This window comes from Sardina pilchardus, chromosome 10 (genome assembly GCF_963854185.1).
Source record: "Sardina pilchardus chromosome 10, fSarPil1.1, whole genome shotgun sequence".
In the NCBI taxonomy this organism is placed as follows: Eukaryota; Metazoa; Chordata; class Actinopteri; order Clupeiformes; family Clupeidae; genus Sardina; species Sardina pilchardus.
The window spans coordinates 2,028,813-2,171,586 of record NC_085003.1 but is presented as its reverse complement, the minus strand read 5'-3'; the positions used below and the strand labels follow the sequence as shown (position 1 = coordinate 2,171,586).

General features: G+C 42.0%; 11 protein-coding genes across 17 annotated transcripts in view; 3 read left to right on the top strand and 8 right to left on the bottom strand.

Moving 5' to 3' along the window:
• wnk1a (WNK lysine deficient protein kinase 1a) overlaps nt 1–18,088 on the bottom strand; it is a gene marked incomplete in the record, with an annotated part of 23,603 nt that extends 5,515 nt beyond the window's left edge. Inside the window, 18 exon segments of the mRNA XM_062547640.1 lie at nt 1–108; nt 232–375; nt 554–599; nt 1,215–1,331; nt 1,440–1,556; nt 1,648–1,798; nt 1,896–1,975; nt 2,772–2,873; nt 3,007–3,087; nt 3,346–3,485; nt 3,891–4,218; nt 4,465–4,684; nt 4,777–4,865; nt 7,652–7,809; nt 9,327–9,547; nt 9,744–9,916; nt 15,590–16,718; nt 17,778–18,088. The exon segment at nt 1–108 is cut by the window's left edge and continues 531 nt beyond it. Of these exon segments, the coding sequence (XP_062403624.1) occupies nt 1–108; nt 232–375; nt 554–599; nt 1,215–1,331; nt 1,440–1,556; nt 1,648–1,798; nt 1,896–1,975; nt 2,772–2,873; nt 3,007–3,087; nt 3,346–3,485; nt 3,891–4,218; nt 4,465–4,684; nt 4,777–4,865; nt 7,652–7,809; nt 9,327–9,547; nt 9,744–9,916; nt 15,590–16,327 (3,013 nt within the window).
• Nucleotides 18,089–22,660: 4,572 nt separating this feature from the next.
• On the top strand, nt 22,661–39,480 carry erc1a (ELKS/RAB6-interacting/CAST family member 1a). Its single transcript, XM_062546781.1, has 18 exons — nt 22,661–23,356; nt 26,109–26,486; nt 28,383–28,457; nt 29,025–29,180; nt 29,493–29,660; nt 30,355–30,522; nt 31,389–31,526; nt 31,814–31,954; nt 32,061–32,201; nt 32,480–32,673; nt 33,382–33,393; nt 33,948–34,032; nt 34,125–34,256; nt 34,618–34,778; nt 35,600–35,747; nt 36,723–36,818; nt 37,338–37,380; nt 37,532–39,480. The coding sequence occupies exons 1-17, from the start codon at nt 22,661–22,663 to the stop codon at nt 37,362–37,364; spliced, it is 2,916 nt and encodes a 971-aa protein (XP_062402765.1). The 3' UTR covers nt 37,365–37,380; nt 37,532–39,480.
• An 8,625-nt stretch (nt 39,481–48,105) lies between these two features.
• fgl2b (fibrinogen-like 2b) lies at nt 48,106–52,195 on the top strand. The gene is made up of 2 exons (XM_062546780.1): nt 48,106–50,847; nt 51,471–52,195. The coding sequence occupies exons 1-2, from the start codon at nt 48,186–48,188 to the stop codon at nt 52,163–52,165; spliced, it is 3,357 nt and encodes a 1,118-aa protein (XP_062402764.1). The 5' UTR covers nt 48,106–48,185; the 3' UTR covers nt 52,166–52,195.
• Nucleotides 52,196–52,552: 357 nt separating this feature from the next.
• Nucleotides 52,553–54,648, bottom strand: tmem60 (transmembrane protein 60). 2 transcript variants are annotated; one of them, XM_062546788.1, is made up of 2 exons: nt 54,472–54,648; nt 52,553–54,012 (listed from the first exon to the last, which is right to left on the bottom strand). In XM_062546788.1, the coding sequence occupies exon 2, from the start codon at nt 53,962–53,964 to the stop codon at nt 53,566–53,568; it is 399 nt and encodes a 132-aa protein (XP_062402772.1). In that variant the 5' UTR covers nt 53,965–54,012; nt 54,472–54,648; the 3' UTR covers nt 52,553–53,565. The 2 variants fall into 2 exon arrangements, with proteins under 2 accessions (XP_062402772.1, XP_062402771.1); XM_062546787.1 differs by having other exon boundaries at nt 52,559–54,016; nt 54,472–54,646.
• An 87-nt stretch (nt 54,649–54,735) lies between these two features.
• immp2l (inner mitochondrial membrane peptidase subunit 2) lies at nt 54,736–58,963 on the bottom strand. 4 transcript variants are annotated; one of them, XM_062546784.1, is made up of 6 exons: nt 58,871–58,963; nt 57,501–57,641; nt 56,935–57,038; nt 56,729–56,794; nt 55,551–55,653; nt 54,736–55,421 (listed from the first exon to the last, which is right to left on the bottom strand). In XM_062546784.1, the coding sequence occupies exons 2-6, from the start codon at nt 57,633–57,635 to the stop codon at nt 55,275–55,277; spliced, it is 555 nt and encodes a 184-aa protein (XP_062402768.1). In that variant the 5' UTR covers nt 57,636–57,641; nt 58,871–58,963; the 3' UTR covers nt 54,736–55,274. The 4 variants fall into 4 exon arrangements, with proteins under 4 accessions (XP_062402768.1, XP_062402770.1, XP_062402769.1 ...); XM_062546786.1 differs by having other exon boundaries at nt 57,501–57,638; nt 58,871–58,937; XM_062546785.1 differs by lacking the exon at nt 58,871–58,963 and adding an exon at nt 58,190–58,843.
• Nucleotides 58,964–60,232: 1,269 nt separating this feature from the next.
• dock4 (dedicator of cytokinesis 4) lies at nt 60,233–86,285 on the bottom strand. The gene is made up of 50 exons (XM_062547833.1): nt 86,202–86,285; nt 85,799–85,854; nt 85,551–85,647; nt 85,068–85,216; nt 84,246–84,330; nt 83,201–83,352; nt 82,549–82,630; nt 82,180–82,240; nt 81,434–81,566; nt 81,172–81,260; nt 80,847–80,972; nt 80,375–80,499; nt 79,916–80,078; nt 79,445–79,551; nt 79,153–79,306; nt 78,537–78,634; nt 78,201–78,284; nt 77,847–77,947; nt 77,200–77,281; nt 76,758–76,928; nt 75,866–76,058; nt 75,486–75,613; nt 73,609–73,743; nt 72,914–73,012; nt 72,546–72,640; nt 72,051–72,126; nt 71,253–71,353; nt 70,732–70,790; nt 70,380–70,528; nt 70,103–70,188; nt 69,636–69,662; nt 69,418–69,513; nt 69,016–69,076; nt 68,722–68,815; nt 68,202–68,350; nt 67,921–68,007; nt 67,644–67,748; nt 67,001–67,142; nt 66,196–66,362; nt 65,844–65,930; nt 65,224–65,400; nt 64,479–64,562; nt 64,142–64,261; nt 63,892–64,019; nt 63,488–63,608; nt 63,277–63,358; nt 62,502–62,611; nt 62,274–62,346; nt 61,625–61,692; nt 60,233–61,480 (listed from the first exon to the last, which is right to left on the bottom strand). The coding sequence occupies exons 1-50, from the start codon at nt 86,283–86,285 to the stop codon at nt 61,064–61,066; spliced, it is 5,715 nt and encodes a 1,904-aa protein (XP_062403817.1). The 3' UTR covers nt 60,233–61,063.
• A 5,745-nt stretch (nt 86,286–92,030) lies between these two features.
• znf277 (zinc finger protein 277) lies at nt 92,031–97,225 on the top strand. The gene is made up of 12 exons (XM_062548151.1): nt 92,031–92,082; nt 92,393–92,591; nt 92,713–92,801; nt 93,817–93,899; nt 94,034–94,125; nt 94,345–94,455; nt 94,553–94,685; nt 95,042–95,109; nt 95,238–95,334; nt 95,420–95,462; nt 95,889–96,063; nt 96,547–97,225. Exons 1-12 carry the CDS (start codon nt 92,049–92,051, stop codon nt 96,731–96,733), a joined length of 1,311 nt encoding a protein of 436 aa, XP_062404135.1. The 5' UTR covers nt 92,031–92,048; the 3' UTR covers nt 96,734–97,225.
• A 213-nt stretch (nt 97,226–97,438) lies between these two features.
• LOC134094335 (kinesin-like protein klp-3) lies at nt 97,439–103,508 on the bottom strand. Its single transcript, XM_062547831.1, has 14 exons — nt 103,200–103,508; nt 102,948–103,058; nt 102,629–102,748; nt 102,432–102,494; nt 102,206–102,334; nt 101,748–101,861; nt 101,475–101,638; nt 100,730–101,387; nt 100,422–100,564; nt 99,887–99,947; nt 99,584–99,792; nt 99,217–99,403; nt 97,812–97,907; nt 97,439–97,702 (listed from the first exon to the last, which is right to left on the bottom strand). Exons 1-14 carry the CDS (start codon nt 103,506–103,508, stop codon nt 97,553–97,555), a joined length of 2,514 nt encoding a protein of 837 aa, XP_062403815.1. The 3' UTR covers nt 97,439–97,552.
• Nucleotides 103,509–104,129: 621 nt separating this feature from the next.
• tmem168b (transmembrane protein 168b) lies at nt 104,130–118,883 on the bottom strand. Its single transcript, XM_062546930.1, has 4 exons — nt 116,860–118,883; nt 116,601–116,743; nt 114,608–114,882; nt 104,130–105,590 (listed from the first exon to the last, which is right to left on the bottom strand). Exons 1-4 carry the CDS (start codon nt 117,994–117,996, stop codon nt 105,043–105,045), a joined length of 2,103 nt encoding a protein of 700 aa, XP_062402914.1. The 5' UTR covers nt 117,997–118,883; the 3' UTR covers nt 104,130–105,042.
• A 1,998-nt stretch (nt 118,884–120,881) lies between these two features.
• bmt2 (base methyltransferase of 25S rRNA 2 homolog) lies at nt 120,882–128,104 on the bottom strand. Its single transcript, XM_062547377.1, has 5 exons — nt 127,886–128,104; nt 124,768–124,909; nt 123,295–123,414; nt 122,969–123,083; nt 120,882–122,616 (listed from the first exon to the last, which is right to left on the bottom strand). Exons 1-5 carry the CDS (start codon nt 128,037–128,039, stop codon nt 121,996–121,998), a joined length of 1,152 nt encoding a protein of 383 aa, XP_062403361.1. The 5' UTR covers nt 128,040–128,104; the 3' UTR covers nt 120,882–121,995.
• A 9,466-nt stretch (nt 128,105–137,570) lies between these two features.
• LOC134094043 (uncharacterized protein CFAP97D2-like) overlaps nt 137,571–142,774 on the bottom strand; it is a 21,784-nt gene continuing 16,580 nt past the window's right edge. For all 3 annotated transcript variants that reach the window (XM_062547413.1, XM_062547414.1, XM_062547415.1), the window contains one exon: nt 137,571–140,813. In XM_062547413.1, coding sequence (XP_062403397.1) covers nt 140,618–140,813 — 196 coding nt within the window. In that variant the 3' untranslated portion in view covers nt 137,571–140,617. The remainder of the gene's footprint in view (nt 140,814–142,774) is intronic.

Genomic DNA, 142,774 nt, shown 5'->3' with positions numbered 1-142,774 from the left:
CGGTTGGAGTCGGCTGAGACGGGGCCGGGTAAGAGCTCACTGCAGCGCTGCTCGGCTCAGTTTGCGCGCTGCTTGAGGTGGAACCAGCGGCTGGCCTTGGATCTGGGACTGGGAACACAACACAGGGCAAATCAAGAGACTACACATGCACCTGGCCAGCGTCTTGACCAATCAGCATCACTAGTATCTTATGAAGGCAGATGGATATGAAGGCCTGGGATGGCATATAACCTGGTGTTCCATCGTCAAGTGACTTGTTGGCTGACGGGTGTCCAAAGAATGACTCTCGGAGTCGAGCTTCTGGGACTGGACTGACAATGAAGCGGCGGCCTGCAGAATGGACCACCTGGGCAGCCAAACTCAGAGGGTGTTCACCTGCAAGAGGAGGGGGATCCCCGTCATCAAGAGTTCAGATTAAAGTTACTTAAAAGGAACTTAAAAGGTCACTGCTGGCTACTGGAAGGTGCTTTACAAGCACCACTGCAGCAGCCTCTCAAAACACACTCAATTCACCAACAAGATGATCAACACGAGATAAGCAGGAGAACTTTACCAGGTCCAAGTGGTGTCGATATCCCCGGGATTTGTGGTTCCATAACCTGGAGGAAGGATGAAATTATACTCTTAGGTAAGGTATGAAATGAACCCCTTAAAAGGTACACTATGCAAGATTGTCACCTTTACGAAGTCAGTTTGATGGTAAACAATCTTGTAATAGGCGAGTTGTTCACCTAGTATACCTATACAGCATAGATGTAGTGAGTCACTCCTGAGAAAACATGCTACTTCCAAGAGCAGCGCCCCACCAAACATCACCTTGTCAGTAGATATAGCTCAGTTTTTGTCTGTTGTTAATCACCTCCACAGCAAAAGCATTTGCATTGTGTAAAGGGGGGGATAAGTTGCAATAAATTTGCCATTTACAACAGCAGAGTAACATAATACATCAAGACTCTAGAGGGAGCTCTACAGTCGGCAAAAACACCTAAACCTGTGCTGTGCAGTTTTAAAGACACAGAAAGTCCTCTCTGCTTCCTACCTCAAGAAATCCAGAAAATGTGACCAATGTTACGTATGTGAGACAAGTGAGATGCATGAGATACCACCATCTGCTTTTCTTGCTCTTTACATCATTCACTTGAGAGTGATGACAGTTTTGGCAGACACCAGTATCAAGTAAGGTAGTGTTGGCGCTGTTCCACATTCCATTATACCTGCGTGTAGCCTTCTTTCAGCATGCCCTCTCCTTTCTCATCAGCCATTTCGATGACCTCACGAACTTGCTCAATGAAGGATTCCCGCTCGCTCTCCAGGATGAACTCACTTAGGACCTAGAGGGACCAACCGCCACAATCTTAGCACATACCGTCCCATCATGCCATGTGACCCATGATAAACATGATACACACAAAAAAACACAAACAAAAAGTGCCATTTACCATTATCTGTGCTATTTCTTCTGGATTATCACCATCCAAATCAAACTTGAAAGTCACCATTTTCCGGTTGTGTGTTTCCAACTGGCATTCAGCCACTCTGTCTCCAATGTTTGAGATCTGCAAAGTGAAAAATAACAAATACAAATGTTTTAGGCAACAAAATGATTTTAAAAACCATCAGAAGTAAAAGTGTGACAAGGTGGCTTACATTGAGCACATCAAGCTTGGCTTTGGGGATCTTCTCGTGCCGTGAGCGACTGCGCACTGACCGGCGATGATGCCGCTTCATGGTGCGGCCCTCATGTCTGCCACCGGTGTCGTTGCCATCACTCAGGCCAGAGGCCGCATCCGAGTGACCACTGAGGGGACATCACATTTCAACAGAACTCAACTCATTTCACTCTCCTACACAAACCACACCACATCTCATTGACAGAGACCGAGAACGACACTCACCTTTCGGTGGAGGGGGCCATCAGTGGTTGTTGCCCTGCTGCCTGCTCCGCTGTCAAAGACTGCAGTGCACCCATAGACGTCTACAAGAGGACAGATAAGCTAAACATGAGCCACCACACACACACACACCACATCACTCAGGGCACTATGTCCAGCACACAGCACAAATCTGCACAAGTGTACCTGAACAGCCTGATAGAGAAAATAGAGATGCTCAGCGTTGGGTGGTGGAGAGAACACAGGCGGGCTCAGCTCAGTAGCCCAAGTCTGACAGCCATGCAAGAAGAGGCAGCGTGCAGAGAGAAGACGAGAAGACAGACAGACAGACAGACAGACAGACAGACAGACAGACAGACAGACAGACAGACACCCGACAGACACCCGACAGACAGACATGAGGCACGGAGCATGCACATGTGTTTACGGATAGAGGTCAACCAATGGATCATCTTAGTTTGAACTGCACTAAAACAGCAATCCTCTTATTCATTTTTGGCCTTCTTTTGCTATTGATTACCAACTGCTCTGATCAAAGGCATATTGGCTGACCCCTATTCATGAGTAAGTTGTGGAAAATGAAAGTGGACAGACAGAATGCACTTGCAGGGTACACAGATAAAATATCAGTGGACAGCATAGGCTTGTTTTGTTTGAGTAAGTAGTGGTGAAGTAGAGAAGACCAAACTGCTACTGGTTAGCCATGCTCAAAAGGACAGATCCATGAATACCATTCAACAGTAAGAAGAGAGACTAGTGATCTTATTAACTATTAACCTGATCCAAGACCAGCATTCCATGTAAAATAGAAAGCCACTGAAGAACTCTTCTCTCAGAGTGGCCACGAATGAGCGGCTGCTCAGCTCTCGGAGCTCTTACCTGCTGTAGCAGCGCTCCCTGCAGAGTCAGACTGTGTGTGTGAGGGCTCTGTGCAGCGGTGCCGTCCTCATGGTGGGACTGGTGCTGCGTGGACACGCCAAGCTGAAGACCAAGCAGACACAACGGAAACAATGAGGGAAGAATTGACCAGCAGAAAGTGTACCAGGGCTGCCTTGTCACCACAAAGCCAAGTCTACAAGTCTGTGGAGAATAAAGGAGTCGTAGTTGAGGCTACCTGTTGCTGTGGTGCTGCTCCACTCTGACTACCAGGGACAACCGCAAGGGTGCTGGAGGCGTGCGGCACTGGGACTTGACCCTGCCAAAGACAGAGACGGAAACCGTTACCATCACTATCTCACATCACGGACACATATACCCCTAAAGAACTCCTCCGATGCATTTTGAGTTCTAATTAAGAATCATGAGAGACCAACTCCCTCTAGTGTTTGAGTAGCTAAAATAATGGCTTTTCCCTTGTGTGCGCAAGCTAGTAATTCCTAGAAAAAGTCAGACAGCTCTGACAGCTGAAACATGGCACCTGACCCGTTGACCTGTTGACCCCTCGGTGACTCACCATGCCAGACTGGCCTGTGCTGTGCTGCACTGGGATCTGAGGTGGGCCGCTCTGTGCTGGGCCCGTGGAGGGAAGTTGCTGTGGCGACAGGTAGCCGTGGGACTCCGTCAGAATCATGGAACCCTGGGCCCCTTCCATGGCTACAACACACAAGTGGGCAACAATGCAATGCAAATGAACACATGGCAGTGAGATACATGTCTGGTATAGGTTAAGATAAAAAACTTTGAGGTCCATTCCCCTTCCCTATGCAACCAATGCATTTCATAGCTGTACCGTCATTTCCCAACTATTAGCCACAGCTTAAACATTAATTCTGCAAAATGTATTTTAGCTATGAGGTTAATACACTGGAACAGTTAATATAATATTAATATGATTTTGTTTCTTTTAACTTGCATAAAATACTGCCCTGAGGCTTATACACCAATGCAGCTAAAACACAGGACTAACTGTATCCATCAAAAGTCTGGGCACTTTTGTGTCATATACATCAATAAGCTCAGTGATGTCTACAAGGCAAACACATTGGTCTGGTGACATACTGGTGTGAGGAGCCGCGTTCTGCTGGAGTTGGTGCTGGTCTGCCTCTGGCTCCTCTGGCTCGGTTGGAGCCGCTGCATGAGCAGGAGCAGGAGTCGGGGCAGGAGCTGGGGCAGGAGCAGGAGCAGGAGCTGGGGCAGGAGCAGCCCCTGCTGCGGGCGGAGGAGGCTCCCTCTGCTGCTCCACGGCCTCCTCCTCCTGCTTCCTCTTCTCCTGCTTCTCTTGCACCAGCTGCCGCATTTCCCGCTTCCGGCAGATCTGTGCCACGCGGTCCTTGATGGCCTTGGCCATGGTCTTGTGGTCAGCATCACAGACGTAGCCAGAGTCCACCTGGCAAACACAGACACACCACACGTCAGCAATCTAATCACACTCCCATGAGACACACAAGCAACGGTACTGTGAGATTGACCTACAGGTATGTTCCGAAATCATTTAAACAATTCAATTATGATTTGTAAAGGAAGAAACAGTTCTTCAAGATCTCTTTACAAATGGTACAAAGTACAGTACAGCATCTTGTGCGATCACAACTGGGTAAAGACAATGAAACAATTCAAGGAAATTTTGTCCCACCATTTCCTGCGCCACGTCCTCCGGAACGTCCTTCAGGAGGTCAAAGGAGAACTCAATGGCCTCGTTGTCCTTGTACTTCCCCTTGAGCTTCTTGACATCTTCAATGCGCAGCCAGAGTTTAATGGCCACCACGACACCATCATCCTCCTCAGCTAACTCCACTCGGACACCAGTCTCCTCTTGGAAGAAGGCGTGGCTTAGAAGGTCTTTGATTAAGTATCTACAAGGGAGTGAAGGGGGAGGACAAGTTATTAAAACTCAAAAGTTCCAAATAATCATGCCCTGCATACGCCCAATAACCATGTCTTTTACCTCTCGTCTTTGTTTTGACGGATGCAACCTTCGATGATCTCCTTGACTTCAGGGAAGGCTACCTTGTCGAAGCTGCCAGGTTTGACCCCCTGCAGCAGGGGAACAGAAAATACCTGAATCAGACAGTGCTTTTTCAGAGATGTGAGGGTAAGACATTTTTAAAAAATCATGTGGCATCATACAAGATAAATCATGCGTTTTAACTTTTTCAATTTAATTTGAACATTCTGGAAAATGTCTATGTTTATAGATACCAACTATACAGCAGTTTTAGGTTTAGGCCTAGGGCATTCATTAATTGAGGACTTGACATTATATCATACTGCATTACCTAGAGAAGGCTATTCCATTTGAAATCTCCAATAATAACAATCAAGAGTAAACACTGATTTGACTATGGTCTCAGAGCAAGATCTGTTTGTTTATTTTCAGGTCATTTCAGCAACTAAGGCTATTTAATGGCGTTGTATGTTAGAGAAGTTATTTTAAAATCTATACTAGCAAGAAATTCTAAAACTTTCAAAGGTGGGACCTTACTAAAAACATCAACCACAGAATGTTGATAATAAAATAATCATATTTTGGTTTTCAGAGCAAGGTAGAAAAATAACATGTTTCACTGACAGGGGCATTTTATAAAATTGGTCTCAGAGCAAAACAACCAATTACACATTGTCAAACTGATTATTGCAGCCTGGAAGGAGAACTGAAATAGGTAGAGGCCCTATTGTATTAATACCATTAATGTTTGGTGACAGGATAACACTCCTTCATTTCTCAATGAAATATAAATCACAATGAATAAGGTTTGTGTGGAGTGACAGCAACTGTAACATTTGAAGTCCACCGGAAACAAATAGGCCCCTTAATAGCCTTCCGTGCATATAGCCTATTGTTTAAATCAAATGACTGAGTCCTAAAGAATTTTGATAGATAATGCAACACAACTGTAAAATTCCTACCTGAATAAATCATTATTTAAAATAACAGATAGTTGTATCTTGACAAACTTGACAAACTAGTCTAGGGCTGGAGTAAATCTCTCAATGAGACACTGGCCCTTAGAGATTTAATCTAATGACTAGCTCTGCCTGTCTCACCAGTAGCCCTAGACTTTGACAAGATTTGGGAAAGATTCTTGAAAGATTGTAGTCTTTTGAGTAAAGCTTGAATGAGGGGCATTAGTTAAAAGACTACAAGTCTGTCAGTGTAAGGCAGGCTTTAGTCTTCCATTTGATACTTCAGCAACAGAAAAACGTCATAGTCTTTGTGCCATAGGGTACAGAGAAGTCACAGCAAGTGTTTAAAACCTCTATGAAACAACAGGAAAAAATATCTTCATTCTTTTTATAGCTTATTTTACCTACCTTGCTGATGACCGTAGGCAACAAGTCACTCATACAAAGGCCAGTACTGTATTTACTATTATTGCTGTTATTATTATTACTTTTAATATATCACTACATATGACTATCTCCATTGGTTGTTTCAGGCAATCAATCTTGCATTTATTAGAAATCTCTGTTGCTGTCTTATTTTGCATTCCTCTCTACTACGTACACTTGCTTCATATGGACCCTGAGGTGGGTAGCAAACGCTGTTATAAATATATATACTCTATTGCAGAAATATAAAATATGGTCTACTAAAACATAGTTTGGAGTTATAGGCAGGTCTATATAATCTAATGTCGTAGGCCCATAAATTTAGACGTCGTCAACATACAGGCTAGCCTCTTCAGAGTCAAACATGATTTGATGATTTGGCAATGCATGAACACATTGGCTAAATTCTATGCAATAAGTGTTTTCGGAGCCAGAGCATACATAGCAGACAAAGTGTCTGTGGTTAGGGCAGTGGTAGCATAGTGCCTGTGTTATCGCTTTGGACAAAATAGTGTGGCATAACTATAAGCACCTGCCCTCTCTGCCCAGATAACTCTTGGCTGCTCTATGCGGAGGTCCCTTGTTTGTGTACATCCTGGCTTCAGAAAGTCAAAGTCCTGTCATGTAGTCTTTCTGCCTGTGCAATTAACAACGGTGATATCACTAATAGGCTAATCTACCTGGCTGAGGAGTTAAGCTAGTTAGCGAATAGTTGGAACAAAAATGGACTTTAAGACTATTAAAACAAATATGTGGTAGGACTTTCAGTCTCTGAACCCGAGATGTCCACCTCAGAGATGTCTATATTTTTTTTTACAGTTAATCAGTCGTTGGTGTTAACAACCTCCATTTAAGCATAGACAGATATTTTATTGTCATATATAAAAACTGAATGAGGACAAGGATCCTCAACCTGTTATGCTTGAATGCCAACTTCTCAGTCAGACTAACCATGCCAAATTACCTGTTGCTATAAAATGTCTTCGTTTCACTTAAATTCAGAAGACATGAATTTCTTAAAGACCTGTTCTTATTTTCCAAATAGGAGGCCAAAATCAAATAATTGCCTGTGTTCACATTTTCACAAATGTGAGTTAATGCCTTACTTAAGCCAACTCCAATACACTAGAGGTAAACCGCCTGACTCATTTTCCATGATCTTAGGGTTCTACAGTGAGTGTACTATGTTTGAAACTGACCTAAATATGTTTTTTATTTCCCAGATATGTTATGAGACCCAAAGTCCCAACAGCTTCTCTGACCAAAGTGCAAGGACATGCTACTCTCGCCCCTGTCAATATTCTCTATGCAGATTGAGGAAAACGGCAGTAATGGCAGAACTGCACAACTTACCAATAACTGAAGTAGGACAAAAGCCATTTACATGGCACAAGAAATGACGCAGAGGAAGAGGGCGAACAAAAGAAGTTAAAATAAGAGGGCAAAACAAAACAGGACCCCCTGTCCTTTGCTAGTGATGTGGGACTTACGCTGGTGACTCTGCGATAGATCTGTGCCGCATTCTGGCACTCGGAGTACGGGTACTCAGAGGTAGCCATCTCCAGCATGCACATCCCAAAGGCATAGACATCCACTGACTCGTCATACTTCTCCTCATACATCTCTGGAGCCATGAACTCTGGGGTACCTTAAATCAAAAGAACGATTCAGAACTCTGGCAGTTGTCTAAAAAATCCTCCTCACGGAGGAGGAGAGAAGGAGAGGAGCAGGATGACGACGTCGCCTGTGACCTGGGAGAAGAGAAAGAGGAGAGCGGAAAGAAGGATAGCAAAAAAGGGAAAGAAAGCAAAAAAGAGGAAGGGGAATGTGCCCTCAGTTAAACCGCATTCAATTAAGTACAAGTTTCCCTCTGTAAGGCCTTCAAAATTGGGTTTCTATGGTAACTGTTGTGCAGAACCAACTGAGAGGCCCAGACTGACCAGCTGGCCCGGCCCAGTCCCAGGTAACGTGACACAGACTGCGCTCAGTGGGGATTACGGTGTCAGTCAAATTCAAAACCAAAAGAGATCGCTTTAAATAAGTAAAACAATCAAGTTGTGAAATTGCCAGTGGCCAGGGGCCTCCTATGTCTACCACAGAGGACAAGAACACACCAACCATGAGAGTAAATCCATGAAGAACTTACCTTCAAGCCCAGTAAAATTCACCAGGCTTTTGAGAAACTTACCTCCTCTTTCTACCTGCTCAAGAGAAAGTGGTTACAGGGAGCAGAAAAGACTCCATCGCTAGTTCTTACCCAGATTGGCTCTGCACAACAACTCTGACTTAATGGAAAAAAAAATCTCCCAGAGATAAAAGGCCTTACACAGAAAAACTCCTTTAATTTGTGATAAATTTTGAAATATGTCACATGGTACCATTGCACTTACCGGGCCCATTTCCTGAATACTTACAGACTGCCTGTAGTGCAGTTTATTAATTAAGTCTTCAAGCAGAATGGGGAAAAGCTGCAGTTAGAAGCTAAAGCGTCCCATGTTTTAAATAAAATGAATAAATATTAAGAAGCTATTGTACTAGATAAGTCATGCGCAGAGGTTACACCTATGGAAGTGACACGGAGTCAAGACCAAACATGACAAAAACAATACCGGACACAGAAACTCCTTTCAAAAAGAGAAATAGACAAAGTTACTGGCAACAAGCTTAGCGACATATTTTGAAGAAACAGACCACACATTTCCAAACCACAGGACAAAGTGAATTTTCAGTACCTGAAATACCCAGGGCTCACCTCTAGTATTTGTGCTATCCTTTTGCAAAGAACAGAACTGGTTTTGCCTGTAGACAAACCACAATACAGCTATGAATGGTTCACTGGTGTTGGAATTCGAGGGGGCTACTTACTCCGAGTAGGTACCTGAAATAATGGTCTTATACATGGCGGCATAACAGAGGGACAGACTTATTTTGAACCTAAAAAGAGGAGAGAGAAGGGTCTGAGTTCGCCTCCCATGGGCCAGAGCCCTGGTAAGCTTTGAGAGGTCGGGGAAACACTGTGGTCTGCTCTCACCACACTGTCTTAAGACACTTCAGAGGAAGAAGAAAAGAAGAACCTCATGAACAATTGGATTTGCCCTTATGCAGCACAAACAGCCAACACAGTTCCCTTCCCCCTGTTTGGACACGTCATGTACTGAGCCTTACCTATCACACTCTTGGCAAACGAGGCTCTCTTCAACGTGGCCAGACCCAGGTCGCCGATCTTGACAGAGCCCGTAGGACCAGTGATGAAGACGTTGTCACACTTGAGGTCGCGATGGATTATAGGGGGAGTCCTCGTGTGGAGGAAATGCAGGCCTTTCAGGATCTGCCGACACCAGCTACGCAGGACTTTGATCTTCATCTCCTTGAATCGTCTCAGGTACCTGGAAAACGTTCACATTCACTGTAATGTTGATTTTGCAAAATTTCTTCAGCTATGAGGTTAATACATGGGGGCAGTTAAAATGGTATTAATATGTTTTTGTTTATTTTAACTTGCATAAAACACTATGTGGCTAATATACAGGAAATTACTGTACTAGGGTTAGGAGTGTTTCAATATTTAAAGGGTTCACTTACGTTTTCAGGGTGCCAGAGGTCATGAGTTCAGTCACTAGGACGATGCATTTCTTGCCCTTGACAGGTGCCTCCCAGAAATCATAAAAGCGCACGATGTTGGGGTGCTGCAGGCCCTTCAGCATACTGGCCTCCTCCTTGAACCGCTGGCGCTCAGACTTGGACAGCTTTCGATCCTGAGGAGAAGAAGAACACGTGTTGAAAATGTAAAAAAAAAAAAGCTATTTTAACTGATAAACTGTTTAAATGTACTCAAGTCGGCATTTCAAATATACCTTATGGACACTTGATGCACTTTTCAGTTTTTATCAGTATTGAGGTTCCTGCATATCCCTATTGAACAAACTGCCTTACTACTATGAGTGTAATTTGCATAAAATATATTACTGACACACCAATGAGGAATGAATATCACATACTTTCCTGTGCATTTCATTAACCACAACAGGCCCTCAAGCAAAATGTGTAGTCATACCTCACCAAACTCACTTTCTGGGTTTGAATTGTGAGGATGCGCACAGATGTGCAACACAAACATCTGATATCTGATCTAAGGCAAATAAATGCTTAAAGGGATATTCCGCCATTTTTGGAAATTTCCACCTCCCCTCGAGCAAAACTATCGATATTTACCTTGTTCCCGTTCATCCAGCCATTCTGTGAGTCTGGCGATACAACTTTTAGCTTCAGCCTAGCATAGATCATTGAATCGGATTAGACCATTAGCTTCTCGCCTGCTAGCTTCATGTTTAAGAGTGACTAAGATTTCTGGTAATTTTCCCATTTAAAACGTGTCTCCACTCAAGTTAGAAAGTGCAATAAGACCAACTGAAAATGAAACCTGGCGTTTTTCTAGGCTGATTTGACATGGAACTACACTCTCATCTGGCGTAATAATCAAGGCAACTTGCAAACGTACCATAGGCGCAGTGATATCTTACGCAGCATCTGAAAATAGTCCCCATAGACAACAAGCAGTAGTAGTGCCAGTAGCTGCAAGTTGCCTTGATTATTACGCCAGATGAGAGTGTAGTTCCATGTCAAATCAGCCTAGAAAAACGCCAGGTTTCATTTTCAGTTGGTCTTATTGCACTTTCTAACTTGAGTGGAGACACGTTTTAAATGGGAAAATTACCAGAAGTCTTAGTCACTTTTAAACATGAAGCTAGCAGGCGAGAAGCTAATGGTCTAATCCGATTCAATGATCTATGCTAGGCTGAAGCTAAAAGTTGTATCGCCAGACTCACAGAATGGCTGGATGAACGGGAACAAGGTAAATATCAATTGTTTTGCTCGAGGGAAGGTGGAAAATGAGCGTATTTCCAAAAATGGCGGAATATCCCTTTAAGACTAGACTGGCCATTTTGTTGGCACAGCTACTGGTCCTCAAGCACTCAAAGCTAGGAGGGAGCTAGGAGGGAGCTATACGCTGGTGAATTATGCTAAGCTAAGCTAACGGTGTCAGGCTGGGTTTTTGCACCACAGAACAGTGCAGGGTAACTTATGTATCCTCTCTTTTAAAACAGACATTACCAACAGGTCGCAAAACAAGAGGAAAGGACAAGGAGGAAGAAGAATTGCAGCTTTACAGGAGGCCTTATCTTACTGAGCAGAAACATGCACACTTGGCAATAGTACAACAAAAGCCCCCCACCCCTTACACCAACTCGTGTACTTACTTCCCATGAGCAACCACTCTCTTTGTCACCGGGAATCCCATTATTCTCATAACACTATATCTAGTATCACAATAACTTCTGTTTTTTGGGGGCTTTTTTTTTTTACTGTAGCATTTTTAAAGTTTGGCTGAGTTGGAGGTGTACCTCTCCCTTTACAATGAAACTGCTTTAGTTAAATGTTTTATAATCCTTTTAAACCTTTCTCTTTTTGTAGATTTACCACTCCATTACATGTAGGCCAAATAGTGACTCCATAACCCTGGAAACTAAAAGCTTAGTTAAGATTCTGTTCTCATTCACAAAAGCAGAAACAGCACTTCTTAACTACTGCAATATGTCCTATACAGTGACCCATCACTGTATTCTGCAACTGAGATTCACTGTTTTTTACCTGCATTAAAAATCAGTGAATACCCAGTAGGCTTAATCTCACTTGGGTGAGTTGGGTATTTCACCAATTCCATTATTTTCCTCAGTAGCCTACATAAAAACATCTGAAAATAAAAGTATAAACTAAAATGCAAGCCTACAAAGACTGTTACATGATCAGTGACCCATTTCAATCTTAATTTATGTTCATCATGCCAACTTCAAACAGGAAAAACTGGGTGATATTAGAAAACCATTAGTGAAAATCATGCCATGATAACAGGTAATCAGATACAGAATCAAGTAACTGCTCCAGGCCCTCTGCCTGTTGATTTAATTTCTGGCGAATAGCGATACGAATAGTGTTACTCCTTTATTAACAATACTCTGCACTCAGACAAGATATGGACCTAGCTTAGCTATGTGAGATAACCAATACAGGCGGGCCTATTTTTCCCAGTAATGTACATAAAGACCAAACCTCTACAACAACACTAGGCCTCAGATCAACTGTTAGATTATAATGCTCAGTGTTTGGCATGCTCCTGGAGGAATGGAAACCTGGGATTCATAAGTAACCGAATCCCAACATACGCATGTGCTGATGTGAAAGTATGTGATTTGGGGGGTGGGTCGGGGCTTTGCAGGACCGGACCACATGGTCTGCACTCTCACCAAGTGACCTACTTTGGGCCTCACTTCCCTTCGGCGAGGCATGCAAACCATCTTGAAGGTCCGCATCACTCAAACGTTTGTGGGCCCCCACACAGTCCGCTATGGGAAACTTCCCCTTGAGAGTGCAGGTGGCTCCCCATTGGACAAATCAAGCAATGAGGCAGACAAAGGCCCAGTGAATACAGCACAATTTATGCACCCCTCCGCTGGCCCTCTGAAGGCTAAGGGGTCACGTCACTCTTCTCACAAACCATTGTCAGAGCTCCAGCCAAGAGGTCAGAGGGTATTGGGTCTTCAGGAAGTGGGAGGGAACATATAAAAATCTATGGGCTTTACAGCATAATAAATCTATGGGCTTAACAGCATAATGAATAAAAAGTACTGCTTCAACTGGACATGGCCATGACTGGCTAATCACTCATGTATGCCAACACCATGACTATGCTTTTATGTTCAACCTACCTCAAAGAATGCAATATAACTAGGTGTAAAACTGTGAAGCTAGCCTAAATAATGAAACTGTACATTTCTAGATCTCTTCTATATTCACTTCTCTTCAGTGTGGTGTCTGAAAATGTATAGCATCAAAATAGGAAGTCTCCATTAAAGTAAGAGTTGTGAAGACAATGATTAGCATTTCCACCAAGATAGCATTAGCAGTAGACAGGGGGTACGTGTGGCAGGAAACCAAAGGCAGATGTGGTGTGATATCTACCAGAAGGTCTATACTGATTTTGAATGCTCATGCAGCTTTTTTTTTTTTTTTAAAGAAAGTCTGCAGTTGCTGTGTAGTGAAATTTAATCACAGTCTGAAGCCTTGTCTGACTGCTATGTGCGTGTTAAAAAGGAAAGACTGCTCAGAGAGAGAAAAAGCAGCCTCCGTGTCTCTGAGGGATGAACTCCGTTTCCCTGCTGGTGACCCACATAGGCTAGCTTTTGGAATGTCAGCAAAGCCAGATCCAAACTAATATATAGGAGGGATGGGTGCTATTAAAATACTTGGGAATACTGAGGAAGCCGGGATGACAAATGGCTCCCAAGGCCGGATAGCTGTGACGCACAGCTAATTGTGGTGCTAGCTACAGCATGCATCAAAGCGAAAATGAAAGGTCAAATGTAAACGCAAAAACATAAATATCTTTTTACGCTTTTAAAAAAAATTAACCAGTAAAATAGGCAAGACAGACTGATTGTGTCGAAAGACAACTGACAGGCCATGACCCACTTCTGTGGCTGCTGGCCGGCCCCTGCGGGGGCTGCATGTGTGGCAAGGCAGGCCTGCCTCGTCACATGCCATGCCGCGTCAGCCTGTAGCCGCAGCCACAGGGGCGAGAGGCCAGAGCGGTGGGGAGGGGCAGAGACAAGCCCCGGCAGGCTGCTGCACTCCACCTCACACACAAGATTACACATTCTTTAGCTAGGAATTTGACCTACTTATAAGCACCATACAACTATTCTGCAAGGGGCTTTTTTCTTTCCGTCTTGTTTTTTACTCCTGCCAATATTTCACTTCAGACCATCAATCCATAAGAAAGGCACTCCAGAGCGCCTGGCCTGGGAGAGCACAATTTAAAATGTTCCTTTTTCCATACTGAAAAAATTAAGGCTATTAGTCAGTTATTATAACTACATTACAAATGTGGACAACACAGCAATGTGTGAGTACAGAAAGAAATATTCTCTTTTACATGGAGTCATTTACAAACATGATCAATTGCAAGTTTGTGCTTGTGCACTTAATATGTGCAACTGCCTCAAGACGATACATCCCCATTCTCTCAAGATGATTCCGGCTGATATTGAATATGAGCGCCAGAGGGCCACCACCATCAACTATCTGCCCTGTTTGACGAGAATAACAGTTGGTGAAGGGTGCAGTTCAACTTTCTAATCCAATACATTGTTTATTAAATTCAACAAACTGCTCCTCACAGTAGTCTGGCTTCAGCATTAACAAACTGCTCCACACAGTATAGACTATCTTCAGCGTTAGTCACAAATCTAGTGTTCATACACAGTCCTGGCCCTGAAAAGGTCTCAGACACTGCAATCCATTTGTTGAGTGTTTATCTAGTGTTTTGGTCTCCTCACTCATTACATCCTAAACATCCTGAAGGTTTCCTGTGTGAATAGCATTTGTTTAACTCATTTGAGAAGGGGCGGAGAACATCCATCCTGAAGTTCGCACTTCATAGCATCCCATTTAATAAAGAGTGGACAACACCCATTACTTTTTACCATTACTGCCATTTTCTAAAATTGTGTGTGAATGCAAATTTGCTTGAATTAGCATCGGTATATGAAGGCTGCATCAATGAGAGACAAGAATAGTGTCTCAGACCGTTAACTCCAGCTGATCCACAAGTTGCTTCAGTAGCATGTAAGGGAGAGGTGCCATTTGATTGGCTATTTAGCTCACAGAATCATGAACTTCATCTTGAAGACTAGCTGCATACTATTACCCTGGACCACTGGGTTTGAGGACAAGTGAGGGAGACTGCTCTTTCTCTTCAGAAGGCTACCTGGTGTTGGTACTCTCTTTCTTCAGTACATGACATTGGTTAGCGTTGGTTACATTACGTTGGTTAGCAAACATGAGTTGTACCTTGATTTGCTTAAAACTGTTGTCAGTGGTTTCTGTTATGATAAAAATGGAACTTCTAGTAATGGAACGTGATACAAAAAAGGTAAAAATGAAGAAAAGAAACTTGTGTAGAAGTGCACTGTAATATTGGAGAAGCCATTTTCATTGCTGACGAGGGGGAAAAATGCTTACTTGCAGCATTATTATGTACTTAAATAAATTAATATTATTGCAGACACCACAGTCTCCACAGAATCCAAAAATAACTATTTCAGAAATCACACAGAGAGGACAGAAAAGACAAATGGCTCATGTTCATTCTCCAACAGTCATCACCAAACAATTTTCTGCACTGTTTCATCTGCTCTCGTCACATGAATGTGAACTGGTCTTTCAAGTTTGAACATTTTTTGGGAGGTTCCTCAGTTTGTTTCAAACTGATAATTGCATTACACTGAACTCAAAGGACATTAATTGAATATACCGTAGAACTGGTAAACCAAAAACAAGAAGCTGAGAAGATAGTAAAAACATGTTCTTACCTGTAGCTCACACCAGGCCACTTCCACAGTAGTCTCTGTGTCCAGGCCTTTGTAGACGGTCTTGAATGAGCCACGTCCAATTTCAATGTCAAACTTCAAGAAGCGGCCTTCAGGAGATGTGCCCACAGCCTTGGTCTCCACCTCCTCTTCATCCTGCACTTTCTTCTCCAATTCTCTCTGTTCAGCCTCACTACGAGTCTTCTCGGCCTCTTTCCCATCGTCATCCTCCTCCTCATGCTCATCTTCCCCTTGGCCCACAAAGCTGCTCCCAGACTGCAGCTCGGAGGCCTCGCTGGGTGGGTCTTGAGAGATGGCTGGCGCTCTCTCTCCATCACAGCCCATCAGCGAGAGGGGCTTCTGTTCCTGTGCAGAAACATCCCCCCTGGGCTCTCCGGCTGCTTGTTGAACTTCCACCGGCTGCTCCTCGGCCACCACTGCACACTGACCTGCAGACACTGGGGCGGCTCCAGCACTAACGGAGTTGGCTGGAGGGAGGCCCCGTTTGCAATCGGGTGGTGAGGCGAGGACGCAAGCTTTGCTGGGCAGTTCCAAGGCCGTGGTGTTGGAGTCGCTGATGACGCTACGGCGGAAGAACCGGTGCTCAGCCTTGAGGAGCTCACGCTCAACATTGTGGCGCCGCCGGCGGACCTCGCCCAACAGCGAGTCCGAGCCAGAGCCGCTAACATTCTTCGATTGGGGGGATAGGAATTTAACCATCTTACTGAGGTTGTCAGACATCTCAGCACCCACATGGGGGAACAGATGTGTCAGAAATTATATTCCATCCATACAGGTCAAGCCCAAACAGAAAAAAATGCGCAGGAAAGACCTTAAAAAGTCGTTTAAAATCAATGTCTGCTCTGCACTTTTTCCTGTTATTTCAGTAGTCCTCTTAATCAAATAAAGTCAATACTCTGGGGGTACACTTGGCCAAGGATATGTTGTGTTCTTCTGAAGATGGAGAGGTTTTGGATACTTTGATTTCCACAATCAAGATGAGACACATCCATCATGTAGGCCATTAGCAATTTTCCTCTTTCCGCATCAAACATATGGTAGGCAAACCCTTACATTTGGTCTTTCCAATTCACAAAAAACCAGCTGAAATTTCACGGAAGTGTCGGGATCACTGAAAAAAAGAAAGAAAAAGATAAATGATGAAATGCTCGAATTATAAAACAAAGTCCTGGCAATGACAAAACTGTTAATGGACAGTGGATGGGAGGGTGTGGCAAAGTTAGGTGACAGCCTTTTAAAGACCGAACTGAAATACTGTGCATTACTAATTCGGTAGAAACCACAAGTTCACGGACAAGCCGTTATCAAGTGAAGTATATATACGTATAACTAATGATATTAAACATTTAGTTATCATAAACGACTCAGTTTGCAAAGCAACTATAACGTTGGAAAATGGTGGTCCTAAAGAGCTGAACAGAATGCATACTGCACAAAGTTCACTTAATAAAACCGTAACAATGATTGGCTCGCTGCTGCACAGGAAGCGCTTTGCTCCATCTGTCAAACCTAACCTAAGGTAAATATTAACACGCTTGCTGTAGAAGAGCAGTGTCCAAACAAACTAACGTTGAAGCATTAGTCGCTGTTGAATACATTCAAGTTTTTAAATGATTGCGAAATAAGCATTAATAATGCTTTGGAATGAACAATAAAACCCCACAGAAGGGTCGATTCAGAAAGTCGAGGTTCAACAGATATTTTGTTACCTGTCTTACCTTCATAGAATAATTTATGGTCTTATGAAATGATAACGAATAAATATTGTATATATATAAACACACTATTCGCATGTAGCTTACCATATACAGTGTGGCTGTCAAGCAAGATGGGATGCCTATGATATGACCTACATACACTTCCACACACAAACGTCAATTCTATGTTGTGACCTCGCGAGGTTAACAATGTAGCAAGCCAGCAACTAAGCAACACAGTAGCTGCTAAGCTAACGTGACGGCTATTCGGCTAACACCCATAGCTAACACCCTAGCTAACACACTGAAGCTCAAGCTAGCGCTGTTCTGTAAGACAAAATCACATAAAGATCGGCCCAACATGTAATGCAAGTTTAATTAAAACAAGAACGTTGATAAATATGTCTAAAATTGCTGAAGACATTACGTTTCTTACTGGCTAATGTGATGTTAGCATGCTAACGTTATTTTACCGTGTGCGGCTTCAAGTCTTCATGCTGACATGCATTAACGTTAACGTTAACGTTACCAGCGGGAATGAAAACGTAGTTGATATTCCTGGTTAAATCCCAACACCCAAAAAAACGTTTGTCAAAAAAAGAATCATATATGTTTAAATTAACGCGACGCAAAATTAACTAGGTCAATGGACAATACCATGGCCGGCTAAATTGTGAATGAAGCTGTTCGAATGTCAACTGTTTAAACAATATGCACCTCCTTCCGCTCATCATGGCAGCTCGCGAGGCGACATCGGTCCTTTGTTGTGTTTTTCCCATTGACCTCAATCCTTTTTTCCTTCTTGCTGGTTGAACTTCTTCTTTGCATGTGGAAAAAGTGATAACGCAGTACATTTACTGCCACGTACTGGGCTGGAGTAAGGGAGATAGGCGTACAACCAAACACCAAAGATTGTACAGCTCCCTCTGTCTAAAAATCCTTGCTACTACAATACTAGAAAGATTCATAGACATATCCAAAAAGAAAGCAAACGAGTAGGCCTACATCTTTGGTAAAATAAAGAAGCCCATGGAGATATTGACCTTACTCCATCAAAAGCAATCAAGTTAATATACTCATATTAACTAATTCAATTATTATGAAAAATGACTCTCAAATGACACACCAAAACCCAGCATCCATCTCAAAACATGAGACAACCATGTTGTGGCTTTAGCAATACAGTTCTGTATGTGAGGAAAGGCCTGCTTTGCACACTGGTGCACAGTCATGTTGGAACAGGAAATGGCCATTCCCAAACTTCCCACAAAGTTGGGAGCATGGAATTGTCCAAAATATCTTGCTTAATGCTGAAGCATTCAGAGTTCCTTTCACTGGAACTAAGGGACCAAGCCCAGCTTGGAGAGGACCCCTTCCTGTTCCAACATGACTGTGCACCGGTGCACAAAGCAAGGTCCATAAAGGCATGGATGACAGAGTTTGGTGTGGATGAACTTGACTGGCCTGCACAGTCCTGAACTCAACCCAATAGAACACCTTTGGGATGGAGAGCCAGTCGCCTCGTCCAATATCAGTGTGTGACCTCACCAATGCGCTTCTGAAAGAATGGTAAAAAAAACAAACAAACATAAACACACTCCTGAACCTTCTGGAATGTCTTCCCAGAAGAGTTTAAGCTGTTATAGCTGCAAAGGGTGGACCGACGTCATCATAAACCCTATGGATTAAGGATGGGATGTGACTGAAGTTCATATGTGAGTCAAGGCAGGTGAGTGAATACTTTTGGCAATATAGTGTATATATATAAACACTTAACCTCAAAGAAATGTATAATCAGTTTTTCAACTGATTATGATACCTTAAGATGTGCTTAATAAAATATAAAAAATCTAATCTCATTTTGGCTATTCTGAAGCCTTATTCAGTCTAGGAAAGTGTTTTAGGTGTTTGGTGTTGATTGAGAGATCACTGAATCGTATGTCACACAAGGTATCCGTGCATCATTTTCCAACACTTGTAGTAACCTCTTGCCCAGGGGTTTGACTGATAGCCAGTCTAATCAGTCAGATGGACCTACTGTATGATGCCCCATTACGATGCACAGATTTGTCCAAAACAGTAATCAGACAGCACAGTACAGTATGTTCATGTAGGTGAATGCAGGAAAATGTTGAAGGCATCATGGGCTATATCTGATATTACATACAGTAGGCTATAATATAGGCTATATTGTGCGCAAGGTAGTTAGATACTTGAGGTATGTTGGGCTCTAATGTATTTGAGTCACTCTGGACATCTGATGATATTAGGCTAATCCGATACACTTTTTTATAAAACCCAGCTCTTCACTATCATTTAGCTGGTTTTTTGTGTGTACAAACTCTGGTGTTTGCATAAGTCTTGGCTCTATAGGAAACAAACATAGTTGCTCGGGCCAAGTAATAACCGGCTGCACCATTGAGAGCATGCTCACTAACTGTATCACAGTATGGTATGACAACTGCTCTGCCTTAGGCTGGGTAAAGAGCTGCCTTAGGCCCGGCAGCTCTGGCTGGTAACCTGCCGTCTATCTCCCCTGCTTCCGGTCCACAACCTTTGGCTCCAATCACAAACTAGCTTATCTACAAGATGCACCGTTGATCATTGGTCTGATTGGTTGAAGGATTATCCAAGTATATGGAGTCATTTGAACGATGCCAATTATAGAGCTTGATAGTCCCACCCCTCCTCCGAGAGAGCACGCCTCTTGTGCAGTAGAAATAAAGCGCAGATTCCCCTTTAAAATAAAGCGCAATAAACTTCCTCTTAAAAGATTGAACTTATAATATGGTAGCCAGACTGGCTCTGCCTCTGACTGCTCTGCCACTAAAGAGAGTGGTAAAAACTAATCTCACCCCAACCAGAGAATGTTCACCCTACTAAGGCCTGGCATCCTCTCTTGTGCACGTTCCTCTTAAGCCCACTCCACAGGTTTCTATGAGGTTTAGATCAGTGGACTGACATGGTAATTACAAAGGCTTGATTTTGGGATGCAAATTGTGTGTTTTTCTGGACTTTCTTCCTTTAGCCCCCCAACAGTGATCTCTCTTACTATCCTCCTCAATAAATTGGACAAAAGAAACATGGGTCCTTGTCCAACAAAGTTTCAGTTGACTGGAATTTCTAAATTTCTAGGGAAGTAGTTATAGGCCTATATTTCTTCATAGCTATTCCCTTATGTATGGATGTCAAAACACTTTCCCCTTTTTGTCTAGGCCTATTGTCTTCTCTTCCTTATGTTGAAGAATGGCATTTCACATCATGCGTCATTTCATTTTTACACCTTAGATCACAAAGATGACTACTTGAACGTGCAGACACTCAGTTACTTGCATATTGTGCAGTGACACAACAGCTGCAATCAAATGCCTTGTGTGTGTGAGAGGAGATTAGATGTTAATCAGATGTTAATTTTAGATGTTGTGGCGTTGAAACAGTTAAACGGGGTAGGTCCAGTCAGGAGTAGCTGCCATGTTTTTGCTCGGCGGCTATTCAATGACAGGAAGAGGACTAGACTGTGATACTTTGGTAGCCTGGGCCTACTCGTCAGCTATTAAATAGGCCTACATTTTCCTTTTTTTGCTGATGTGAGATGTGGTCATCAGGAGAGACAAAGGATGTTACTATTCAGAGCCGTACAGGCGCCATCTACTGTTCACATACGATCTCTACAAGCTGCGAAAGAGACGCAGAGGCGCATATCCAGGTGCTGATAATAAAAAAAAATCTCTTGGTAGGCCTGTTAGTTTAGTCAGTATTCTAATAGTAGGCCTATAGCCTAATTTACATCAAGCAGGATTCTGCACATTTACATGGAAATCCCCCCACTTGACCGCTTTTGTACTGTGAAAAGGTTTCCCCGTTAAGATCATGGGTGTTATTGCCTGTATATGGCTTATTTTAACTCCCTGTCAACATTTGACTGTGGGAAAACAATAGTCCAATTTCCAATTAGCACAGGCTACTTCTTGTGTGGGAACCATTTATTTGCTGTCCACATGGTCTCGGAATGGCGACAGTAGACAAGCTTGACATTTTGCACGTCATAAGCGCACAGCGTAAGGTTTACGTCACTGAAATCATCTGGCTCTGGGAAGATGCTGGCAGAGCCTACAGAAATAAAAAATGAAAAGGTTTTTATGATGGAATCGAAGAATGCCTGGTTTTAAATTCATCGCAATATTGTTGACTCCGGCTATAACGCAATCCCTCGACCTGATGGGACATAGAAGGTAGTTTGATTTATTAACGATTTTCATCATATAGCCTTTACATGAGCCTGATAGACTCGAATGGTGCTCAGTCTTATCTTGAATGGTCGTTTACATTTAATCTTGTGCAGAACCTAGGCTAGCTTACACAGTCGTGTATTTAACACAGCTTGTTGTTTTTAAAAGGCAGAGGAGACTGTTAAGTAGTCGTACATTTTCTAGCCCATTTTAAGAGTAGTGTAATGGTTGTGTGGTGTGGAACGCAATGGTGGAGGAGGACGGTGAAGAGGGAGACATCTGGATCATTGCTTTGACGGTTCTTATTGGTATTGTCAGCATCACACATTCTAGGCTTTTAGTTATTTTTGACGGAGCATTGTTATTTGATAAGAATGACTATTACAACATCAATAGGATAGGCTATTAGGTGATGACCGTTTCCCATTATTTAGAGAGCTTATACATAAGACGAATCCTGAGACTGGGTACAACCCATTCCTCAGAGGAAACGTGTAAATGAAACCAAATCTAAATATACATGACAACTATATTCACAATTTGGCAGATTATTATGTATGTGACAAATAGTCCAAATAATATTTGCAGTAGACCTTGATGGTTAAATTTCATGTATGGTAACCTTGGGTGAAGATCAGAGTCAGTAGCTCTGACTGAATTGGAGTTTCTCCTTTTCAGTTTAAGTGCTCGATAAACCATAAGCTTATTTTACATCCTTGTAGCCTATGGAATGTCTGTAATAGCTTTGTCTGATTTATTGACCTGGGCGCTTCAATCTAATTGGTAAGCTTTGATATTTGGATTTATTCAGACACAGATATGACATGACACATCAACCCCATTATGTGTTGTGCTGTTGTAATGCACTGTCATTCCGAGGATCCATCAGCTTTTGAGCCTATGCTTACAGTGCCCCTTTCTGGTTTCAGATCACAGATGCCATGCGAGGAGATCTGGAGGAATTGTACCTTTACATCAATAAAACATTCAGTTTAATGTTCAAACCAGTGTTTGAGAATAAGTGTCCGTACAAGTTGTGTAAGGTGAAGAACCACACTCCTCATTTTCACAGACAAATCATATAGTATTTGTAATATTTCCTTCAAAAACGATCATAGATAGCCAACATGTATGGTAGTGCTCGCTCAGTCAACAAAAATGACTCCAAGGCCAACCATGGTGCAGCAAAGAATAACCAGAGCTCAGGACGCTCCCCACGCCTGCCACGGTCCCCTCGCATGGGTCATCGGCGCACCAATAGTATGGGTGGCAGTGGCGGGGGCCCTGGTGGTGGGGGAAAGACTCTGTCCATGGAAAACATACAGTCCCTCAACGCAGCTTACGCCACCTCTGGACCCATGTACATGAGTGACAACGAGGTAGCCATAGCCACCACCTCTGACCTGCCCAAGAGCACGGTCACACTGGCACGCTCCAGCGGACGGGTGCCCTATGGAGTCCGCGGAGCTGTCATGGGCAGCACGCCAGAGATGGCGGTGGCACTTCCTGGTATGGCGGTGACCCCGTGCGATTCGGTGGGCTTCGCGGAGCTCCACGCGGCCTCCACGGTGCCCCACTCCCTGCGGCAGGCGCGCGACAACACCATCATGGAGCTGCAGGTGCAGCTGAAGGAGGTGCTGCGGGAGAACGAGCTCCTGCGGCGGGAGGTGGACATCAAGGAGAGCAAGCTCAGCTCCTCCATGAACTCCATCAAGACCTTCTGGAGCCCCGAGCTGAAGAAGGAGCGGGCCCTGCGCAAGGACGAGGTGGCCAAGATCTCCGTGTGGAAGGAGCAGTACCGCGCTCTCCAAGATGAAACTCAGGTAGGCACATTGACACCGTCATGTGAGGGTGCATCCTGGTGCAGTGTTGTAAAGTTGCCTTTGGATGTCATGAAATTGCTTTTTCTCATCCTTTAATGTCAGACACAAGTGCGGTTAGAGATGGAGAGGAAAGTCATGGCTACAAATCCCTGGTCACATTAAACCACATTTCATGTAAAAAGACGACGTACATAAGTAGAGTTATGAAATAGCTCTGGATTCTTTATAGGTACTGTGTAAAGGGTGTGATTGTAAAATGGCCTCATGGGAAAATGTGCAGTACAGTACAGTAAGCACTGGGATCCTGAGACGGTGGGAGCTAACGTGCCTCTACTCTCTCTTTCCCACACTGCACACAAAAGAGTGTACAGACACTTAGATTTGACTAGAATCTAAATTTGTCTAGTTTCTTTTATAGCTTACACCATAAGCTGTTTTATACACAGTTTTTATGGTGGAATTATCCAGTAGACAATGGAATTATTTAATAAAATTGGTCTGGTCAACATCATCTTGATACTAGTTAATTAGATGTGGGTAAATTATCTTTTCTGTGAAGCTGATGAGAGTGGGTCTTGCTACTGAATATACATGGCCTAGGTCATTATAGAAAATCAGAATTTCCCTCATAGTCTCAATATATTTCTTCTCTTATAATGTACTGTCAAACACTGTGCTCATGTGTACAGTTGACTGTACAGTGACTAAGCTGAGTTGTGTGTCTTACAGACAGAGTAAGTATCAAGCCGTTGTCATTGTTTAATTGAAATTGTAGTCTTCTTTAGAAATCAAATGTCTCATAAACGCAAGCCACAGGAAGCCAGGTGTATTAGGGGTATAACAAGGGATATGGAGAAAGACACAAAGAAAATGATTAGTTTGTCAATTAAAACAAACTAATAGGTCATATAGGCCAGTTTTGTTTGAGCATTTTCCTGTGGCAAAAGGAGAGGAAGACAAACAGAAATGGCAGTGTGTTTAAACACAGCACAGCCAATAAAGCCATTACTACCAAATAACAGAGAATGCACTCATAATGGCACCAGTGTCTATCTAATTTCACTAATTTTGGGTGGGATTATATGTCTGGCCTTAGGTCAGACAACAAAATGAATGCTTTGGGTTTGCTTTTCAGACAGTTGGTAAATAGTGTGTTGTTCTGTGTAGTTTGGCGACAAGACTACATCTTAAACCAACCAATGGGTCCTCATGGTGATGACAAAACTGAAGGCACTCATGTGTCTTCAGCCTGCAGTTGTGTATTTCCAGCCAATCATTCCCCTCTAATGGAAGATGACTGTTTTCACATTTCCTCCAGTCCCTTCACACAGCTGTCTGGTTAATTACCCACTCAGGGAGCCTCAGCAGGACTCCTGGAGCCCCCGCGCTGCTGTAGGCTAATCCACTTTCTCCACTTTAATACATTGATTCCTCTCATTTCAGTGATTAGTTTCAAAGTCTGCATGTCTGCAAAATGGCTGTCATGCCATCATAAAAATAGGACCTTCACAGTGGTTTGGCAGATGCCAGCTATTTCGGTGACATATATTTTTGCTAAATGTGTTTGGGAATCATGCTGCCAGTGCAGTAATGACAAGAAGAGGTAGTGTAGACTTGCAGCATCAGTTGTAATTGGTGACACGTGTTAGTACATTAGCATAACTGCCAATTTTAGAAACCAGAATAATGAGGATTTTACATGCATTAGAGCACATTCTTCCAGAGGACTGTAGGCGGTGAGCATGAAGAGGATTGTAGCTTCGCTTGTTTGTATACTCCAGTAGGCTCAATAGCATTGGCCACTGCAGCGAATGTCAGCTCCATGTTCATTATACATGACATTCAGAATGAACCTGGCCTGTTCTATTCTATTCTATTCTATTACATTGCTGCTAATATTAACATTATTATTATTATTTTTTAAAGTATATTTTTTTGGTGTAGGTGCCCCAACCAGCTGTGCCACGGCTGGGGCCAATATTAACATTATTCATACCTAAAATGGTAGCCTGGTGGTCTTAGTTAATACGGTTAGTGGTAGTTTTGTACATTTTATGTAAGCTACATGTATATCTAGGTTTTTGTGGATGATTTTGTTATCTCTATGTATCTTTATGGAATAATGTTCAATTCTACACAATACTCCCTTTAAGGACATAGCATATTCACATGTTTGCCATAAAATTGAAATGAATACAACAACAGAAAAGGTCTATGTCATAAAACCTTAGCCCTTAATCTTCAAGGTATTCTGGTGAGAATAGTTCAATAAAAGTATGAAATGTGGATTTCATACTGAGTTATCCAATATGTATCCAATTTATGTCCCCATATGTTCTATTGTAATCTTTTCCTCTTTTACAAAAGTTACCAAGTACCACATACATTTTAAGTGGGATTTAAATCTGAGGACTGATATGGCCAGGCATCCAATTCCATTGCCATTAACTCAAGGTTTTGCTGATCATTGTCTTGCTGGAAAGCCCATTGATCAACCAGTTTTAGTGGTAGAGAATGCTTCTACTTCAAAATGGCCTGGCATTTAAAAGAATCCACAATATCAGTTAAATGCTTTTCCCAAACTCAACTCAACTATGATGATGCCAACAATGTAAGATGAAGACAATAAATCCATTGATTTACTATCCTACGCTCAAAGTTTTGAAGGCTGTTTTTTTTATTATTATTTTGTACATATAAACGTATTTGTGATTCTTGGTATGTTTGTATTTTCACCACCTATCACGTTTAGCATCTTCAAACAACTATACAAGCCCTTCAAGCGGAGCTGCGCATTCAGCGTGACTTGAACCAGCTCCTCCAGCCGCCCAGCGAGCCCCTGGCCTCGGAGCCCAGCGAGGAGCACGAGCGGCAGGCCCGGGAGCTCTTCCTGCTGCGCCGCACCTTGGAGGAGATGGAGCTGCGCATCGAGACCCAGAAACAGACGCTGCTGGCCCGCGACGACTCCATCAAGAAGCTGCTGGAGATGCTGCACACCAAGGGGCCCTCCACCAAGGCCAGCGAGGAGGACCACGAGCGCACCCAGAGGCTGGCCGAGGCCCAGATGCACATGCACCACCTGGAGAACCTGCTGGAGCAGAGGGACAAGGACATGGCCGCACTCAGGGAGGTGAGAACACTGACCTCACCTGGACAGCAAGCACATCCCAACCAACACACACACATGCACCTGCACCATCTTATACTCTCTCAAAAAGGATGTGTTGGAAATAACACATTGATGTGTTTAGGTAAGGACAACACAGTTTGTGTTGTTTCCAACACATTGCTTTTGTTATTTGTTACACAATTTGTGTTGAAAATAGCACAACTTGTGTTGAAAATAACGCAACTTGTGTTGAAAATAACACAACTTGTATTGGAGATAACACATCAATGTATTATTTCCAACACATCCTTTTTGAGAGTGTAGGGACCACTGACCAAGCCAATGGTCAGACGTCCAATAACGGACAGAGGAGCATCTGTTGCTGTGTGCACTGCTCCACCAACTCTGACTGACCTTTGGCCTCTAGTTTACGGCCGATTCAGCATGTTGATTCAGCATGTTGAATCGGCATCTGAGCCGTCAGGAAAAGGGTTTGTTTAATTGGCTGTTTAGCTTGCCTACTTCTAGCTAAGAAGCCCAGTGTAATCGTCAGATATTCCCCAAAGGAGATACAATCCTGTTAGTTAGCGTTTTGCCTCTGAATGACTGGATCTAATATCACAGTTTCACCTTTTTTCTCCTCAGCCTCTCTCTTTCCTCTACACAATCAAAAGACTCAGGACTGGCAATGCCAGTCTCATTTGTAAAATGCTAGATATGTTACGCACATCTTAGATGAGCAAGAATAGTGTGAAAAAGGTTTAAGCGAGCACTACCTAGTTTATGTTTCGATCTTCTGTACTCAATATCCACATACTGTATGGCACGAGCGGTAGAATGTAGCCTACGTGCTAGTTGACGGTGGGCAGTCGTTGCTGTATGTGTAGTGCTACTTTTTTCCGCCCACACAGGCAACACACACAGGCAACACAAAGCGAGCCAACAGGACTCAACAAACAATCGGCATTACAGGGGCTGCTTTGAACTCGGATGGGTGCATTCGCTTTTAGAGTGATGCTGAGTGATACTTTTTAGTGTCTTATTCAGATTTGGATTGTTCAGAAGGCTGAATTATGTTTGTAATATCATTTTCATTTGATGACTTTGTTTGGACTTTGGTGTTCTGTATTTTAATTATCATTAGTTAGACGTAGACAGCACACACAAAAGCCTAATGAGACCTGAGTCTGTAAGCTCAGATACTTCTCTGGTAACTCTACTAGTTGTATTTGAAGCAAGCATCTGTCTCTAAAGGCTCCAGGTGCTCACTGAACAGCATTACAGAGCAGTTTTTTTAACAACCGGAAGTTAATAAGAAACCAGTTGGGCAGGCATTGAAATATTGGTCAAAACTGAGATGGCAGGCAACGCCAACAACTTCAAGGAGTATGGGTGTTGGCCTGTAGTGAGCAGATATGGCATGCTCTAGCATGAGTACTTGTGTAGTCAGCATAGTGTGTCACTTGTTTTTACACTTCTGATCTCTGCATCCACTTAGGTGAACTATGCAAGTTTTTTTTAGCTTAATTTACCTTAACTGATCAGCTTCAAAGTAATTGAAATGGTTATCTGACTTATTCCGGGTTGAATGACGGCTGTCTCGCTTCCTCCTAGTGCTTGTGAGCGGGAAAAACATGCTTGTGCCACCGGGCCGGTGCACTGACAGAAAGTCTGGCAGCCTCGCGGTCATGCTCATGAAAAGGCAGACTGACAGATTGAGGAGTGTTGTAAAATATACACGCTAAAGCTGTAGGGGAACCTCTGCAGAGAAACCTGCAAGTGTGAAATGAGAAAACAGCGCAGAAATCGCCAAACCTGCATAGTTCCTCTTTAATATAAATTTTCTAATTGATCAATGTGAATACTGTGCATAGGGCATATTTGTGGAGTTAACTACATCCATATTGCTGTCTGCAGGAACTGCTCCGTCGCTATGAAGGAACCCCCGACTCAACAAAGACCAAGGCCCTGCAAACAGTTATTGAGATGAAGGTGACACTCAAAACTACTTCATGAATGTGCACACTCAGTTTGCTTGCTAACGTAATCATAATGTCTACTACTTTCCATGATTTCCTTTTTTCACTTTCAAAAATCTACTTACAGTGTAGAAGTGGTCTGCCATTATATACGCTACTGTGATTCAACCAAGGAAGTCCTCAAAAGACAATAACAGAAACAAAATATTTTGAAACATATTAACACTGTTTACTAGTTAACTACTTTCCAAATATTTGGCATCATCATTCAGAAGTTCCAATCTAATTGTAAAGATTTTTAAGAGACTCAGAGGTGCACAGTAAGTCTGAGGTGCCCAATGAGTCATTATAATTCAGATATACTCAGGAGAGGTGTTAAACTCCTAGTGCTGCAGATATAAAAAGGTGCCTTGAAGGTAGCTCAGTTTGTCCCCTTGTGTAGAACTAGAACAGTTGCTGTCCTACAGTCTGATTTGATGCATTTTTAAATGGGTTAAGAAGCACACATAGTCTTGGTGAAGGGCTCGTGCAGTGACATGGCTGTGTCCGTGCGTGCGTGCGTGCGTGCGTGCGTCCCCAGGACTCCCAGATCTGCTCTCTGGAGCGCGGCCTGCGGGAGCTGGAGGACCAGGTGATGATGCTGCGCTCCAGCAGCGCGCTCACCTGCGAGGAGCGCCAGGAGGAGGTCAAGCAGATGGAGGTGTACCGCAACCACACCAAGTTCATGAAGAGCAAGGTAACCGCTGCTCACCAGTGGCCTCCCTCCTGCTGCACTCATTCTACAGTAGTGTATTAACCGCGTTGTGTATAAGCCGCAGGACAGTGTTTTATGCAAGTTAAAAGAAACAAAACCATATTAATACCATATTAACGGCCCCCTTGTATTGACCTCATAGCTGAAGAAAACTAGCAAAATCAATGTATAAGCCGTGGCTAATAGTTGGGACATTACGGTAATGATGGCCAGGGTCCTGTTGAGGTGGTGTAATTTGGAGTGGTTTTGGTATTTTATGGTCATTTGTGGGGTAACTCTGACTCTTTTTGCCAGATGGATCAAGTGAAGCAGGACCTCTCCAGAAAAGACACTCAACTCCTGGGATTGCAAACCAAACTAGAGACACTGACCAACCAGTTTTCAGATAGCAAGCAACACATTGAGGTGCTCAAAGAGTCGCTAACAGCTAAAGAACAGCGAGCCGCCATCCTGCAAACAGAGGTAGGGCACTGAAATGAGGATGTTATAATGAGGATGAACTGGCACGCCGAGATTCAAGCACACATTCATAACAGCTTAGATCACACTTTAAATCAGGTCACATATAAACAAGCAGCTTTGCCAATATCATAGTCTGAAAGGAAAACACTTTCCCAAGGTTTTTTATGTGCTGGAAACTTGTCAGCTATTTTAAGTGGATAATTGGTATTTTTACAAGCATAGAAAATAGACTACAACTACAATATACTTGTAAATACAGACTAGAATTGATGTGAATAGTCCCACATTAGAGACACCCTCATAAGACAGGTGATGAGAGGGACAAGGTCCTATTACTTTTTCCTATTTCTGTTTACAATAAAAGTAGGACTATAATGAAGACTGTAGAGAAAGAGAATCCGCAACCAATCATCGCTTTGTTGTGCACAACAGAATCTATAATGTCATGGTTAATAATGAAAAGATAAAGTTTTGGTGCAGGTTTTTGTAACACCACTTGGGGGCAGAATAAGTGCACATACTGTGTACACACATGATAGTCTGTGTTCTGTGACGATGTGGAAAAGAGTTGCCTGTTTGGTGATATCTAGCAGCTATAATCCGCCAAAGTGGGTGGTAGCCTTTTATTTTCTGTTCATGTACTACGTAAACGCAAGAGAGCAAGAGAGCCTAACGTGGCTGGCCGTCTTTCTAGGTGGACGCTCTGAGACTGCGCCTTGAGGAGAAGGAGAGCACGCTGAACAAAAAGAGCAAGCAGATCCAGGAGATGTCAGAGGAGAAGAGCACCCTCAACGGGGAGATCCATGACCTCAAAGACATGCTAGATGTTAAAGAACGCAAGGTTAATGTGTTGCAGAAGAAGGTAAGATCTCAGACAAGCACAAGCAAGTCATCAATCATAAGTCAAATACATCACCACTGACATTTGGTCGAGCGAGCAGGAGACATATGTTCCCATGCACCTGCTTGGCATTTCAGAACCTTAATGGTGTCTAGTTTTTCATGTTGCGCAGGTCAACTAATGGCCCATGGGGTTCATTTAGAGGCCAGGTTGAATTGATGTTCACACGTGTGTCTAAAAGCGCTGATTTTCATAGTAATGGTCCAGGTGGTGTGAAAATGGTGCTCACGTTTTCATGAAAGCATGAAACTTGCAGCAGTTGTACAGTTTGGGCCCCTGAAGATTTTCAGAAATGGATCCATCACAAAAATGCCTTGTCATGGCAATGGCAATCATTTTACTTTTTCACCATACCAGCCCCTTTTTATTATGTCTCATACAATATGTAATATTTATACCAATGTATGTATATAGGCCTCTCATTCTGTAACGCTGGACCTGTCAAACAATTCATAGTAGTTAAGTACCATTTTAGAAATTATAATCCCATATGCTACTACTTACTAGGGAAAGTAATGACAACAGTTACACTGTCACTGTAACAGATTATTATAGATTAATATTTAGTAAGTAGACTTGATCTTGATTGATCTTGTCAGTTAATGTTACCTTGTTTTTGGCGTGAGCTATAGTAGTGGGCTGTTGCACGTTTTAAGATTAAGTATTCCTTTGCCAACATTGGCCAACATTTAAAATTGGGCAGCAAAATTGTTGACTGCACCTTTAAGGTCTGGCTTCAGGTGTAATTCAGAGATGTTAAAACAATGTTAGTGTGTGAATGATATGTCTCACAAATGAGATCTATCTGGCTGATATTCTATCCTCAGATTGAGAACCTCCAGGAGCAGCTGAAAGACAAGGAGAAGCAGATCAGCAGCCTGAGGGAAAGACTCAAGTCCCTCCAGACAGACACCTCCAACACAGACACGGTCCTCAGCACCCTGGAGGACTCACTCGCTGAGAAGGTCACTCCAGACAACATGAATAGAATATTGCTATCTAATAACTAATTATTACATAACTTAATGATTATGGGTATCAAAACATGTAGGTTTGGTTAATTGTTTGCGTGTGTCTGGATCATATGATCAATTATGTGGCACAGCACACATATGGTGGTACACATTTAACATGTCTTTATGTTCATTTTTTGTAACATTTTGAAAGCTTTGGAACACTGACTGCTTATTTGACAGTTTGGTTGATTCCTTTCTCAAATGGTTGTGTGTGTGTGTGTGTGTGCGGTGTACAGGACCGCATCATTGAGCGTCTGAAGGAACAGAGGGACCGCGAGGAGCGGGAGAAGTCCGAGGAGCTGGACACCAGCAAGAAGGAACTGAAGGAGCTCAAGGAGAAGGTGTCTCTCCTGCAGGGAGACCTGTCAGAGCGAGAGGTGAGAGAAACAGCCACACCCTCCACCACACCCTCCACGACTGCCAAGACTAGTGATCAGCTGCTGACTTTGTATAATACTACCTGCCGCTGCTCATTGTTCCTAGACGTCCCTGCTGGATCTGAAAGAGCACGCGTCCTCGTTGGCCTCGTCCGGTCTGAAGAAGGACTCCAAGCTGAAGAGCCTTGAGATCGCCCTGGAGCAGCGCAGAGAGGAGTGCAGCAAGCTGGAGAGCCAGCTGAAGAGGGTCAGAGTGGTGGAGAGAGACGAGCGGCACACACACACACACACACACTCGCATGCCATCGTTTTCAATTGCCTTGATTTGGGGTTATGCGGAGTGTAGGGCCAGCTTCTCACTCCAGAGGGTTTCCTGTTAATGCTTTTGACCGATGACAGAGATTAGAGTTTCTATGTCATGTGCATTTTAGGAGTATTTTTTTCTTATAACATTGCTAAGTATTTAATTGTACTGTGTCATGTGTTCTTGTAACACCATGCCTTGCGTGTGGATGCCCTGCACAGGCCAAACATGCAGCTGCTGATGCACAAGCCAACTCCGAGCTATCTGAGAAGATCGCCGCTCTGGAGACAGATGTGGCTAGACACAGAGAGGATTCTGGGAAGGCCCAAGCAGAGGTCGACCGTTTGTTGGAGATCCTGCGCCAGATGGAAAATGAGAAGAACGACAAAGACAGAATAATCAATGAGCTGGAGAGGTAAGTACAATAAACCTTTTTTCCACTCTTGGATTCAAAGAGTGAACACTGCAGGCCAAAAATATTCAGCTTGCGACTGAGTTATTTGTAGATGACTTGTTTTAGAGCAACTCTCTCCTCTGCTGCTCCGTTATGGAGTGCTACTATGGGCCACCTCTGCACACAGGGCTAGAGTGTATGAGTGATACCTCACTTCGATTAATCTCTTGTGTGTGTGTCCCCCCAGTGAAATGATTAAAATGGAGACTAAACAGAGCTGACCAAGTTTCGAAGCAGAATCTGAAATGCACTAAATTACCCACTGCTGTTTGTCTCAATAGAAATCGGGGGCAACATTTCGTTCTAAATAAACTTCCTGCGGCTACCGTGGATGAGTTTTTAATGGGTTGTGGTGCTGTATCAAGGCAATTTGACTGCCAAGTGTATTGCAGACTGTGTAAGCGTCACAGTTCTGAAACCTATTAGTAGTCTTACACCACTGCAACTGCGTCATGTGTTATTAATGATCACTATTATTACAACTACAATTATGACAGGATGTCAGCATCTTTTTGTAGAATCTTTAAGATTTATTTATTTATTTAACATGTTGCAGATTGACTTTTTCCCCTTTTAGATTCACTGCTGAGTTACCTCTTTCTTGTTTCTGATTCTTTTTTTTTCTTTTTTTTTTGTCGTCAACTTCTTGCCTTGGCAAATTCTGTCTAGTGTGACATCGAGGTTAGTGGACATCCCAATATCCCCTTAGTTATAGCTCTCCTTGACCCAGTATTTGTAGTACTTCATCAAAACCTTAATCCCTATATGGCTAAAAATGGACATGGATTTTTAGCCATAGGTCTAGCCATTTTTAGCCACACAGACAGACTGGACTTAACAATAAAGAACTCCATGTGATTATTTACATGGTTTTACTGTCTTACTGTGCGCAGCTTTTAAATGGTGAAGACAGGTGGCTTTCCTTCAGTTTTTCATCCAATGAACACCCATGACATCTTACCCCCTGGAGGTCCTTTGAGGCAGAAAAAACAAATGTCCTTTCAGATGTGTTTAATTTCATCTGATTACAACATTAACAGAGAGCAACATCAGTCATTGCAGTAATGTTAACAGTTCATCATGCTAGTCATGAAATGGGATGATGATGCAATCTATCTTATTATGCATTGAGAGCAGTGCAGCTCAGATTGAGTTCCAATGTTTGTTGAAGGACCTTCATCATTCAGCCCCTCTAGTGTGTCCTTGATGAACTCCCCTCCTGTGCGTCACTGTAGGCAGATAAGGGAGCAGAGCAAGAAGGCCAGCGCCCAGAAGCATCCCGCGGAGAAGGGCAGGAGCAGCGGCGACAGTCCCCAGCAGGTAACGCACCTGCAGCAGGCTCACCATCGAGGGTCAGGGCCAGGGAAGGGAGGGAGCGACCTGTCTGAGGGCATCTTCTCCTCTCTTTGCAGGACTCTCTGCGCATGAAGGCTGAGCGCATCGAGGAGCTGGAGGAGGCGCTGAGAGAGAGCGTCCAGATCACGGCCGAGAGGGAGATGGTGCTGGCCCAGGAGGAGGCTGCGCGGGCACACCAGGAGAAACAGGTCAGACGCAGACCAGACAAACCTAAAACGCCACATGGAAACACATCTCACCATTGTCAAAGACTAACCAGTCGAGTACTTTGAAAGGCGACACAGGAGTTGACGACTTTGCAAATGTGCCTAACATCAGCGTGTTCCACACAAGTACAGGCACTTTGTGTCTCTTACCTCATAGCTCACCATATCAGTTGGCTTGAACGCTGAAAAATATGGGTTGTGACTTAATGACCATGGGAAATTGAGGGTCTCAAGGCCAGACCAGTTAAGAAACACTGGTTTAGAACAACAATGTAATGGAGGATCTGTAATCATATTGTAACATTGAAGTTGAATTACGATTGATGCCTTTTCTTTTTGGAAGATGGAGGAACTACTTGCAGCGATGGAGAAGGTGAAACTGGAGCTGGAGTCCATGAAAGCTAAGATGTCGTCTACCCAGCAGTCTCTGGCAGAGAAGGAGGCTCACCTGACGACGCTGAGGGCTGAGCGTAGGAGGCACCTGGAGGAGGTGCTGGAGATGAAGTAAGCCTGCTCAGAATGCTCTCTTAAAATAAAGAAGAAATAAACATGACAAAGACCACTTAAATATTCAGCCTAGAACCATCTGTTGGCAGTTTGTACAACCATTTCAGTGCTTTCTGGCTTTCTACTTTCAACTTCAGATAGCAGAATGCCGTTGTACCATGAAAGGATAGTCTTTTATAAAGGGTTATTGATGTTAAATGAAAAAAAAACTACTGAGAGACATTCCAGGGTTTTCTTTTCACTGTTTCTTTTTTCCCTCAAGAGCATGAGGAACTCATGGTGGCTTTCTCACATTTATTTGTAACTTTGTAGATAGCATTAATACTGAGCAGTCAGCATGTAGGCATTGCAATGGTGTTTTCATTAGTTCCCTTAAAGTCAACACATGTGGAAGACTTCAACAAACATTACATTCAAAATAAAGGTAAAGATTAAAATATGTTTGTACTGGAACAATAAGGGATAGTAATTAATATTCAAAAGCCAACTGACTGTCTCTGTAGCAAATCCAACATAAAAAGTAAATTACTCTCAGACTTGCATACTCAAGTAATTACATTGTTTCTGAAACAACGACCTGGCAAGACCCTTCGCGTATAATCTTCTCCATGCACTTACATAATCTGAAAATGTTGGTTGCCAGTAAACTTAATACTATGCAGATCAATTTTGATCGCATATCTAATTGAGTCTACTTCAAACTCCTAGTTGTAAATGCAACTGTATAACAGCTAACAGAGGGTTATGCCAAATGTTTGTATGTTTGTCTGCATTTTGTAAATGGTTTCTAAAATATAGACTGTACATTTGCATTACAGACAGGAGGCACTGTTGGCAGCCATTAGTGAGAAGGATGCAAATATTGCTCTACTGGAGCTGTCCTCCTCAAAGAAGAAGAAGACACAGGAGGAAGTGGCCCAGCTGCGCCGAGAAAAGGACCGCCTAGTACAGCAGCTGAAACAGCAGGTGTGAGCTTCCCTATCAGTCACAGCAATCATTCCAGTAGTTGTGATCATTGCCTTACAGTCGGGTTATATGGAGTTGCAACTGTAGTTCAGTCAGGACCACTTTGTCAAGAAAATAGTTTTATTTACTATTGCATGAAATACATTTTGTTGTACATTTTCCATGTTCAAACATAGAAAGCCCAAAGCAGAGAGAGCAGTAATAAACCCCCCATGAGGTACAGGACAGAAGTATGGCGGGGGGGGGTTAAGGGGAGGAGGTGGGTGGTAGTCTGGCTATCACCATACTAAGCTCAATCTTTTAAGATTGAACATTAGTATGGGAGGCTGTGCTTTGTTTCTACTGCACAAGAGGCGCATTCAAATGACTATGTGCGCTTGGATAGTCCTTCAACCAATCAGACCAACGATCTGGTGCGTCTTTTGGATTAGCTAGTTTCTGATTGGAGCCAAAGGTTCTGGCAGGGAGCAGAGGAGATAGATGTGCAGGTTTCCAACTGCCGAAGGAATCCAAATTTCGAATTTGAAATCCAAATCGCTGGAAGTTCAGGCAGGGTTCACCCAGCCTAGGTGGGTGGAAAATTGCAGAAAATGGCAGCAGATTGGCAAAGGCAGTTTAAATAAGCGCTCTGAATGTTCTTCGCCAATGAAAGCAGGACCTGGCCGGCTGGCACTCAGCTGGCAATCAGCTGAGTGGTTAGATTGACAGTCAGCTGGGCCATCCAGGGGAGCAAGCGAGACTCCGTGACCTGCCTGAACTAACGCTGTGCTCCATTTTGTCTGTGGTAACTTATTCTGATATTATATGAATGTGAAAATATTCACCCTCTGAATGGTAGTTGTGCATTTTGAAAGGACGGACATGTTCATCACTCTTCTGCATAAACAATGACAATAATGAGTATTATTAGTACTGTAAGTGTGTATGCTTTACCTTCTTTCCTCTTCCTTTGTGACTGACATCTGCTTTGGGCAGACTCAAAACCGCATGAAATTAATGGCAGACAGCTATGAAGATGGACACTTGAAAACACAAGCCAACCAAACCAATCACAAGCCATCCCCTGATCAGGTTAGTGTCAGCTGCATACGACAAGAATGTCAGACATGACAATTGCACATAATTTAGTTTCCATATGGTGTAAAAGACACTATTTTGTATTGAAACACATACTGACATGTTTTAGAATGTAATGAGCACCAAACTAAATATGTTGTCAATCTCACACACACACACACACACACACACTCAGTGACTTGAAACAGACTTAAAGCAGCACTAAAGAAGATTTGTGCAACAAAGTATGAACATAACTCCGATATAATATAGAAGGAATGCACTTTGATCAGTCTATAGAAAGAGATATCTGAATGCCTGTAGCATAGCAGCTATGTTCCAAAGACTTCGGGGCTGTATGGCTGTATGCCTGTTTTACAAGCAAGAAGACCTGCTCAGAGTGTGACAGAAGTGTTTATGAATTTATGTGCCATCAAAATGATTTTAGAAATGTTATTTTTAGGTAAAATACTAATACTAATATACAACACACTAATATATTTTGTTATGTTCTTTTCCCATGGCCAAACGAAGGATGATGAGGAGGGCATTTGGGCATAACATCATTTTTGGAAGGGTGAGTATTCCATTTGACGGCACATCAGTTTTCAATTAAATTTTTGCTCTCACTTGCCTAATACCTGAACATGAACCATGATGTTTGTATGTCTAATGCACATATATAAATTATAGGTTGAAACAATATTTCTATTCTTTCTTGCCTCCAGGTTTGGAGTGAGAACGGCCGCAAGACCATATCCCACTTTGACGACCTTATCATCGTCTGCCTTCCAGACAAGAGCCTCATCTCCTGTTACACCTGGCCCTGCTGTCATATCCACTTCTCACCCACCTGGAGAATCTAACTGTATTTATTTGCACAAAATGGAGGAGAGTAGAAAGATCAGTGTCAAAAATCAGTGTTGGTCCACTGTATTCATATAGACCAGTAAACTTTAAAGGACACCCTCCTGTCTGGGGTGCAGAGCTTCAATTTATAACTGTTGCACCCTCTTTGGGATTCAGTTAGGTGAACCATCCAGAAAAATATTTGAAGCTCTGAAATGTATCAGGGACGACCTTTCATTACCCTGAAGTAAAATGTGCAGTGTAGTCAAATCAGTATTGAGGTAAGCGAGTTTATTTTGACTGGGACTCCGCTGCTCTGATTGGTTGCGTCCATCCTGAACCTGGGGAGTAACACTGGCTGGGACGTGTGTCAAGTCAGGCCGCTGTGGCCCAGAGGCCTAAGGCAAGGTGCACTTCTCTGTCAGTAGCCAAAGTAAACCAGATCTTAGATTCTACAATAATCAAAACAGCAAATCACAACCGTACAGGTGTCATGGTGTTGTTTTGCATGTCCTACAAGTTTTTACACATTCCCCAGACTCTGGAAAACAACTGGTTGTCTCACCTCGACTATAATAGATCCCCTGCTACTTCCTCTCCTTTCATGCAACTCATCTCGTAGCTGTGGGCTTCATTTTCAATGACTAAACATTGGTGCATTTGTTCAAATATAGCATACTTCTTTGAGTGACTTGTGCAATGATTTTTTAAATAGTGTTTTTCCTGTACAGTATGTGACGTTGTGTGAATATGCCATTGATTTGACACAGGATGGGAATGCAGCACTCACTAGGGCTACTTGTTACACACACAGTGCAACAAAAGTAGCTGTTGCATCTCTCACTGCTACAAAATTACTGAAAGTAATATGATATATTTTGACAACTGTGCCACTTCTTTAGACTTTGAGCATATAGCCCTGTGTGTATGAGGAGGAAGATGGATGAATTTTCCTTCAAGAACAGGGGCAAAGTAGCCTAGCGCTGCCATCCAACACATTCTCTCTACATTCATGTTGTGGCCTGGATGCCATTGATAAGGACATGTAGTTACTACATTGAAATACTACATTGAAAGTAATTATATCAACTTGATCATACTGATCATACCAATCATACTGAACCTACTGTAGTAAACAAAAAGCCACGGTCATCTTCTCAAGACGTATTTTCCGCTCAGGTGTTAAAACACATTTATCAAGAGTATCCATAACCTCTCAATAAAAAAACAGATGTCATTGTAGGATCTACGTGAATCCTCTACAAGCACATCCATAGTTCTAAGGGTAGCTGGTTTTCAAATGCCAGGTCTCCCTCTTTGTCGTCACCTGAAACACTTTCCATGGCTCAGAGATCAGTCTAGTAAAAAATCTACTAGTTGGGTTGATTCTCATCTGGGGGTTCCAGACTTTACTCATAACAACTGCCTGGCAGCTCAGTTAGTCTGGTCATGCCCGCCAGAGGGCAAAGAACTCCAGCATCGAATCAGCCCTTATCAGCCATGTGTGGAGCTGACTCAAGCCCTGGATATCTGCCTCATGAGATCACATTGCTGGATTGATGTGCTTTCATGAATGGAGAATATCAAAACCAATCTGTCTCCTCGTGCTCTGTCTTGAATCAATCTGTCTATCTCCCTCTCTCTCTCTCCCTCTCTCTAAGCCTCCTATCCTCTAGATACTTTTTATCTGTCATGTTTTAAGAGATTTTGGCCCAGTGCTGTATCTTTGTGTGTTGTGAGAGAGTGTAAACTCTTGTAAAACAATGTAAGAGATGTGTGTGAGTGTTTTGACTTTGTAAATATGTACATAAATGTGTCTGACCTGTGTCTTTATCTGCTCTGTCTTTATTTCTGTCTAGACCCAGGGATCCATAAAACTTATTATGATGTAATGGTACAGAGCAGTACCATTACATGTTGTTCCTCACTGGAACAACACTAACAGTAACCCCATAATCATTTTGTAGGATTTTTGTTCTTGCACTTGCAAAAATCACTTCAAAATTCAGTTTTTTGGGGTCTTTAAATTCTCCCACTGATCAATGCTGTGCCTAAAGCTGAAGGCACCATAGATGGCCTCTTACCTCATGTGAGTGGACAACACACTCTAATCTGCCCCATCTTTGCATAGCATTGCTATTTAGTTCTTGTGTGTGTGTGTTTGTGTTTGTGTGCGTGTGTGTGATTGTTTGTTTGAAAATTGGGAACATGTTGCATAACAACAAGACAAACAAACTATCTAATGTGAAAGAAATTAAATTATGATAGAACATACAGTTACCAAACTTTGCCTTTGGAATAGTACAAAAAAATGGATAATTAAATAATTATATGAATTATACATGATAAGTATTTCAAGAAAGAGTCGTCTTGTATGTAAAACAGCTAACACTTGCTAGAAAAGACCATCTGGTTTAACTGTTGTCGTCACAAATGCACTTTTAAACAGCAGATCTAAAAATTTTATACAACACTTAATAGGAGCCTTGGAGGTCTTAACAGTTTAAAGCCAAACACGAGGGTGAATCGATGCATAAATGCAGATTTATTATTGGTTTATGGCATCTCATGCATAGCTAAGGGCGGTTTATTTCTCTGTTCCCGAAAGGTCCTCACTCGATAAAGAAAACAAATGACATCAACAAGCAGTTAAAGCTGACACTGAGTGGTTGCAGTCCCTGTTGATGTTTGTGGTGCATTTGTTTCAAACTTGGCCCTAGCATTAGCACTGTGATGAATACCAGAGGGCACCATTCAACTTGTGAAATAAATGCTGTCACGGCGACACAGTGCTTTATTGCAGGACCAAAGCTTATTAAATTGTTCCCCGAAGCTCAGGTTCGTATAGGAAACCTTGGAGAGTGAAATAGCCTATACATGACAGCCGTATACACACCTAACAAGTAGATATTGATACAACAATAGTGGTGCCACAGGCAATAGAACACCTTGAAGCCAACATTCCCTCAGTGATGGTTCATTTCTCTACATAATCTCTCTAGCACCTAAGATTGATTGAATTTGAACGTTATGGAGAGCAGATGTTGAACCTTGAGACACAATACATTGTATATTGTGATATTCTGAGTTTTAGGTATAGATGTTCATAAAGGTCGGTACTATGAGATCACACAAAATAAAGTTGCATTCATTACATATAACAAAAAAGGGGGGGAATTAAGTATTTTATGAAGTCAAGTCTTTAGTGACGGAAACAAAAGGACCTGACATTATCTGTTGTTGACGCAGTGTAGCTAATCAAAGCCAGATGCATGGCACTCGCTGGTCCATTGTGCAAGAGCAAAAGGTATAATAACACCAGCAAGGTTCCCCACAGAAACAATGTTAACTTTTATATGATTAATCTGCGAGAGTGTGGGCATTTTGTCTTTACAAGAACCGTATTATTTTGCATGCACTTGATCTTGTAAACATCGTAACCACTCACTCTGAAGTGGTCCAGGTACCCTGCCTGTCAGCCAACAAAGCCTGAACTTCAGCTGAATGTTTTCTTAAGCTGGTTAATGGAAAAATCCCATTGTTTACATAGTTTGTGATGCTGATGGGTTTAGCTTTTTCTATGCTGAATAAGAAAGCCTAGTGCTATCTCACAAAAATAGACGTGTCCATGTACGGTCACTGTGGTGAGTGGTTGGTATACTTAAAGAGATGGCGTTGTTCCCGTGACATTATATCATGTAACACTCTAAATGGTTTGGGAACGCTTGACTGAATAGAAACAAAACAGTGTTTAAAGACATTTGTAAACATTGTGGTAAGAGATGTTCCATTTTAAAGAAAGTGTTTTGCCTGATTAGATATATCTACAAGTGTAACACTAAAACACAGAATTATTTAATTCTGTTCTGTTATAATTTTGTTAAAATACAATATACAAAATGCAAAATCAGGAGAGTAACACTTAAACACGATTTAGTCATTTTTGCCGATTACACTTGGTATGAAAGTTATTTGTATTCATAATTCACAGTTTAACCATGACCTTCCGATAACTTGGAAGGGATTCCTGAAGTGGATACAATTAGGTCTGGTGTAAACAGGTCTGATCTCAGCTGACGTCTGCTAACCAGAGGGGGAAAAGAGTTAGCCAAAAGCTAACAATGCATTTCAGATGTAGATGCTGTTTAATGATAGGAAACAGAGAAGCTGTCCACCATCTGAATTTTATTGCACACGTGCAGAAATGCACACATTCACGTGCATGTGATCATTCACACATCTGAGATTAAACATGCTGACACCCCAAGTGTGTGGTAAGATTGATATTTTCGAAGATTTTATATTTTCCATGTTTGACAAAAGAGCTTTGCAAAGTTGTCATTATATCTACTTATTTGTGAATAATTGCACAAATAATTAACATTCTATCATGATAATCATATTTTGTAATATGCTTATACTTATGCATCACATTCTTTAGATCTAGGCCATATCTCTTTCTGGTAGTAATAAAACCAGCTCACGTGCATCTCAGATGGACTCCCAGCAGCTAGACAGGAGGTTGTCCTCTAGTCTCTGCCTTCTCCCTCTCCCCTTTTCCTCCCTGTGAGTCTCCCTCCCTCACAAACACTGACCGAGCTCACCTCATAGCATAACCTCTCCGGGACCATGAGACTGCTGGTGCTCTGTCTGTGGTGGGGCTTCCTAGCGCTCGTCAGAAGTGAGAAGTGCGGCGGGGCGACAGATGAGGATTCCCTGTGGGCGAGGATACAGCCTGCAGGGGAATGTGAGGGGGAAGAGGGCGCCTGTCCGTACCAAATCGTCTTGCCACCCTTGTCCATACAGCTGCCGACAGAGTTTAGGGATCTGGAACAGATGACCCGGGAGCTGCTGCGCCTGCAGGAGACGGTCAAACAGCTGAGGAGGTGCTGCATGGGGAGCTCCTCAGAGGGGGGGGAGCAGCACCTCCACCAGCAGCCAGGAGCCACGGCAGGAGAGGACAGAGAGACTCCTGCCCACTCCGTGGCCACGGGGGAATACACACAAGGAACCGGGGACACTCTAAGAAAAACAAGCACTCTTCAGCCTCGCAGGGATGGACTGGACACTGATGAAAAGATGGACAGTGTCAGCAGAGATACGGAATTAAGACCCACGACCACTTTAAGGAGGATAGAAGAGAGCAGAGCGAAAACACCTCCTGTGAAGGACGCAAGTGTGGGAAATAAAACTGGACCGAGGCAGGCAAAGCCACTCACTAAGGTGAGAAATATTACAGCATGGAGTCCTTCCATTGTAAGAGGAGGGCTGAAAGTGATCAAGGTAAGTGAACTGACCCCTCCGTATTTGGATACTGGTGCCGTAACAAAGCCAGCACGTCTTCCTACAGATCAGAGTGGAGTCCCAGAGGAATTAAACCCATTCACAGTTACTAGACCAGTGAGCACTGCCAGCAAGGAGAGGAAAGAGTCAAAACACATGTCTAGAGTGACTGATGCTGTTCTCATAAAGACTAACACTAAGGCAGGGGGTACTGTGCTCAACATAAACAGCCTGGTGGACAGTGGCAGTGAAAGAATCACCTCAAGCCCACTCATTGTACAGAATGGGGAAACAAGTGATGTGAATGAGCACAAAGTCCCTGTCAGTCTAGATAGCACTGCCAGTGATAGTGCAGAGGAGGACCTGATTACCTTACTGACTCTGAACGACTCCAGTGTGCAGAAACCCGAAGAACTCAGTATGGGGAGAACAAACAGGAATGACACAGAGATTTTGAGTCCTCTGATATTAGATGAAGTAGATGATACGGATGAAGTCAAGGATCTGGACCTGAAACAACAAACAAAAACCAACTATGGTAGGAAAATATCCACTCCATCAATTACACATCTTTCAAGAAATACCAATAAAGAAAAAAGATTGAATACATTGACTGGTGACAAGATTATAACTACAAGCAGCCAAATAACACCAAATGCATCACCTTCAAAATACAGTGAAGGAGAGCATACAAGCTCAGACATAATAGCCAGTGAAAAAATCAGTAAGACCCCTAATCCGTTACCACGCAACGAACACACAGATGTGGGGAAGAGTGCAAACCCAGCTGACAAAGACAGAGGTAAAGACGGCCTGAATCCAAATGGAAATCAACCTCCTTCAGAAAGGATAGCAAAGGGAGACATTGACTCAAAAGATCTGGACTTACCTCTTGAAAAGAAAGTTGATGTAAGTTCAAGCCGATTCACTACTTCAAATGTAAGCATGTCAAAAGTGTCAGGTTCAGTGTCACTTAAAAGTATTGATAGCAACAGAGGGTTAAAATCCACTCAAGACCCTATAATTAAAAGTGCTAATGTGGGTAAGGAGAGAGGGTTTAACAATACTCAAGTTGAAGACAGTGAGAAGCAGATTACAGAGACGCTTAACACAGCATTGAACCTTGACCAAAAAACATTAACTCTTGGACACATCAAGTCATCCGACAAAGAGAATAAATCAGTTTTGGACAGAAGCGAAAATATCACAAGATCACCTTCATTGAACACAGTAAGCTTGACACACATGAAATATAATACTTCTGGGAAGAAGATAAATCAAATTAATGTAGGCAGTGAAATGAGTAGCATCTTGTCTGGAGGGATAAATCAAGACACCGGCAACACTGAAATCATCTCTAGTGATGTGACACAGACAGATCCTGTGGACACTTTAAAGAGAACATTAAAACCTCATAACCAAACATTTCATAACAACCAAAAACAATCAATCAATAACAAAACAAATATGCCAAGACCAATAACAGAAGATAGACCTTTTGGAGTCACCAGAAGAGAAGAGCAGATAAATCCTGTTTCAGGAGACAATATAAGAACTGGTATGAAGCTCAAAGAGTTAAACCCAGTAACTGTTCAGATAACTCAGAAGGCTGATGCTGTAAAACAGCCAATTCCTCACAAAGATAATATGGAAAATACCCAAGGGCAAAACAAACCACAACGACCTTCAGGTAACAGGCTAGAGGGCGACGACAGACACAAAGCATCAAACCCACTCATTGGCACTGGCAGTGGGAAAAAGGACAGTCATCTCATCGGCCGTGAACAGCCATGGAGAACCAAGAGACCCATCACTCAGGAAAGACTTGTAAACAACACCAGGACAAGGATAAAAACACTCCTCATGACAGACAAGGGGGAGAAGACAAACACAACCTCAGAAGGCAACACTAACAAAACCAATATACTGAAAACATACCATTTACAAACTGTGGGCAAATCTGTGGTCACCAGTGGAGGAAGGCAGCTGAATCCTGCTTCAGCAGATAATGAAAGGACTGGTATTAAAGTAACAGGGTTGAACCCAGCGGCTGTCCAGACAGGCCAAAAGGCCGATGATATAACAGAGTCCACGCCGTACATAGAAGATAGTATTAACCATAACACAAGTCAAAGCAGGCCACAACATCCTTCAGGTAGCAGGCCAGAGAGCAGTAACAGAGATAAAGCATCAAACCCACTCACTGGCACTGGCAGAGGGAAGCAGTCAACTTCTCCTGTTGACAAGGGCAAAACAGACAGTCATCTCATGGGCCGTGAACAGCCATGGAGAACCAAGAGACCCATAACTAACGACAGACCTGCAAACAACACCAGGGCATGGATAAAACCGCTTCTCGGTACAGACACAGAGAAGAATTCAAACACATCCTCAGAGGACAATACTAACAAATCCAATATGATGAAAACAAGCCATTTGCAGACTGTGGACAAATTTGTGGCCGCCAGTGGAGAAAGGCAGATGTATCCTGGGTCAGCAGATAATGAAAGAACTGGTATTGAGATAACAGGGTTGAACCCTGCAGCTGTCCAGACAACCCAAAAGGCTGATGGTATAAAACAGCCAATCCTGCACACAGGGGATACTATGGACAATACTGAAGGCAAAAACAAGCCACAACACCCTTCAGGTAGCAGGCCAGAGGATGGCAACAGAGACAAAGCATCAAATCCTCTCACTGGCACTGGAGGAGGGAAGCAGTCAACTTCTCCTACTCTTGACAAGGGAAAAAAGGACAGTCATCTTATTGGCCGTGAACAGCCATGGAGAACCAAGAGACCAATAATTCAGGAAAGACCTGTAAACAACACCAAGGCATGGATAAAACCGCTCCTCATGACAGACACAGAACAGAATTCAAACACATCCTCAGAGGACAACACTAACAAATCCAATACAATGAAAACAAGCCATTTACAAACTGTGGACAAATCTGTGGCAACCAGTGGAGAAAGGCAGAGGAATCCTGGGTCAGCAGATAATGAAAGAACTGGTATTAAAGTAACAGGGTTGAACCCAGCGGCTGTCCAGACAGCCCAAAAGGCTGATGATATAACAGAGTCTACGCCGTACATAGAAGATAGTACTAACCATAACACAAGTCAAAGCAGGCCACAACATCCTTCAGGTAGCAGGCCAGAGAGCAGTAACAGAGATAAAGCATCAAACCCACTCACTGGCACTGGCAGAGGGAAGCAGTCAACTTCTCCTGTTGACAAGGGCAAAACAGACAGTCATCTCATGGGCCGTGAACAGCCATGGAGAACCAAGAGACCCATAACTAACGACAGACCTGTAAACAACACCAGGGCATGGATAAAACCGCTCCTCAGTACAGACACAGAGAAGAATTCAAACACATCCTCAGAGGACAATACTAACAAATCCAATATGATGAAAACAAGCCATTTGCAGACTGTGGACAAATTTGTGGCCGCCAGTGGAGAAAGGCAGAAGAATCCTGGGTCAGCAGATAATGAAAGAACTGGTATTGAGATAACAGGGTTGAACCCTGCAGCTGTCCAAATAACTCAAAAGGCTGATGGTATAAAACAGCCAATCCTGCACACAGGGGATACTATGGACAATACTGAAGGCAAAAACAAGCCACAACACCCTTCAGGTAGCAGGCCAGAGGATGGCAACAGAGACAAAGCATCAAATCCTCTCACTGGCACTGGAGGAGGGAAGCAGTCAACTTCTCCTACTCTTGACAAGGGAAAAAAGGACAGTCATCTTATTGGCCGTGAACAACCATGGAGAACCAAGAGACCAATAATTCAGGAAAGACCTGTAAACAACACCAAGGCATGGATAAAACCGCTCCTCATGACAGACACAGAACAGAATTCAAACACATCCTCAGAGGACAACACTAACAAATCCAATACAATGAAAACAAGCCATTTACAAACTGTGGACAAATCTGTGGCAACCAGTGGAGAAAGGCAGAAGAATCCTGGGTCAGCAGATAATGAAAGAACTGGTATTAAAGTAACAGGGTTGAACCCTGCAGCTGTCCAGATAGCCCAAAAGACTGATGGTATAACAGAGTCCACGCCGTACATAGAAGATAGTACTGTTAATAACAAAAGTCAAAGCAGGCCGCAAAACCCTTTAGGTAGCAGGGCAGAGGATGGCAATAGAGATAAAGCTTCAAACCCACTCACTGAGAAGACAAACACATCCTCAGAAGACACTAACAAAACAAATATATCGAAAACAAGCAATCTACAAACTCTGGAAAAATCTGTGACCACCAGTGGAGAAAAGCAGCTGAATCCTGCTTCAGCAGATAATGAAAGAACTGGTATTAAAGTAACAGGGTTGAACCCAGTAGCTGTCCAGATAGCTCAAAAGACTGATGGTATAACAGAGTCCATCCAGGACACAGAAGATAGTACTGTTAATAACAAAAGTCAAAGCAGGCCACAACATCCTTCAGGTAGCAGGCCAGATGATGGCAACAGAGACAAAGCATCAAACCCACTCACGGGCACTGGCAGAGGTAAGCAGTCAACTTCTCCTGTTGACAAGGGCAACAAGGACAGTCATTTCATGGGCCGTGAACAGCCATGGAGAACCAAGAGACCCATCACTCAGGAAAGACCTTTAAACAACACCAAGGCATGGATAACACCGCTCCTCAGTACAGACAAGGGGGAGAAGACAAATACACCCTCAGAGGACAACAATAACAAAACCAACATAGTGAAAACAAGCAATTTACAAACTATGGACACATCTGATGCCACCAGTGGACAAAAGCAGATGAATCCTGTTTCAGCAGACTATGACAGAACTGGTATTAAGGTAACAGGGTTGAACCCTCTAGCTGTCCAGACAACCCAAAAGGCTGATGGTATAAAACAGCCAATCCTGCACACAGGAAATACTATGGACAATACTGAAGGCAAAAACAGACCACAATATCCTTCAGGTAGCAGGCCAGATGATGGCAACAGAGACAAAGCATCAAACCCACTCACTGGCACTAGTAGAGGGAAGCAGTCAACTTCTCCTGTTGACAAGGGCAACAAGGACAGTCATCTCATGGGCCGTGAACAGCCATGGAGAACCAAGAGACCCATCACTCAGGAAAGACCTTTAAACAACACCAAGGCATGGATAAAACCGCTCCTCAGTACAGACAAGGGGGAGAAGACAAACACACCCTCAGAGGACAACAATAACAAAACCAACATAGTGAAAACAAGCAATTTACAAACTATGGACAAATCTGATGCCACCAGTGGACAAAAGCAGATGAATCCTGTTTCAGCAGACCATGACAGAACTGGTATTAAGGTAACAGGGTTGAACCCTCTAGCTGTCCAGACAACCCAAAAGGCTGATGGTATAAAACAGCCAATCCTGCACACAGGAGATACTATGGACAATACTGAAGGCAAAAACAGACCACAATATCCTTCAGGTAGCAGGCCAGATGGCGGCAACAGAGACAAAGCATCAAACCCTCTCACTAGCATTGAAGGAGGGAAGCAGTCAACTTCTCCTACTCTTGACAAGGGCAAAAAGGACAGTCATCTTATGGGCCGTGAACAGCCATGGAGAACCAAGAGACCCATAATTCAGGAAAGACGTGCAAACAACACCAGGACATGGATAAAACCGCTCCTCAGTACAGACAAGGGGGAGAAGTCAAGCAGATCCTCAGAGGACAACACTGACAAAACCAATACAACGAAAACAAGCAACTTACAAACAGTGGATAGTTCTGTGGACACTGGAAATAGGACGAGGAAAGTTATCCCAACAATTAAGGCCACCGCTGGAGAAAAGCAGATGGATCCTGTTTCCACAGACAATGAGGAAATTGGTATTAAGGTAACAGAGCTGAACCCAGTCGCTGTCCAGACAACCCAAAATGCTGATGGCATAACACAGCCAAACCTGCACACAGGAGATAACATTGACGATAAAGGGCAAAAGAAGCCACAACACCCTTCAGGTATCAGGCCTGAGGGCAGCAACAGAGAGAAAGCATCAAACCCACCCCCTGCAGTCACCAGCAGTGGTGTAGGGAAAGAGTCAACTTCTCTTGTTAACAAGGGCAACATTAACAAAACCAATATAATGAAATCAAGACATTTTCAGTCTGCGGACAAATCGGTGGACATTGGAGATAGGACGACAGAACCAGTGTCTGAGGTAAAGGCCACCAGTGGAGGAAAGCAGATGAATCCCGTTTCAACCGAAAATGAAAAAACTGGTTTTGAGGACACAGGGTTGAACCCAGTAGCTATTCAGATAGTCCAAAAGGCCGATGGTATGACACAGTCAATCCCGCACACAGAAGATAACATCAACAATAGCAACGGTCAAAACAAGCTACAACACCCTTCAGGTAAAATGACTGAGGGCAGCAACAGAGATGAGAAACCAAATCCTTTCACAGGCACTAGCGGAGGGAAGCAGTCAACTTCTCCTGTTGACAAGAGCAAAAAGGATAGTCATCTTATGGGCCGTGAACAGCCATGGAGAACCAAGAGACCCATCACTCAGGACAGACCTGCAAACAACACCAGGACATGGATAAAACCGCTCCTCAGTACAGACGAGGGGGAGAAGTCAAGCAGATTCTCAGAGGACAACACTGACAAAACCAATACAATGAAAACAAGCAACTTACAAACTGTGGATAGTTCTGTGGGCACTGGAAATAGGACAAGGAAAGTTATCCCAACGATTAAGGCCACCAGTGCAGAAAAGCAGATGGATCCTGTTTCCACAGACAATGAAGAAATTGGTATTAAGGTAACAGAGATGAACCCAGTAGCTGTCCAGACAACCCAAAATGCTGATGGGATAACACAGCCAATTCCCCATGTAGAAGATAACATTAACAACAACAAAGGGCAAAAGATGCTACAACACCCCTCAGGTAACAAACCTGAGGGTGGCAACAGAGACAAAGCATCAAACCCTCTCACTGGCACTAGTGGAGGGAAGCAGTCAACTTCTCCTCTTGACAAGGGCAAAAAGGACAGTCATCTCATGGGCCGTGAACAGCCATGGAGAACCAAGAGACCCATCACTCAGGACAGACCTGTAAACAACACCAAGGCATGGATAAAACCGCTCCTCAGTACAGACACAGAACAGAATTCAAACACATCCTCAGAGGACAACACTAATAACACCAATATGATGAAAACAAGCAATTTACAATCTGTGGACAAATCGGTGGACATTGGAGATAGGGCGAGAGAACCCGTAACTGAGGTAAAGCTCACCAGTGGAGAAAAGCACATTAATCCTGTTTCAACAGACAATGATGGTATAACACAGCCAATTCCACACAGAGAAGATAATATTAACAATAACAACGGGCAAAACAAGCTACAACACCCTTCAAGTAAAATGGCTGAGGGCACTGGCTCTGGCATTGGTGGGGGGAAGCAGTCAAGTGTGCCTTCTGTTGACAGGAGTTTAGGGAAACAGTCTTATCGTCTATCAGAGAACAGAACAGATGAAGAAAGAGGGACAAATGAGCCAAACACATCTATAAGACAAAAGGCTAATATCACCAGCAGACTGAAGAAGCTAATTCCATTTAACCTGAATAAAAACCAAACCAAAGAGAGACAACCAAACATCATGAAACAAGAGTCTGTTGTTGTCATTAATGGTAGGAGGAGGCCACAGGACCCAGTCCCTCTAGACAAGGTAACAACAGGACGAGAATCGCACATAATTCCAGGCAGTAATAACAACAGTCAAATGACAGACCTGAAGCCACCTAAATATGTAGAAGTGACCAAGTACACAGATGAGGTGAGGGGGTCCAAATCTCTCACCGTGGAGGGGATACAGGAAAACTACCCGATATCATCACAGCCTGAAAGCAACAATGGAACTGCTAAACCAGGTAAGGAACATTTTTATAGTCTTCAAAACAAATGCATACTGACATGAAAGCTTCATTACACAAATGTGAATGATTTACATAAAACTCTTGTTACAATTACTGATGCATTAGGCTTTTATGAGCTAGATAATCCCTTATCCCACAAAACAAATTTGTGACACACATGGGGATACATGGGGACAATAGACAAACTATTATGGATGGGGCGAGTATGACACAGACAGTGCAGGCAACGTTTCAAGCTGCTGACTTTATCCTTTGCCTCAACCTTTGAGTGCGCCAAACTATTTTCAAAACAATGATCAATAGTGATGAGGACAGTGGATATGAATCTCTTTTGTCATCTGAGTAACAGATGTTATGGTTTCAAAAATTTTCAGGAAGGGTGGAGGAGGCTGTTAGTCAGGCAGTTTTAAATTAGTTTCACACTAGGCTCTTAACCCTTTCATGTCTCAGTTCTATTGGCAGAAGAGAATTCTTTAAGTGATTTCCCAGCTCTGAATGGTCATGTATGGGGTAAATTGTTTTACGATTTATCTACATTTGTGTGTTAAAATGTTTACATTGCAACATCATTTTAAATAATATTGGTTTGACGATTCTGTCTGTTAATATCTCACCAGCTCAAGATTGCTCTGATTACACTGCACGGGAACCAAGGAAGAATGGTATTTTCATTGTGAGACCAGACCTGAAAAACAATTCCTTCCCCGTGCTCTGTGAGATGGAGTCTTATGGTGGGGGCTGGACATTACTTCAGCGACGCTATGATGGGAGTATCAGTTTCAATCGATCCTGGAATGAATACAAAAGGGGCTTTGGACAATTGGATGGTGAATTTTGGCTAGGAAATGACAAGATTCACCTGCTCACTAAAGGTAAAGAGATGGCCCTGCATATCCAGCTGGAAGACGTTGAAGGTCTTAAAGCACATGCAACTTATGAACGTTTTTCAGTGGCTAGTGAACTTGAGCGCTATCGCCTGACTGTGGGACACTACTCTGGTACAGCAGGGGATGCTCTGAACTTCAGCCAGATATTTAACCATAACCAGAAGTTCTTCACCACTCCTGACAGAGACAATGACTACTACCCCTCTGGAAATTGTGGGGCCTACTACGGCTCTGGCTGGTGGTTTGACTCTTGTATGTCAGCAAATTTAAATGGTAAATACTACCAAACACGATATAAAGGGGTTCGTAACGGTATATATTGGGGAACATGGCCCAACATCTCCTCAGAGTATTATCCAACTAATTACAGACACGCATTTAAAACAGTGACTATGATGATAAGACCCAGTAGCTATAAACCATAAGTACACAGAATTCTGATAAATCAGATGATAATATAAGGAGAACTTGGGATGTGAAAGATGTGGAATTGCTACAAAACACTGACAATATATTTGCAGCTTGTGACAAACCTCTGTGTACTGGCATGTCTCAATAACTAACTTGATTGTTAGTACAGCATTTATTTAAGGTACCGATTAACAATGACAGATCAATAAGAAGCAATTTTGCAATACACTTTTTTACAATATGCAAGGTCTTCATTGAATAGTATTTTTGTTTTTCCACGCTCATGGCAAAACCCTTCTTTGGTTGTGTATCCACTTGCAAAATAACCATGTCTAAGCTAAATAACATAAAAAGAACAATTTAGTGATCTTTACAATTTATTATGATTTACAGTGATCAAGGTTTTCTGACATTGCAGGTGTGTTTCAAGGTGACTCATTTAAGTGTTTGTTCTTTTGTAGAAAGAATATAAAACTTGTTTAAATGTAAATAAATGTCTGACAGGGATAAGTGAAGCTGCCTAAACCAGCAGAACTGTGAATGATTCTGGTTGATGCACAAGTTTGTTGAAAATGAGGAACAATATTAATAATAAAATAAAAAAAAAACATTTTGGCGCTCACATGAGTGAAATTACAAATCGTACAGTGTCTTTTTTCTGTGTTGCACAGTTGAACACAGGGCAAGAGTACAACCTACTGGTGGAGACAAGGTATAGCAAACATTCTGTGGTAACGGCACATTTTATTTAGGTTACAACGCACAAAACATACATTTCATAAATTAGGCTATAGCTTAATATCAACCAATCTCCCAGATGTCTACAAGACATTATTAAATATCTTTACTTCGGTAAATGTAAACCAAATGTCAGTCTTAAATGCATAAAACACAGCAGCAGTGGGACACATCGAAGAATTACTGCATGTCAAAGATTTAGGAGTTGACATGATTTAAAAATTATAAGACCAGTGTCAAGCAGTGGCTTACATCCTTCCCTCATATCATACTCCCACTGCAGTGAATGGAAATCAAGACAATGCATCCAGCTACCACAGCAGATGACACAGCAGTGCAGTCATGACAGGTGCTGGAAGACATGGGCAGATTTGCACAATATAAAGCGTATGAGAACGTGTGTGTGTGAGAGTGTATCCTTGTGTATGTTAAAACATACGCTGCCCCACAGCACGCACATACCATTTCAGACTGAATCCAAAATGTTGAGTCGGCTCACTATGTACAACCCCCTAATGCATCATGCCATGCCATGTCTCTTTTTCATCACTTCTGGTGTCTTTGGTCAAAAAGGCCTACTATGCTGCTGAGAGGATGAAATGAAATGTTTGAAAGTACAGACAGTTCAAGTCAACAGCAGAAAACCCTCAATTTCACTTCACTAAAAAACAAGTGTTCAGTCTCTTCTGAAATGAAATACATTGTAGCCAAGTTCCACCATGGCCCCAATCATAAGTGCCCAGAGAGGGACAAGCACAAAACTCAAGAATATGTTTGTTAGATTCTCGAGCCTGGCACAAAGTGTCAGACAAAAGGCCAATTTTAAAAGCATGGCCACCAGGTACCAAATCCTCTTCTTCAGGTCCTGGGTAGCATTGTGTGGATCAAAACCTGGCTTGCAGCGGCCCACCATTTTAACAATGATCATCAGGAGGAGAATGGTGTCAAATGTCCACACAGGAAGAAATATGAGAAACCAGTTCCAGTGGATTTTCTCATCGAGCTTCAGCACCAGCATGATGAGGAAGGCCAGTGTAAATATCCACGTCAGGAACACCCTCTGTGCTAGGGACATTTTTGGGTCAGGCTGTTGGCAACTTCAAGGAACGTTGACAAGATGTGCCTGCCTGGAACGAAACATTCTGTTATTAAACAGTCATTGGAGTCAAAGAAGGTCACTACGTATAGGGTTATTTAAAGATTATTGTAAAGAGACGACACGTAGGCTATAGCCATCATAGATGTGAACTGTATCTAGATTAATCAGAATAACATTAGTATTCCATGCGTTAACCATACCTGACGATGGCTGCTAGACTAGCCTAAGGTGCTAAACATTGATGTTGCCTGAAGTTAGTGTAAGTAACTCTTGTCAGCTAACGTTACAGCTTTTCTAATTTTGTTGCCTTAACAAAACTAGGCTCTCAGGAAATGAGCCCGAACCCTTCCAGCAACGTTACATAATTGTAAATACATCAACATCTGTGAGGATTCATTTAACAAGCCATCACTACCGTAGTGTTTAGCGGTCTGCTAGCTCACAATGAATTCAGCTAGTTACCTGACGTTAACAGTTACTCACATCAGTTGGAGTCACCTTACGTGGAGGTCAGCGAGTGCTTTCTTATCTTCGATATCTTGAGGGTGAAAGTATTGTTGTGTGATATTAAAACGAGCAAAGGCTCACATACAATGTCATATATTAGTGCGTACGGCAGACTAACAGCAGCTAGCTTGCTATGCTAACTCCAGTTGAGTTGAAGTTCCATGTTCCTGCGTCATCGTGGGCGTGTTCACAATGTCGACCTGTCGTCGCTCTTTAATGCCATTTGAGTGTTGTATCTGGTTGTATTAGTTTGATTGTATTTTATTCAAAGATACTCATTTGACCAGCACAATGTGGCAAAACTGTGATTTAGGAAAAAAAATAACCACTACAACCATATTGGTTAACAATAGATTAACAGGTAGATTTCATCATGGAAGACTAGCAATCTGCATGGTTTTACTTTGTGGCCAGCATAGAAATCTATGCAATACTCAACGAAACATTCATGATCCCACTGTGTGATAAAATCCAGCAGGCAGTCGTATGCAATACGTCCTCATCATTACCATTGTTCAGGTAGTGATGACTTCTCAACATTCACAATTTGTGCCTATTGTACTACACGCTTTGACTTTCATGTGGCACTTGTTTTTAGAGGAAGACAATACAACAGTTTAAATAACTCTTAGTAAGAAAGCACAGTATCCACAGAAAATATACTGTATTGGCTAACTTAAGGTGAACTTTTGAATATCCACTTTACTGTCTTATGAAATGTTCCTTCCACAGTTTGTCACAAGCTCTGTCAGTGCCAGTTTGTTTGTGTAACATCTATTTCATTCATCATCCTCATCCTCTGAGGATTTTTGGCTCCAGTTCAGCAAAGGCTTGCGATCAGTTGGAACAAAGGGTTCAATCCGCTGCCACCGATGAGGTGGCCAGATTATATGAGATGCCTTGCCATGAAGGAGCCCCCGGGAAACCTGTCATGAATGAAAAACAAAAATGTTTATTGATCAACACGAGTCATGATGGGGAGACAGATCAGTGGAGCAGGAGTGTTTGTATTGTAACTGACTTGATATACGCCATTTATGAAAGGAAACACTTACTGGTCCAAAACTGTTGCTGTCAAAACTGTGTCCATGATGATCTCCCTCTATCCATAAGTGTCCATCAGGAACTCTTACATAACGATTTTTATATCCTAGAGTTCTGGAGGAATCAAATTTGAATCAAATTTTGGGGATGCAGGCACAATTTTAAAATTACAATGTTATGAATGATGAACTCACCTTTTGCTCTTGATTTATGTGTTCCAGAACACTATAATGTGTTTTACAGCGCTGCTTTTGATGAGCGATGTTATGATGAGCTTTTGACGCATCTAAATTCGCAATGATCTGCTGATCTAAAGTACTTTTCCTCTGTTGCACGCACACTATTTGTTTATCCAGCAAATACTGATGTCCACAGACAAGGTAGAGTATGTTGCATGATTTTATGAAAGTTTGATGTATTGCGACATCGAAGCAAGTCAAATTTGTAGTTTTTTATGTCTCATTCTATCGAACTATGGACCCACTACCCGATCTGGCAAACGAACATGAATATGAGGCCGCGAAGCGAATGCAGAAGCGCCGTTCACCCTGTTATGAGTTGATGAACCACTGAAATTATTTTGGAAACATTATTTTAAAGTACAAAAAACTCTTTAGTGTTGTTTTGAAACAGTATATTGTATAACTCAACGGCTTTCTTTAAATTCTCAAAATGGAACACATCTCTCTCTGTTAATTACACACTTTTTTTTTTATTGTACAGGTCTGCTAAATATACATGTCTTATACCCACTCAAATGTTAATGGACAAACAATCTACATAAAATTAGGAGGAGCGCAGTATACTTGAGTGCTGGTTGAACTTGTTTATTTCCACATTACCTCTAGACTAGCTACAGGACTGTGAGGAATTACGAGTCCTCTGGATGTGTGTTCAGTACTTGCTTTCAGTGTACTGATTTTGAGGTAGATTTTGAGGCAAAAGTTATGGTCCCATTATGTTAAAGGTATCCAATGAATTCATTCCCCTGGACATGGTACATGTCGATTTGTTTACAAACCAACAAAGATACTCTGAAGAGCCATGTCGATTGACAAGGAAATATTACACAATTTCATACAAATAGTAGGCTATTGCATAATTGCTTTTCTAAAACTATTATAATAAGGTAAAAAACTAGCAAAGGATTCTTTTAACTGGTGCGAGACTGACTTCTAGTCACACTTACTTAATGAAGTCTCCCTCTAAGGCAATGACCCTCTTGATGATTTTCTGCTGAGGGTTCTTAGGAGACCTGGGAAAAAAGGACAAAAATGTTGGGTAGCTGTCCAAACAAAGATAAACAAGACATTATTCTGCACTTCTCATGGGATGTGTCTGCAGTCCATTCCTATAATTGAAATTATTATTATTTTTTTTAAATCAGTTACTTACACAACGGAAACAACATCCCCACGCTGCACACTGAAATTTCTTACACTCCAACGATTCAGAAGTACAACATCAGATGCATGACCTCCTTCTGGGTTCAAGGAGGGCTGAGCAAAGGACAAATGGAACTTTAATGGTGGCTCATTTTGAGCAAATTACACAAAAAACAAACAAACAATCTTTTGTAGCAAAACCGTATTGGACTGGAAACCACACATACTTTTTTGAATTTCACAATGTCTAAAGACATGCCCAAATGTTTTTGTTTTGAACAGAAGTCAACAAATATTTGGCAACTATCACCACTGTCACTATTATGCTACTTTCAACATGTTGGTCATGTTGGTTGCTCCCAAAAACATCCTTGGCTGCACCCAACCATCAATCCTTCAATATTGCTCTTACTTAGGAATGTAACAGCTGCACCATACTGTATGTCCTCTGGGCCAAGTGTAGGCAGAGGAGACACAGAGGCTTAAATACACTACCATTTTGGTAATAAATAGAGATAACAGACACAGGCAGTGACCTATATACATTTATTAGGCCTATGTAATAATCCCTCTCACCTGCATGGACGCTCCATCCACACGAGCTACATAAGCAAGACGATCAAGAACCGTGACTGTCACAGGTACAGCCACAAAGAAGCCACTAACAAAAGCCTTGAAATATTTCCGACCAAATCTTGTCTGCTGAGCCATCACCTACTGTATGGAAAGGGAATACCAGAACAAAATGAAGCTGCATCATTTCTATATAATATATACATGATGTGGTGTAGTAGAAATTATTTTCTAGCGCAGAAATGGGAGGATAACATCTTCCTTTCCATGTAATGTACCAACTCACTACTACACAATAGAACATCGTACGCTAGAGATGGAAACCGCCTGTGCAATGCGCAACATGCTCTTTTCAGACTTGTTGTCTTGTTGGATACTCTCCAAATTAGTGCCATTACTTCATGTGGCCTAGTCCAATTTTTGTCAGTGGCATTGATTTGGTGTTAGTGACTACAGTAGCTCAACATATTACTTCTATGACCTCCCATACCCGTCTTAAAGTGCTGCCTCAACTGTGACACAGTGTTACAGCAGCTGTTAAAGAAACGCACAAGTTTTGGGGAAATCAGCTTATTGTCTACATATGAGGGGGCTCTCCAACCTTGGAGCTACTTGGTATACAGTAGTATGTGATCTCGACTCAAACAGCTGAATAATGGCATGCATTTTAAAAATCCTTTCAACTCCTTTACCTAAATTTGGGGGAGTACCATGAACCTTTTGGAGAGCAACTCAAACACAGGTGGGAAGCTGCTGATAGGATAGCTTGCAGGTACCTGTTGGAGACCTCTTATTGGGTCAGAGTTGGATTCTTTGAAGTTGTGCCAAAGGTAGCTGCTACAGTGCTGTTAAACCCTCTATGGGGTGTTCAGCGATAGGTTCTCTGGCCACTTAACGTTACTTCCCCTACGTTTCTCCATTCATTCATGAAATTGATTGACCTATAGCAGATGCTGTTCCTCACTTTATCATGGCAACAGCGCAGGTGGATACACGATTAAACATTACTCTGACTAAATCACGTTAGTTCGTTAATGTTACACTCGATGCAAATCTAAGCAGTGATCTCGTGTAAAAATAATGCAACGTGACTAAAATAACGAGACGAGAAACCGGGAACGTTAACTTATCGATACACCTCTTGCCCCTTTACTTGTCCAGGCTAAGCTAATTATCCTAGCAGGCAAACGTTACACTAGCCTATGCTAGCGGTACGGTGTCGTGGTTCTGTCCATGGTTCTGTCTAGCAACGCATTGACATCATGATACCACATTGTATGATCAGTTCCGCATCAATGCATCGTATCTATTGTGAAAAGCTCGCTTGACAACCACTCAGACTTCTGTCAGTGCTAATCTGCTAGTCTACTCACCTAGCGAGAGATTTGCTTGGTCCGTCATGCACGAAGTGCATTCCAGGTCCTAGAGAACACCAACTTCCACTGCTTTGTTGTGCAACCGCAACGTGCATGTACAGTCGGAGTCATGTGATGTATAGACGTTTGAATGATTATGCAGTTGACCTGAAGATATTTTTAGGCTTTGTCCAAAACTGAACTTGCAGATTAAAATCTCAGGTCTATTAATAAAACAACATACAACATATTCAATTTAATTACTGTGCCACATATGATGGCATAGTAAATCTGACTACATTTCGTCTTTGGCCCATCTGCCACATTGCAGTGTGTCCATACAGTAGGCTAGGCCTATCTACAGGACTGATTGACTTATTTTGAACATTTTAAAATAAATGTTGCATTTGCGTTTTCAATTTTGCATTTGCATTTCAAAATAAAATGTTGTATTTGAGTATGGTTGCATTGGCCTGTAGGATAATGGTTAGCAGACACTTTTGTCCAAAGCGAATGTAGGCTGCCAGGTGAGATGTTTCAAGTCTGTTAAACATTAAATTCAACTTTCCTGTTTGTGTTGGTATGCAATTTGAACAGAACAGGCTAAATAAAAATGTACAAACATGTAACTGTAATATTTTATTGCAGTACATTAGGACCACTGAAGCGCAGCTGACATGTTCACATTAATCTTCCACACCCCAGGTGTAAAGTATGTGTAGGGCTTTATATACTGCGCCCCAGTGGCAAAATCTTACATCGAATATGTTTACATGGAGTTTGGATAGCAGCCAATTGTCATTGATGGTTATAGCAGTCAGCTCAATGTTTTGCCTGCTTTTTCAAGATAAATACATTCCATTGCATACCCCACTATGACGTATGATTTACTTTTTAAAACACTTCATTCTTCTTTTGCAAAAAACTGGTGACCAGTTCACTGAAATTGAGAGGAAATACCACATTCAGGCTAATTTATCAAGTTGAATTTGAAAACGACATTGATCATGATCAAAAACATGATCCCAAAACAGCTCCATCACTTCATAAAAAGCCATTTCCTCAACAGAGCCATGAGGGAGGGATGTTCCAAACAACGTTAACTTGCCATTTTTGTCATATCAAAGACACCCTCACAGAACCACAGCAATTATATTGTAATACTGTATATTGCTTAATGCTTTACATACATGCCACATGCTGCCAGAATATGCTTCTGCAAACTGCACATGAAGTACATCATCATCGAGCACAACTGACACATTCTACTGAAGCAGCTCTAAATACTTGCAGCGCTTAAAACGTCTGTACGTTTCTTTGGCACGCCAGCAATCCATACAGAACCATTACATGGCACAATGAAGACTAGTACACATTACACAGGTTCAGCCATAGCTTTAGTTCAGGGCATGTATATGTAGACATATAGGCATCATTATGAAAGTTCCCACTGAAAAGAGAGATGCAGTATTTCTTTGTAACAAAATGTGCTTTATGAAGTACTCACCAAGAATGTTATATAGGGTGATGTTTTGGTCAGGCAGTGTAAGCCTCAAATAGTGCAATGTGAAAGTTTTTCAGTTTCCTTTCAAAAACCCAAAGCATTTAGCTTGTGAAAATCATTACAACTTCCTAACACTCAGCACGTGCCTTGTTTCAATTCCACTACAATATTACAAAAAAGTAGAGTTTTATAAATTGTGTAATGAGTGCAAGGCTGAGACAGTCAAGAAATTCACAAACACAAGTCTAAAAATATTGAAGACTCATCAGATATACTGTTTAGGCTTTAGCACCTTTCAGCAATTCAGAAAAGCATTGAATGGGTTGCAGGACTAGCTGCACAGTGTGACCCTTGTGTAAGGCCAAAGAAGAACTATTGGCAACCATACTGTACATCAGTATCAGAATTATTAAACATCTATCAAAAATACATATGATTGACTAAAGCTGAAGTACTCTAAATGCAATGTGGACCTGCCAGATGTGTACATTTTGCAGTAAACTATTTGCCCTTTTTAAATCAGATAATATTATTCAGTGTGTTAAATCTCTTAATGGCTCCTAAAAATATTAAGAAAGTTTGAACCCAAACTGTGAAAGGGTACAAATATGGCACACCAGTCAGGTATAGCGTGTGCTTGTATCACCCATGCTCCTTAGAACCATTTACAATTTACAATCTCAATCTCCCGTGATGCTGTGGTGCTGTTATAGCTGTGAGACCTTGCGGGGGACAGTCCGTTGGCGTGGTTCCGAGTGTAATCTGTGGCTGCGGTTTAGATGCGGTTTCGGAGGCAGGCCGGAGGGATCCGCGCTGGGGGGGACGGAGAGGCTGTGGGGCAGTGGCGTGGCCCGGCGGGGGTTGTTCCGTTCGTACACGCTGTAGGGAGGAGGCGTCTTGCTGCCCCGCCGCACCATGGGCTCCTCCAGAGTGGGGACAGGCACAGGGAGAGGCACTGGAGAGTCACTGAGGCCAGGATCCATGCTACAGGTCTCCGAGACACTGCAGCGGCTCAGGGAAGAGATGCCACTGCTGCAGCTGCCAGAGCGAGCTGGGGAGTGGAGCACCAAGCCCCCAGGAGGCAAGCAGTCTATGGGGGACGGGGTCAAGGGAGGCATGGAGCTCTGCACACAATCAAATATTAAAGGTTAAAGGTCAGGAGGATGATAGAGTGATCAGCATGTAAGGGGATGATATGAAATGTTCTAATAGTAAGAACATAACAAACACTAAATATTGAAAAATGCATTCTTAAATTCACTCAATACCTTCTGGGGTGACTTGTTTGAGGGCATAGGTGAATACGACCTCATCCCGATGCCAAGAGAGCCTGCTCCTACAAGATAATAAAAGACATTTTACATCTCAGTTTCAAAGGATTGATACATTTGTACATGACTAAGCCAATGTTGCGCAGCTTGTTAAATCACATGTTCATTTTTGAAAAGATAGAAGCTAATTTTGTAGACTTCTCTTCAACCCTTAGAGTAAGTGAATGAAACTATAGAAAGCATTGATAGGGAAAACAGTGTAAAATGACAAAATCAGAGATGGCATGATGGCAGCTTAGTTTTTCAGCCCGAGGCAACTGCTGTCCGGGTCACTGAGAACACAGCTCTATGACATGTCGGGTCACATCTCACTCTTGCTCTAAAATGCAGGATCATAGGATTCAAATTCTAGTTGACAGAGGCATAGAGTGGTTTATACTCTCACTGGCTGACCAGTCACATAGAGTACTCTCCCAAACCTGGAGGGGCCAGGAGAGGTCAGAACTTACGCATCTTTAACACTGATCAGTGTTGTCAGGAATGAACAAAGTATGTTACTAAATTCAAGTTCAAAGAAAACATTGTGTGCATTTGGCATTTAACCTAAAAACCTTCCGTTGACTTCGGATGGAATTGTATTTCATACCTTTCTCAAGCGTTGGGAGGTTTGATTCAGGACGGGATGATGTAGAATCCACAATCTGGAGTGGCACCGGTCTCTGTAAACAGGAAAAGAATAACATTTGTGGTACTATCTATATGGAAAACATGTGAAGCTTAATCGCATTGTGATAATTAAGCTTAATAGTACTGTGATAAATAAGCTTAATGTGATAATAAGGTATAATGCAACATGTGCTCTCTAAAGTCTTACTGCAGTTGGATCCAGTGGACTGGGAAACAAGCCTGTGCAGAGCCTGTCTCTTGGTGAGAGGCACAGGTTATCTCGAGAGTGCTTATGTTTGTCAGAGGGCAATGGGGAAGCTTAAAGATTAAAAACACACAAAACAAGAGGATATATGAGCCATATTACTGCCAGCTACTTAACACATTCTACCAGGTAGCAAACAATCAACAAAAATAGGGACAAGATGAACTAACTACCTAGGACTAAGGCTTGGAAAATAAATCTGATTTCATTCAAGAATATCACTGTATGTGAACTATAGAACACAAATATGTTAAGAAGTGATGGTTAGTGAATTACACAAACATCTGAATGAAGTGGGGAAGTCATGAAGTGATAGGTGGGAAAAATCCACAAAGCCATATTCACATATTTAATTTAATCATAATGCAATTGTTGTGTGAATCACCAAAATGACACCACACACACACCTCATCATTACAGGCTATACTGTGGATCTGGTGTGATTTCAAAATCTTCTCGCGAGAGCACAATTTGAATTGTTTCTGCAAGATACAATGAGCAATGATGCACGTTACTTTTGCCCCTTGCATCATGGGAAACCAATCACATCAGTATATCTGATATAGGCAGGCCAGAGGTGAGCTATAGGGTCTGGTGAGGGTCTGGGTTTTCCAGGCTACATCTTTATGGGCTATACTGAGGAACTGGTGAGATTTCAAAATTGCACCACACACCTAATTTTATGGGCTATACTGAGGAACTGATTAGATTTCCTTACCTCTGTTACTGGCTGGAGCGGAGTTGTTGACATGGGTGGAGCCAGATTGGTTGGAACTGAGGCTGGAGGTAGAAGGGCTTGGCTAGGTGGAGAGGGAGAAGTAGAGAGTAAACCCAGGGTTTATTTGTGAAGACTTGAATACAGGACTAATCCTTGTAGCAAATAATCCAATCCACTAGGACAAGTACAGCTGGTGTGAAGAGGTTCCTACCTGCATGTTGAAGACCTCATCAGAGCTCTCCGACTGGCCCGTGATGTTGCTCACTTCATTGGAGGCCTGCGACGAGAGTGAGGAGGAGGAGTAGCGGTTGACCGCTGGGTAGGTCAGGGGACTGTCCGAGCATTAGGACAGAAAACAAGAAGTTTCAGGATGACTACGGTGATATGGAAACAATGAAACACAATTAAAGATTTCTACATATTGGCCAACACTTCCATTAACTGCAAGCATTTGCTGTTGCATATCGTTTCTCCATAGCTGCTCTCTGATTACACAATTACACCACCTATAACCATCAAGGGCAACCTTTTAAACCAGACTGAAAAGGAGATGTAGCCAACCGAGGAGTCCTGGGCGAGTAGGCGTAAAGGGAGAGGAAAACCCGGATGACTGACCTGCGCCTCATCACCATGCGAGGGCCATCGGGGCTGATGGCACTGGGCACGGGCACGGGGGTCCTGCAGTTGCGAGGGCTCCCACTGACGAAGTGCATTGGACTGGCACGCACAAGGGCAGGAAATTCCTGTGGCTGTTCCAACAGCAGAGGAGGAAGATGAAAGCAACACACGGACAGTTCTAAAATGCTGTGTACTTAATGCTAAACTCATCTTTCATGTTCCATGCACATTTTACAGTAGGACCTACCTGTAGTCCAAGACTAGACCTCATCATATGAAACTGGTCGACCAGTTTTTTGTGCAACGGTCGCATGTCCAGTGAAACATACTTCTCATGCACAGCCAACCCATATTCCAGAATGTGAGCCTGGAATGGAGGAAGAGTGGACTATGAAAGGGATTCAATGCTTTGTGCTTTGTGCAAATAAACAAATTTCAAATAAAGCTATTTCTCTAATAACATCCATAACACTAAATGCATACTGTACTAGAAATGACATGGGCTACAAAATTAATGTGATTTGCACTTTAAATGCTGTATATAGATCATGAAGTAGCCCATCAATACGGACATTTAGACGTACCTGTTCAAACATCAGCTCTCTGAGACGAGTGATCTTATCCCCATCTTGAAGATGACTTGCCATGTAATCTTTAGCAAAAAATGCCTTTCAAAGCACACAAAGAAACATACAATGCAAATGTCATTGGCACTCAAGATTTCACTTGAATTACCGTGTAGATATTCATAAGTTCATCATTTTTAAATGTCATCAGAGCTTGATAATTTGTCTTGAAATGGTGAGGATGAATTATTATGTTCCACATCTCAATCAGACTACATTGGCATTGCTTTTCATGTTTTCAGCCATTACAGACTACCTGCTTAATGTGACATTGAGAAGAATTAGCCCTCTCCTGAGTTTTGAGCAAAACTTAATAAGCATTACACAGCTACCATAACAGTGTATTTTCCTCAGAGATGAAACATGCCCTTCAGCTCACAGTAGACAAGCCATATGAATGATACTAATAAATATTACTCTGGGGTTAATCTCCCATTGTTAAGGTGCACACAGCAGGACACCATAAGGCCACAGTCCCAGGCTCCAGTGAGGTTTTAATAAGCAGTTGCTAAGCAACAATCAGAAATGAACACTTGCACTAGTAAGAGTTCAGTAAATCAGTAATTATACTAGAAAGGCATCTATACAGTATATACAACAGTCTTATAAGCAATGCAAGCATTACAGTCCATATTTGTAAATGTTATGACAATGTTTGGTCTCACCATCTGCCGAAGATGACCAACATGCTAGCGTAGCCTACCTCTTGGTAGCGTGCCAGCCCCCCATTGACAGCAGCATCGATCACTCCATTGAGGCACATGGTGAGGGGGTTGCTGTTCTGCATCTGGCGGGTCTGGCACTGAGCAATCAATGTTCTGAGCTGGAGGTTCTTGTTCTCAATCACTTCAGTGGCGTTCTCCAGTGGACTCATCTCCACCTAGAAACACATGTAAAGGAATGCAGTCATGGATAGGAATGCTTTATGCAATGACTTATAACAACCTCAAAATGACATTGTGAAACAGAGATCAATATCTACCATTTATGAGTTAATATATTACATTTATGTACCTGTAATGTGTACTAGGCATATGTAATATGATGTATTACGTAACGATTTATTGTTCTACTATTATATCGATTGAACCATTTACAGTATGTATCTGTAATATGCACTAGGTCTATGCAATATTATGTACTATGTAGGCCTACTGATTTAATGATTGATCCATCTGTTCATCATCTGTTTTTGCTGCATCCAGTTATTTTTTGCAATGTGTAATATAACAAATTATCATTGTAATTGACTTAAAATAAAATAAAAAAAATACTTCCTACCTAATTCCAAAAAAAATGGGACGTTAACAAGACATTACTTACCAGGTCTCTCTTGTCAACCTCAAACCAGCGAGAGATACCAGGCAGGCTCTGGGCCAAGGTCAGCGTTGTCCGCTCCACCCACAGGCTCTAGGGACATAAAGACATGGTGGGATGACCACAGGGCCCAGCAGAGTGATGCCGTTAAGGGGGGACCCTTTACAATGTAATCTGACAGTACTATTTCTAGGCCTTGGGATTCCCTAGAAGGTAGGGTCAGCTGTTCCCAAAATATCAGTCATAATATCTTGGGTTAGCAATAACTGTGCCAACACGTTGATACATTTTACAAATCATGACGTACAGAGAAATGTTTGTTCATAGCCACTCAAAAACAAGACAACAGTAAACAAACCTTGAACTCATTCTCCTTGTCCTTGGTGCCTTTGTGGAAAGGTCGATCGTAGCGGAACTTCCAGATATGGTTGACCTTGTAGAAGCTCTTGATGTTGTTGGGCACCCCGTCCCTCTGCAGCACGTCTTGCCCCTCGGGGACTGGACTCACTGCATAGATCTGCAGATCTGAGCCACGGCGAGTCAAGGCAATACAGACCACCTCACACTTCAAAAACACAGCTGTTTTTGTTTTAATAAGGGCATGCACAACAGATTTGTAGAATATATACATTTTATTTATGCTTAGAAAGGCTTTGTTGTAATATTTTGATAACATATATATACAAATAAAATTCTATTTATGTCTTATTTTAGCCCATTAATAACTTTCTAAATACTACTGCATCATGCATTTGAACAACTAAAAGCAGAAAAACGCCAGAGTCTTGTTCCTCTGAGTGAAGCAGCTGTACTGTATGCACTGCTGAGTGGCGCTGGGCTGCTGTGTGCTGTGTGCTGTGTGCTGTGTGCTGTGTGCTGTGTGCTGTGTGCTGTGTGCTGTGTGCTGTGTGCTGTGTGCTGTGTGCTGTGTGCTGTGCCTGTGGTGTGTGCTGTGTGCTGTGTGCTGTGTGCTGTGTGCTGTGTGCTGTGTGCTGTGTGCTGTGCCTGTGGTGTGTGATAGGCTCAGTGGTCATGAGTGAGGAGTGCTGATCACTGAGCTGCACAGCTGCTGTGCTCTGTGTGGGTGGCCGTGAGAACAGAACATGGGCAGCGCGTGCGGCATAAGGCACGTGAGCGTGGCGTGGCGCGGCGTGGAGGGATACACTGCGCCTCGGCCTGCAGGATGGTCTGCTCGGGCGGGTTGGCGTGCTGCATGGCGATGGCGTGGGGGAACTCGCTCAGCATTCGCTGCTGGAAGGCTTCTAGGCGCTCATAGTCATTGCCCCGGCACACAAACTCCTTATTCTGTGAGCAAGACAAAGGGTGAGGCACAACACTTCCAAAAATAATTGCGTCTGTGAATCTGTGAAACTGCTGCATCTGTTGCCATTTGAAAAGCACACTCTCATCGCACATTTAGATGCAGATGCTGTTGTTGCATGAAATGTTCCTGTACAAGGTCAAACGGTCCATATCTTTTTTGAATCTACACATTTACAGGCACTTACTGAGGCACAGTGAAGTAGACACATTTTTCAATAAAGTAGTACTTTTCCCCCTTATGAAATAACTTTAGATTACTAGTGCATGATAACCTCACCTACAGATAAAATGAACACAAACAGTTCCATACCGAGAAGGCATTTTATGTAGACATTTATGTAGTTACAGTACATTCAGTATCACCATATTGGTGCAAAGATGATGGTGTTCAATGTCTCAAACAATTACAGGAATGAAAAAACAATGACTGCACTGTGGCTGTCTACATTCTAGAACATGGCGACATTAGAGAACATAACTTACCCGTAAAAAGAAGGGGAACTTCTTGCCATAGAAGCCAATTCTGAAGAATTCAGGCTCCAGTCTCTGCTGATTCATTATTTTGTCATATAAAGATGCTTCCATCATCTGAAAGGCACAAAATGACTGTAAAATCAATATAGAAACGTCCCTCCTGCCAGTGTTTGGTCAAGCTGAAATTGAATAATGAACTGTCAAAATACTTAACAGAATTTGGAATTTTTGGTCGTTTTGACATGTTCCCAATTAGAAGTACCATGCTGGCTGACTGGCTACTTACCCTCATCTTACTAAGATTCCTGTAGTCATAATAGGCCTCGTACTGATTTGCAAGCTCCCTACACAGTATGATGCAGTTCTCCCAACACTAGAACAAACACAGGGAATACTGACCACATTAGAAAGACAAATAACAAAGCAGATACCTCTACATGAAACTAGTATTTTTCACTCATTGTCATACTGTAGTACATAATCAATGGTAACCATTTGTAATATGTTCTTTTGGGTGGATATACTGTATATAACAAATAAACTAGGCAAAGCTAGATGAAGACTCACTTTCCCCCTGTCAAAGTTGTGGATGATGGTGAGATGGAGGCACTCCTTCCTCTGCCATTCGCTCTGCATGGGGTAACCCAGGAACTCTCGCAAGGGCCGCTCCGTCCACTCCAGCAGCTCATCGTACAGCAGCAGTGTGTAGGCCGCCTCTGGAGCAACACGCCAGCAAACCACAGACTCAGGTATCACAGACCCAACACAGACTCAGGCATCACAGACCCAACACAGACTCAGGCATCACAGACCCAACACAGACTCAAGCATCACAGACCCATCACAGACTCAGGTAGCACAGACCCAACACAGACTCAGGCATCACAGACCCAACACAGACTCAGGCATCACAAACCCAACACAGACTCAGGCATCACAGACCAAACACAGATTCAGGCATCACAGACCAAACACAGACTCAGGTACCACAAACCAAAAACAGACTCTAATACCACAGACCAAACACAGACTCGGATATCACAGACATGGAAAGATTACACAGGAGAGGTTCTGTTCTGTTCTTTACCTGTGTAATTTTGTGCTTTGAAATGCAGGTCGTAGAGCTTATGAATGTACCGTATGTACATCTCCTCTTTGTTAAGCTCAGTTTTGTAGAAGTTCTGTCAAAAGAGATGTTTAATCAGCTGATGCTTCTAACAATTACCATAACTAAATATAAATGGCATGAACAAACACTGACCATCTTTGTGTCTAATGTGCGTGCATCTTTGTGCTAATTATCTGAGTAAATATGACAGAATGCATTTAGCTAGAAGGATTTCTCTGATGTCTTTGAGCCCAGATGGTGCTGCATACTCACTAGCAGGTTGACTGGGCCACCTATGTTTTTCCCTTCCACGTCTCCAATCTTCATGCAGTCCCTGGGGGAACAGAACAGAGCTGTGATGAGTGTGTGTTCTCTATCTGTAACACAGGTGTTTATGTATGAGCGCATGCAAGCGTGTGTTGGACTGTTCAAATGTACACAGTTAGTTTAAACATTGCTTGAATGTTCTCTAACATGGATGGTCATAGTTTTTCTGTCTAAATTGTAGTGGATGCAAAATGATTAGACTTGAAGAATGCACTTTTGTCACTCCATCGGTGTGATAACACACACACGTTGTTATGGGAAATCAGAGTGACAGATGGAGAGGCAGTAAGATGGGCACACCTTGGAACCTGAGCAGTACAACATGAGAGGAGCAAGGCGTTTGTTTACCTGTAGTCAAGCAGCCTCTCCATCAGTCGCGTTACCGTGGTGATTAGGGAGACTCCACTCTCCCTCCAGGTCTCGCTCTCAATCTTTTTCAGCAGACTGGAACACAGTAGCTTATCAGACCTCTCGTACACATTTCAATTTGATTATCTGCTGACTTAAACAAAAACTTCACAACGTTCTCTCCAACATGTATGTATCTGAGGGACGTTAAGCCTTACCTTGGGTATGGGCCAAACAGGGGAATTCTTGTCCGGAAGCATTGATGGGACAAACTGATTTTAGTACATTCATGTAGTTATCAAAAGCACATCCATTTTGTATGGCTGTTGTCACTGAAATAGCAGTGTTTTGCTATTCACCAGTGTATCAACTTATAAGACATTTATAAGACAAGACAAGTAGAAGCACCAAAACGTATTCAGTTGTTCTTGTCCTTGTTATACATATGTACATGGCCTGAATAGTCCACTAGGACATACATACATGCATGTACAGTACTGCCTTAAACACAAACTGCATTCACAATACATAGCACATAACCTTCTACACCCATCTATAAAACCCATATGCAAACATTTATTTTAAAATATATATGCACTATATGTTACATAAACACAAGCATTAACATTCTCTTTAGTTTAAGAACTTGATGACAGAATTGGACATCAAGTTCTGTGTAACGCACATGTTGTTGAAGAGTTCCTTGTACGTCTCATCGCCTTTGCCCTCAGACATTAGGCTGTCCAACTTGTCAATCAATTTGGCCTCCACCTGCGGCAAGAGCACTCATGAGACAAAGGGACTGGCTGATGTGGAGTGTGAGTGAATCAGTTGCTGAGTTGGCCACTAACTACCACAGTTTGCCTTTCAAAGATTCAATGATTCCATAAATGAAACAGTCAACAACAGCAACAACCAATGAAACAGTTGCTTATCTTGTTCTGGTCCTAAGCAAACGGCACCTGTTTGAAGTTGCCACTCCTGCTCAGCTCACAGTCCATCATGTCGTGGAAGATGGGGATGAGCACGTTGCGCAGGTCGGGCTGGGGCACCAGGGTGGCCTCCAGGAAGAGCCCGATCATCACAGGGATGAAGTTCAGCTTGTGCTCCTCTGAAAGACCACGGTAATCTCATGTCAGATGGCTAAAGTGTTGATTTCTCTCTTAAAAGTAAAAACCTACTAATCTAGGTACTTCAACAGTAACTATAAAAATGTCAAAATGATGTCCCATTCAGTGAATATGTCACTAAAACCACTGAAACTCAAGAGGTCATCAAACATCATGAACTGTTTAAATTAGTAAGCAGGTTCACCTAAACTTTGCCACATGCTGAGGATTTCACATCCAACCATTACCCTCATGTCTCCATACCTGCATTGGAAAAAACATTTAACAAAATATTTAACAGGTTTAAAGAAGAAAGAAGGTGGGTCAATAAACTGACTCTTTAAAGAGATAACACATAAAAGAATTACACTGATGACATAATCTTCCTGAAGAATAATGTCCAGCTATTTCATGGATCCAGGATACTATGCATCCTGATGAAGTCTCCTTGGCCATTGTAATTAAAATAGCCCCACATCATCACATACTCTTCGCCATACCTAGAGATTGATTCAAATACTTATTCTCCCCACTGTATGTAGGAGACACGTTTTTCGCAAGTTCAAGTTTACAGGATGCAGTTTACCACTTCTGAACAGATTGCTTATCATTCTGTGGAGAATTGAAATTCTTGTCTGGTAATTTACTTTGCATATATTTAATGAAGTAGTCCAATCACACAACATCTGACAACCTCCAGCTGTCACATGCAGGGAGAATACTTACTTTTCCAGCACCTTTTTCCGTTTGGAGGGAGGGAACTTCTCAAGCTGGAGACACTGCTGGTTTATGAAGACGACAGCAAGATAAAAATAGGACTCCCACACCTGAGGGGACAGGGGAGGCAGCTTTAATTACAGCGTGCTGGTGCAGCGAGCGCTCTCCTCTGCTCTTCGCACTGACACATCCTCATTGGAGAGCTGATAGGGAGGCTTTAATATCCAGGCTTTTCAAGTCTAAAGTTGACCTCAGTCCCACGATAGTGATATGAATATGCATCAAGCCTCTTAATATAAGAGCATGAAAATGACAATAGGCTGAAAAGTGATTCAGAGTCTCTCACAAAGAATGCTTAGTATCATTTAGCTCAGGGATTCCCAAACTGTGGTACGCATATCAGTGGTGGTGCTGGTGGCAGTGTTACTGCTTCTAGGGGGTACGCGAGATGAAAAGGGCTATAGCGGAGTGGTGTTAAAAATGAACTATTTAAATGTTTTGTAATTAATTCATGAATAAATAAATAATTTGAATCGGGTCATAATGATATGCAAACATGAAATTAAAGGATATCATTTATGAACTCTAGAGTAGGCTATGTTTTCATGTAAGCATCTTATTAAACATGATGCCTGGAATATGGAGTATGTCAATAGAATGTGTTACTTTTTAATGTGTCGGATGGTGGGGGTACGCGAGCCAAGTCAGAATGTAGAAGGTTGTATGTGGGAAATAAAGTTTGGGAACCGCTAATTTAGCGAATATTGTGATGGGGGTTGGGGAGTGGCTGAATTCTTCTGCTTTTACCTTAAAGTCAAACTTTTCATTGAGGAAGTTCTTCTTCAAGGCATCGGAGAGGTACAGAAGTGAGGTGATAATGACACTAAAGAGGACAGAGCGAAGAGTCATGAAAACTTTTGATGTTGTAAAACATCTGTCTTTGGAGAGAATGAAATATAAAGAAAAATCCTGCAGGGTTGGGTAGTAACTGATTACAAGCCATCTGGATTACCCAATCGGATTACAAAAAAACAAAAAGATGTATTTATAATCACAGCAGATTCCATGTAAAAAATGTGTAATCAGATTACAGTTACTATTAAAAGTATAGTTAGAGTCATAAAGAAAAAGAAGAAATCCAAAAGTATTCAGATTACAGAACGTTAGATTATGTTTGTAATCCAATGGATTACGTTACTGATAACAAGATTGTCATGTAGTCTTTACTCAGTAATGGATTACATTTCAAAGTAATCTGAACCAAGAGCCACAAGAAATAAATAATTTCAAATAAATACTCACTTGCTGGTGACCAACTGCATGACTGTCCAATCTTTGGGAAACATATCTGGACGTATGAGTATTTCAAAGACAGTGAATAACTGTAGGAGAAAAGCCTAATTGGGGGAAAAACATAAGAGAAAGACATTTTGCTAAAACACTTTTTACATCTGATAATGGGTACTGTAATTTTCCAACCATTAGCCGTGGCTTATACATTGATTTTGTAACATTTCTTCAGCTATGAGGTTAATACACGGGGGCAGATAATATGGTATCAATATGGTTTTGTTTCTTTAAACTTCATAAAACACTGTCCTGCAGCTTATACACAATATGGCTAATACACAGGAAATTACTGTAAGTGAAATGTGTTCAAGTAGACATACCATGAGCTCATCTTTGCTTGAGAATCTTGAGAGAAATCTTTGGTAATCTTTATCACTTAGCAGCCTCAGGAGGGTTAGTAAACAGGCCACAAATTCACCCTGGATATAACCAAAAACAAACCACATAACAAAGACCAATAAGACTGTTTGAAGATGGGATGTAGCTGTGAGTCTGGTGCAGACAGAGAGTTTCAGATAGAAATGAGTGCGAAGGAAAAAGTGGTAAATGTATTGGGGTTGAGAACTTTCTTGGAAAGCTCTCCTGAACTTGACGATAGGTAGATGTCCCACTATTAATAAATTCTACAATAAACGTTTAATCCTACATTTTCACTACCGTTGGAAGTTATTAGTTCGGTTACAATTTACTAAAGACTTATACAGTGCTCAGCATAAGTGAATACACCCATGCTAGTTGACTAAAAAGAGGAATAAAAAAATCATCTTTGGAAATTGATCTTAATGCCTTAATTAATTTAAAAAAAATGGAGGAAAATCCAACCTATTTTCAACACCACTTTTAACTTTGTTAATGAATAATGTATCGCAAATAAATACATGTTCTTCCTTAAAATACAGGGGGCATAAGTGAGTACACCCCTATGTGAACTCCATAATCACATCCCCTTCACCCTTCCTTGGATTTAAGCAAGTTTAGAGTAGCACCGCTAAGTAAAAGCAGTGAATTTTCTCACCGTGACATCCTGGTACTGCAGGCGCAAGGCAGTCCCAGCGGGCTGTGGGCAGTTGGTGACTTCCAAGATGGTTCTCAGAAGAACACCGGACATGCTGTCCATGATGATATTCACCTCCTCGGAGGCAACACACTCCTATCAGGCCACAGGGGCAAAGAGTAGGGCAAGAACCGTTACACAGTAGCATCATAAACATTAGAGCTCCCTGACCATGCATGACTAAGACACCTTCATTTCATGAAGGAATTGAACTCATCAGCATGTCAATGATACCAGCGATAAACTGAGCTCATCCAAAATCAAAAATGCTAAGTTGACATTTGTTTAATGAAAGAAATGTTAAGTGGTATTTGATTTGCGCATGTGCACTATTATATTGCTTTTATCACTGTATGTGTTTCAGGTTAAAACAATCTGTGTTCTATTTTTGATGTCATCATCTAAAAAACGTATTTCACTGATTCTTGAGAATTTGCCTAAAACATGTCTCACTAAGAAAAGTGCTGATTCTGTTGGAAATTAATGCCATTTCCATGAACAAAAAGAATCAAGGTTATAATCAGGGGGTCCTTTGCACACATGTGAGGTTCTTTTAAAGGTTTATTTTATTTTTGTATTCATTTAATGATTATATGCTGGCCCATACCCTACAAAATCAGTTGTCCTCGAATAGGAGATAATCATTTTGACTTGATTACACTAAAAGCAATCATTTAATTTAATGATATCTTTACCACATGAAAGAGTACATTGTATTATGTATAAGAAACTCCAAACAGTACGTTTTGAGCAATATTTACTATTATTTTGTGGCTGCTCAAAATGTGTCCCACATTTTCGTCACCACCGTCAGATATTTATAAAAAGGCAATAAAATCAGGCAACTACAAGGTCAACTACATTCTTGAGGACCTCATTTTCAAACCTTCAGCCATAAGATCTTAAGAGCTTTAAGATCACTCAAGCTCCCATTAGTTTGCTATTTTCTCTTAAAGTTGTTCATATTTTTGGACACTGCTACTGTCACAACCATAACATGTCAACACCGTCTCTTTTGTATACAAAATATAAGATTAGATTATAAAATAAATGTATACTTTTTAAGAAGAGGTTTGAAGTAGCCAGCAATAGGATGCAAACAGGGTGGATAATGTGAACAATTCATGCATATCATGTGAAAGAGTAGATTTTTGTCACCACCGTCAGATGTCACCACCGTCAGGTTTTCTGCTTAACGGTGGTGAAAAAAGCCCCCAAATGGTCCTCAACGGTGGCTTTTTGGACCAAATAGTTAAATAAAGTTGTCAAGCAAGACTTGAGTGGTATTCATTTTGGAGTTTTATGTTGTAATGAAACCACTGTCAACACCGTCAGATTAGTGTCACACCGTCAGATTCATTTTTATTTGTTTTAAATAAATATGCTCACAATATGTTTCTTCAGTGGTGTAGTTATTAAAGTAATAGTCTGTTTTAATTCAAAAATATGGTTGTTGGATTAAAAAAGCATACTTTTTCTATTTAGGCCTAAAAAACGTTGTGTAAGTACTGGAAAAATGCCTATTTTATGAAAAAAATACAAAAACGGGAGGTTGCACCGGTACATTGCTGAACAGCTAAGACCTTGGTCTATAATGATATACCTTCAGATTTTGTAATTTAACTAACTTTTTTTTTTCAAAATTAAAACCTGTTTTAAGCAAATTCTCAAGAATCAGTGACTTGCCAGTAAGTGCTATAGTTGCTCAGACTCATCTTATTGATGAGAGAGCAAATAGCACCTCAGCAAGCTTTAAAGATCATTGATGATGTTGAAAAGCATCATTTTATCCTCACAAACACATGCGACGCGCGCGGTGGTCGTCCACTCTGACTGACCGTGCCGTCCTTGGTGATGACGGAGAGCATGCTGGTGAGGATGTGGGCGCACATGACCAGGTCCCTCTGCTCCTGCATGTGCACCTGAAGGTGGCGCAGGATCACGGGCAGCACCACACACCGGCACTCTGCAGCACAAACACACACAGCCACACCGATTCAGGTCACAACTTTAGACATGGATCAATTCATGCTCCTCAAAACAACGGCTACATGAATCACTGTTTCTGTGGCTGTCCTAGAGGTTAACTTGGCAAAAACATTACTCTGCATTTAAGATAAAGTACGCCGCAGGGCTATTTCCATCATCTTGTTCCAGCATGCCAACCGCTGGTTGAGGTCAATTCTCTTTTGCTTGCGTTAAAAGAGTCCAAACTCACCCTGGTTGGTGTAGAGCGGGCTCTCCACAGTTTTGGCGATACACTGCAGCTTAACTGCCTGAAGGGGGCAGTCAGTGTGAGCCATCACGGGGAGGCTGGCCAGTGTGTCGTGGGCCAGGGCGGCCACTTCTCTCACCAGGAAGACCTTGTGCAGCTCACAGCAGACTGTAGGGAAGGACCTCAGGAACACAGCCTACAACACACAGGGCCATGGAGTTCAATAGCACAAACGGGCATCTTCATCAAGAAGTTCCACTGGCCTGTAATATGTATAATGTGTGTGGAGAAATCATAGGTTTTGAACTCAACTGGTGTTGTTTAGTCATGGACAGTATTCACATTACAATACATAAAACCACATAGAGATAGGCCTACAATAAATGATGATCATTGTAAAGCATACAGCATATTTATTTCTTATGACATGTATTTATTAGCCGAGCAGAATGACAGCAGTTCAAATGATACTCCCATTAGACCAACACACACAGATGGACAATGGTATTGCGCTTCTAAACCAATCGAATAGGTCAGTGATGCTGTATGTGCATTGCCAGCCACTTATGCTATGCTGATCTGTGTTTTGACTTGGTTAATTGAACTCAATGGATCCTGTGATTTGGCCACACATACTGCTGCTAAGGCATGTACTCTCTCAGGTGCTTTGTTAGATCCATTCTTCTGGGAAGACAAGAAATCAGCAGCAATTTCAACACTGTTCGGAAGGTGCTACTCATGTCTACAGTGCTGTTCATATGCCATAGATTTCTATAGTTTGCAACTGCAAAGGTAAAAATAGCCCACTGCATGAGAGTGAGTTTGAGTGCATCTGTACACCTCATTGGTGGTTAGTCACCCACACACTGAAGCAAGCGCACAGAAGCCAGCTTACCTGTGTGTGTGTGATGGGGCTGACGCCTTTACTCTGGTGAGAGAGGAAGAGGTGGACCGATTTGAAGAGCTCGTGGACGGAGCAGCGAAACTCCTCCTCGCCCTGTCCACCGGTTGCTCCTACGTAGAGCCTCCTCGACTGAACAATGTACTTGAAAATGTACTCAGCTGCCTGGGGGGAGCAAAGGTGCCGTTCTAAACCGTCCTGAATCTCACTTTTCAAGAAAAAGGCACATGGGGTATGTGTTCATAGCACCACACAGAAAAGGTTCCCACTGGAGGTTTGCAAAAACACAAAAACCTACCAGCAAAACCAAACGCACCCTGTACATGCAACCCACTCCCCTTTTTAACCTGCTCATACTGCTGAGCAGTATCGTCACCGTGCATTAGCCAAAATAATCATTTTGTTTGACATGAGGTGTGCACAAAAAAACACTTACCTTCAGAACCTGCTGAATCTGCTCATGATGTTCTGCATCAATGATTCGGTCAATATACCACTTCAGTAATTTGATAAGTTCCCTGGGTCAGAATACAGGTGCCAAGAGAAAAAGGTCAACAGAGAGGGAGACCTTAGATTAAGCACTTGTGTATGAGAGGACTGCTGCTATTACTACCAAACTGTGAGGAGATCTTGTTTATGTAATGTGTTGTGAGCTGGTCAGTTCTGACAGGGCAGACAGGAGCCTGACACAAAGTGGAATGAATGACCGGGGACCAGTGACATTGCTGGCTTTGCTGGGCCAGGTTCTGATCTATGGTGCAGATAACGCTTTCTTCATCGGGTTGCTAGGATACAGGGCTCAGCTACCACTGCTCTTAACATAACTGTGTATTGACGACAGTCAAAACTGAAAAAGGCATTTTTGCTTTGATTGTCAGTACATCATTTCATAATTAAGTATACAAAACATGTATCACTTGGAGTACAGCAGCCTTACAGCAAAGACAAAAACTACTCATCCCAAACTACAAACAACAAAACCTTCAGTGATATGGATTTTAGATTGATTATGTGAAGGCATACATTGACAAGCAATAGGTCACTGTTCAAAGTGGGAAATTAAGAGAAAAAAAGCTATCATACCTGTATGACAGAGCTCCAACAAAGTGACTCTCAATGTACGTGTCCATCACTGGCTTAAATTGCTGAAATTTACTATCCTGCAGTAAATTTATTATATGTACCTGGGGAAACATCAACGGCATATCCATATCATGAGAGAGAGAGAGAGAGAGAGAGAGAGAGAGTGAGAGAGTGAGAGAGAACAATCCCTCTCAGCTGAATCAAGTCTATTCTGTGTTGTGTCATGTGAGTACATTTTGCCAACACCTTCATTTTTTCGATTTCCAGTAACCACAGCAACTAAAAGTGACTGGACTAATATAACCCTAATCTGTAAAGTTATGGTGAACGTGTGCATCAATAAGAAGGACTTACCAAGCAGTCAAACACCTTTAGACCATATCTCTGCGAGCTCTGGTCTAAAATACCAAATAGAGTATCCAGTGTGTCTTGTAAAAACTGCAGCACAAGAGAAATGCTTTTAACAATAAATTACACAACATGACATTACATAATATCAACATATTCTCTTAAAAGCATTCAGACTACTAAAACAATATAAATTCAACAGAGTATTTTGCTACACTTTGCATCTGTTCACTATTAATCTATAAACAACAGGAAACCCACTTTGCATTGCAGTGTCAGGGTGTTCTGTCTATCATAAAAACTATATAGTGAAAGCAAAGGGAAGGTCAATGTGAATTGTACCTTTACAATCTCAGTGCCATCAATGTCCTTCAGTTTAGACAGACAATCAGCAATCTTCTCTGGGTATGTCCTCCACTTTAGTAAGTCAAGTATATCACCTAAGAAAAGTCAATACAGTCTCACATTCCGCTCCACACTGCGTGTCTGCTAGAACAAAAGTTCTGACAGATTCTAATACAAAATATCTAGCCAAGGACATGAAAGTGAGAACCTCAAATAGAACAGGTACAGAAGCAGAAATCAGTCAGTCGCATACGCAGTCATTAAACCGTATTATCCTCAGTGGTGACAGATGTCTGGATGACATGCTGTTAACTGTAAAGTGGAGTCAGCTACCAGAGCCATTCACAGTCCAATGGCAGATGGATAAATGATTGAATCATTCATCAGTGACTCACTTTATAAACTATAAATTCAATGTATCTACAATAACCCTAAACATGGACAGCAGGTCTACACATACTGTACAGGCAGTCTCATTAGTCATTTTCATCAGATAATACACTGTGTACTGGTACCAATACTGGTGTTTCTGATCCCTATTTTTATAAAGCCTCAAAGTCTTGGAACATATGGTTCTGCTATCCCAAATGGCGAATCCAAAAGCAGGCGGTACCGTTCTGTGTGAGTTTGGTAGAGCACAGGAAAGATGTCATCCAGAAGGACTCCTTGCTGTTGCGTGCGGGCTGATTATTTGCAGGCGTGTTGGTTTTCGAGTATGGAAGCTTGAGGTACCGAGCTACGTCTTGGAAATATGTTGCATCTTCACACTGTCAGAGAAAACATACATCACAGCACATCAACTCATTTTGTGTCTGGCTGTCTCTTCTCTCCTCACCTACACCACCCACCCACCCCACCCCACATCACCAGACACCAAGACACACTCCAAAGAGCACACACACTACCTTGTGGACGATAAGCTCATGCGTTCTATCTGGAAGTATGCTTCCATTCTCTTGCATCAGGGGAACGAAAGAGAAGCCAAATATCTTCTTCTCCCCCTTCTCCTTGGCTAGGGAACAACAACATTATAGTTATTCAACAGTCATCATTTCACTTTGCCTGTTCATCCAAGAATGGCTCCAAGTAAGGAAGAGGCCTGTTCTGAATTAAGTACTAAACAGGATGTCCATGTCCACTACAGGTTAGGAATTCAGCATGCCAAGACTGCCTGCCCAGATAACAGATATAATGATTCTCATAGCTCTGATTTAACTGATATGCGTTCCTTTATAACACACAGATCGATCAACATGTGCAGCACGTGAAAAGTATAGTAGGATTAAAACGTACAGACACTGACAGTGCCACAAGCTATGGATGGAGCACAAATGTGTATATCCTTCACTGAAAGCAGACAAGGTCAGAAGTCTTACTGGAGCAGTGTCTGAACTCGAAGCGAACGTGCAGCCCTCTGAACAGGTCCATTGGGATGGGCAGTTTGATCTGCTCTGACCACCGCGGGCTGTTGCTGTGGTAGAGCACAAACGAGTGATGCTGCTCCACTCCCAGCTCTCCAGAGCCAGCACACAGCACATCCTGTTGCACACACACATACGCCCACGTGGCACGGGGGGAGAGGTCATTTCAAGGGGAAAAGGATCCATGACTTGCTTAATAAGATGCATGTGCAACAGAACGATTAGGCTTGTGATATCTCCTAGTGACAATAAAAACCCTCCATAAGATTAAGCATACTTTTTTAAAAAACCATTCCAATGCAAATGTTAGTATGATATTATGCACTCTTTCACATTTTGCACATATAACAAGACAGTCTTGAATCTGATTTCCAATGCTCTGACTAATAATGAGACAGTAGTGATGGAGCTCACCTGTTGAGTCTGCCCATCTGCTCCAAGGACCTGCACACTGACCTCCACGTTGCGAGCCACACTCTTCCCCCCTTTCTCAAACTCGCCCTTCTCCAGCGTTATGTACAGATCATTCCTTATCTCACCTGACACAAAAACACAGCTGTGCTCACTCACTGATGTAAAAGGATCATAGCACACACACACACACACACACACACACACACACACACAAGGACAGTACGAAAACACTGTAATTGTCAAACCGGCTGATTACTTGTAGTTTTCTTGACTTTACTCATTGTATTTCACCTCTAACTGAATTGGAGCTGGAACTTATAAAACGTTGGTAAGGTTGTGTGCTCCCACAGGAACTATGTGGACATGAGAGTATAGAATGGCTTATTCATAGTAACCCTGTGAAAGGGGGTCTGATTGGTGTGGTGTGATCTGCCCTCCACAGTCCCCCCTCTCTGTCATGTCTAACTCTTACCTGGCATGATGATGTCGGAGAAACCAAGTCTCTTGGTGATTGAGATGTTGCGGGTGAAGAGGCGCATGTAGTCTTTACGGATCTGCTCCATGTCTCCATGAAGGAGCTGCAGGGACATGGAGAGTCCTGGAGAGGACCAAGCCAGAGACAAGTTCATTAAGCAAGAAAAAGATGAAGTATATATTTGCTTATCTCTTTGATCTAATCAGTCATCAGAGAGACAAATAGCAGCCAACTCTAGATTGATCTAACTGGCACTACTTTGTCTTTACTCCATTACTTTTCATACAATTCTTCATTCCTTATGTCATTCCTGTGTCCATACCCGTGTTGGACCCAACCAGGCTGTATCTGGAGCTGACTTTCCTGATGATGTTGTCATGAATCTGGTACCACTCTGATTCCATATTACATCTGTTGCAGGAAAAAAGAGAAAAGTTAATTTATAGTTTATAATTTAAAGAATAGTTTTGTGTGAATTACATGAAACTACTTCTTAATGAATTTTACATGGCTCCTATTAAGGAATCTTAAACAGCTCAGGTAATACGGGTAATTGTGATATGACAACATTCCAGTGCACTTACGCATACACCTTCAGTAGGTGGTCATCCTTGGAATCTACAGTCAAGAGGTCAGCAACACTGATGATGGCACAGCCAAAAGGCCGCCTGTACTGCACATTACAGACACTCTTCTTCTCCCCGGCCACCATCCGTCCTGCACAACACATCCAGAAGGGGGGAGATTACACACTGTGGAGAAGCAGCAGGTGATTTAAGATGGGTGAACGCTCATGGACATGTCTAGACATTGTTAAATGTCTAGACATTTAGAGTGACTTGTGCATGTTGTTATTTTTGCAACAACTGTCACAAGCATCAAACATTACCCTGTAAATAAGTCATGATGTATACCAGAGGATATATTGCAGTCAACCCGCATGATTCTTAGGAACAGGGTTATGTAGATCTCAAAAGTCACTCGTATGATGAAATACCACAACTCAGGCATTCAGTCACTTCCAAACAAGAATTATACACACTACATAACGCACAAATAGTACGACAACAATCCACATTTAACACAGTTGTACCAAACGGCACAAAACCGAAAAAGGTGGATACATGCAATGGACATTAGACATCATAATGGACATACAGCTGTCACCACAATGAGACTCTACCAATTGAGGCCATGCAGATAATCACAAACAGTTGGACATGACACAAGTATTCAACGATATTTAGTGGTATACATGGACACAAAAACGCATGGTGGGTTTTTTTTTTTGTTGAAAATTCTGGACAATGATGCATCCAATTGCTCTTACCGATTCTAATTATATGAGCTACAACATAAACATCTTTTCGTAGATCGCTACTCCCCAAATCCTTAAAGAAACACATACACATTTTTATTCAACAACGATTTAACCGTACAGTATGTCACCTCAATGATTTCAAAGAGGTTTGTGAAAAACTCTAACATTATGGTATCTTCTGGAGCTGTTGCAGCAGACAAAAAAGCTACAACTTGTTTATTAGCATACACTGGGAGTTCTAGGTATTCTCCAGCCTCCATCACACATGCTTGCATCAGTAGAGTCCAGTCTAGAACACCAGCACTACAATCACAGCTAGCGCTTTTAAAGGCCTCAGAGGCATGCCTCAGTGGAGCGGTAGAAAGTGGGATCACTTACAACAAAGAGAGTGCATTGTCGCTCAGCCTTCTCCAGAGCACTCGGAGCTCCTTGTTTATTCAGACGCACTACGAACCTCTCGCTGCAAGACACACGGGCATTAGGTGGGCTTGCTCTCTCTCCTCCCGCACACACAGCACAGATGAGTGACTCAGAGGGAGAGAGCGCTGCTCTACGTCCATATCAGTGGCTTCTCCTCGGAGCCGGCGGAGGCTGATTAATTATGAGGAGGAGTCCACTGAGGCTTGCGCAGCCTCCTGCATTCACTCCCTCTCGGAGTGCCTGGGGCTACTGATCCCAGTAAATAATTCACACCCGAGGAGGAGTGGAGACAGTGCATTAGACCCCTTAACATCAAGGGGCAGGGGAGAAAAACACAGCTATCAAATATTTACTCTACACATCAAGCCCTTTTCACAGTCTCATACAGACCATCGGCAATCTTTAACTGGTGAGAAAAGTGCCAATAAAATCTTGAGTGATTGTTTCAAATTGAAAAATATACCATTACTATTACAATACACAGGATAACTGGCAGAACAATTGCATGACATGACATACAATACTGGAAGTCTAATGGAGTCCACCAATGGAGCAATCAAGTTGATTGCATCTCAGTGAGGACTTGAGGATGTTTGTGTGGACCACCCACCTGATGGGGCGGCTGTCTCTGCCGTCGTAGATGAAGAGGAACACCTCCAGCTCCTCTCCCAGGCTCGCGCTCATCAGGCCCTTCACCTGGACAAACAGGTGGTGCATGCTGGCCTGGCCAGGAAGCTCCTTCTTGCGATGTCGCCGCTCCATCTACCCAACACGTGCAACGCACCAATTAAGAGCAGCTCTACACTAGACATTCACTACAGCATATTCACTACAAAATGGATTATGGCACTAAGCCACTATCTTGTGAACCACACGTGTGAATAAACTGTTGGAAGTGTAGGCTATTACTCAAGACTTGTTTTCCTGTGGCTATGAAGGCCAACATGAAGACTCATGTGTATGTATGTACACCCTCTCCAGTTGTGTGATTCATCTCTCCCATTCTATATTCATCTCTGTCTTACTACTGTGCCCACTACTCCTATCTACTACTCTGGCTGAGCTTCATTCAGTCTTTCACTCATAAACCATTTAACATTAGCCTCCAAATCACATACACTTCCAGACATAACAGCATTGTTTAGAAATTAGCTCAGGAACTCTGTCATTGATGTGAAACTACTATACTGCATTTACTCAGCAATGACTTCAATGATGTCGAAATTGACCCCAAACACCAGAGTGAAACGAATCAAACATCTATTTTCACGTCTTTTCCACCTAATGAAGAGCATATCTAATGTGCAGCCTCTTAATCATGATATGCAGCAACATTTGCATCAGTGTTTACAAACAGCAATCTAAATGGCCATTAACTCCCTCTCTCTCTGCTCTTAATTACTGTAATTTCCCCATCCACAGCCAACCAAACTGGAAGTGTTTTGTTTTATATGTGTGTGTGTGTGCGTGTGTGCGTGTGTGTGTGTGTGTGTGTGTGTGCATCTCTGTGTGAGTTCAGCCTAACTAGAGACGTAAAATACTACTGTTGTGTCCTTGCAACACAGCAGCACTGCAGCGTCAGTTTCTATGGCAACGATGCAGCATGTAGGTGTTGCTAAGCGAGGGTGAGTCATGGGTAAGCACACAGTACCCACCAGCTGGTAGAGCTCGGTGACGCTGATCTCGTCTGGGTCCACCATGCTAAATTCTCTCCTGGGAACCAGGTCCAATCCCAGCTGCCTGCCAAAGCATGACACACAGTTACTGCTACACGCAGTGGAGGCCTTTTTGGAACTAAATACTACTAGAAGAAAAAGGCAATTAACAATTCTCTTGGCAGACTGTTACTACGTGTCTCTCGGAGACAAGAAATGGAAAAAATATTGTATATGTGGTGTTCAACATAAAGGTGATCCATTTCTAGATGTTGCCCTTTGAAGTGAGATATACAAGCATTGCTTCTGATATGACTTGTCCCTACAAAGAAAACTGTTTTCAACTCAGATTTGATCTGCTCCATGTGATTGTATTCAAATTTGCTCATTGTACTGTAGATGGACTCATAACCTGTACTTGATACATGGCTTCACATACACATTGACGTTTGAATGAAGCTTAAAGCGCAGTCTCTGTAGTGCAGTACTATCAACATGTGTATCAAATACTATACTAGGAACATTTTTGCCTGACTGACTGTGTGCCATTTTAGAGCACTAGCTCTACATACACACACACATAATTCACTGCATTATATTTACTAGCACACTTTTGACATATTTGCTATGATATCTCTAAAATGATCTCGGCTTATGAGCATACAGTACAAGCTATAGCACGACAAGACGGAGTCTGACATCAGGCAAGCTGTTCCATCATTTGAAGATGCCTCCCCTCTGAGGACTCGAATGTCTCAGGGTGAATCTTCTGACAAATTAAGGCTGAAAGACAAAAGCACCAGGGCCTTGTTAGCCACGTACTCATTGCCCCAGTCCAGACGCGCGGTGATATGCTGCTTGATGTTGCTCATGCAGTCGTGGGTCAGATGGCCCACAAGAACCTGCTGCCGCAGCTCCAGAATCTCATTCATCACGTGCCACAGCCGGTGGAACAGATCCCCCTCATTTCTCTGCAGAGAGAGAGAGAGAGAAAGAGAGAAAGAGAGGGAGAGAGACAGAGAGAGAAAGAAAATAAAACGATCTGAAATTCGAGATTATTCCAACAGAAATTGAAATACATTCATACACTTATGTACGTATTACATATGTTTGAGCACACCAGACAGGCTTGCTTTTATCTTCCCTCCCATTTGAACTCACTAAGAACATTTATCTGCTGCACAGCAGTATAGACTACATGCAGCTGCCACATCAGTGTGTCGGCATGACGAACAGCTTTCTGAGGTGAAGAGAGCGTTGCCTTGGCCTCCACTGCACAAGTGCCCGGAGCACTGTGCCACTTACCACGTAGAGCTGCTTCCACATGATGCCCCAGTCCCGCAAGGTCACCGTCATCTCCGTGATGACAGAGTCCTCCATTGGTATGACCGTTTCAAACTGCCTGTGGGGCACAAAAAGAGCTAAGTCATACCTTGCTCTGGAAGCTTTGTGCCCATCATAACATTTCTGCCTGACAAAGGATGTACGATTCTTACTTTTGGGACAAGGACAAAATCTACAGCCAACGCCAGAGCAAAGGCTTCTGTTCTTACCCTTTGTTCTTGATATGAGCATTCTTCAAATGGATGTAACAGCTTGGGAAAATTCCCTGTGGAATAGAGATCGAATGAAATACAGTTTGATCAATAATTCATAAGGAAGCCGGCAATGCACTGATATATAATGAATAATAATGGAAATGCACTTAAAGATTCCATTACATTAAAAATGATTAGGCTTGAGTAGTTCACTTTTGTATGCTACATGTTCTGTCAATAAACAAAACAGGCTAAATAGGATACTATAGATTTACAGGACAAAAGTTGACCATGTTCAGAGTTATCTACAGCATTCATTGTCTGAATGTATTAAATAATTTGAATGTTTTTATAAAAGTGTATACTATATGACATAGAATACCTATACATCATAATATGCTAAAGACAAAAGACTCACCTTAGCAGTTGGATTCTTAATTATAAATCCCCTATACCAGCCTATAGGAGCAAAACATTTCATTTTTAAAACTGGGTACTCCATAATCATAATACATTATGTTTATCATTTGTTTATTGCTTTCAGCAGAATAAGAGTACAGTACAACTTGTGGCTTCTGTAATTGTAATTGTAATTGAATAAACCCAACAGCAGATGTAGCAGATGTTTGTGTTTGTTCTTGTTCCTCAATGCTGGGACAGACTAGCCTCTAAATTCACCAGTTATGACACCACAAACACACTGCCATTTTCATTCACTACTTGCCTTCACATTTCTCCAGAATTTGCACGGTGTCTCCAATCTCAAGTGGTAGACCATACTGCACCAGTCCCCTGAAGTTGGCCAGCACTAAAACAGACCAAACAAAGCTCAAGAGTCAGTAGGCCTACTGTTATCTGTGTGCTTCTAATCCATCTGAGAAGTTGTAGAAAAAACACACCATATAAAAAATAGTCATATCATTGCACTGTGAAAACATTAAGCCAACCTGGTGACTTATTAAGCCCCACTTCCAACTGAACAGGCTCTCCCTAAGCTGAAGTACCACTTATGGCTCCACAGTTATCTACAAGCAGAGGTGCAAGACAAAGGGACTGTATTAATTGTATTAACGACAAGTCTGATGAAAGTTTCAAACCATATATTCAAGGCTGCTTACTTATATGACAAACATGACTATCAATCCCTTACTCTTTCTGTGCACAAATCCTCCCATGAAAGAAGACATTTATGAACTCAATTTCAAATTGATCATATACCCACTTTAACTCTGATACAAGCTTCAATTGAAAGTTTGCAAACACGCCATGTTTTACAAGCCGACTACATGTCTTTATATACCTGGGGGTAAAACAGAGATTTGGAGAGATCTAGCACTAATCTTCACATGCAAGGCTTTTTGTCCATATGCAGATACAACATAATCATAGCAAAGACATCCACCAGCATTGCATTCACATATAATGCCAGGCATAATAAAATGTACTACACGCATAGTTTGAGTCAAGTGGAAAGCAAGTGTGTGTGGTGATTAAATCATGTCTTCTCAGCCAATGGCTGCATCTCATTTTCCACAGGAACGAAAAAAGTGAGTCTGTAACCATGAACCCGGTATTCCAATAACTATTCCAAGAGGAGAAAGAAGCAAAACCTGCCAACAGCTTTCAAAAGGCGCTGTACCTCCAGCAACTAGTCTCTGACTGGTCTGGATGTGCATTTGCAGACACAATACTGATGGATGCCATGTTGTGCTCAGATGCTGACTTGACAATTCAAATTCTCAACGTCAATCTAGGGCCTTATAGAAAATAAATGGGCGAGCAGTACACTGTTAATGGCCTAGTCATGCTCAGATCCGGTCGTGTTCATCTTCCATCGTATACAGCTTAGACAGGCTGCAAATAAAACTAGATAAGATAGCATTTAAGATTTGTCCAAATATGGCCTCAAAAATAAGACAATTCTGAAAAAGTGAAAATTATGGAAAAAAAAAAAACAAAGCTTAAAAAATGAATAAAAACATTTTACAGGTAACTATACTACAATACTACAATACACACTGTATAGACCAACTTTGAGCAACCATTTTCCTGAATTCCGGCTGATTTGATCTGGTGGTACCTGTGTATCACAGCAGATACTGAACAACCGTAAAAACAGGGCACTTTGTTTCTATCTTTTCAATCTGATGCATGGAACCCATAAATAAACACATTTGCTGCCAGACCTGAATGCCTTGATATCAGGCAGCTTTTTTAAGGTTCTTCTCACAAGATCAAATACAGAGCAACACATATTGATGATGGAGGATCTCTTGATACCAACGTGATTAAAAAGTGGAACAGTCAGGAGGAAGCACAAAGAGCTGTTAATTAAACAGGCATCCATTCCCAAACCAATATCCTCGACAATATTTAAATGACTCCTCGACTCCCAGGTGTGTCTTTTTTCCTGGTGGCCAAATTGTTTCTTTGAAGGATGACAAAAGGTTACAAAATCAAACCAAATGCATGGATATGGAATTTTAGAACATTTCCACAATGAGTCGGCTAATTTTGTATACCAATATATAGAAAATTCCAAGGGGTTCCCAAACTTTCAAATATTACTCGATATGCTCTACTAGAATGCAAAGACACGGACAGGATAGTGACACCTGCAGATGTCTCAACAGTGATGTCGGTCATTCCAGACGCACAACCTTTATGCCTATGACGGACTCATGCTCACTATGACCGTGACCGAATGCCAATCGAACAGGGTTCTTTAGCTCTATTTTATCCTACAGTATTTGCCGGTGTATCTGAGTTGGCCTATATGCCATCTTCAGCCCTATTTCTTAAGCCTGTGTGCCTCAGGCATAGTCACTGACTTTTTCAGTAGCATCAGACAACTCCGTTAAAGCTTGTTTGAGTAGCCATCCTCAAAAAACAAAATCCAACAGAAGCAGCGGGGTGAATTTAGCTACAAAGTCATTGCCTGGTACTATTTGTACCAAGTATGTGTGACATAGTTTTGCTAATAAGAAATTATATAAACTATAAATGATGTCTTACATTCACTCATTTGTCACAAAAGTCAGTAAATTGGACTGCTCTATCAGTGAAGCACAAGAGCACCATATGGGAAATGCTGCAAGGAAGAGAAGCAAAGAAAACAAGTGTTCTGTACTGAATGGTAAGCATCATCTTGCAATTGACAGCATTAAAAAATCACAACATATGCTCTAAAGGGAAAAAAAGAATTATGCATATTAACATCATGATTCTCTCTCTCTCTCTCTCTCTCTCTCTCTCACTCACACACACACACACAGTGACAAAAACGCTAATGCTAGCATCATTACATAAAGTCCTTAAAAATGAGACCATGAAACTGTTTTTACAGGGTGAGCATTTTAAAGACACATTGACCAACTACTCAAACTAATTACCATATGGCAACGCTATACAAAATATACAAACGCTGCCACAAACTTTATGAAATAATTGGAGGAGGAAAGTGTTCCATGTCCATCTGTTCATATATGGAAGCTACTGGCATTAAGCAGGGAGCAGGGCCTTGCACACAACACAGGGGTGTGAAGCCTGATTCATCGACCTTACATCGTGTTAGTACTCCAGTTTTATATAAGAGTTCTTTGATATATTTCCTTTCAGCTCAGCAGTACACCCTGTTAGCAACACAGGTAATCAGATATAAACAGAGAGACCACACTACAGTTTTACACAATACTGCCAGTATTTAGAAGTGCATACTGTGTTTGTGTGTGTGTGTGTGTGTGTGTGTGAGTGTACTGGATAAATCTAATCTTTTACCAGCAAAATACAATTCCACCAGTTCCCAGTTGACACTGGTTTAAGCTATTCTCTTCAAAGTTTGATGTGCCTTCATACAATGCACTCTGCGCCACTGTTGGGATCAGTGGTTAACATATTATATTCTCACCTTCTGACCAGAGATATTCATCATTAAGAACAAGCCAACCATTAAAGTCATGGATCACATTTGTTCCAATATGCAGATTGACTACCTGAACCCCATCGTCACGTCTGCATGGTTTGATGATATTTATAAGTGTAATCTAGCTTTTAAAGAGGCCATTAGTAGCCTATGCTAGTTTCAGAGGTGCTAAGGAAAGCAAGAAGCCAGAAACGCTCAGATACAGGCCATCCAGACACAGAGAGTTGAAATTGAATGATAAGTAGCATTGTCATTCCCAACAACTCTGCCATTACTCTTTCGACATCTGTACTTCCTCATGCCACCTATAAACAGCATTAGAGTTTCCATTGAGGAAATTGAATGCTTACTAGACAGAACACAAGCAGAAATAACAGATAACATTTCAAGTCAATGTTATCTAACTAGTTATAAGGATGTATAAGCTTCAAAACACACTAACTCTGATAATAGGCTAGGAAACACGCAGCACAATAATGTATGTATGAAAGCCTACAGTATACATCAAATGCAAAGTGTCCCATGCACCTCTCTCTGAACATACAAGCACACTCTGCTTATTAATAATGGGAAATCTTGCTGCAGTAAGTTGCAGTTTCCATCAGCCTCTGCTTGCAATCCAACCCCATATCTGATCTTCTGTCTAAAAATACACATAAAGGTATAGTGTGTGGTGGTGAAGAAATGAGATGTTTGGTTGACAAAAATGCCTTTGAACTTACAATGACCACTGTGACCAACTCAGGCATCATAAATAAATAGTTTACAAATATTGCAATTTACACACACAGTTTACAGATATTTCAGACAATTCTATACATTAGTACAGAGTACCTGGGAAGAAGACATAGAACAATCCCCTGTCTTTCAGATATCATTATTGCTGGTCGAGAACCAAAACAATGCCTATAAAACTGTCTATAGTTTAGATTGTTGAGATGGTTCATTAGTCTACAGTTATTTTGTTAGCATAGATGTAAACATATTCAAGGCCTGGAGAGCGTGGGCAATGACCTTACACAGCTGAAACAGCTGTAGGCATGAGGTGCATGAAGTACATATTTTTAAATTCATGGCAAATAGATTTCAGAATTACATCACCATTGTAGGTGTCAAGGCACATTATTTTTAGACTACAAAAACAGCAAAGTGCACCTTGAAACAAAATCGGCTCCAGAGCCACAGTGGAGATGGTTCAACCCTCCTTCTGACAAAAAATCTTCCTTCCTGACATCTTCTGCACTAGTGTTTACAATTGTCTTCTATGTTTGTAATTCACCTAGTCTAGAGGTATTTCATTGAATCAAAACAGATCTAAAGGTCAGGCAAACTAGTATTTTCAAGAAAGGACCACACAAACACCGCACAAAAACAATGGCAGAGCCTGACAGGTCTAAACAGACCGCAATATAAAGGCAATTTTCAATTAATCACAACCTAAAAAGGAGAAAAGGCCTATGCTTCATTTTTTGTTTTCAGCAATGCATGACAAAACGCTATTAACCTTTCAGTGCCTTTCGAATGTGCCTTGCAATTAGGCTACTGAACAAAGGGCCCCTTTATGGTCACATATGTTGACAATTTAAGAGTAGCCTATTTCTAAAGAAATGAAAATATTCTGCATCGAAGCAAAAAGATTACAGTGTTACAATAGGCTACCAGTGTCTCTTGCGACCGAAATGGTAGACCAAATAGAACACATTCCATTAGGCTATGTAGCCCACACCACTATCATCTGTAGCACAGGCTACCCTTCGAATTCGGAAGGCTATGTTGTATTGTTTATTTGATGATACGTCTTAAAATTGTCGATGACTGTTAAATAGGCTATTGCAGACTGAAATACTATCCAACCTGACCAGCTACAATAGCCTACTACCAATCAATTAGACTAACCTCCTCCACCTGGTGTGATTAATTCCACAGTCACCAACAGAGTAGACAACCAATTAAGATAGACTAATTGGGTAATCACATTCATTACGAAAAAATCTCTGTTTAGCTGAAATAAAAAATAAACCTACCAACGCCATATTTCTCTTGCTCGGTGGGCACCCACATTTTGAAGCGAAATGAATAGGTTGGAAAATATCATGCCATGTAGAGTTCCTCATATGCATGAGGTTAGTCCATTTTACAATCGCAGCATCGTCTACTGTATTGTCCAGAATGCAAATACCAAGAGAGGTAAACTACAGTGCAGTGTGTTCCTACCCTGCGTGCGAGAGGATTGTGGGAGATGAAGTACAGTCAGTGCAAAACACTGCAAGTCCCACAACCTGGTTAAAGCGCAGAGTTTATGATTGGACAATAACCAGTCACGTGTGTGTCACTGTTGTAGACATGGCTGCTTCTCTGGAGGGGGGGAGACAGGCAGGTAAGCTAACTTATTTAAATCAAGGCTCTACATGCTTTAACGAATATCAACTGTCTACATTACAATGAAGGCTAGTGTTTTGGTATATGTGGGTTTTGTTTGGATATTCGATCTAATTGATATAGCCTATCTGCTGTGGCCATATGGTTTCGAATGTAGGCTAGCCTACTTGAGAAACCACGAGCATAACACTACTACAACCTTACCGTGCATGAATGATTGTCTGACAGGAGAGGATACATTTTGTTACATGATGTAACAAATGTATCCTACATGTTAAAAAGTAATGGTTACATTTTACTCCCTTCAGCTCATCTGGATTGCATTCTGGAGCCTCTGTCCTTTCCTGAGCAGCTCGCCTCCACCTCATACGACGCCAGTAAAAGAGTCACCTGTTTACTTTGCGCAGAGTCTTCACCATTATCAGAGAAGAATGCACTTCTCAAACACCTTGTCCTCGAACATAAAGTTGTAATAGCTGATGTTAGACTCATTGCAGACTTCTCACGGTAGGGTTAAGCTTCATTTTAACCAGAAATAATTGGTGAACTACTATATCAATATGATCTCCATTGATACCAGAATGTGGTATGGCTCTTTGAAATGTGCTTTGTTTTTGTGTTTTAATAGCTATATGCTTTACTGGAGGAAACGATTTTCAGAGAGTCCCATTACAGAATTCTGTAGTGTGATCAAGACTAATTCCATGGGTCCAGTAGGTATGTAGGCCTAAGCCTGTTTTGATTCACATGCTTGTTGACTGACATAGCCATATGTAAGCTTCTGCTCAAACTCATAGGCTACTGCTACAAATTATGTAGTATGTTCATTCCCATGTCAATAAATGCATGCGTAAACTATTGTGGGAATTGGCTTACTAGCTTTTGGGTAAAAACCCCCCCAAACATTTTGTACATTGCAACATATTTGTTTAATGATCACCATTCTGATCATTTTCAGAATGTAATGTTGCCTACAATTCTGAAGTGAAATGGCTTGACATATTAAAAGAATACTTCCCTTTCTAACCAGAAAGCTGTCATTAGTCCAAGTTGTACTTAATATAAGAGCATATCTCAGATAAAGATGGTAATGTAATTTTGCATGGCATACGATTGTTAATAGTGAGCATTGCAGTGGTAGAAGGTGATCCTGAAAGTGTGATTTCCTTACTTGTATGGATGTATGAATGTAAATGTAATGCCGTTTTCCCCAGCACACACGTACACTTTTCTGTTAATATTGGACGCGTTTCCCAGATTCGTTAAGAAGCTCTTAAGTGCTAAGAACTTCTTAGGAGCGTTCTTAGAACGTTCTTAGAGCACTCCTAAGAAGTTCTTAGCACTTAAGAGCTTCTTAACGAATCTGGGAAACGCGGCCATTATTGATAAATCAAGCTGTACCTGTACAATGGTACTGTATAGATCGGACTTTCATTTTCACAATTATGATCAGTAGATATGTATACTTAACAAGCTGGACATACAGAAACAACTGTTATTAATCTCAACATTCTCTTAGACTTTTCACCTAGTATGTTTGACACATATGAGTCCAGTGTTGAACAGCATGAATAGGCCTACTACAAAGTGCCCTGTATTTCATACATCTAATTTGATATCCCAATGGTTCCTCACAGATCAGTCAAATATAACTTTGCATACATTTACTGTATAAGTAATCTAAAGAGTTGATGCAAAGCTGAATAACAATTTGGGTGTTTATTATTTTTAGGCCAACAGGAAGAATACTTCCTCCTTTGTGATGCTCTACCAGAGGATAGAATTCTCAGGGAGCAGCTGCAGCAAAGACGGCTGGTCCGTATGCTCTTTTTATATTATTGCAAGTTGTAATGTTGTAATGACATTATATTATCATCGAAGTTACACCCATTTATTAATGAAATGCTTTAAGATCATGTCATATATTGAAAGTGTTCTTTTTTCTTCAGGAGGAGGTGCTTGAACAGCAGCAGAAGGAAAGAGATGATTGTAACTTTCATCGTATCTGCATGTTCTGCAATGAAGAATTCACAGGGAATAGGTGGGCATAATGAAAATAATGTTTTTATTGTAATTGATTGGTTGAAATTACGACTGGAATGTCTTCAGATTTTTTGTTGGGAGGCTGTAGACAGCAGAAGTAGCCACTCACCGCTTAAGGTTCATCTTCTTTGATTTACCACATAGACTCAGTATGTGTGAGTAATTAACATTGACCTGTAAAAAGTTGTATACTTGACACATATCATCCCGATTGCAGGTCCACTCTGCTCAACCACATGGCCAGAGAACACTCTTTCAGTGTGGGCTTGCCTGACAACATTGTTTACTGCACGGAGCTCCTTGACACGTTGGAAAGGAAACTTGACAAGTGAGTGTCTTGTCTGCTCAATTCAGCTCTACCAATCTTTTGACTGAACTTAATGGGAGGTAAGAGGCTTATCTAAACTCACACATGTTTTTTTCAGTTTGCAGTGTCTGTACTGTGAGAAAACCTTTCGAGACAAGACCACCTTGAAAGACCATATGAGGAAGAAACAACACCGTAGGATTAATGCAAGCAATAACGACTATGACCGATTCTACATCATCAATTATCTGGTATGTATTTACAATCATATATTTCAAAATGAAGCTATTCATATTGAAGGGGGCTTTCAGTCAGATTCCTAATTAGGTATTAGTCCATCAGAGCAGAAACAGCTGTTTTGTATATATTTGTATTTGTATAGATTAAATATTATACATGTATTAGTCATATTTTCAAAAGCCTCATTATTGTATGTGTATCTTTAGAGGTACAGAATAGACTCGCAAGGCAAATGTCTCTTCTGTATAATGTTGCATACATAGTCTTACAGATGTATAATATGCATACATGATAATAGTAAGAGTTTCAAGTAAATCTGGTACATGTATACACCCTCTTCCTATTTTTTTTTATTTGTTCTGTCCAGGAACTTGGAAAAACATGGGAGGAAGTACAGTCTGAGGATGACCGGGAAATCTTAGCAGAAAATGATGAGTAAGCAGGTTGACTTTAGTGAGAGCTAGACTTGAGTAGACTTAAGTTTTCTCTTGTGTATTCCTAGCTTCTGGCACACTTACAGCAGCGGGGTTGTTTGAGGTTGTTGTTTCCCTTTTTTTTTGCAGTGACTGGTCAGACTGGCAGGCTCATCCAGTTTGTGCTGTGTGTCTATTCTGTGAGCAGCAGTCCGAAACCATGGAGAAAACCTACACACACATGCAGGTGAACTACAACCCCAGGCTTCAGATGTAGTGATAATTAAACATTATCCGTTTACTCTTGTTCATATTTTTTTATTTCTTTCCAGGAAACACATGGATTCAATCTGCATCAACTTAAAACACAACTCAGTAAGTTTAATTTCTTAGAACTGTCCAGCAGACTTCATACCCTTAATAGGTGAATTGACCAAGGCACTCTTCCAAAAAAGTTTAAAAGCTTTAATTCATGGGCTTTTGCCCTGATGAAGACCTAGCTAAGGTCGAACCATGTTGCCATTTTTAATGATCATTCAAGCGCCACGGCTGGGGCCGAATTAAAGCTTTTTAAACTTTTTTGGAAGAGTGCCTTGGTCAATTCACCTATTATCAGTATTTTTTCTACCAAAGAGCACCTTCACGAAGTTACTGAAGGAACAACGCCGCAGCCCTCCAAACTTGTTCTATAGACTCCATACACTTTTTAGGACCTGGAGACTCTCATTTGGGCCTCAAAACTACATTTATTAAACCATTATGTTGTGGTCTGAAAATGTACTGTTTTTGTGTCCTCCACAGATTTGACATTTTACCAGCAGGTAAAGCTGGTCAATTTCATCCGTCGTGAAATCCATCAGTGCCGATGCTACGCCTGTGAGGAGAAATGTAGCTCCAAAGCGGATGTTCTTCTTCACTTAGCAGATGCTGGTCATATCATGGCCCTCCCAGAGAGGTCCACTTGGGATCAACCTCAGTGAGTGAACTAGCACATAGGACTTACATTTCATGAATGTATAAAATCTACTCCAAAACCTGAATATGATTTTAAGAATCACACTTTAATTCTGTCATTTCTATACGGTGGGTGCATTGGCTTATGTAGGTGTCTCAACGATATAGCAGCTCCATGCATCTTCCTTTTTTTTAGATGATAAAAATATTTTTTTACGCAACAGTAATGAATGTCTTGAAAGAGACCTTTGTGCCTTCCTTATCCAAAACGAACATATAGATGAAGAAACACTGCTTGTTATTGTGAAGAACCAATTACATTGCATATGATATGAAACTGGTGATGGGCTTGGTGAAAATGGCACAGTGGTATCAATGTGGAGGTAGTATCAATATAGGTTAAATGGATATACTTCATTATATATCCATTTAACCTGAGAATGTTGAAGGTCAAAGGTTAATTCTGATGAAATGAGTAATGTGGACAAGTGTTTTTGATTCCCAGGTATTACTTCCCCACCTATGAGAACGATGCTCTTCTCTGTGCCTTAACCGACAGTGACGATGAATCGGAGGAAGCAGATCATAGAGGGGGCATCCCGGTTATAGCTGAAGATATTTCGAACTTGGAGACCTTGAAACAAAGCAGTGTCCTGAAACACTTGCTGAAAGATCGGAATGGTCCGTGTTAGGCCTGATCTCAAAAGAGGGCTCTACCTCTTAGAATCTGCTTCATATGTTGGACTGGCAATATTGTATATAATTCTTTTGGTTAAAGCTGTTTGCAAAAAAAACTGAGAATGTTGTAAATATCAAACACCTAAGTGTCTGAATAGGTTCTGAATAGGTTTGAGCACATTTCCCCATGTGAGCATACATATGACTTTTCCAAATGTTTTCCATGTGATGTTGCTACAGCAATGTCCAGACAACAAAATGTTTGTGAAGTCACATTGTAGGAATGTGTTTACAAGCACTTTATTACACTGTCTTTATTTAGAGCACAAAAGTGCGAGTGCAGTAATCGCACAGGAAGGCAACTCAGCCTGTTCAGTCAGATGGATCTTACTCAGCAACTTTGCCATATGGAGGCAGCGCCACAAATTGCATGGCAGTTTTGAGTTTTCTATTTTTGATCACACCCAATAAATATTTTAGTCGTTAGAAGATACCCTTAATTCATATTATTGTGAAAATGTAATTAAAGTTTGTTTATAACAAAACATCTATACATTTCATTATAAATGCTCATGAGTTGAAGTATTTATTGGGATTTGCTCCAGCAATATGTTTCGGCCTATGCTTCTAGGCACAAAAAGAATACACATTAATCCAAAACAGCATGATTGTTCTGATGGTGTTAGACTGCATCAAAACTGTGTCATTATTTCCAAGAACACTAACTTGTTCAGTAAGATTTATGGACATATGTTTTTAAAAGGACAGATGAGAACAGTAAGTGTGTATCTACTTCTGTAAGAACACATACTGTCCATAGGTCTGTAATGGAGTCATTTGTCTTGCTTGGTGTTTGGTGTTGAAGTGACATTCTGCGTAGCTTTTCCCAGTGCCACCTGACGTATTGAAGAGCCAAACTGGAGCGTGCTAAGAGTTTCAACTATGTTTGGTGCATCTGGACTTACATTCACAAACACACAAGCCTGAGACAGACACACACACACACACACACACAAGACAAAATGCTGAGATATAAAATCAACAAACTATTGTCAGTAATGCATGCTTGTCAGGCTGTATCCAATTTCTTACCTTGGCATCTCCACAAAGGCATGGCTGAAGCAGATGTGTGAGTTTTGAATTTCGGAAAGGCACATGAATGGCATTGCATTTCAGTGCACTGAAAACCTAATGGGCAAAGAACACCATGTTGCATTATTACCTCACACAAAAACAACTGGATCTTAACACCACAACGCCATCTATCAGTCTCAAAGTGAAAATGTACTCAAGGAAATCTCATTGCAGTTGGTTACCATTTAGTGAAACATCACAGAAAACATATTCTCATGAGAAATTCTTTCATAGTTACACGAATATTACATACTGTACAGATATTTACACAATTAGACATGTGAAAAAAGTAAATAAATTTTTTGAGTGTATTTGGTGATGATGGAGCGTCCTCTGTGTGTGTACCTGTCCTAACACTGAGGGACTTGTTGATATGTGTGTGTGTGTGCCTGTCCTAACGCTGTGTTGATATGTGTGTGTGTGTGTGTACCTGTCCTAACGCTATGTTGATATGTGTGTACCTGTCCTAACGCTACTGTATGTTGATATGTGTGTACCTGTCCTAACACTGTAAGGGACTAGTTGATATGTGTGTGTGTGTGTGTGTACCTGTCCTAACGTTGTGTTGATGTGTGTGTACCTGTCCTAACGCTGTGTTGATATGTGTGTGTACCTGTCCTAACCCTGTTTTGATATGTGTGTGTACCTGTCCTAACGCTGAGGGACTTATTGATATGTGTGTGTGTACCTGTCCTAACGCTGAGGGACTTATTGATACAGTATGTGTGTGTATACCTGTCCTAACGCTGTGTTGATATGTGTGTACCTGTCCTCCTAACACTGTAAGGGACTTGTTGATATGTGTGTGTACCTGTCCTAACGCTGAGGGACTTATTGATATGTGTGTGTGTACCTGTCCTAACGCTGAGGGACTTATTGATATGTGTGTGTGTACCTGTCCTAACGCTGAGGGACTTATTGATATGTGTGTGTGTACCTGTCCTAACGCTGTGTTGATATGTGTGTACCTGTCCTCCTAACACTGTAAGGGACTTGTTGATATGTGTGTGTACCTGTCCTAACGCTGTGAGGGACTAGACATGTGTGTGTGTACCTGTCCTAACGCTGTGTTGATATGTGTGTGTACCTGTCCTAATGCTGTGTTGATACAGTATGTGTGTGTACCTGTCCTAACGCTGTGCTGATATGTGTGTGTGTACCTGTCCTAACGCTGTAAGGGACTTGTTGATATGTGTGTGTACCTGTCCTAACGCTGTGCTGATATGTGTGTGTGTACCTGTCCTAACGCTGTGAGGGACTTGTTGATATGTGTGTGTACCTGTCCTAACGCTGTAAGGGACTTGTTGATATGTGTGTGTACCTGTCCTAACGCTGTGAGGGACTTGTTGATATGTGTGTATACCTGTCCTAACGCTGTGAGGGACTTGTTAATAGCTGCTGCTTCCACCAGGCGCTGCCCTTTGGCCTCGGTCTTAGAGATGCGCTCGGAACCGGCCAAGTCACACAGGGTCAGTGTCCCATGAGAGGTGACCCCAGAGATGCTGTCTGCCCCGACCACGCTCAAGGTGAGGATGAGGTGAGAGCGAGAGCTGTGAAACAGAATTAAAGGGACCGTGAAAACAGGGACAGTACAGCAGGCAGGGAATGACAATATATACTTCTTTTGTTGAATCATGTCAGCAACGGCATTATAAAGTAAATAAATACATTTGAGTCTATTTATGTTTATGTAACAGATGCAAGTGTTAAGTGCAAGATCTCAAGAGTACCTCTCAATATTCATTTTGGTAGATGCTATCTTTCTGTTCTTTTCACCCATCTCCATAACATGCAAAATGTCATCCTCGGTCTTGACTTCAACTTGTGTCAAACCTGGAACAGTGACAGATTTTCCTTGGGTACGAATGTCCAGATGAGTACTTGGGTTCTTTGCCAGAAGGTCATTCAGGCTGTCATTGTAGATCTCTAACATGGAAACCTAAACATGGATTTGACTATTAATATGACATTGCTAAAACAATTCTTTCTGAATCTTATTTCCAAAAACCATTAGTACCTTAAAAGACACCCACCTTTAGAGTGTATGTTACATTTTCTCTGTTTTTGCATATAGACAGCAATTCTCTGACAGACCTGAAAGATTCATAATGTAAACAATCTTATGCAACATGACAAAAATATTGTCACACTGCCTTCATAGATATTGTCCAATACAGAACCACAAGCAACATCTATGTTATTTTGCCACTGTCCCCAAAGATAATTTTTTTTATTAAGATGTCACACGGATGATAGTCCTTGTGGGGAAGGCTGTTTTAGCCTCTGGGATTTTAACACACCACATAAATAACAGAGGAAACCTGAACTATAAGTAACCTGAGCTGTGACTTTGACACCTAAGTGTGCTAATCACATATTGATGCCCATCGTTCAAGTGTCCTGTTCAAATGACAAACAATTAGTCTCATCATTAGAGTTCAATATTAAACAGGGGGGACTATTCTCACATGCATCCCACATAACGTAGACAACATACACTTGGAATAACATACACAGGAGGTTCATGTTAACGCTACGTAAAGGCTGAAAAACACAAGTGTACATTACCTTATATTAACTCCTGGATTGTTTTTAGGTCCCATCATTGTGTATGTCTTCCCAGAGCCTGTCTGGCCATAGGCTAGGATGCATACATTATATCCATCAACACAAGAGGTTATGATGGGTAGGGTGCCCTCAAATACTTGTTCCTGTAAGTAAACACCTTCAGTCAAGTACTTCCACTCTCCCATCATAAAGAATGTAAGGATATTTAGTTCAAAAAAATATACACAATATGTTAAAATATTACCAATGTTAAAATATATTAATATAAAATATGTTAGTATATGTCCTTCTCTTTATTGTCAACTGACCTGAGTAGAGTTTGGTGAATAGACCCTATCAAAGTTAAATTTCTTTTTGCCTCCTTTCTGACTGACTGCAATCTCCTGTTCAGATGGCACCTCCAGACAGGAGTTTGCTGTAGTGTTACCTCGACATCGGCAGAATACCCGGATGTTCCCTTGAAGCTCTAGGAGTTTGTTGAACAAAGTTTTTCTCTCCAGGGCCTCTTTCATGTAGAGGGAGCGAAGCTCCTCTTGCTCCTTAACCCTGTGTTGTTCTGCTTCAGTCATCTTCTCCACCAGCTCCCTCAACTGCTTGAAGTGATTCTGCAAATCCACCAGCACGTGCCGCACAGTGGAGCTCAGATGCTTGTTGGAGACGTTCAACTCACGAGTCAAACGGCTGACTTGTCGGAGGTGCTCCAGATCTACAGAGGGTTTAGGGGGCACCTTGGCTGGCACTTTGGTGGACCTTCGGTTCAACAAGGCTCGGATTTTCTCACTGGCCTCTTGTTTGTCAGCCTCAAGCTCAGCTACTCGCTGGTTCAAGTGGTGGACCATGTCAGCAAGGTACTCGGCATCTCGATTTAAGTAGCTGTTCCTCTGGAAAAGTTTCTCTAGTTCACTCTCTTTCGTGTGAAGTTTTTGTTTGAGATCTTCAATCAGCCTGTCCTTTTCCAAATGGCTCCTTGAAGAAGCACACAGTCAAGTTACAACAACAGCATGGACAGTAATACTGACCATTTGTTTCTGCATACTGTAGGTTTCTGCATACCGGAAAGAATTCAGCTCTGAAACATGTTGTGCTTTGCTGGAGGACTGAAAAAGGCTGTCACCAAATATAGTGAGGTAGACAGACATGACCTCATCAGGATCATAGTTGCACAGTCTGAGTGCTGCTGTTATCTCTTTCTGGTCCACCAAACCAGGAAGAGTGTCCTATCAAGGGCAAAAACACAAGAAAATTGATAAATTAAGCAATCAACAATTCCAACAATTCCTCTGCAAGAGTAACACAATGCATTTTGTCATATTTTCAAGCTTTTACCATAATTCTTTTGACGCTCTGTTTGACAAAATCAATGTCCATCTCCCACTGTAGAGGTAATAAGAGCCACAGTCCTGACTGAATATCATAGTATCTGCAGATGTTCACCTTTTCCTGAGTTAGAAAAGAAAGTGTCACCGTCATCTTCCCAGTTCAAGCAAGTGAAATGATAACGACACAAAGCTGATTTACAGGATGCACTGCATTCTACAATATTCCATATTGGCTGACATGTTTTCTGAAGCCCCAGTGAGAGGAAAATTAAGAAATATGTTGTTAACAGATGGTACACGATCACAAATGGTATCAGTAGGCCACAAGAGTCATAAGTTAAGCTAATATAAATATATACATATAAATAACACATATTTTGTGAACATAACTAGCAGTAAATATTTTATTACAGATTACCAGTAACGTCCAAAATCTGTCAAAAACCTATGACAAAGTTCAGAAACCTCAAACATATATGTCATGACGGTCCCCTTTCCCTGAATGTAGACCACGCCAGCTCGGTCATTATCAGCCACCGATGTTGTATTGTTGACATTGTGGCTATTGATGGGGTCCTCAGATTGATCGAATACCTGTAAAAAAAACCACCACTTAGGACTACTTAAAAGTGCAACATATCACACACACACACATAAGATAAAATAAGGCAATAATATAACACATAATGACCTCATTTTCCCCACGTATAAATCTTCCTTGATCATACCACTCCGTTGGAAAAGGAACAAGTCCCTGAGATAATAGAGGCGAGATGAGAACATAAGACAACTTCAGGCTAGAATTAGAACTAACTCACTCAAATGAGTTCAATTCCAGCTGCATTAGGGACACACTGTAGTAAACATCTCAGCCTTCCTTCTTGTTACCTTTGACTCATCAACATACATCCTGTGGCCATGCTGGCTTAGGCAGCTGTAGAGTATGCCATTCCGGTGGAGAAAACTCTCAAAAGCCAGTGGAACTTCCTCACTGTCTACAGCTGATTCCTTGCACAATACAAGAAAGCAGCAATTGTTTAAAATAAGTAAATATATAAACATAATAATCATGTTTTCTTCTTCTGCACCACACAAGAGCTCAACTACTGATTCAACTGGGAGAATTGTATAAGGTTACAGATCATATTCACACCACAACTTGGCATGGAACATGGAAACAAATTCATTAGATAAAGTAAAGCATTACATAAGGCGTTTTGAAACTCTTCTCAATCTCCTCAGGATCTTCACTTTCCTCTCTTCCCGACATACTTGTAGTGCTGGAATCTACATCAACCATAACACTAGGTGGACCTTCCTGAAACAGTGACATGGGTGTTACTATCGTTATATTAAACACATTTATATATCTTGGAAGAGTATCTTAACTGTAAATAACCCATTTCTGAGAAGCCTTCGGAAAACCAAATCAGTGGAGAAGAGGAAGATGAAGCCCTACTTGGAACTCAGTACTGCAGATGTCCTCCCTGGATGCATCAGCAGGTAGTGGAGTGGTCTCAGATTTGGGCATTTGTGTGAGGGGCCCTTCTGTATCCTCTGTGCTCCTCTCTGCAGATTCAACATGCTTCTCTTCCAGCACAGGATGATTCTCAGGGGGAAGCGCACCGTCCTGTCTGTCTCTTGGCTGCTCAGCGCCTCCTCCCCCTGGACACGGCGTGGACTGGGCAGCATCCTCTCTCTTCGGTTCCCGCAGAACTTCCTCTGCTGCGTCTCTCCTTGGATCACTGGCAGAGGCCCCGCTACCCATCTTAGGTTAACAGTAGTCCGCGATGTAGGTCAGCAGAGTAAAGACACACAGGCAACACAGTCCTTGAAAGGTAGATAGTGTCTGCACATCCCTCTTCTACCCTCACAGTCCAGTCTGTGGTGCCTATTTAACTCTAACAGCTGAACACAAAAGGCGGTGGGGTGACAAGCATGTTACAGGTGACTTGGTAAACTGATCTGCACATGCCTAATGAACACAGGATAAGTAGGGGAGGTGCATAGTAACGCATATGTTGGCCTAACTAACCAAGGTTATTGGCTGAACATGACACAAGTATCACAAGACTGTCCTGATCGTTTCTCTGACCTTAAAAAGAAAGCCTAAATGTGAAATTATATAAATATTCAATCAAAAAACAGGCAAAAGGTACTGCTCGAAACCTTAAGTACCATAATAGTGCAATGTCATAGACTTGTCCAGATGATCCCGTAAACAGTGTGACTAGTTTAAAATGGATACCGCAGTCTAACAAACACGGCCCCAATGAGAGAAGGTATTCAGCTAAGAGGAACAACGAAATGAGATCTTCCAAAGTCTAAAATGCAACATTTCATAAGTATTTTACCGGCAATACATAAAAAAGTCTGGGTATCATTGATGGATGTAGCACAATTAAAGCTTTAATATTATAAGGCACTTCAATGATAGGCAGAAGTCGGTGCATAGCTGTAGAGATCTAAAGATCACTTTAGCCGATCACTACAATAATTGTGAATGGCAGTAACTTCTTTACATCATATTCCAGACAAAACACAACACACACAGTATTAAGTTATAATCATCAGTAACACTTCTCACATTCAGACCACACTAACCGTGTAACCAAGCAGCTGGTATATGTAATATTAATGACAAACAGGAAAAACATGGCGTGGAATTTTGATTAAACTTCCTCATTGAAACAATGACCTTGGTGCTGTTAGTATCTTGCTCTAGTTGAGTGTCAGAAACACAAATGAACCAAATCTCATATCCAAGAACTACTTTCAAGTATCTCCTTCGGTGATAACACAGCAGGGAAAACAAAAGTACAGTAGTTTGTCATCAACTGCGGGCTATATGTGGGTTTAATGTACACAAAATAATAATCTTAAACACAAAATCATTTTAGTGCATATTATTTTGAATGTGATAGTCATTTGTGTGTGAATAATCCTGTAACCTCATTTTCCAACTTTCCAAATAGTGAAATTGTCATCATCTTTTTGGACTATGAAATATCTGTAACTGGAATTAAAATTATTTCCAGTTCCAAGCCACATTTGCTGGAGCTGAGATCTGGAGTGTAAGGAGAGTCAAGGGTGAAAAGACGCATAAACATTGAAACAAATGCTAAGAAAACAATTTATGAAGAAAACACAGTAAAAATTGTTTTCAAATAAAAATGTTCATCATCTGATAAAAAAAACAAAGAAGCATTATACAATACCCACATACAATTTGGAAAGATTACCCCTTTTTAAATTATATCCAATGAGCAAGGCTGATGGTCAACAAAAATGTAGACCCTCCTCTAAGATTTGACCAATTTGAAGCCTTGGCCAGTGTCCAGAACAGCAGGTGGAAACCAGGTCAGTTTAAACTTCCTGAGACACTTGAGAAATAGGCTGCAAGTCCAGAAGAGATTCAGCCTGGTGGACCAATGGGCCAGCTGCACCACTGGGTAGGTGAGCCGTGGGAAGTTCACTCTCCAGTGGTTGGCCACATCACTCCCAGTGGGCAAGTGAAGCTCGTAGTCCCCCCAGTTCCTGGAGAGGCCGTAGACCGCCTTGACCACGCGGCCCCTTTCTGTCCAGCGGATGGCGCTGCCGGGGTTACAGTTGAACTCCACCCACTGGGCGGTGAAGTCCCCGAGCTGCGGCGCGTCCTGCACCTCCACGTCCGAGCTGTGGGAGAGCTCTGCGCCCTGGACCGCCACGAAGACGTCCTCCACCCGCCGCGCCGCCTTCACCCACGCCAACGAGCTCTCCGTGTCCAGGACCAGGATCAACCGAGAGCAGCTGCCCATGTTCCTCTCTCTCCAGAAGGCCAGAATCTCCTCCAGCCGCAGGGTCTCTCCCCCTGATCACACCAACAACACCAACAACAACACAAAACGCTCATGTCACTCAACAGTGCCAGTCACAGGTCACATTCAGACCAGTGTGAAAAACCTGGGGATACAGAGATACATAGTGCATAGTGTGTGTTTACAGTAAATGATGCAGATGTACAAAAATAAACAATGTATGTTGCGCTCAAAGCCAGGGTATGCCATCATACTAAAGTGGATTTGTTTTAGCGTCACTGTATCACCATGGTATCTTATGCTCGCAACCAAACCTGGTCGGGAGCAGGTTATGTGCTAACTTATAGCTCAAATCGTGAAAAATCACCGCCCTCTGACCAATCCTACCGACTACTGACCAATCAATTATCTTGAAAAACGAAGTCATCTCACGTGTGAGAATCTACTGGAGCAGCTCCGCCTCTTCAAACATTTTGAAACTCGAAGGCGCTTGTGGAGGCTATCCTATAAGCCTCGGCATGGATGGTATGCAGGTGGTCTCAACGCGTAGCGAATAATCCTAGATCCAGACTTCGGTTATCTTTGGGTGGTGTTCCCGTTTATTGATAGAAAAATAGCCTATTACATAAAATCGTCCTTTACGGTGCTGATTAATAAAGTGCTGTTTGTGCTGATAAATAAAATGTTGTGGCGTGCTGTCGGTGGCTGCTCACGGCTACGGTAAGAACCGTGTGTTCCCCACCATCCACACCTTTCCCTAATTAATTATCACACCTGTAAATATACCCAATTCCCAGTGACGTGCCACACCCAGTGCAATACTCCAAGTGGCTAAAATAAATAATACATAAATTAACCTAACTAAGGTGAACATAAATGGCTCCTACACCCCGGCCCCATAATTGTGAATATTTACTTTAACCACAATTACCAAAATTACCCAACTTAAACTAAAGGAGCCATTTGTGCAGAGCTAATCTAAGTGAATCTTCTTTGAGCCTAGGACATCTGTGGTCAGGTCATCTAGCCAGGACATCTGTGGTCAGGTCATCTAGCCGGGACATCTGTGGTCAGGTCATCTAGCCGGGACATCTATGACACTTCAGCTTCCATTAAAAGGCAGATCTTCGTTACTGGCCGGTCCAGCTGACCCGTTTTTGTCTTCAGTCGAACGGAGCGGACAAAACCTCTCTTATCGGGGTACGTCTGCGTAATCCTTCCCATCAGCCAGGACCCTCGTGGAGTGACAGGATCCATTACAACCACAATGTCTCCCATGGAAAAGCTTCTTTTTGGTCTCACCCACTTCTGTCTCTCCTGAAGTAGCGGTAAGTATTCCCTCACCCAGCGCTTCCAAAAGAGGTCAGACAGGAACTGCACCTGCCTCCATCTCCGCTTCATGTACAGGTCATCCTTACAAAAAAGCCCAGGAGCGAGGTGTGGTTTTGATTTTAGAAGCAGGATGTGATTGGGTGTAAGTGCTTCGAGGTCATTCGCATCATCAGAGGCCTTTGTTATGGGACGACTATTGAGGATGGCTTCTACTTCACAGAGAATGGTATGAAACCCTTCATCATCTAGTACTTGGAGTCTAAGTGTGGAGGAAAGGACTCTTTTCACAAGACGAATAAGCCGCTCCCAAACCCCCCCATGGTGAGATGCAGCTGGAGGGTTGAAAGACCATGCAAGGCCACTCTGCAGTAAGGCATGCTGAATCTTCTGATGGTCTAATTTAGTAACAGCTTCCCTTAACTCCCTCTCGGCGCCTATGAAGTTGGTGCCATTGTCTGATGTTAGGTGCGTCACCTGACCTCTACGACACATGAAACGACGAATGGCATTTATACATGAGTCAGTGTCTAAAGTATAAGCAACTTCAAGATGAACTGCCCGACTCGCCATGCAGGTGAAGAGGACGCCATAGCGCTTTGCTCTGCCGCGGCCTTTCTTCACTTCCACTGGCCCAAAATAGTCGACGCCCACATTTGTGAAAGCTGGCAAGTCTGGCACAATTCTCTCTATTGGTAGGTCTGCCATTTTCTGTTCCCCCGTCTTTCCTTGGAGGCGGCGACAGACTACGCACTCGGAGATTACCTTCCTACAGGCAGAATTGGCATGAGTAATCCAGTATCGCTTCCTGAGTAGAGAGAGCATGTGATTTCTACCTGCGTGACCCAGCTGTTGATGAATATGCCTCAAGAGGAGTCTGGACACATGTTGTTCTTTAGAAAGAATGACCGGATGTTTTTCCACCTCCGGCATGGCAGCCCTACTGAGCCTTCCTCCCACCCGTAGCAGTCCGTCCTCAAACACTGGGTCCAGCTTGTAGAGGTCACTGTTTCGCTTGACCGATCCTCCGTCTTTCAAAACGGTAATCTCATCAAAGAACCTATCTTGCTGGAAAAAGGAGATGATGGCACCTTCTGCCCTCTCAAGGTCATCGGTTGTAAGCGACTGTCCCCGGACTGCTAATTTCTCTCTTTGCATCTCCGCATGAAGGTGGTCCTTTCTTTGGTCTCCATCGTCATGGCCGATGCTTCCAGAGGCTTGGAGAACCTTTCTCTTTTGGGACAAGGTTAGAAGTGCATCTCTAAGCCTTAGCATCCATGCCACAGATGTGATCAGCTTCTTAAAAACTGAAAAGTGACTTAAAAACACCTTGGTTGCATTCAGTGGACTGTGCGAGACAAAGGCATTCACAAGTGGGTCTTTCTTCACCTCAGGATCATCCACAGGGATCGGCGATTGCTCCATGATGGTCTTAGGCCATTCCTCTTCCCCCCTCAAGAGAAATTCTGGTCCCTTCAGCCACCGCTCACATGCAAGGAACTCTTGAGCACTTAGACCCCTGGATGCCTCATCTGCCGGATTCAATCTTGTGCCAATATGTCTCCACTGTGAAACATCAGTTTCATTTCTAATTACAGCCACCCTATTGGCCACAAATGTATGAAATCTCCTGGTCTCATTTCCGATATACTTTAAAACGGTTGTACTGTCTGTCCAGAATACCGATGGGTGGAGATCCAGCTGCAACTCTCTCTTCAGCATCTTGTCCACCTGGACAGCCAGGACAGCAGCAGTCAGCTCGAGCCGAGGAATTGTGGTTTGCTTTAAAGGAGCGACCCTGGCTTTACCCAAGATAAAAGCAATACTGACACGGTTTCTCTTGTTCTCCATCCTGAGATATGATGCAGTTCCGTAGCCATACTCGCTAGCATCAGAGAAGTGATGCAACTGCAGGAGAGTAGGTGTTTCAAAGTCTTTTGGCTTGATGCAGCGGTCCACTGTGAGCTTGGCGATGTGATGTAGATTAGCCAGCCATTTGGACCACTGCTCAGAGAAGACACGAGGTATGCTGGCGTCCCAGCTGATGTTCAGCCTGCACATCTCCTGCAGCATCCTTTTGACAGGCAAAGTAAATGGTGCAAGAAAACCCAAAGGGTCATAGATAGACGACACCACAGACAATATGCCACGTCTTGTATGTGGGCGCTCTTCTATGGCTATTCTAAAGGTCAGAACATCAGCATCTATGCACCAATGAAGACCAAGAGCTGTTTCAACAGGACTTGCCTTTTGATCCAGGTTAAGCCCCCTGGTGGCCTTGGAACGCTGTGGCTCAGGAATACTGGCCAAAACTTCACTGCTGTTGCTTGTCCACTTCAACAGGCGGAATCCTCTCTTCGCACAGGCTTCAGTCAATTCATGGACCATTTCTATGGCCTTGGCCTCTGATGACACAGACTTAAGACAGTCGTCCATGTAGAAATTTTGGAGTATTGTGTTCATAACACTGGGTTCAAAGTTGTCTTTGTAGTCTTGTACAATTCTCCTCAGTGCATAATTCGCACAACTGGGCGAAGACACAGCCCCAAAGAGATGAACTCTCATCCTGTATTGCATGGGAGCTTGTTTTGTATCGCCATCAGGATACCACAAGAAGCGTAAAAAGTCTGTGTGCTCAAGAGACACCCTCACCTGATGGAACATGGCTTGAATGTCTGCCATCAGTGCTACACGTTCCTGTCTAAACCTAGTAAGTACACCAAGCAAAGTGCTTGTGAGGTAAGGCCCCTGCAACAGCTGCGAGTTCAATGAAATTCCTTTATACACGGCAGCACAGTCGAAAACAACTCTAAGGGTTTTCTTTTTCGGATGGTATACCCCGTGATGGGGAATATACCACACCTTGCCGTCAGCCCGCTTCAACTGCTGCTGTGGTACAAGCTCAGCATAACCCTTTTCAATTACTTCAGAGAGGAAAGCTGTGTACTCTTGATGATAAACTTCGTTCCTCTTGAACTTCCTATGAAGACTTAAGAGACGCTGCTCTGCGATGCTGTAGTTGTTTGGCAGGATGACATCTTTAGCCTTAAAAGGCAAATCAAAGCAGTAGTGCCCTTCATCAAGCTGAATTGAAGACTCCATGATTTGCATGAACTTTTGATCCTCTCGGGAAAGGCACACATCATCTGACTTTTCATTGAACTCCTGATTGTATTGGGCAACCAATAAGTCCTGTAGCTTGGCGACTGAAATCCTATTGGCAGTGAAAGCAGGACGGCCAAACTTGCCTTTGCACGGCTCACCACCTCTCAGCGGACCGTTCACGACCCACCCCAGTAGAGTCCTGACAACATATGGTCCTTCGCCTTGGCTATTTATTATTTCCCATGGTTCCATGAGCTTCGGTGCGTTGGTGCCTATCAGCAACTCCACCTCTGCCTCAAGACTGGGAACCTTAATGCCTTCAAGGTATTTCCATCCCTCTAGGTCCTGTTGAGTGAGAATGTTATTTCTGCTCACAGGCATGGTCCTCTGAGTATAGACTTCAGGTAAGTCTAGGAAGTTATTCTCATTCAAGCCAGAAACCTCAAGACCACTAAGCAAGAATGTGTCAACAGACCTCTCTTGGCCAAGAGTACGAAGAAGAATGCTAGTCCTGACTCCTGAAAGATTCAGTTTCCTCATGAGGTGTTGGGTACAGAAAGAAGCTGAACTCCCAGGGTCTAGGAAGGCATAAGTGTTCACAGTCTTGCTCCCGAACTTGGTCTTCACCTGTACAGGCACAATAGAAAGAACATTTTCATCACTTCCGGCCCCAGTATGGCCACATGTCTCCAATGACACAAGTGCATTATTGACTGACACTTCCTGTGCTTTAGCTTTATACTCGATATGAAGGACAGTTGGATGTTTGTATTTACAGATATCACATGTTAAAGGCTCGTCACATTCCCTACTCATATGACCTCTCCTCAGACAGCTGAAACACACTCTGCCTACTTTCAAAGCATCCAATTTCTCTCTGTGTGTCATCTCATAAAGCTGTGGACATTTCTCTACTGAATGCTGACTCCTACACACACAGCATGACTCTTGGTCATTCTTCTGTGAAGCTGGCCCTCTGCGCTGTTGATGCCAAGTTGCTGATGTAGTTGGTCCAGAGGCAGTATTGATGGCAGCAACAGTAGCATGGCCTCTTCCAATATATCTGCTCTTGGGTTTAGAGGAAGGGTCTGGTGACATGCCCTGTAGGTCACCAAAGAGAGGATCAGATAACATCTTCACCTGACGTTCAATGAAGGCCACAAAATCTGGGAACATAGCTCTGTGACCACGGCGCTCCTGTAGCTCCCAGGCGACAGACCTCCATTTCTCCCTCAGTTTATATGGCAGCTTCATCATTATCAGTCGAAGATTAGATGGCACGTTCATCTCCTCCATATGCCGTAGATCTTCCATGACATTGCAACAGTCCCTTAAAAAGATTGAAAAAGACTGCAGAGCATTAGTGTCGTCAACCTTCATTGTTGGCCACTTCATAGCCTTCTCCATATAAGCTGCAGCAATTTTCAGTTCATTACCAAAATGCTCTTTCAATAGATTCTTTGCTCTATCATAGCCCTGCCCAAGAGTCATGTTATAGCAACTCCGAACCAGTTCTCTTGGCTGCCCTCTGGTATATTGCTCAAGGTAGTAAAGACATTCTTGTTTATCTGTAGTTTTCTTTTCAATACCTTGCTCAAAGGCTCTAATAAAGGCAGCATATTTAAGTGGATCACCATCAAACTCTGGGATAGCTCGTGGAGGGAGAGAGGCTAAGGCTTGATTCTGAACCAGCTGAGCAGTGATGTTAGTTTGCTTTTGCATAAGGTCATACAGAGTGGAGTGTTGAACATTATCACGAGGAGAATGATTATGTGATTGTGACTGCATACGTATACTCCCTTGTGAGGTCAGTGGCTGAAATCCTGCTGTTGTAGTGTTGGTGAGTCCAGATCCAAGGCCATTTCCACTTGCTTCATCATCACTCGTATTTGTAGGCTCACTCCATTGAGAAGTTGACGACTGAAAACCTGACGATATAGGGTTGCTGAATCTAGATCCGTTTCCCTGAACTTCAGACCTGTGAGAAGACGGTGCAAAGGACACTGAAGACAAAGGGTTATAAGACCTTACTGAAGACTGAGCTTGCGGAATATGTAGCCTTCCTTTAGGCCGTGCAGCCAATGGCAGAGAATGGTCCTGTTGGAAAGAGACAGTTTTAGGAAGTTGCAAGACAGGAGCTGTGTTCAGATAGCTTGATGTTTGTGATTTCAAATGAGCATTAAGATAGGCATTCATGGCATCTTCTCTATTATCCTCTTCATCATACTCAACCACATCTTCACCACCAGACACATTTTCAAACACAGACAATTTAGCTGTCGCAGCAGCCAATTTGGCCTCAACCTCTAGCTGTTCCTTTTTTCTTTTCAGCTTTGCCTTTTCAATTTGAAGGGCTGCTTCTTCAGCATCAATATCATGCATTTTTCTCAAAGCAGCTGCAGACTGTAAAAGAGCAGCCCTTTCAGCCTTTGCCTTTAAACGTACAGAATTAATACTAGAAGCCTTTGAATGGACAGAAGAGCGACCTTTATGTTTTGATCCTTTACTTGAAACATTGGATATACTGTCTTCAGGCCTTAGGTCAGAGTCTGTTATAGACAGCACATCAAACTCATCACTGTCCTTTTTTGCAGCATTGGCCAACCATTGCTTCACATCATTTTCAAATGAATCCATTTCCTTTGTTTTCTGTAAAAGCCATTTTTTTTGCTTCTCGTATTCAGGGTCTGGCATAGGCATTTCCAACAAAGTAGTTTGAGTTTCTAAAGCCTCTTTGCACAATGTGGTATATTTGCTTAGACATTTCTTCACATCAGACACAGTTTGAGATGCAATTTTTTCAGAAAAAAGCACATTAATCCTTTGCTTAATTTTGTTAGCTTGCATAAATTGGAATTTCCGATTTTTCTGAAGGTTTTCAAACAACATGGTAAATCCCTTAGCTGTTAATTTTCTTGTGCGTTTCTCCGAATCATCAACAGGAAAACTAGGTTTATCGGGAATGTTATTTTCATCTGTAACCACAACAGCAGTCTTGGCCCGGTCGGGCAAATTGTCTTCCTCTGCGCTCATATTTGTGTGTTAAGCGCGTCAAGTTCAAGCGCTCTATAAAACACAACAATTTACTTTAGGCCTACTTATGCGGAGGCAGCCGACAGCACGCACAACACAGCACTTGGAATATCCCGAGCGTCGGAATTTGTCAATTAACAGCACACGCAGGCCAGACAATTTTTATGAAGCAGCAGCACTGAAAAGTCTATCGTTTACATTTCAAAAGTCCACGTTTTCTTTTCCAACTCCAGCATAGAGGAATATGAAAGTGTACCCACCAGCCTTCGATGATTGCGGTCTGCACTGGATAACGACGTGAGGACTTCCAGGTGTTCCAATTAAGACTTCCAAGTTCCGCGACAGTAATCAATCCAATGAAACGGGCAGTCCTTTTTCAATATCCAAACGATCAGAACGCTTCTGTCCAATTCAGAAGCGTATCCAGACAAAAAGGAATGGGTTCTTACGGTGTGGAGGCTATCCTATAAGCCTCGGCATGGATGGTATGCAGGTGGTCTCAACGCGTAGCGAATAATCCTAGATCCAGACTTCGGTTATCTTTGGGTGGTGTTCCCGTTTATTGATAGAAAAATAGCCTATTACATAAAATCGTCCTTTACGGTGCTGATTAATAAAGTGCTGTTTGTGCTGATAAATAAAATGTTGTGGCGTGCTGTCGGTGGCTGCTCACGGCTACGGTAAGAACCGTGTGTTCCCCACCATCCACACCTTTCCCTAATTAATTATCACACCTGTAAATATACCCAATTCCCAGTGACGTGCCACACCCAGTGCAATACTCCAAGTGGCTAAAATAAATAATACATAAATTAACCTAACTAAGGTGAACATAAATGGCTCCTACAGCGCTTTTAAATATGTTGCGAATGCAGATATATCGCTACTATGGACATGCATACCATACAATATCTTATGACCATCGATTTTTTGACGTTATAGGTTAAACACTAAAAAAGACCACCCTAGATTTCGCTACCGCTCATAAATGCGGAAGTAATCATTGTTTAACATAGGCTGTCTTGTGCATCTCCACGTTTCCCGATTGGTCAAAATCACCCCAAACACGAGAACGCGCAGAGATCTGAGCTGAAAGCCTAGTTCGACAAATTTATCACATACCTGCTGTCGTACAGTAGGATCACTTAACTTAATACCCGAGTTACGGCTTTGTGCAGCCTCGATATGTCTAGATAACCTAGATATGTCTAACTTGCTTCGTAGGATACCCCACAGGTACACTTGCAGGTCATGCACAGAACCCGCCGGCAGGAAGGTTACCCCCCCCCCCCACCACCACCTCCCCCAACATTCTAAATCGATTCTATGCATCATATTGCTATGAAGCATAGTAATGTTATACATTTTTTGAAAGGTTTTTATGTACAATCTGTAGCGTAAATTTAATAAAAAATGCCCTCCTCCCCCTCCTCCCGAGGCCTGGGGAGAATTATTCACCAGTACTGTCACTGAATAACTTGGAGTCACTACTTAAGTCCCCAAAAGCCCCGCTTGCCACTCCTATTTAGATAAAAAAAAAAAGAGCATATGGCATGCAGTACATTGCAGTATGTGTATTTGTTTTGAGTCATGCGTGGTGCACCTGCGAGGGCCCAGTCTCCGCTGTAGTGCGTGTGTCCACTGTAGAACAGCACGTATGTGTCGTGGCGCGGCCCGTCGGCGGTGGTGCTCTCCAGGAAGGCGCACAGCTTGGCCTGCAGGCCCTGCAGAGTCAGGCCACTGCTGGAGTAGTCGCAGCCAAACGTCTCCATCATGTGGTGGGAGAAGAAGCGCTGGGCGTTGTTCAGCATGGCCGTGGAGCGCAGGTTCAGCGCTTGCACCTGGTCAGGGGGCAGGAGAATGGGCTGGCCATCTGGACTGCAGAGCGGAGGGAGGGAGAATGAGGGAGAATGAGGGAGAGCGCCTCAAAAAACAACAGGACAGCCTTCTAAAACATAAATATTAGGGCACAATTTTTAATTTTGCATCTGTACACCATTAGAATGGATCTGAAACAAAACTAATCAAATCAACATGAAGTGTAGACTTCAAGCCCTTATTTAAAGATATGAACAAAAATTGCATTAAGTGCTCAGGAGTTACAGCCATTTTATACATGGTCACCTTTTTAGGCCTACTGGAAAAAGCACCATGCCAATCTCTAGCTATGGTAAAGGGTATGTGATGATGTGGGGCTATTTTAATTCCAACGGCCAAGGGAACTTTATCAGTATCCATAATATCCTGGATCCATGAAATAGCTGGACTTGACTGGACTGAAAAATCTGCCTGCCCCTGTTAACCCTATGTGTTAAATTCCCATAGGGTTACATAGGGGGTCAAATACTTCCTTCCCCCTACTGTAGCATTTGGGAAGAACATTTATTCATTTACGATACATTCTTCAATTACAAAGAAAATTGGTGTATTTAGCGGTTTTATTTTTACTCATTTTTTGAATTTGATCAATTGTCAAATGAGACTTTTTAGGCAACTTTAGCATGGTATCAAATACATTTTCTCCTCACTTTATACGCACAGGCACATTGTTTCTCCACACACACACACATATAAAAACATACTGGCACATTGTTTGTATAAACACACACAGAATACTGACTATGCATTCAGGCACCCACACTCACGTATGCATGCATGCACGCACGCACGCACGCACACGTATACATACAAACAACACACACACAAGTTTGCACCGAGGCAGTCAGACATAATTATTAAAAACATAATATTTAAAATGTGTGCTCTGCATTTTGTGTGAGGTCTTCTTATTTGTGCATCAGTGACTGGGGCTCTATAAGGAATTTTAAGCCCCTTGAGAAGTTTCACTCCTACTCAATCCAACCCACCCCCACCCCAGATTGCTCAAGGCAAGGAAATATACTCATCTCTCATGGCCTTATGGCTCTCATGGTGAAGTCAATTGGAGTGAAATGTATGTATGTATGTATGTATGTATTCATTTATTCATTCATCCATCCATCCATCCATCCATTCATTCATTCAATGAGTACCATTGTTACATGATAAGTGTGAACAAAGGTGCCAAGTCAGATTCCTTGTGCTCATAGTCTTGGCCTTGGTGAATGAAGACATTCAGTTTCTGACTCGGATTACAAGGGTCTCTAAGTGATCCCATTTTGCCCGATACATTCTGAATAGTGAGTGACATGTTAGATTGTTTAACTCATCATGGTATGCATTATCAAGGGTTGTGCCTTTCATCTGTCTGATAGGATGTGGATGAAATTTATGTGAACTGCATTATTGTGATCTTCCACCCAACCAGACTGTTTCTACTATGGTACCTTGCAAAAAATAGCAGCATAATGATGTTCTGCTTAGAATGGCTTAACTGTGCGAGGTTCACAAACAATCACAATCAATCTATGCACACTCACACTCACACACACACACACACACACAAGTTTGTACTTGGTTCCAGCTGCTTATCCGTCGACTTGCTGCAGTGACATCTTAGCGTTGCACTGCCTCATCTTGCTAATGCCAGCCTCACAAACAGTGTGACAGGAATACATCCACAATAGAGCTAAACAAGACATGTCAATGTGTCCCACCTGCAGTAGTTGGTGGGGATGACAACAGCATAGCCCACTGAAGTCCCTCCAAGGCAGCTGCCAAGCTCATGAAAGAGGCCATGTGCCAAGGACTCCAGAGGCAAAACCAGCAGAAGCACACTAATGTACAGACTGTTGGATGGCTGCAGGAGACAGACATTTATATTAAGACATTTTTCAACAAATATAATTCAATGCTGTGTTCGGCCTAAATTAGTAAGACTATTGAGCTTTTGTGCATCTGACATTATTGGCTTACCTGCCATGAGAGAGCTCCAAGGATAATGGTGGACACAACGCTGAAGATGACCAAGCGCTGTGAAATGAGGCAGAAGTGCCGCATTCCTTTGGACGCCATGACTCGGTCCAGGCTGCTCATGTCTGACCTCTGTCCTGAGAGGACTCTCTGACAGTCGCTCAGCTTGCTATGGAATCCCCAGAGCGTGACGATTAACACCACGTGGCAGATCACCCAAAACAACCCAAACAAAAAGAATCCAGGGATGACCAGGTACCACAGATCCAGGTGTCCAAGCTTAACAGCAGCCAGCACAAAGAAGGCAATCTCCACCAGGAGTAATGGCAGCAGCGAGAGCCTGCGCCACACACCGGCCCGCAGCAGCAGTGGCTGCCAGCGCTCCATGGCAGACTGGCCACTGAAGTAGACATCCAGCAGTGGCTGGCAGACGAGGCGCACAAAGAAACAGGCCAAGGCAAACGGATTGGTGGACATGTTCAAAGACTTAAAAAACACAGTCGCATTGATGGCCACAAAACAGATTGTATTAGGGAGGGCCAGGAAAGACTTAGTCCGGAGTGCCACAAGCAGCACACCCAGTGCTACCGAGAGAACACCAACACTTGCAGATTGATCAATAAGCATAGTAGTGCTCGCAACAGTGAAGCCAGTCAGCTCCAGGACTTCATAAGATGTGAGGAAGATGAAATTGGTTTTAGTGTTCCCACAGATTCTTTCCAAAAGTGCCCACATAGTAAAAATGACAACACTTGCCACAAGTAAGTAATCGGTGGCGTCCTCTTTAACATCTGTCTCAGGGGAAGGATTATTGAGAAAACATAGAAGGCCGAGCAGAAATCCAAACCAGATATGGAAGAGGCTAAGGCTGACAACCTCCATACTGAAATAATAATAAAAAATACTTGCTATTCCAAGGACAAAGAGCCCCAAAATCAATATAACCAGAACAATTGATTCTGCAGTCCTCTCCCACCGAGAATAAAGCCCAAGACTTATAGCCACAAACAGACAGACATTGGATAGGTAACCCAGACAGCGTACAGAAGTCCACATACTTACATCTTTAACAACTTCCTTAAACCTGGTCACTGCTGCATACAAGCAGTGACTGATGCAATACTTTAGTAACCTGCACATCTTGACACTGAAACAATCGCTCTCCCTGAATAATGGGAATAGGACTCAGAGGTCTTTTGAGGTGAGTGACTGCCCCCTGAAATATGTGTGACAACACTTTCCAAAGATTCCCTCACAGCTGTAAATAGGATCGCATTTTAAACACTTCTAATAACTCAGCCATAGACCAATTCTGAGGGCATGGGATTTTGGTAGAGTTCTTTACGACAGTTACATAAATAGCAAACCATTTTAACTTTATGTAAATATAAGCAGCGAGGTAGCTAGCTGCTAGCTAGCTTCTCATCGGATTCAGCTACATGATGTAAACTTAAGTCAAATGTCACGAGAAGTGTTGTTAATCATTTGAGACAGTCAGCGTGATGCGGAGGTGAATGTAACGTTAGTTAAGATGAGTTACTTCGATGACAACCCAACAATAACGTTTATGACTCACTTGCAAACTAACTTACTTCCAAAGTTGACTAACTTCGCTAGGGACCGTTAACGTGAAATGCTAATAACATACGGTTGCACAGCTAACGTTTTTGGACATTAGAATATTTTCCATAGGGAAAACTCAGTTAGAATAGACCAAGAATACTGAAATAAAAGATAATTTACATCCAGTGCATACACAATCTCTAAGTAATATCATCCGGCACTTGTTTAAAACACCCAGTCACCGATTAAAATAAGTTGATAAAGCTAACTAGCGAGCTAGCGTGACACCTTACGTCAAAGACTGCACGTTACCAAGTAGATCAGCGAAATGTTTAAACTTGTTTGCGATCTAGCAACAAGGTTATTTCACTGAGACCATTTAAAGAATGTAACAGGGTCAGCTTGTGAAGAAGTCATTCGGTCTGTTGTAAATCTATCCGCTTTGAGTAAGTTCAAAACTTTATCCCCCGTCTCTGTCAAAGTAAACTACGGCATGCCTTTTAGAACAAACAGAATTTGCGTGCTTATGCGTTACAGCTATTGGTGTTCACAGACAATTACAAACATCCTCTGTCTTGGCTTAGTCTGAAGCCTTACTAAGCCAAGTCTATCGAATTTCCAGGATTCAGACTATATGAAATGTCAGGTAACATATTTGCAAAGTGCAACATAGCTTTTTGGGAAAATATTTATTTCATTTTGTTATGGAACCAATTACAGGACAACATTCAGAGTGTTCCATCTCTTCCCATTCTTACTTTTCAGTAAAGTACCTACAGGGCAATATCATTAAGCACAAGTTGGAAACAGATAATTCTTTTGTAGCGTCAATGAAATAGTTATTATGTAATAACAATCAAGGGATGGTCATATAGGCTACAGCTTTGATGTGCAGGGAGAAGATATCTACAATCCTAATACTGCAGAGCTTCACTTCACTCTTACGTTTTTCATTTAACATAGTTAGTTGTACAGCACATCACTGTAGGCCTACCACCAATAAAAACAAACAATGTCACAAGGCACCGTTTTCCAAGGCCTGAGATGAAGATCTGTAGAAACCAGTAAGTGCAAAACTAGATCCACACACAACCATTTAGTCCTCAAAACAGCTCTACCACAAGTAAGCAATAAACAGAACAGACTATGCTATATTTTAAAACGTCTTGAATTATTTCATAATTGTTGAGTTGACACCTGGTCCTGCACTAAGAAAAATAAATAATTTTACTTCCAAAATAATGAAGATTCCGATTCTGATTAGTACAACACTTAAGGAATCCAACATGAAACTACATACCTTACATGACAGCTGAAATTGAACTATATGGATAATTGTAGTAACAGTAAACAGCATTTTTTTATCACTTGCTTCAATGAACAGATCAAAAGCAATGACTAAAGAAACAACCTCTGCTTCATATCAGAAGAAATACTGATGATGCCATCTACTGGTGAATTCACACAGTTATTTGAGAACTAGTAGTATGGTGAAACTCGAAAAATTAGAATAGTGTGAAAAAGGTTGGTTTTTGGCTGAAAACAAACACCAAAAATATTGAGCTCACTGCTATCGACAAAAGAATGAGTTAAATTGTACACATGATGTACACATTGTGATTAGATATCCACTACAGGCTGTACTATGGTCATTGGTACACATCATCTCATAGTAGACCTAATCTTGAGGCTTATCATGGCGTACACACAACTGCAATTTATAGATTGCATTTGCAGCAAATCAGAAAAACAATTTTACAAATTGTACAACATTTGTCCCACCTTTCCCCCAATATTAAATTGTTCCTTTTACCAATATTAGAGCATCTAGCTATGTGAAAACATGCTAAAAGAACAGTTTAAAAATAAAAATAATTCTGTAATAAAACAGAATAGCCAAAGAATGATATTAGCATAAAGGCATTCTGGTCACAACTCAGGAAACTTAGTTAACATGACTTCATTTTCTGTTTGAAAGCGCTTAAATGTGTTGATATGACTTTCTGTTTTCTATACGTGTCCATTTCTGCACTTTAGCAGATAAATTTCACCTAAACAAAAAGCCTAACTTAGTGTGCTATTTGTAGCTAAACAAGTAGGCTACATCCAATAGACTTCTGTTCACTCTTTATTTTGATTGGATATGTTGTAATGTGACCTTCCTAGTTGTAATGTGACCTTCCTACCTAAAAAACAAGATACAATGGCTTACTCACAATGTATCTTCTCGGCCTCATTTAGCATAATTAGTGTGGGTTTCCAAAATATCCAAGATGCATATTCTGATATTCGGTGCCGTTCTGATAACCGTTGATGAGCAGTTGTCTTTCAATATAATAGACAAATATTGTATTTAAAAACACCAGATATGCACTGAGAAATTTGATCAACTTAGAATTTTATATCACTCACAAGCACATCTAGAGAATATACCCCTGAACAAAAACTCTTACACTACTCACTGTTGGAAATTGTGAAACAATGTTTTACGGCTCATTTTATTTCATATATAATGAAAACAAAAGGAGTAACTGGCATATACACTGATGCAAGCACTTTGGCTAGGTTCTATCCAAAATCTCTCAAATTATGCGCAATTACGTGTAATTCTGCATTGTAATTGGGTGTGGTCTATTGTACTGTAGTATCATTTTGTAAAATCTGATTTGTCAACCCAAGAAAATCTAAAGCTAAAGCTACAGTTTGAACATCACCAATGAATTGTTAGTTTTTTCTTCAAGTCTCCATATTAGTTACATGACGTTTACAAGAGGGTATTCTACCAGTTAAAATTCTCACAAAACTCGACTCATACTACTCGTCCTGACAACAGAATTTGGTGTGCTTTCTTTTAAAAAGGTACCATGACATTTCTAAGATGACTCACCAATAGCTTAAAATCACTGTCTGACACATTAAAGCATTTGCATAAACCAGAGAGAGCCAAGTAACAAAAATATCTGAAAAGAGTCCAGCACATCCATCTGAAGTTCAGTAACACTCATGCAAACATTTGGCGTAACCCACACTTGTACTTACATTTTGCAATAAAACAAGTACTGAAAATAAATGTTGAAAAGGATTAATAACCAGCCAATTCCATCTTACTCAAAAGGAACCACATCTTTAAAATGCTGGTGGGGAAACCATTTGTAGAATGCCTTTCCTCTATTACTTTCTTTGACCAGGAATAACTCATAGCAAGAAACCCTTTCCAGCACACCTGCTCTTCACACGTAAAGCGGCAAACCTGCAGAGTCTGTAGAACATGTGTGACATTGTTTAGGTGGCAGGCTACAATAAGCCCAGAACATATGTTAGGGGTGCTAACCTGTGTTCTACTGACAGGATATCTGAAGGTTTTCTTTTCCAAAACTTCAAACCTGAGACACAGCTTCAAAAAAAGGGGACATACGTAAGGGGCAGAGTGTAAACATGTCTTCTTCCGTTGTGCAAACTGCATTGTTCTTGTTCTGTACAAAACCATTAGAGGGGCATGTGCGTATGAATTAGAAGTTAATTTGGCAGCAGGTCTGTCTCATCAGGCTGGCAGAGCGGAATGGGAGCTTGAGTGTTTCAGTTCTGAAGCAGGACTGGATCTTCCAGCTCGTGAAACGGAGCACTACTACTGTCCCCAGAGTCTGAATCATACGGCATGTCTGGCAGCTCCGTAAAGCCAAGTGCTATCTGGTCATCCTCCAGGTCTGACCGACTGTGCACAACCCCTTTGTCCTCTTCCTGCTCTGGGATATGGAAGTCCTGAGGAATGTACATCATCTCGGGGTAATTGCAGCTGACCAGGTCACTAGTCGTGGTCAGTGAGACCTTGCGGAAGGCCAAAAGGTGCATGTGGGAGGACTTGGCATACTTGTAGCGGCAGAAGCCCAGTGACTCCACTGCAATACGCCAGCTGTGCATCATGGTCGCATGGCGGTTCTGGTGGGAGGAGTCTGGAGTGATGATGAGGAGAAGGCCGTTGAGGTTGAGCAGCTCGTGGGCCTTCTTGCAGCAGATCCAGCGCTGGTATGGAGAGGGGAAGTAGGACAGGAGCAGAGAGAAGACCACCACCTGAAAGAGCTGCGCGGGCAACGCCTCAATGGGACCCTGCAGCTGCTGTAAGAAAGCCTCCACGGCGTCAGAGGCCCACTGCAGAGGCTGCTGCAACTGCAGGTTCAGGAAGTCACACTTGTACACACTCTGCAAGTCAGAAATGTGTGGTAGATGGTAAAGGTTACACTAAAAGGTTATGGTTGAAGAGAATAAAATGAAAATCAAAATGATAACTACATTTCGTTGTCTTTGTACTTGTACTCTGAAGCATGGCAATAAAGTTTAATCTAATCTAATCAATAATAATCCACCACAGTTGCCCCCAAACTTATGACTCAATTTACAGTTCCACCTTTATAGACAGGTTGCTCTGATAGTCAGAATATTTCCAAACACTGTTTCCTAAGCATCATTTATCATCAATGTCTAAAGTCAGTTTATAAGCACAAACCCACACATAAAAGTGAGTTTTTACGATGAAGGAATTATTGAAACGTACCTCAACTGCAGGCACTATGTCAATACCAACTGTGAAGAATTCATCAAATTTGAGAAAGGGGTTAAAACAGCTGCCCACATCTAATAGGCGGATCTTGCCTGAATGAAGAGTAGACCTATGGCAAAAATAAGTAAATTAAGCCAACTATGGTCCTCATCCACAGAACATCTTGAGATCAACAAAGAGATGCATTCATTCTCTTATTTCTAGTTACTGGAATCAGAATGTTTACAGACTGACCGATAATACAATCAGAAAAAAAGTTTAATCCTAAAAGCTCAGTTCATACACTTAATAAAAAAGTGACGACAAGAATAAGACAGTACCTTGAAGAGGAGTGAGACTGGACATTTACAGCAGGCCCACCAAAGGCAAACTTTGCACTTTTCTCATCTTTTTCCAGCATTCTCTTCATTCCACCATCAAGAAAATAGTCTTGACAAATACTGAGAAGAAAATAACAATAACAATGTTTAAAAATAACTATTTGGCCAATAACCTATGCCGAAACCAATATTTGCTCATGTGTTTGTTTACCTAATTTTTGCTGTTAATTATACCATTTAGTGGCAAGAACACAAACATTTTTTCTAAAAAATTACTGAACCATTTTCAGGTCTTCCAATCATCATCTCTGAATGCCCCAGTCGGTGCATAACACAGCATTTAGCTAGTACAGACTTGATGCAACAGATAAACCCAAATCACTGCCATCTGTAAGTGTTGTATAAAATTATCAGTGAGCAAGGCCAATATCAGCGGATACCGGTGTCCAGATATACCTGTGGGTCATTCCACCTTAATTCAACAGATTTTATAGAGAAATTTTCTGCTTGACCATCTCAGATTAGCATCAAACTTTTACCACCACTCTTGCACTTTCAGTTTCACTTTGGAGTGAGGATATCACTGCACCGAGTCTAAGTGCTCCCAATCGTTATTCCACCACACAATATAGTTATTCCTTTTACCTGCTTAGAAATGCACCACGTTTTATTTTGTCTCACCATACTTGGTCGTGTGACTACTCATGTAACTGTATTTTAATAGGGAAAACATGGAGGTGTTTGGTCGCTTCTAACTTCATCTCTGTTTGGATCCTAATGAATGAACTGGGCTAGCTAAGTGCTATCACAGTCTGTCACTAAACACAATTTAAAGCAGTCTGTGTGATTCTGGCAAAACAGTTATTTACACTCACTTAGCTCATTACACCCCTCTTATCTGTGCTCCTGAAAGCTATGTGTTGTGCTTGTGCTATGGCTGGATAAAGCAAGACTTAAGTTATGTGAGCACCGGTAAAGGAACAGCTATTTTGATCAACTTTACACTTAAAATTTCAAAAGATGGAAGACATGATATAGGTTTAAGTTATTAATAAAATGCAAAACAAAGAATTGTTCCTATTTTGATCTGAATGATCTTGGTTCAAATTATCAAAATGACTGAATGGGGACAAGTATAATTCATACTGAATGCACACAACATATTAAAGGCTTATTACAAATCAATAAAGAATTGTTCCCATTTTGCTCTGTATATAAAATGTCACAACATCCACTGTATCTGCCATGTCAAAAATGTTGGGGAAAGATCACCATCATCAATGTGACCTTCAAAGCTCCCAACATTTCATGCATGTCCATCGCAAAACTCAATCATGTGCCATTTTTTTCCCACATCAAGCCAATTCTATTACGTTTGCTGTAAGATTGCCATAAAACAGCAATTAATGGTTCAGAGCAGTTGTATACTTACAGAGGAATGAACTGAAAAAACAAAGTCAAAGAGTGTGCTACCTGCGACACCATTCAATGCGAACTTCTCCTTCACAGTTTTTAGTCCAGTAGTTATCAGCCAGGTTCTTCATGGCCACAGCATACTCACTGAGGGTTCGCTCATCCTCACAGTGCTCCCGCCAAATCTTCTCAAAGTCACCCACTGAAAAACATCAGAAGAGGAAATACTGACCGTCTTAACCAGACAGTAGAGTAAGAGTTTTAAAATGCTGTAGCCTAATCGTCATTTAGTTGACATTTAGCATCTCTAACCCAGCATTAACAATATATTGTTATCTATCACAAGTTAACACATCTCAACCTGCATTCATTGCTGGCATGAACTTACTCTCTTTATGCAATCTGAGTCAGAAACTAAATATCTCCATTCACCAAGGCCAAGACTGCCTCTAAGGAATATTACTTACAATTGTTTACACTCACATCAACGTGTAACATTGTGTCAGTGCAAACTTCTGTGTGTGTGTGTCTGTGTGTGTGTGTGTGTGTGTGTGTGTACACAAGCTTGTGTGCACTGTCTTCCAGTGTATATGCTGCACACTTATGTCAGTAGCAGTGCTCACTATTGACCTAATGGAATGGAATTCAGCGTGCATGCAAAGACTGGCAAATCTGATTTAGCAAACTTTGAATTTTTACATCATGTGATGTTATTGGCACCAGAGCGGTAGATAAAACAGAGTGGCGACACTCCCATAGACCTCCATAGGAAAAAATGGCAGGGCTTTTTCCAGGCAATTTCCTCGTTATGGGGCTTTTGGAACTGTTTAGAGCCAATCTCTTGGTCAGTAGTCAATGAGTTAATTGATTACACCTTCCAGCATCAGAAGTACATCCCACCCTCCTGCGATTCAGCCATTCAGCAGTTTGTTTTGGAACTTTTGATCGTGGCGGCAACATCAAAGAGTGTCGCAACTCTCTTTTTCTATGGCTCTGATTGGCACATATGCATGTCTTCAGATAGAGACAACTGTCAGTTGCAGTGCCCTCTATGGATGGAATTTCATGAAATCTGGCTTTGCATCTGAAGAATTTGGTGGTCAAATTAAAAAGTAACCTTCAGTAAATAGTATCCCAATAAATTGCTTAATATCACCAGTAAACCTCTCCTAGGAAAGTGCTGAAATCTTATTATAAATATCCAAAGCAAGCAACATTGGAGCCTCCCCTGTTTTCCCAAGGGACTACAATTGACTTGTGAAGCTTTACAGTTCCCCAACAAGAAATGCATTCGAGGTAACTTAGAAGTATGAAAATATGATTTTGTTTTCTGCTAAATTGGTACTATTGAACACTTAATAGACCCATAATAACAATACTTCCCCGGGCTAATAAACCGCTCACAAAAAGTAAGGAAACTTGACTTTGGCCCATTATATCCCCCATTTAGTAATACCAACCAGTAAAGTGTTTCATATCATTTTTATCGTTGATTTGTCACCTTTACAATGAGGTATAGCTTGTAAGCATAGGGCAATCATGGAATGAGCAATACAGCCAAATGTCTGAGTAGTGCCAACCAAAAATGTGCCAAAATGGCCAGTAATAGGGTTCCGCTGCCAGACATCTCGTTTTGGGCTTCAAGTGCTACCAGGTGAGTTTAGATACCGGGATGAGATTCTGGAGCCAGTGGCAATTCCATATCTCCAGAATATGGGACCAAATGCCATCCTCCAGGATGATAACGCTCGCCCCCATAGAGCTGGGATCATCAGAGAGTACCTCCAGAATTTGGGAGTGGAGAGGATAGAATGGCCTGCCGTGACGTGAGTCCAGACCTCAACCCAATTGAACACTTGTGGGATCAGCTTGGGCGTGCTGTAAGTGCCAGAGTCACCAACAGAACCAGGTTCGCTGACTTAACAGATCCTTATCGAGGAATGGAATGCCATCCCACAGCAGAATGTAGCCAGGTTGGTGACCAGCATGAGAAGAAGGTGCCAAGCTGTTGTGGCTGCATATGGATCCTCTACACGCTACTGAGGACCCTGACACTGAGTATAAAATGAACGAATGTATGCCTAACATGTTTTGTTTTCTTCATTTCTGTGGGAGAGTGCAATCGTCAATTCTTAAAGTAACAAAGGTGAATTCCAACAGCATAACAGGCCATTTTGGCACATTTTTCGTTGGCACTACTTACACGTTTGCTTGTGTTGCTCATTCCATGGGAGCCCAATGCTTACAAGCTGTACCTCATTGTAAAGGTGACTAATAAACGATGAAAATTACATAAAACACTTTAGGGATTGGTATTATTAAAGTGGAGATATAATGGGCCAAAGTCAAGCTTCCTTAATTTTTGTGAGCAGTTTATAATGCATGGTTAGCGGTAGGCTTAACAGGTCATTCCTTAATGTCCAAAACGGATAATCTGTTTTCTCCTTATCACACAGGAGTCAACTTCTTATTAATCGTTTCATGCTTAAACAACATCCTACGAATAACGCCATTTGAGACCTACATGGGATTGACTCCCCTGAGCCACTTTGAGCTACACAAAAACAACCATGCTAGCCGACGAAAGCTACAGAGGCTGCCTAGACGTTCCCTTTATTTTTAAGGACTACGACACTCTGAAATTACGTTAGACTATCAGTTTGATCTAGTATTGAATGGGTCAAAAATTGACAAGAGATACTGCTGAAACGGACTTTTTAGTGGTTGGATCCGAACATATCAGATATTGGAATAACATGCTGTGTTGGAATTCTGTAGCAGCTAAATCAATCAACGCTAAACTAGCTTCTAGACAGCAAGGAGATTGAACGCGCTAGCCATCTTTAAAAGGGCCTTCAAACATTTAAACTGACCAGACTAGCTAATTTAGCGTGAGCTGTGTAAACGTCAACCCCGTTAACTGTCATCATTGACATTAGCTAATAGCTAGCAAGTCCCAACTGGATTACCACATCAAAGACCTGTGTTGCTGGAAACGGGAAATTAACGTTAATCTAAATTACTCTTGCTATGCTACTTAGATGTTAAGCAACACAATAACGTTAATGCATTGTCTGTGACAGTCTCATCTTGTCTGAAAAGCTAACTTTCAAGTAATGTTAGCAAAGTTTCGTTGTAACGTTAGCTGTGTTGTAACTAAGGAGTAACGTTAGCCTACCTTCAACATATTTCCTCCGAAGTTTTCGGTGGACATTTTTCACTACACCAGATAATTTCTCCTGTTCTATTTTCTCTGTCCTGATCGACTTAGAATAAGGAGGGAGGTGAAACGACTCCTGGTCCATTCCACTGCCACTGTTAAGAAAGGCCATTGCATTAGCTCGGTGGACATCCAATGCTCTACCGGCACGCTGCCACACTCTCCCAGCCGGTCCCACTAGTGTTCTGCGCATATGATCGGTCGGTCTGTGGTCCGTGTACGTCGCCGCCATTCGATTTCCGTTCTGAGATGGGAAATCCAAAATCGGAAAACGACTCGTTCTCCGATTTTCATTTTGAAATCAGAAAACGAAAAACGAGAAACGAACTGTTATCTGTTTCTTGTTTCAGTAGTAGGCTACAGCTGTAAATTGGAATTCATGAATGGAAATAGGAAATAAGATCAGCCGAGCCGTTTTTTCATAACCGATTTTGCATTATTATCATTTATTTGACCGGGAAAAGAAGAGACGTGTTTTTGCGCATCATTTGCATAGACCATAGACTGTATAGAACTATGGCATATAGACTGTAGTACTAGCAAAGATCCTTCATCACACACACACACACACACACACACACACACACACTAACTAATTAAGGACTCATCTGTGGACTTGAACTCGGACTTGTGCATTAGGACTTCATCTTTCTTCTCTCCTTTTCTCATCAATAGAGCTGCCAACCTTTCCCTAAATATTTTTGTGAAAAGCGGGGATCTAGCACATAAAATGTAACGTAACCCCTCATAGCATTACTCTGACCAGCTGTATTTCAAAGTTTACAACGTCTACTAGCCTATGTCATCTATTTATGAATTACAGGAATGTCTGTCTGTCATTTGCATGTATCTCAAACCATTCCTCCAATTGCTTTCAATAGTGTCTTACTATGGGCACGAGTAAGTGCAATGGCAAGTTTGGCGTTGTTTGCTAGGCGGGGGCCCCTCTCGACTGAGTCTCTGGAGTATTTCTTTTTTTTCTCTGTCACCCATGGCGCACCAAGGAATAAATAAAAAAGTCTTGGCCCTGGAGCGTTTGCTGGTCTGGACCTCCAGGGGGACTTCCGCTGCCTCACAGCCTACCTGGACCACAGGACTTCCCTACTCAGCCCAAACGTCCAGGGCCAGACCGCCAGGCCTACCCCGGCCAGAGGGATCGGCCCACACTGCCCTGGACCTCGCTACGCCCAGCTCTGGACAAGCACCCTTAACCACCGGTCACTGTGCTCACCTCTAGCTAACCTGTGTTCACCAGCTTTCACAGTCCGTATCCATACTGAAAATCAAGATCAAGCGAGCTTTTGCCCTTCTGCTCCATGGGAGGTTTCTACCCTCACTAGCTTGCCTTAAGACACCTGTGTTACAGTTCGACAGGTATACTGCACCAGTCAAACTCCCCACCTGCCACTGTCCCCGGAGCGGGTCGCGGCGGCTCGCGCACCGCGTGACACCAGAAGCGAGAGCCCGTCGGGGGCTCGCCTTCCCACCTCAGTGAAACGATAAGAGTAGTGGTATTTCACAGACTATCCAGAAGAGCCTCCCACTCATTCTACAGCCCTCATTAATGGATTTTTTTGGATCTGATAAATGCACGCATCTGCAGGCCCCCTCAGTTTCCTTCCATAGGCCATGCGCGTTGAGACGCTGCGGGTGTGTACGCTCCGTGCTAGCGACACTGGCAGGGGACTCACTGTGGAACAAACAGGTTCACTCGGGGCTTCCCACAGGTGCTATATGGTGGTGGACACCATTTTTCTCCACTTTGCTAAGACCGATATTGAGGCTTATATTTGAAGGGCTAGCACCTCTGGGCACACCTACCAAGCCCTGTTTCTTGGGCCACTCAGGCATACGAGGCAAAACCGTTACAGGGACCCATTACTCCTTCTGGTGCTGTAGTATTAGCAATCACCGCACCGAACCTTCACGCTACCGTTAGACTTCGCATCGCGGGCAGAGAAATTGCTTTTAACTGCAGCAACTGCAATATACGTTATTGGAGCTGGAATTACCACGGCTGCTGGCTCCAGACTTGCCCTCCAATGGGTCCTCACCCATGGGTTTAGGATACACTCATTCCAATTACAGGGGCTCGAAAGAGACCTGTATTGTTATTTTTCGTCACTACACTGCGTCGGAAATGGGTAATTTGCGCGCCTGCTGCCTTCCTTGGATGTGATAGCCATTTCTCAGGCTCCCTCTCCGGAAACCCTGATTCCTTGTTACACGTGGTCACCATGGTAGGCGCCAAAAGTACCATCGAAAGTTGATCGGTCAGATATTCCAAAGACAAATCGTCACCACCGAGGGCGCGCGAGCGGCCCGGGGTTATCTAGAGTCACCAGAGCACGAGGCCCCCGGATGGGTTTTTGGATCTGATAAATGCACGCATCCGCAGGCCCCCGTGAAGGGGCCCAGTCAGCGCTCGTTTGCATGTATTAGCTCTGGAATTGCCACAGTTATCCAAGAATGGGTGGGAGCGATCAAAGGAACCATATCTGATTTAATGAGCCATTCTCAGTTTCACTGTACCGGCCTTGTGCACTTAGACCTGCATGTCTTAATCTTTGAGACAAGCATATGTTACTGGCAGGATCAACCAGGCAGCTGCTGGATAGCTGGCCCGTCCTCGGCGCGCGCTGGGACCTTCGTTGCCTTTGGGTTGGCCTCCGGGGAGGTTGCCCCATGCGGGTGCACTCAGCGTGGGTAGTTGGTGCCACACGTCCGTGTGTGTGGACCTTGTGGACTGGGGGATGCATTTCTAGGCTGCCGCTGGGGGTTGAGTCTGGCCACCTGCCTGCCGACGGCCTCCTGTATCGGGCCACTGAGTCAGACGGCTGTGTCTCGCAACAGAACGTTTCGGCGCTGGGGGCGGAGGCTCCGTGGAGCCCCATGTGCCCCCAGCCTGGAGGCTGATGCGCTGGGGACGGGACCCGACCTGCTGGATTGATCGGGGGGCCTCCCCCGGCGCCTCTAGTATTCATATGGGCCAGAGAGAGTCCACTTTTTTGGTGCACCCTCATTAACGTGCTGGCAGACATGTGGGACAGACTTAATAACTTTAAACTTAAGATATATTGCCAGATCTAATTTACTAAGCAACATTTTTTTTAATCTACCGACATAAGATTAAGACACTACCTAGGCTAAAAGACAAAACATTAATTTCGCAGCATCTCATCTTTATTGGGACTATCAAAATTGTCAGCTGTCCAAGGGACCAGGCATTATGCAGCTGAAAGAATGACCTGCGTGAAGCTGGCCCCCCATGTTATTCAAAAATGATTAAAAACACTGCTATTCGTTTGTGCTACGTTTGTGCCGGTTTGTGCCGTAAAAAATATCGTTTGTGCCGTTAAGGGTTTTTAAGTAATTCAACTTTACATTTTCTGGCCAGTGACGTCACTCAGCCCCCCATACATGTCCAAATTTCCCCAAAATGGTCTCAATCGTTTGTGCTACGTTTGTGCTGGTTTGTGCCGTTAAAAGTAACATTTGTGTTGCTATGTTTTTTAAGCTATTCCACTTAATTTGTTACACGCGTGACGTCACCCAGCCCCCCATCAATGTCCAAATCTTCCAAAAATGGTCTCAATCGTTTGTGCTACATGTGTGCTGATTTGTGCCGTTAAAATAAACATTTGTGCTAGGCTACTATGTTTTCCACGTAATTATGGTTTATTTATTACTCGCGTGACGTCACCAGCCCCCCATCAATGTCCAGAACTCCCAAAAATGATCTCAATCGTTTGTGCTGCGTTTGTGCTGATTTGTGCCGTAAAAAAATAACATTTGTTCAGCTATGATTTTTAAGTAATCACGCTTTGTTACAGGCGTGACGTCATTCAGTCCCATTCAGCGTCCAAATCTCCTCAAAATAGTTGCGCTCGTTTGTGCTACGTGCGTGCGGATCTATTTCATTAAATGTTTGTGTTGCCTACTATGTAGAGGTTAGCCAGGGGGCTTGTCCAGCAGTTTTAGCTTATGCTAGACATCACCCAGCCCCATCAATGTCCTTATCGATTTACGGTGCTACCCTCTTTACTTGGCTGTTTCTGCTGCCCAGAATGTTATACACCAGTTGCTGGTGCGTAACGTCAGAATTGCTGTAACCAGAATTAACTGGTGGCCTTGGAGACGACTTCAAGTAGCTGCCTAAATGCTGCTTGTGTGCGGGCAGTGCGCAACGCTCTGTCATTTTGATGCATAGGCCAAACAAAAACTTTTGCTTATTTTAGAGAATATTGTAATATTTGTTTCGTGGTCGGAGGAGGAGTCAAATCACACACAGACAGGGAGTCACGTTTACAATTTATTTAAAGTTGACACACACAACTCAACCTCCCGAATGCACCCACCCTGCATTCATCCACACACAACCCACCTAAAACAGCCCTCTCTATGGCGGAGTTATGCTAGGGGAAGGGACTGGCCATTAACCCCGGCCTGGGGCTAACTATGCCCGCACACACACGCACAACACACACACACACACACACACACACACACACACACACACACACACACACACACACACACACACACACACACACACACTCACACAGGCCTGTTAGTTCGGGGAGTCCCAGTTGCCACAGCTAGCCCACAGAGTTCAGGTAATCCACAGTAGCGATAGAGTCCACAAGTAGCCACAGTTAGCTCACAGAGTTCAGGTAGCAGTAATCCACAGTAGCGATAGCAATTCTGACGTTACGCACCAGCAACTGGTGTATAAAATTCTGGGCAGCAGAAACAGCCCAGTAAAGAGGGTAGCACCGTAAATCGATAAGGACATTGATGGGGCTGGGTGATGTCTAGCATAAGCTAAAACTGCTGGACAAGCCCCCTGGCTAACCTCTACAACACAAACATTTAATGAAATAGATCCGCACGCACGTAGCACAAACGAGCGCAACTATTTTGAGGAGATTTGGACGCTGAATGGGACTGAATGACGTCACGCCTGTAACAAAGCGTGATTACTTAAAAAGCATAGCTGAACAAATGTTATTTTTTTACGGCACAAATCAGCACAAACGCAGCACAAACGATTGAGATCATTTTTGGGAGTTTTGGACATTGATGGGGGGCTGGTGACGTCACGCGAGTAATAAATAAACCATAATAACGTGGAAAACATAGTAGCACAAATGTTTCTTTTAACGGCACAAATCAGCACACATGTAGCACAAACGATTGAGACCATTTTTGGAAGATTTGGACATTGATGGGGGGCTGGGTGACGTCACGCGTGTAACAAATTAAGTGGAATAGCTTAAAAAACATAGCAACACAAATGTTACTTTTAACGGCACAAACCAGCACAAACGTAGCACAAACGATTGAGACCATTTTGGGGAAATTTGGACATGTATGGGGGGCTGAGTGACGTCACTGGCCAGAAAATGTAAAGTTGAATTACTTAAAAACCCTTAACGGCACAAACGATATTTTTTACGGCACAAACCGGCACAAACGTAGCACAAACGAATAGCAGTGTTTTTAATCATTTTTGAATAACATGGGGGGCCAGCTTCACGCAGGTGAAAGAATGCACTCAGTGAATCAAATTCTTAAAACACACACAAAAAAATATAAGACCCACCTAGCCTAAGTTCAACCAACTATAAGGCCTATAGTCTATAGTTGAGGCTTGCATAGAAAGTTGAACTATTTCAGTGCAAATAGGTAAACCAGAATCTTTTATGATTTGCATGTTTCTTTGATGTGTTTTTTATTATCTGCCAAGGAGGTTATTTTCATCAGGGCTTGTTTGTCTGTTTGTTTGTCTGTCTGTTTGTCTGTCTGTATGCATAGAAGTCCAACTCTCCTTTTCCCCAATGCTTCACTGAAGGGAAAAGGAGAGTTGGACTTCTATGCATAGTATATCTGCACCTCCACCCTCTCATACACTTACATGCAGGGCATGAAGTTAACTTTTTTGGCCACCAGCCATTGTGGCGGGTGGATTTTGAAGTCCACCAGCCACTGTGTTCTTTTACCAGCCAAATTTTGTGTCCAAAATAAAAATGAACAAAACTCAGAAAATTGAATGTTTGTTGCACTTGTGCAGAATATACATAGCCTAAGCGCAGCCCATCACTGGAGTAACGTGCAAAACTTCGGGTGATAAAACTCAACGAGGCTCAAATCTCGTGTAGGCTACTTCTGCACTTACCCGATCATTAATCACTAAACCCATGTATAAACTAGAAGACTAGCCTAAAGCGTTCGACATATGATTATTATAAAGTGTGCGTGTGTTCCTGCATATATTTGCAGCTAATTTAATTGCATTAGCGATACAAATCCGTTGACACTGTTCAATTGGAGTGTCATGAGTGTAGCCCATCAACACGAGCAGGCAGCGCTATGCAACGCAACGTTTTGAGAACTGTCGGACGGCCTTTTCTATTTTCTTTGTGCCCCTCGCGTATCTCTGCTATTTTGAAAGGCATCAGTGTAGACAGACAGTCAAGACAATCACCCGATCTTACATGGTGTTACAGTGTATCATATTGTTGCGAGTCTCGTTTTTCAGTGTTTCGTTGTTTTATTGGCTACCCGCCAATGTGGCAGGTAGGTTGAAAGTTTCACCCGCCAATCAGAAAAGTTACCCGCATTTGGCTAGTTGGCGGGTGCCAATTTCATGCCCTGCTTACATGGCATGACTTACATGTCTACCCTCATGTCTAACTCTTATATTATTACTATGTTAAGTTTATTTTAATTGTCCATATATTTATATTAGTACTGTTATTATTATTACTATGCTTACATTTTGTACTTTACATATTTATTACTGGTCACTAGAATTTTATCTTGCACTGTTGCACTGTTGGACTTATTTGCACTACCAACTTGACACACACCTCAGACTGGATCACAGTACCAATCCTCAGTACATTCATGCATACCTTATCTATAGTATTCTACTGCTCCTTTAGTCATTGTTGATTGTTGATTGTTGATTTGCTTTTTAATCTTCCTGTTTACATTGTTTACATTGTACTGTATGTTGTGTGTGGTGTCTTAAGCTGCTGGGACCTTGAATTTCCCCTTGGGGATCAATAAAGTATCTATCTATCTATCTATCTATCTATCTATCTGTTGGTTCGCAAGATAACTCAAAAAGTTAAGGATGGGATTTTCAGGAAAGGTCTGAAATGACCCACGGAACAAACTATTAAATGGGAGTTCTCCAGGAGGCGGTTGTGTTTTCGCTTGGGCTAGGTCTGCGCTCTCGGAGTGTTTTTTTTAGTTTTGTAGGACTCACTTGCACCATGTCGCTTCACATTGTATTCTTCACCATGCCCCAGAGAAAAACGCAAATGCAAAATGCCCTCTCTGCTTCGCCGTCTATAGGTCTTTGCCAAGAGTATATGTTGCGGTCCATTCGCCATTCGGTCCATTCGCAAATATAGTGTGTGATTTACTATAGTAATTTTCCAGACATTGTAGTGTACTGTAGTAATGTATAGTATAATACACTGTGTAGTGACTTACTATAGTATTTACTACAAATATAGTGTGTGATTTACTATAGTAATTTTCCAGATATTGTAGTGTACTGTAGTAATTTTCCAAACATTGTAGTGTACTATGGTAAATACTATAGTAAGTCACTACACAGTGTAGTATACTATACATTACTAGTTAACTATAATATATTACAATATAGTGTGATTTACTATAGTAATGTATAGTATACTACACTGTGTAGTGACTTACTATAGTATTTACTACAGAACACTACAATGTCTGGAAAATTACTATAGTAAATCTACAGTACACTACAATGTCTGGAAAATTACTATGGTAAATCACACACTATATTTGTAGTAAATACTATAGTAAGTCACTACACAGTGTAGTGTATAGTATACTACACTGTGTAGTGACATACTATAGTATTTACTACAGTACACTACAATGTAGTGACTTACTATAGTATTTACTACAAATATAGTGTGTGATTTACTATAGAGCAATTCCATATCAGTTGGAACAGGTCCGACACCATGGTCCTCAGTTTGGTCCAAAATGTTCCTCCATGTCTCATTAGAAGAAAACCAAAATTTTAGCTTAGTATCTTGTTTAGTTTCTGAGATATGGCTCTTCAAATGTGGATAGACCTAAAAAAAAGGCTGAACGTCCAGGAACATTTAATGAGCACCACTTTTTTAAAAACTCCTCTCCTCTCTTAAGGCTACCATATTATTTTCTACAAATTTGAACACTGGGGCAGTACCTTGTTTAGTTTTCCAAAATCACAAAGGAATTACAGTCCTTCCCACCATTGAAGACTTTTACTATAGTAAATCACACACTATATTGTAGTAGGCCTACTACAATATAGTGTGATTTACTATAGTAATTTTCCAAACATTGTAGTGTACTTTGGTAAATACTATAGTAAGTCACTACACACTTGAACTTGAATGTTTGCAACAGTTATCTTTTGTGTCAATGAGTTCTGTTAGAGATTTTTTCAGCGCCTGCAACCATGTGGAAAACAAAGCACACACAAAAGGAGTACAACATAATTAAATGTTGGAAGTGTTTTTATTTGATTTATTCATTTAAAATAACTAGGACAACACACATCAATCAACGTCTGTAAATGTATTAGCCGCTAGCCATTTATTGACTAGGACAGTTGTTATTAAATGCCAAGTTAGTGATAAAAATCTAAATCACAAAGACAAAACAAAAAAGGGAAACCAAAACAAGTCGGCTTCAAGGGGAAATCCAGTTGAATGGGTTTTAGATACGTAAAGTATGACCATAAGCTAGAGATGGATGGCGGGTGACCCTATCTAGCATTCTGAACCAGTTATCGATTCTTCCATAGCACTCTTACGTTCCATTAACTTATGTTAGCTGCATCTTGGCCTAGTTTATTCAAACGAGGCTTAAATCAGCTTCATGTCTGCTCGTGCACGAGGTAGAAAAGTAGACCGTAACAATAGATTGACGAAAAGAGGATATAATGTCGTAAAATTAAGGCAAACTAGACTATTTCAGTTCGATTAACAAGCGCCATCTAGGATTTTCATCGGAAGTAATCAAATTGAACACCGAGTGAAAAAAATAGATAGTTGCCTACATAAAAGGATGATAACGAAATTGTAGGCTACTGTAAATCGCCTAATTATAATGGTTTGATTTTGGACTTTGATTTTCTTCACTCTGAACAAAACGAGTGAATAAGTAGGCTATTTAAACTCAAAACAACTTTGGCATAGGCAATTCAACAATAAAGATAACCTACGTTTGCAGATTAAAAGGGTTCACTCTGAAATATTTTTTCGGTGGTCATAAAATAAATTAGTATGGTCCTGGGAGTATTGGGAGAAAACCTAGCCTATTGTCTCCCATAAGCATATAGTTCTGCCAAAGTGTTTGTGATAATAATTATTTGAAATGCAATATTGGCTTTCAATTTGTCATTTAATATTTAATTTGTGTAATACAGTTGATTTGATATCCATGAACTATAGCCTAGGCCTAATCAATAGACTATATGAAGCCGTTTTAATTATTATAGCCTTTAAAAGGTTACAGAATTAGGCTATAGGCTGGCTTGCCTTGCATAGCCCACTGACAGCCTGTCTACTGTCACTGAACAAGCTAGCCTACTGTACATGACCCTTTATCAATAGTGATATGCCTTTCATTAAAGAGTAGCCTATAACTAAACTAGCATTATTAATGTGTTAACATAGCCTTTGTAAATTCATCGCATTGGAACCGAACCCGAGAACACGCAAAACATAACTCGATTGATGTCCTGTCACGCTGCGCAAGACACCATGAGAGCCGCACGTTTCCTTGGACCACACACTGATCAAGTTCAAACAATGTAAGTTGCATAATTTTCAGAAATTCTTTGAAACTAGCGAATAGGTAGCCTTAATCAATGCTTGCAACACTGTCGGAAAAAAGTTTCTCCTTCTATTTTTTAAGTTGTAGGCTACAGGTGACGAAAGCACAGGTTGACGGAACCAACTTTTGGGACTCGTTTTCCGACTGGTGTTTTTTTTTTTGCAACACAGATTAATTTAGCTCGGCAGTTAGCCTGCCACCGACCAGGTTAGTTCAGAAGCATATGTTACCCCAGCAACTCAGCTGAGATTCCTGTTAGCGGGAGTAATGGAACCGAACTCTCTCTAAAATTAGCGAGGCTTATCAAAGTTAGCCGCGATTTACGGTTAGCTGGGTTGATGGAATACCCCCCTGATGCGTAATGATGCGTCAATAGACTTATCGAGTCTTAAATTCATTTAATGTCATTAAAATGGCATACTTTGGATCTGAATAGGGTCACCCCTCGTCCATGACTCTAGCTTATGGTCATACTTAACATGTCTAAAACCCATAACACTGGATGTTCCCTTTAAGGAGACAACAACACAAGACAAGCCATCCATCATGTAGGCAAAAACAAAAACACCAACACAAAGAAGAACACAAACAAAAGCTGGACATAAACACAACCCCCACAGAAACTAAATTCATCACTCACATCACAAGCAGATGACAGAATTACCATCAGGTAGAAATGCCAGCATCAACATTAATAAAATACAAATTCCTATACAGTTAGAAGTGTTCACATGTCTAACTGCTCAAAAGCCAAAGAGAGAGAATAGGATTCAGTGTTTCCAGCTTATCATTGCATTCTCCCTTGGATATTTCTCCTTTTACTGTTTCTATAATGGATCGATTTAATTTGGTCTTTCTTCTCCCTCTTTGATGCCAAAGTGAATACTTATTTTGCATTATGTTTTTTAATTAATTAAAGGAATAGTTCGGAATTTTGGACATAGGACCTCATTTCCAACTTAGTCGGGGTGATATAGGTCGGTGGAGACCATTTTCAGTGAATTTCTGCCCTTCCTTAAATTGCAGCGTTCATTTGTTGCTAATCTGGTGCCGAGATAACGCAAGTCAACGGTAACATCCAGCCTGCCACTGAAAACAGTCTTAATCCACTCCACAGAACACCCGAAACAAATCAATTATAATGTCAGACTATCGATGCACATGCCTGTGTTGATAGAACAATGTTAGAACCTTGCATCGCATTGCAATAGCCTAATTTGTTCCCTGTATGGCAGTAACGGATTGATATTGAGAAACTAGTCCCTCAAAATGTAATAAATCATTGAGTTGCAAGGTTAGTTTTATTTCTAAAATTATTCTATCAACACGGACATGTACATCGATAGTCTGACGTTTTAATTTACTTGTCTCAGGTGTGCTGTGGAGTGAGTAAGACTGTTTTGGATGTTACCGTTGAAATGCGTTAGCTCAGAACCAGCATTAGCAAGGGGGAACGCTGCAACTTAAGGAAGGGGTTAAACGCAATAAAAACTGTCTCCACCGACCTATATCACCTCGGCAAAGTTGGAAATGAGGTCCTATGTCCAAAATTCCGAACTATTCCTTTAACATTACTTTGTGTAAATCTGCTTCCACTTCAACATTGAAGATTTTTGTAGGCTTAAATTAAAGTTAAAAAAAGATTCAGATGAAATTGATCAAGATTCCATATATAAAAGCAGTAAAGATTAGCCTGGCTCCACCTTAAGTACTTCCGCTCACTTTTCATTTCCCTTCGCTACGTCGTCTGGGGCTGTGTCCAAAAGTCAAGCGCGCACGCTGGATAGTACCTTCTTTCCAGTAGCGTCTCAGTTAGCTTGCTCCTCAGTATGCGTCCCTACCTACATTTGGACAGCACAAACTAGTTGGCGTCACCTGGGGGGGTGTGTTGACGATTTGCATGACGTGTGGAGCTTGACCTGCGCTGCGCAATGGATTATGGGATATCTGAGGCCAAAAAAGATGCATCGATGCACGCTTGGAAATCACGCCAAACGAAGTACCCATCTAGTGAGAGCGCTTGACTTTCGAACAGTCTATTCTGACGTAACTTCCGGAAAATGCACACAGCGTGTGTACTTATGTTTCAGACACAGCCTGGGTCTGCGGTATATTCGTGGGTTTTCTCAACACAAAGTTGTGCAGGTCCAATCAGCGAACAGAGGGAGTAGCCGAGAATGATGACGTTGAGGTTGTGCGCTAGTTTGAGCATGTCACGTCACAACCAAACGTTTGCAATTGGTTATGGCAGATCCAATAGTTTTAAACATCAGAGTGTCCGCATTCAAGGAAGTTCATGTTTCACAATGGAAAGTGCCAGACTCTCTGTACATTATGAATGTACAAGAGTATGGTAGGACCAGGCTAACATTTTATAGGCGATGTATTTCAAATTTACCACATAATGTTATACTAATTTCACATGTTTTTTGAAAGAAAAAGTGGAGTCAAGAATAATCCCAAGATATATCCCAATATGTAAGACTGTTTGAATGATCTCTCCAGAAATACAGACTAATGGGGTCACAGTCTGGTGCAGTGTGTGTCTTTCTAAAAAATACAAAAAAACATGCAGACTTAACATTGAGATGCAAGTGTGAGTTAACCAACCATTTATGTACCTGTTGATGTGACATGTGACTGGTGTGTTGCCGTGAAGTCTGGCTGAACATAGATTACTGTGTCATCGACATACATGCACCTCACACCCTGTGCCTACTGAAGGTTAGGATTACAGTTGTAAGAGCACTGATGATAAGGAATTCCATGATTCAAATGGCTATGCATTCCTGGATGCCACATTTATGTTATTTTTTTCTTTGCCAATTTACGTGGATACCTTGCAATGTCATCCCTTTGGTGCTCTATATTCTTCCAGCTTTCTTGCCACCGTTGCCGGCAGTAATCAGATTCGCACGCTCTTATTCTCTGTAGGATAGCCTGGTTCTCGCAACTCACTTGCAAAAACTCTTCTCGTCTTCTTTCTGTGTTTAGACTGCTGAAAATGAAAATTATCATTAACCTAAAATACACAATGTGATCCCGAAATATATGCAGTTGTATTGGATTGGATTGTAAAATTGTAATCTTAAAGGGCCACTTCCAGGTTAAATTGGTCACTACATTTACACACAGTATTGGTCAGAAAGGAACGTTTATGAATGTTTTATGTGATTTATGAGACCTATGACAGAAAATTGGTTGCAAAAGGGTAATTTTTAAGCAGTCCTTTTAGACTTTTAGTGCCAATACAGAAAATACAGGGAAAAAACTTATACTTGGTATTTAAGTAAACAGCTGACTAGAAATACACCATATTGCCTAGTAACCACGCTAATATTTACGGTGTTCATAAAGTAAGTAGATTAAGCTATAGGCTATGTCGAAACTGCTTTGTCAAAATACATGATACTGAGAATGGAAAAGGCTGGGATATTTGTTGCTACCTAATAAGCATGGACAAGCCAATTAAATTGTACAGATAAAATTATAAGCTGACTGACAATCATGGTAGTCTGCTGTTGAACCATGTAGTTAGCCAACATTATCGGTTGGGTGGGAGATCATTTCTGAAGCAGTTTTTGCTACATTATCTGAAATCCTCTTCCCGATTTAAACCAATCAATGAAATGCTCTGACATCAAAAAATATCTATCAGTCATATGTGGAGGCCGCTGTAAAAAGCCCATTCAATAATTTTGGAGGACATAACAATTGATCGGTTACTAATCGTCTATCAATTTAACTTGGCTACATTTGTTCATTTGACTACAAATGTGTATACATAGCTAACAACATAAATTGTGTGTGTGTGTGTGGGGGGGGGGGGGGGGGGGGGATAGCACTGGGTGTAGTGCCCATAGGGACCTATTAGGTGTCTGGTCTGAAGTCATTTCCCAAACTCAGCAGAGGCGATTGCTCATTGAGTGCAGGGGAGGCTCAGCCTCCTCTAAAATATCACGGAAAATTGCATGAAATAATGCCTATTATGAGCTATATTAGCAAGCCTAATATTCCAACTAGAACATGCTAAAAACGTGTTCAACTTCATGGCTATATCGTTATAGTTTCGTTTTGCAACAAGGTTTTGCCTGTCATCTATCGTGATTTCGCACGTCTAATGCATTGCTGTGACGACAAGATCCATTAAAATCCCCATAGAGGCTCGGCCTCACTGGACTTCGATGGCACTACGGAGTGGGCTGGTCTCAGTGCAGGAAAAGCTAGATGAATATTGGATAAACACCGCAAAATTGTCAGGCTACTGTTTGGTCTATTCTGTTTAGGATATATTTCCCCCTCAAATAACAATATAGCAGCAATAATAATAATTTAATAGTTGACCATTTTTATCAGAGCTTCCCCTATTCCAATGAGCAGCAACCGCCACTGTAGACAGGTCATTTGCTCAACTTTTTGGGCCTAGTTTTCTGTCAAAGTTTTCTCAATGGATTCCTGGTCAGAACCCCTATTGAAACAGATTAAGACTTGGGGCATGTTAAATTTTGTCCAAAAATTCAAGATGGCCACCGTATGGGCAATTCCATATCAATTGGAACAGGTCCGACACCATGGTCCTCAGTTTTTCCTGATTTTTGGTCAAAATGTTCCTCCATGTCTCATTAGAGGAAAACCAAAATTTTAGCTTGGTATCTTGTTTAGTTTCTGAGATATGGCTCTTCAAATGTGGATAGACGTGTCCTAAAAAAAAGGCTGAAAATGCCTGTATTTAATGAGCACCACTTTTTTTTAAACCCCTCTCCTGTCTTAAGCCTACCATATTATTTTCTAAAAATTTTAACACTGGGGCAGTACCCTGTTTAGTTGTCCAATATCACAAAGGAATTATAGTCCTTCCCACCATTGAAGACTTATTCATCAAAACAAACCCATATTTTTTTAAAGTAATGAAAAACAAAAAACCTGTTTTTGTTCTCTTATGGTCATGAATGGATAGCA

Excerpts from the sequence above, each read along its gene's own strand:
- erc1a (XM_062546781.1), top strand. The coding sequence starts at position 22,661 with ATGTATGGTAGTGCTCGCTCAGTCAACAAAAATGACTCCAAGGCCAAC. Across the intron at positions 29,181-29,492 it reads CCAAGTTCATGAAGAGCAAG|ATGGATCAAGTGAAGCAGGA; the intron begins GTAACCGCTGCT and ends TCTTTTTGCCAG. Across the intron at positions 31,955-32,060 it reads GAGACCTGTCAGAGCGAGAG|ACGTCCCTGCTGGATCTGAA; the intron begins GTGAGAGAAACA and ends CATTGTTCCTAG.
- fgl2b (XM_062546780.1), top strand. The coding sequence starts at position 48,186 with ATGGACAAATCTGATGCCACCAGTGGACAAAAGCAGATGAATCCTGTT. Across the intron at positions 50,848-51,470 it reads CAATGGAACTGCTAAACCAG|CTCAAGATTGCTCTGATTAC; the intron begins GTAAGGAACATT and ends ATATCTCACCAG.
- tmem60 (XM_062546788.1), bottom strand. The coding sequence starts at position 53,964 with ATGTCCCTAGCACAGAGGGTGTTCCTGACGTGGATATTTACACTGGCC.
- immp2l (XM_062546784.1), bottom strand. The coding sequence starts at position 57,635 with ATGGCTCAGCAGACAAGATTTGGTCGGAAATATTTCAAGGCTTTTGTT. Across the intron at positions 57,039-57,500 it reads TGGATGGAGCGTCCATGCAG|CCCTCCTTGAACCCAGAAGG; the intron begins GTGAGAGGGATT and ends TCCTTTGCTCAG. Across the intron at positions 55,422-55,550 it reads ACAGCAACAGTTTTGGACCA|GTTTCCCGGGGGCTCCTTCA; the intron begins GTAAGTGTTTCC and ends CATTCATGACAG.
- dock4 (XM_062547833.1), bottom strand. The coding sequence starts at position 86,285 with ATGGAGTACCCAGTTTTAAAAATGAAATGTTTTGCTCCTATAGGCTGG. Across the intron at positions 82,241-82,548 it reads GACAATGCACTCTCTTTGTT|GATTTGGGGAGTAGCGATCT; the intron begins GTAAGTGATCCC and ends TGTTTCTTTAAG. Across the intron at positions 76,929-77,199 it reads AGATTCAGCAGGTTCTGAAG|GCAGCTGAGTACATTTTCAA; the intron begins GTAAGTGTTTTT and ends TGCTCCCCCCAG.
- znf277 (XM_062548151.1), top strand. The coding sequence starts at position 92,049 with ATGGCTGCTTCTCTGGAGGGGGGGAGACAGGCAG. Across the intron at positions 92,083-92,392 it reads GGAGGGGGGGAGACAGGCAG|CTCATCTGGATTGCATTCTG; the intron begins GTAAGCTAACTT and ends TACTCCCTTCAG. Across the intron at positions 94,686-95,041 it reads TCTACATCATCAATTATCTG|GAACTTGGAAAAACATGGGA; the intron begins GTATGTATTTAC and ends TGTTCTGTCCAG.
- LOC134094335 (XM_062547831.1), bottom strand. The coding sequence starts at position 103,508 with ATGGGTAGCGGGGCCTCTGCCAGTGATCCAAGGAGAGACGCAGCAGAG. Across the intron at positions 101,862-102,205 it reads TCATGACATATATGTTTGAG|GAAAAGGTGAACATCTGCAG; the intron begins GTTTCTGAACTT and ends TTTCTAACTCAG. Across the intron at positions 97,703-97,811 it reads GCCTTTGTGGAGATGCCAAG|GCTTGTGTGTTTGTGAATGT; the intron begins GTAAGAAATTGG and ends TGTCTGTCTCAG.
- tmem168b (XM_062546930.1), bottom strand. The coding sequence starts at position 117,996 with ATGTGCAGGTTACTAAAGTATTGCATCAGTCACTGCTTGTATGCAGCA. Across the intron at positions 116,744-116,859 it reads TTGGAGCTCTCTCATGGCAG|CCATCCAACAGTCTGTACAT; the intron begins GTAAGCCAATAA and ends TGTCTCCTGCAG. Across the intron at positions 114,883-116,600 it reads ATCCCCACCAACTACTGCAG|TCCAGATGGCCAGCCCATTC; the intron begins GTGGGACACATT and ends TCCGCTCTGCAG.
- bmt2 (XM_062547377.1), bottom strand. The coding sequence starts at position 128,039 with ATGGCCTTTCTTAACAGTGGCAGTGGAATGGACCAGGAGTCGTTTCAC. Across the intron at positions 123,415-124,767 it reads CGCATTGAATGGTGTCGCAG|TATTTGTCAAGACTATTTTC; the intron begins GTAGCACACTCT and ends TTTTCTTCTCAG. Across the intron at positions 122,617-122,968 it reads ACATAGTGCCTGCAGTTGAG|AGTGTGTACAAGTGTGACTT; the intron begins GTACGTTTCAAT and ends TCTGACTTGCAG.